At 41.1% G+C, this 144,179-nt stretch overlaps 1 protein-coding gene across 2 annotated transcripts; it reads right to left on the bottom strand.

Annotated features, from left to right (window-relative positions):
* Positions 1–39,201: 39,201 nt before the first annotated feature.
* Positions 39,202–104,142, bottom strand: Cdh20 (cadherin 20). Of its 2 annotated transcripts, none has more exons than XM_059280404.1 (11): positions 103,897–104,142; positions 93,664–93,958; positions 93,046–93,165; positions 90,576–90,743; positions 85,792–85,979; positions 80,678–80,931; positions 68,996–69,132; positions 63,296–63,417; positions 56,940–57,057; positions 48,708–48,959; positions 39,202–39,728 (listed from the first exon to the last, which is right to left on the bottom strand). In XM_059280404.1, the coding sequence occupies exons 1-11, from the start codon at positions 104,140–104,142 to the stop codon at positions 39,223–39,225; spliced, it is 2,406 nt and encodes an 801-aa protein (XP_059136387.1). In that variant the 3' UTR covers positions 39,202–39,222. The 2 variants fall into 2 exon arrangements, with proteins under 2 accessions (XP_059136387.1, XP_059136388.1); XM_059280405.1 differs by lacking the exon at positions 103,897–104,142 and adding an exon at positions 61,798–61,804 and having other exon boundaries at positions 63,291–63,417.
* Positions 104,143–144,179: the final 40,037 nt, after the last annotated feature.

Genomic DNA, 144,179 nt, shown 5'->3' with positions numbered 1-144,179 from the left:
TTTAGATCAGAAAGAAATAAATTTGATCTTATGAAGCTTTCAAATTCCTGCCTAATATCCTGCGGAGAGCAGAACTCTACTTTCCCATGATGCCTGTCAAAGTTGTCCCAATACTTACCTACAGAAACTGTGAATATTTTAAATTATATGAAGGAGAGGTTAAAACGGTAAATGGAGTTAGAATATGAAGCAGCTGACCACAGAAGCTCTGGGAAGCAATGAACCTTTCTCTCTGCTGTCAGGGTGGAATGTGATAAGTGACACAGCATCAGAGAGGTGTGACTTCACTGGCTTTGTGACAAGGGAGGTGGCCCCAAGCCAGGAAATGTGGGTGGTCTCCAGAAGCTGATCTTTGTATTCATTTCTGTTCTCCTTGCTCTTGTCCCATGCTTAGAGGCATAGCCCATCAGGCAGGGGAGACCAGGAAGTAGACTGGCTCCAGTGGCGACAGGAACATGAGCTGGAAGCAGAGGTGGTTTCTTCCTTTGCCCGGTTTTGTTCAGTCCACCCACATTCAGGATGGGTCACCCCTCCTTAGTTAACTTGTCTAGGAATCCTCTCCAACACACAGAGGGGTGTGTCTGCTAGATGATTCTAAATTCAGCCATCTTGACAGTAAAGATTAACCATCATGACCCTAACTTAACTTAATTACTTCTTTAAAGGTGTGACCACATCTAAACACAGTCACTTTAGGAGGGAAGGCTGGGACTTTGACATAAGAATCCCAGAGTGACGCCATTCAGCCTAACACATTAAGATTGTAGACTTTTAGACTATTGAAATTGTGAAAACACAAGTCATGCTTTTATATGAGTTTGATTTATGTTTCAGGCTTATTTCTATCATCAGAACATACCAAAGGCCTGTTGGGAACTGGACAGATCATCAAACTCCTAGGTAACTATGCCTAGGCAGGCATCTGGGAGTCTAGCAGATGACTCAGCCAAGTTGGGAAAAGGCCAGTTCTGAACATTTACTTGCAGAGACTCTTGGAAGAAGCTCTTAGCCCAGGTGAGTAACAGACCACCCTCTTGTTCTCCATTCTTCTCTCACTCCTGTTCATGTTCATGATGGTCATCATAGCCCCAAACATAAATAAGATGTATTATTTTGAAAATGCAAACTGCAGAAGAAAGTATAATTATATAAAACTACAGGTTCAAGGAAAGGCTATCTTCAAACTCTATTTTATTTTTATAATAAATCAAATTTTGTAGAAAGCATGTAGCCATATTGTTAGGCCTTAGTTTTGCTCTGTTCCTCCCCAGAATATATTGTAAAGCAAACTATGGTAGAGGGCAAGTCAATCCTAAATGGCCTTGGAAGTTACACTCTTGCTTTGTGGTAATTACAGACCATGAAGAAAATATGTGTAAAACTACAATATCAATAAACATTTATAATCTTATAAGTTGTAAAATTATGTTTGAGATCATAAAATAGACATAAATGCACTGTATATATGGATTATAAAATAGATACTAATGTACCATAAAATATGCCCATGTTACATTAAAAACTAAACTTTATCATGAATCTGACTTACATTTAAACAATCACCAAGCAGACAATTAATATTAGATGTGTTTGACTTATAATTCTGAGATGTTTTTAAGTGTGGTTTTGAAAGCCTATTTTTCAAAATGTCTCAATAATACTTTCAAAGGAAGTAGGACTGTCTTGGTTTCTGTTCTATTACCTACAGAGATGTCTCTTGTAACTGATAAAATGTGAGTTATTGTCAGAATTATACTCAAAACCGGAGTCATCTCTTCACTGCAGCATCATTACACGCATCATGCATCACACCATGGTGATTTAACCATGAGTAATATGGGGTCCCAAAGTAGCATATCACCTGGTGATGCTGTGTTCATCTTAGATTAAATGACTCTGTGATGTTTGCACAATGACATTTCACTTAATAACGCAGCTCTGGAACACATCTCCACGGTTAAGCTGTGCATGAAAATATCCAGACTCTATAAATGCATGTGTTTTGAAATCAGCTGCCCATTCTTCCATTCTTGTTTCTCTTTGTTGCCTTCTCTCACAATATCCACTGTCATCTGAGTGTTATTATTAACTGTCCTCAAGTCTACCTACTTGCCTCCTCCTATGATATGAGTCTCATAGGGGCTAGAGGAAGAACATAGAGGAGGAGGAAGATAGAGTCCTTCTCTCCACACAAAGTTGGAGACTCGAAGAGTCGTCTTCCTGGCCCTCAACAGCTGGCCTGAATCCTACATGAGCCAGGGGCTGTGGATCTCCGGGAATTGATGCCAGATGCAAGGACAGTGGGAAAATGATGCCCTTCTGTGCTCAGAGTCCGTGTTGCTGTGGCCTTCTGTGTTCACTAGAAGCAGTGCCAGCAGCTCCTTCCTGGAGCCATGCTTCTTGCTCCACAGCCTTTCAGGACTCCTGACCACTCAACAAGCCTGAATGTGTAGTTCCTGTGGTGTGTACATGCTTCCTGGAATCCTTCCAGTAACTTCGCTTTTGCTCAAGTTAGTCTGAGCTGGTGTCTGTGGCCTTCAGCTATCTGCTGTGTGGGGAAGCTTGGCGGGTGGAAGCTGCTTCAGGAAGTGGAATACCATTGATGGGGAGTGGAACAGATGACTGATCTGAGAGACTGAAGCATGATTCTCAGGAGTCTGCATTTTATACATCCTCCCTCTTTCCCTTCCTCCCTCCCTCCCTTCTTACCTTCTGCCCCTCTACCTCTTTTCTTTTCCCTCTCCCCCTCTCTCCTTCTTTCTCCTTTCTCTCCACCCTGTCTCTCATTGGCAATACAGCCATGACTGTTACCAGGTCATCTGGGTCCACAAGAGTACTGACATCGATGGGATCATATTTAGACCCTGCCTCTGGTCGGAACATCAGATCCCCACTGTGCAGACTACAGCCACAGGCCTAGAGCTGGATCTCCTCCCCTGCCCGAGACTCCCATCCTGAAGCTCCATTTTTCTTTTGTTTTCCTTTTATTTTCCCCATTCTCCTGTCTTCCACTCCTTGTTCCTTATTTATTATTTTGTATGTGAGTATGTATATTTGTGTACACACACACACACACACACACACACACACACACACACACACACCACGGAGTGCATGTGAAGAGCAGACAACAACGTGTAGGAGTCTGTTCTCTCCTCCTATCACATGGGTCCTGAAGACTGAATTCAGATAGTTAAGCTTGGCAACAGGTGTCTTTACCCACTGAGGCGTCTAACCTGTCCTTTCTTTGGATTTTAAAAGACAGAGAGTCTTCCCTGTGCAGTCCCAGCTGGCATCAAACTTGGAACAAACTTCCTGTCTGTGCCTCCAGAGGGCTGAGATCGCACACCTGGCCACACATCCAGTATTGGGTCTCCACTTTTCCTCCCGGCATCAGCCCTCAGCTGGAGAGCCCTGAGTGCAAACACCACTTTGGGATCACTCCTGAATCTTAACAAGAAAGGGCAGAGGGCTCAGCTGAATTCTCAGGAGGCCCTTTTCTCCTGTGAGAACTTCTCCATGCTGACCCCAACAAAAGTGTTGACTGACTCATTGAAAGCCCACTTCAATGACTTATTTAGGACAAAAAGCTTAGATGCCAGAGCTCCAGAATTCAGGTTCTAATAGTGGTGTCCAAAGAACAGGTTTCCTTTGAGAAAATAAAACAATGGCAATTTAAGATCTTGAACCTGAGCACTGACCCGTTTGGGCAGCATGGTCCCACTCTGTAATTGGTAGACATGGTGGCCTCCTATGGAAAGGGTCAGGGTTATTTCCCCTTAGAAGCCCTGTGCCAGGGACTGGAGAGATGGCTCAGTGGTTAAGAACACTGACTGCTCTTCCAGTAGGTCCTGAGTTCAATTCCCAGCAACCACATGGTGGCTCACAACCATCTGTAATGGGATCTGGTGCCCTCTTCTGGCCTGCAAAGACACATGCAGGCAGAACACTGTATACATAATAAATAAAATAAATCTTTAAAAAAAAAAAAAAAAAGCCCTGTGCCTTGCCCACTTACCCACATCTTTTGTAGAAAGAATGGATTCTTCTTCCTCACATGGTCCATATCCAGGAAATATACTTTTAAAAAAATTATCAGGCTGGAAAGGGCTTAGGTTTAAGCAAGGAGTTCACAGATTTCAAGTCTAACAACACTTTCATCTATTCGTTAGACTGTTTCAGACTTGTGTCTTTGGCTCTATTGCACCTGTAAAATTCATCAGAGTTGGAATTACATAAAACATCCATTTTTTAAATTTGCAATGTGATTACTATTCAGCTATTTGCTAATGCTATTTCTTTCCTAGGTATTTCTCAGAAAACTAAATTCAGATCGAAACACTGCTGGGTGAGTACATAATGGGACTCAAAAGGAGAAAGCAGTCCCGAAGGGACATTTCTAACAAGCTGTGGTAGCTTAACAGAGATACCATTCTCTCGAGGGAGAAGGCTATTTCTGTTCAATGGCTGTTGGAGAACAGAAGCTGGATCTGTTCATTCCCAGTGTTTACACTGAATGTGTTTGAGTTCTCAACGTGTTCTCTCTGAAAACCTGTACTGCTCACAGAAATATTAGTGAACAATTATTTATATTTTGCTATGAATTAGACTCTTGGCACCATCTCTCCAAGGTTTTACATTTTTTAAGGCTCACTCCAAAATATGGGCTCCCAAAACAATGTATCAGTGAAAGGAAATCCATGGATTAGTGGCTCTGGACCAAAGTCTTGTCTTGTCTTGTCTTGTCTTGTCTTGTCTCCTCTCCTCTCCTCTCCTCTCCTCTCCTCTCCTCTCCTCTCCTCTTCTCTTCTCCTCTCCCCTCCCTTCTCCCCTCTCCCTTCCCCTTCCCCCTCTCTCTTCCCCTCCTCTCCCCTCCCCTCCGCTCCCCTGTCCTCTCCTTTCATCTTCTCTTTTTGTTTTTATTTTGCACATGAAGATTGAGCCTAGGGTCTTATGCCTTCATGTTCTACCACTGACCTATACTCCCAGCCCTGAAAGTATTTCTTGAGCAGATGACCATTGGTTGGTATTACTAACACCATATACCATGTGAGTGGACTTTGGTCTTCTCTATAAATAAGAATGTTTTTGCTTTAGAGACACAGGACTATTTGTGTGGAATTATATAACTCCTGGGTGTGCTTTCTGGAAGAAATGCTGACATTGTTTCTCGGCTATGTTTTTCTAAACTCTATGAGGACATTCTCTTCTCTTTGCTTCTTGATTTTTCAGCTCCCCAAGTACATTTCCATACCAGGGCTTTGGTCACTACAGTTTTTACCTTTGCTTAGAAAGTTCTTTCAGGCAGCTGCCTGGCTCACTTTTCATATTCCTGCTCAAATGCCCTCTTTTCAAAGAGATATTCCATACCACCCATCCAAAATGGCAGCCACACCCCCTTGTCTTCATACTTTGGACTTTCCTAACACAACTCCCACCTGCTACAAGCACATTGTGTTTGTAGTGTACCTGCCCTTCTTCTTTCTCTCTTCCTTCCCCCTTTAATCCCCCCTGGGGATTAAACCTACACACAGCCCTGAGTATGCTAGGTAAGCACTCTATCACTGTGCTCCTAGCACCCCTGTCTTGCATGTGTTAAAGGAGTATATAGCTGAATAACGAATAAACAAATCAGTCTCAGGCTCATAGGTTATTTCCTCTGGATTATTTTGTCAGCTGGGTCATTTCTTTTCTTTATTTTTCCTTCCCTCCCTTCTCTCTTATTTTTCTTCCCAAGACAAACATTTATTGAGGCACTTTGAAATCCCCAAGGCTAATTTTGAAACTGTTTCCTGTGGACCAAAAGTCCTGCCCATGAGTTCCCATTATTTTCTTTTCCCATATGGCAAACTCAAGCCCTCAGCTTATTGGTGGCATCATTGCTTTTTCCATATGGCTTGAAAATGACAATGGTGAAAAATTCTGAGCTCAGGAAGATAATGCTTATGCTTGACTTGCTCTGTGCTGGGCTCTCAGAAGCTACTTGGTCAATTTCAGTGGGAGACTGATGTGGAGATGAAAGAGCTCGTAAAACACTGGATGTGGAGACATCTACGTGATGCACTTTAGGGGTATAATGCACAGAAAGTCAAGTGCCCAGCAAACCAGCTTTTAAAATGTTATAGATAAGATTGATTTCCTCCCCTTAATTCAAAATCCATTTTCTACTGCCCTTATTTAGACGTAAAGGGAAATGAGAATAAATGTACCAAGTCATTGTTTCACATCTGATCATTAATCATCACTTATCCAAAGCATAAGCCCTGTAATTTAGCTTGAGTTACTGAAAACAAATTATAGCAAATTACAAAATATATTTGTAATAATAGCTTTACTTCTCCTGAAGCTTTTTTTTTTTTTTTTATAAATTCTCAAAGCAACTGACATGTATTTATAGGTCAAAAAATTTAAAGTTATTTCATGAAAAATTGAGCCTCTTTCTCAGCCCTACCTTTCAGTCCCCTGTTTTGACCCCTGGCCAAAGCATAATTCTTCCTTTTGTCAGCAGTCTTCTTGTTTTTATCTATACAAACATACATGCATTCTTTTTAAAAATATAACATACATTCAGTGTTCTTCCTTCACCCTCCCATTCTGATTTAGACAGCACACTAGTTTGGTCCTGTCTACTCAAAGAGTATGTTGAAATTCTACTCCTCATGGTAATGGTTAGGGTCTTAGACTTTGGGGATGTAATTGGATTGAGGTCTGAGCCTTCATGGCTTAGATGAGTGTTTATAAGACATCCCAAAGAACTAGTGAGTCTCTTTACCATGTAAGGGCACAGGAAGACCCTCTCTATCTGACAAGTCAAAACCAAGCGACACATTTGCTTGTGCTTGATCTTCCTCACTTCAGAACTGGAAGAAATAAGGATTTGTTGTTAATAAGTCATCCAGTTTCTGACCTTTTGTTTTAATTCCCCGTGGAGGTTGAGGCAGTAATCAACCCATTCCATTGCCCAGAGAGCTCCTCTTATTTCCTTAAAAGCTAAACACTAATTCAGTTGTAGAAATTTGTGATACTTTAATATTTTTTGTATTGATATATATATATATATATTATTTCAAATACTGTACTTTCAAGTAGTATAATTTTGTAAGTGAGCAAGTAAAATTGTAGGGTAGAGTTGAGAAGGGTATGGCAGTTCAGCTTTTCTGTCAACCATACTTGATTTAGAATCACCTAAAAGATTGGTGAGGCAGACCTGTGTTTGTCTGTGAAGGAGTGTGCAGAGAGGATTGACTGGGTATAGGCAGTACCATCACATATGCTGGAGGTCCTGGGTACAACAAAGGGAGCAAAGAGGACAAGGTAGATAAGTACTTTCGTTTCCCCTCTCTCCTTAATCTGTCATAATATGAACTGTAATGTTCCCACCGTGATAGACTGAACCCTCTGAACTGTGAACCTTAATAAATATTCCCTCTCCCATCTTCCCCCGGACTTCCCTTCTGAAGCACAGGTGAGTGCCCTAGCTTGCCCCCGACCCCATCCCTGGGCACCAGCCACTCCGGGGAAGACCTGCCCAACTTGGGCCCAGATTCTGGTCCCCGGGCAGGTGCCCTTCTACCCCAACCGGGAAGGATCCCCTTCTCCAAGACCCCTGGCAGACCCTGCAGTCTCCACGCCCTGCCCCCACGCCCATCTGCCTGAGCCCCAAGCCTCTTCCTGAGACTTAGAGGCCGGCCCCCAGCTCCCATCTTCCCCCGGACTTCCCTTCTGAAGCACAGGTGAGTGCCCTAGCTTGCCCCCGACCCCATCCCTGGGCACCAGCCACTCCGGGGAAGACCTGCCCAACTTGGCCCCAGGTTCTGGTCCCCGGGCAGGTGCCCTTCTACCCCAACCGGGAAGGATCCCCTTCTCCAAGACCCCTGGCAGACCCTGCAGTCTCCACGCCCTGCCCCCACGCCCATCTGCCTGAGCCCCAAGCCTCTTCCTGAGACTTAGAGGCCGGCCCCCAGCTCCCATCTTGCCCAGGACTTCCCTTCTGAAGCACAGGTGAGTGCCCTAGCTTGCCCCCGACCCCATCCCTGGGCACCAGCCACTCTGGGGAAGACCTGCCCAACTTGGGCCCAGGTTCTGCTCCCCGGGCAGGTGCCCTTCTAGCCCCACTGGGAAGGATCCCCTTCTCCAAGACCCCTGGCAGACCCTGCAGTCTCCACGCCCTGCCCCCACGCCCATCTGCCTGAGCCCCAAGCCTCTTCCTGAGACTTAGAGGCCAGGCCCCCCAGCTCCCATCTTGCCCAGGACTTCCCTTCTGAAGCACGGGTGAGTGCTCTAGCTTGCCCCCGACCCCATCCCTGGGCACCAGCCACTCCGGGGAAGACCTGCCCAACTTGGCCCCAGGTTCTGGTCCCCGGGCAGGTGCCCTTCTAGCCCCACCGGGAAGGATCTCCTTCTCCAAGACCCCTGGCAGACCCTGCAGTCTCCACGCCCTGCCCCCACGCCCATCCGCCTGAGCCCCAAGCCTCTTCTTGAGACTTAGAGGCTGGCCCCCAGCTCCCATCTTGCCGTGGATTTCCCATCTGGAGGAGAGAGAGAGAGAGAGAGAGAGAGAGAGAGAGAGAGAGAGAGGAGAGCACCCATCCTCCCCCGGACTTCCCTTCTGAACAAGAGTTCCCATCCTGCCCCGGACTTCCAATTTGGACAAGAGAGCTCCCATCTGGACAAGAGAGAGAGACTTCCTGAATCTGTCAGCTCTGTCTGAACCAAGTGTGCAGATAAGGCCAGGAACAAACCACAAGGAGATGAGCAGACGTCAAGGCAGAAACACATACAACAAAATGAATAGTAATACACCATCACCAGGCCCTAGCCCTCCTCCAACACCTAGACCTGAACATCAGAAATTGGAAGAAGCAGAAGAAAATAGCCTTATGAATGTCATCATGAAGAAGCTAGAGGCTCGTGTAGAGGAAAAGACAAAAAAATGTGAAGAACGCTGTAAACAACTAGAGGAAAGGGCAAACAAATTAGAAAAAATCAAAAAAGTCCTGGAAGAGAACAATAAAATACTGAAAGAAAATCAAGAAAAATCAATGAAACAAATGAAGGAAACAGTCCAAGACCTGAAAAGGGAAATAGAAAAAATGAAGAAGACACAAACAGAGGGAATGCTGGAAATAGAAAATCTGAGAAAACGATTGGGAACTTCAGATGCAAGTATAATCAACAGAATGCAAGAGATGGAAGAGAGGATCTCTAGCGTTGAAGATACAATAGAAGAAATAGATTCATCAGTCAAAGAAAACACTAAAGTCAACAAAGTCATGAACCAAAATGTCCAAGAAATTTGGGACACCATGAAAAGACCAAACCTACAAATAATAGGGGTAGAAGAAGGAGAAGAATACCAACTCAAGGGCACAGAAAATATATTCAACAAGATCATAGAAGAAAACTTTCCCAACTTAAAGAAGGAAATGCCTATGAAGATACAGGAAGCCTATAGAACACCAAACAGACTAGACCCCCCAAAAAAGTCCCCTCGCCACATAATAATTAAACAATTAAACGTACAGAATAAAGAAAGAATATTAAGAGCAGCAAAGGAAAAAGGCCAAGTGACATATAAAGGCAAACCTATCAGAATAACACCCGATTTCTCAGTGGAGACTTTGAAAGCCAGAAGGTCCTGGACAGATGTAATGCAGACATTAAGAGACCATGGATGTCAGCCTAGACTAATATACCCAGCAAAACTTTCAATCCTCATAGATGGAGTGAACAAGACATTCCATGACAAAGCCAGATTTAAACAATATTTATCCACAAACCCAGGCCTACAGAAAGCACTAGAAGGAAAATTCCAACCTAAGGAAGTCAGATACAACCTCGAAAACACAGGCAATAGATAAAACCACAGCAGTAGACCCCAACGAAGAAAAGTACACACACATCACCACCAAAAAATAACAGGAATGAACAATCACTGGACATTAATATCTCTCAATATCAATGGACTTAATTCACCTATAAAAAGACATAGGCTTACAGAATGGATACGAAAGCAGGACCCATCTTTCTGCTGCATACAAGAAACACATCTCAAATTCAAAGATAGACACTACCTAAAAATAAAAGGCTGGGAAAAGACTTTCCAATCAAACGGTCTTAAGAAACAAGCGGGTGTAGCCATCCTGATATCCAGCAAAATAGACTTCAAACTAAAATCAATCAAAAGAGATCAAGAAGGGCATTACATACTCATCACAGGAAAGATCCACCAAGATGAAGTCTCAATTCTGAACATTTATGCCCCAAACACAAGGGCACCCACATATGTAAAAGAAACATTATTAAAGCTTAAATCACATATAAAACCCCACACATTAATAGTGGGAGACCTCAACACCCCACTTTCACCACTGGACAGATCCCCCAAATCGAAACTTAACAGAGAAATAAAGGACTTAATTGATGTCATGACTCAAATGGACTTAATCGACATCTACAGAACATTCCATCCTAACAAAAAAGAATATACCTTCTTCTCAGCACCCCATGGAACCTTCTCTAAAATCGACCACATACTTGGTCACAAAGCAAATCTAAACAGATACAAAACAATTAGAATAACCTCCTGTGTTCTATCAGACCACCATGGTCTAAAGTTGGATTTCAACAACAACAAAAACTACAGAAAACCTACAATCTCATGGAAACTGAACAATACCCACCTGAATCACCAATGGGTTAAGGAAGAAATAAAGAAAGAAATTAAAGACTTCCTAGAGATCAACGAAAATGAAGACACCACATATCCAAACCTATGGGACACTATGAAAGCAGTACTAAGAGGGAAATTCATAGCACTAAACGCCCACATAAATAAGCTGGAGAAATCTCACACTAGTGACTTAACAGCACACCTGAAAGTTCTAGAACAGGAAGAAGCAAAGTCTCCCAGGAAAAATAGATGCCAGGAAATTATCAAAGTGAGAGCTGAAATCAATAAAATAGAAACAAAGAGAACAATACAAAAAATTAATGAAACAAAGAGTTGGTTCTTTGAGAAAATCAACAAGATAGACAAGCCCTTATCCAAACTAACCAAAAGACAGAGAGAGAGCATCCAAATCAACAAAATCAGAAATGAAAAGGGGGACATAACAACAGACATTGAGGAAATCCAGAGAATCATCAGGTCATACTTCAAAAACCTCTATTCCACAAAACTGGAAAACGTAAAAGAAATGGATAATTTTCTGGATAGGTACCACATACCTAAATTAAATCAAGACCAGATAAACTATTTAAATAGTCCAATAACCCCTAACGAAATAGAAACAGTCATTAAAAGTCTCCCAACCAAAAAAAGCCCAGGACCAGATGGTTTCAGTGCAGAATTCTACCAGATCTTCAAAGAAGAGTTAATACCAATACTCTCTAAATTGTTCCATACAATAGAAACAGAAGGAACATTACCAAACTCCTTCTATGAGGCTACAATTACCCTGATTCCCAAACCAAACAAGGATACAACAAAGAAAGAGAACTACAGACCGATCTCCCTCATGAACATTGATGCAAAAATACTCAATAAAATACTGGCAAACAGACTCCAAGAACACATCAAAACAATTATCCACCATGATCAAGTAGGATTCATTCCAGGGATGCAAGGATGGTTCAACATACGAAAGTCTGTCAATGTGATACACCATATAAACAAACTCAAAGAAAAAAACCACATGATCATCTCACTAGATGCTGAAAAGGCATTTGACAAAATCCAACACCCCTTCATGATAAAGGTCTTGGAGCGATCAGGAATACAGGGAACATACCTAAACATAATAAAGGCAATTTACAGCAAGCCAACAGCCAACATCAAATTAAATGGAGAGAAACTCAAAGCAATTCCACTAAAATCAGGAACGAGGCAAGGCTGTCCGCTCTCCCCATACTTATTCAATATAGTACTTGAAGTTCTAGCCAGAGCAATAAGACAACATAAGGAGATTAAGGGGATACAAATTGGAAAGGAAGAAGTCAAGCTTTCCCTATTTGCAGATGACATGATAGTATACTTGAGCAACCCCAAAGATTCCACCAAGGAACTGATACAGCTTATAAACACCTTCAGCAACATAGCAGGATACAAGATCAACTCCAAAAAATCAGTAGCCCTCCTATATACAATGGACAAAAAAGCGGAGAAGGAAATCAGAGATACATCACCCTTTACTATAGCCACAAATGACATAAAATACCTTGGGGTAATACTAACCAAGCAAGTGAAGGACCTATATGACAAGAACTTTAAGTCCCTGAAAAAAGAAATTGAAGAAGATGTCAGAAAATGGAAAGATCTCCCATGCTCATGGATAGGCAGAACTAACATAGTAAAAATGGCAATCTTACCAAAAGCAATCTACAGATTCAATGCAATCCCCATCAAAATACCAACACAATTCTTCACAGACCTGGAAAGAATAATACTCAACTTCATATGGAAAAACAAAAAACCCAGGATAGCCAAAAGAATCCTGTACAATAAAACAACCTCTGGAGGCATCACGATCCCTGACTTCAAGCTGTACTATAGAGCTACAGTAATAAAAACAGCTTGGTACTGGCATAAAAACCGACATGTGGACCAATGGAATCGAATTGAAGACCCTGATATTAATCCGCACACCTATGAACAAATAATTTTTGACAAAGAAGCCAAAAGTGCACAATGGAAAAAAGAAAGCATCTTCAACAAATGGTGCTGGCAAAACTGGATATCAACATGTAGAAGGCTGCAAATAGATCCATATCTATCACCGTGCACAAAACTTAAGTCGAAGTGGATCAAGGACCTCAACATAAATCCAGCTACTCTGAACCTGCTAGAAGAGAAAGTAGGAAGTAGTCTTGAACACATTGGCATAGGAGACCACTTTCTAAATAGAACACCAGTAGCACAGACACTGAGAGAAACAATCAATCAATGGGACCTCTTGAAACTGAGAAGCTTTTGTAGGGCAAAGGATACGGTCAACAAAGCAAAGCGACAGCCTACAGAATGGGAAAAGATCTTCACCAATCCCACATCTGACAGAGGACTGATATCCAGAATATATAAGGAACTCAAGAAATTAGACATCAAAATGCCCAACAGTCCAATTAAGAAATGGGCTATAGAACTAAACAGAGAATTCTCAACAGAGGAAACTCAAATGGCTGAAAGACATTTAAGGAATTGCTCAACATCCCTAATCATCAGGGAAATGCAAATCAAAACAACTCTGAGATACCACCTTACGCCTGTCAGAATGGCTAAGATCAAAAACACTGAAGACACCTTATGCTGGAGAGGATGTGGAGCTAGGGGAACTCTCCTCCACTGCTGGTGGGAATGCAAGCTTGTACAACCACTTTGGAAATCAATATGGCGATTTCTTAGAAAATTGGGAATCCATCTCCCCCAAGATCCAGCTATACCACTCTTGGGCATATACCCAAGGAATGCTCAACCACACCACAAGAGCACTTGTTCAGCTATGTTCATATCAGCGTTGTTTGTAATAGCCAGAACATGGAAACAACCTAGATGCCCTTCAACTGAAGAATGGATAAACAAAATGTGGTACATATACACAATGGAATACTACTCAGCAGAGAAAAACAATGACATCATGAGGTTTGCAGACAAATGGATGGATCTAGAAAAAATCATCCTGAGTGAGGTATCCCAGACTCAGAAAGACAAACATGGTATGTACTCACTCATAACAGGATACTAGATGTGGAACAAGGATGACTGGACTGCTACTCACATCACCAGGCAGGCTACCTGGAAAACAGGACCCCAAGAAAGACACAGGGATCGCCCAACGACAGAGAAATGGAATGAGATCTACATGAACAGCCTGGACATGAGTGGGGGTAGTGAAGGGCGAGGGTCGAGGGAAAGAGAGCTTGGGTGAGTGGGAGATCCCAGCTGGATCAAAAACAGAGAGGGAGAACAAGGAATAGGAGACCATGGTAAATGAAGACCACATGAGAATAGGAAGAAACAAAGTGCTAGAGAGGCCCACAGAAATCCACAAAGATACCCCCACAACAGACTGCTGGCAATGGTCGAGAGACAATCCGAACTGACCTACTCTGGTGATGGGATGGCCAAACACCCTAATTGTCGTGCTAGAAACCTCATCCAACTACTGATGGATCTGGAGGCAGAGATCCATGACTAGGCCCCAGGCGGATCTCTGGGAGTCCAATTAGCGAGAATGAGGAGGGTTTATATGAGAGAGAATTGTTGAGACCAAGGTCGGATAAAGCACAGAGACAAATAGCCAAACAAACGGAAACACATGAAATATGAACCAATGGCTGAGGGGTCACCAACTGGATCAGGCCCTCTGAGTGGGTGAGACAGTTGATTGGCCTGATCTGTTTGGGAGGCATCCAGGCAGTGGGACCGGGTCCTGTGCTCATTGCATGAGTTGGCTGTTTGAAACCTGGGGCCTATGCAGGGTCCCTTGGCTCAGCATGGGAGGAGGGGACTGGACCTACCTGGACTGAGTCCACCAGGTTGATCTCAGTCTGTGGGGAAGGCTTTGCCCTGGAGGAGATTGGAATGGGGGGCGGGCTGGGGGGAAGGTGAGGGGGGCGGGAGGGGGGAGAACAAGGGAATCTGTGGCTGATATGTAGAACTGAATTGTATTGCAAAATAAAAATTAAAAAAAAAAAAAAAAACCAAAAAAAAAACAAAAAACAAAAAAAACAAAAAAAAAAATAAATATTCCCTCTCTTACATTGTTCATGTCAGATATTTTGACCACAGTGACAAAATGTAACTAATATAAAAGAGAATTGTTGAGTCAAAACTTATAGGCATGTTCAACTTTTATAACATGCCTTTCTTGGAAATTGCTTCTCTTGAAATATGAGTCCTTATGTATAATTGGTACTTTTAGTGACAATTCTCATTTCAGGTACAAAAATTGTTTCATTTTATCCTTATCAAGTGTCTTTAAACTTTTTGATAAATTGCCAGTGTTTTAAGTGACAATTTGTCACTTCAGTTTGCACTTGTATCACTCACTTCTGTTGCTATAACAAAATATCTGATCTATGTAACCTAGCAGGGATTTATCTCAGCTCACAGTTTCAGCCTGTTGAGGCTTGGAAGGCATGGTGGTAGGAGTCCATAAAGGGGGGATCTTTAGTCTGCTTCTTGATGACATGGTGGCCAGGCTGGGAAACAAATAGCTATATGGGGATTGAGACTGGACTACAACTCTTTTTTTTTTTTTTTTTTTTTTTTTTGATTTTTTGAGACAGGGTTTCTCTGTGTAGCTTTGCGCCTTTCCTGGATCTCGCTCTGTAGACCAGGCTGGCCTCGAACTCACAAAGATCCGCCTGCCTCTGCCTCCCGAGTGCTGGGACTAAAGGCGTGCGTCACCACCGCCCGGCGGACTACAACTCTTAAGTGGTTTATTCCTACCAGTTTACAGATGCCAACTAGGCACTGGGTTACAAAGGTTCCACAACTTCCAAAAACAGCATCACCAGCTGGGGACTGAGTGTTCACATCCATGAGCCTGTGGGGATGTTTCAGACAATTCATCACAAGGTCTCTCAAGTTGGCTGAGGCTGGAATGCTCTCCATAGGTTTAGGATTCATTTGTATGTATCCTTAGGATCTCTGCCATTATTCTTTCCTCATTTCTCTGCTAGCCTCTTTTTCTGCTTATTGTTCATTTGTTAGAGCATTTCATACTAAAAAAAAAAATCATGAAAATTACTGTTGATAAGAGCAGTTCATTAGGGCTAAGGCCACCAGTACAAAAAATGACATCAAATTATGTTTTAAATCAACTTGGCAGCTTAGGAGGCTGAGGCAGGAGGATCACTTGAGCCAGAGTACAAAGCCAGCTTGGACAATACAAATGGAGTCAACACTTTATAGAACTAAAATTTGCAAACTTTCTACTTTTAAAATAGATGATGTATTTAGAAGTACATTGCAATAATAGCTTCGCTGAACAGTAATTGACCAATAATTCAATAGTTTAGTGCCAGCACATACGTGTGCAATTCATACAGTGTTTGAGGACAACTCAGGCTACCTTGCTCTGCTCTGCTTTTTAGAGGTAAGAAACTAAGGTAAGGAAACGCAGTTATGTGGCTGCAGCTAAGAAGTGGGGGTCTAGCAGGCAGACAATGTGGAAGTCTAGGGTCAATGCAGGCTTTTGGGTCCGGTGATCCAGGTCAACAGCACCATCAGGATTCATGTTCATTTCCTTTGACCAAAAGGCATCTGCTAATACAGAGGCATTACAATATGGAGTGGTACTCTCTGCCCAGAAGAGAGAGAGAGGGAAATGAAGAGGGAGAAAGAGAAGAGAGGCAGGAACAAGGAAAGAAGGAACCCGAGAGAGGGAGAGAGTATGTTCCTTCTGTAAAAGCCTCTTGGAAGAACAAAAGCAAGCAGGAAACCTCTTCTCATAGGTCTTTACTAAATCAGATGACCTGCCTTATCAGACAGTCATTGGCTCCCATCAGACCAAGAAGGACTATCCATAAGGGTGTTGTCCAGATCAGTTTCCAGGGAGACACAGGGCCTGTTGGAGCAGGAATGGATATCCAAACACAAGCAGTGTTTAATATTCTGCAAAAATGTCTCATCATTGTTTTAATCTAGAAAACACAAAAGTGAAGTAGACTTACTTGAAAACTGTATCAGGTTCCCCGTAGAAACAGAAGAAGAAACACACAAAGGTGCAGAATTAGCTTAAAGCACGAGTTCAAACCACTCTAGACTCCAGTAGATCTGAAATCTTTAGGGTAGACCAAAATGCTAGAAACTCAGGGAGGTGCTGATGTTTTGTTTCTGAGGCAAAATTTCTTGTTTAGTAAACTTCAGTCTTTTCTGTTAAGGCCTTCACCTGATTAGACAAGCCACACCAACACCATTGAACTTAATGTTTACTCAAAATCACTGGACTGTAAATGTTAATCACATCTGCAAACTATAATCACATCTAAACTAATGTTTGCCAAACAGCCAGGCATCATCATCTATCTAAGCTGACTTTTAAAACTAACTGTACTTTTTTGTGTGGCATTGGTGCACAAATCAGGGCTGTGCACATGCTAGAAAACACTCTACCGTTAAGCTACCCCCAGCCAGTTTTTAATATTCCATTACATAAATTTATTTATTTTTGAGCCAGGGTGTATGTTGCTTAGGCTGACCTCAAACTCATGATCTTCCTTATCAGGTTCAAAAGGGAACTCAGTTTCCCTAAATTCTGGCAGTTAGACAAAATATAGCATTCCTTAGGAATTTGGGAAGTTGGCTCCCCTCTACCAAAGGACTCATTTTCCTCACTGATAGCAGAAAGGATGCATGTATTTCTGTGATGTTCATTGTCATACCAAAGTACATGTTGCCTTCCACGCTCCCTCGGTATCACAAGTACATACTACACATTTTCAGAGTCCAGGCTTACATCCTGGCTTTTCTCATCTCTTCTTGCCTCCCCCAACTTCAGGGGCTTCCCTCCTGCCAGCTACTCCTTTTCTCCTTATAGCCCTGCTATTTCAGCTGTGTGTGTGCTTTCTCTTGTCTTCATTTTTAGCTTCCTCCTACACTCCCTCTACTCTGCTCTTGCTTCTCTCATGGCCTGGTCCAGTCTGCTGGTCATGTTCACTCTACTACTTTCTCTCTGTGAGTTCTGGACTCTTGTAGATTCTTCTGGTAAACCTGCTTAACCATACCGTGGAGCAGTGATGTTGTCAGCTTACACATTCCTGTCTAGCTAGAATTACAGGCATGCCCCTGGATTTCCAACTCTTTCTCAAAAACAAAAAACAAAAATCAAAAACGATAACAACAACAACAAAAAAAACCATTAGATCATGTTCCTAAAGCTAGCCACCAAGGTCTATTCCCTTATTTAGCCACTTCCTCCCCTTAGACTATCAAGGTATTAAAGCCCAGCAATCAGAACCCCTTTGGCTACCCTAATTAACCTGTTCAATCAAAACTGAGCATCTCATCCTACACACATTTCCCCTTTTACCTTTATAAACCACCATTTGCCTATGGGCCATGTCTATCTTCCCTCTATCCAGAGGCAGTCCTTTGTCTCCCCAAAGCAAATATCCCTTCCCCCTCTCCCTGTCCCCTTCTCCCCCATTGTCCTCTATCCCCTGTGTTTGTCTCTTATTCACTGCCCTTTGCCCCTCTGGGGTAAATAAATCTCCTTTGTGCTGAGAACTTCGTCTTGGGTGCCTTGTGCTAATACTGGTTCTTTCAGGAGCCACCTTAGAAAATATATGAATTATTTTTCACCCACATCCATACGATCCAGACAAATGTTTCAGGAAGACATCATCAAAGGTGGAAGGATTCAGCCCAGTTTTACAGATAAGAACAATTACACTCTTCAATCTTGACCCACGGTGCTCTCCAGTGGGAAGAGGAAATATAGAGGTTTTCTTTGGTGTCTGCAGTAATACTGAGAGCCATCCATATCCCAGGAACTATCTCAAATATTGATACCTGGGGTGAGTGAAGGGGAAAGAATTTGGTTAGCAACCTCTAACTATGGACTCTAACTTAACACTTTCCTGCTGGCAAGCCCCTCCTCCATGATGATAACCCTTTCATTTAGCAGCACAGTGACTACCTCAGTATGCTGTGGACATGTGATTCAGCAAGTATTCTGGTGCAATTTATAAGATTTTGGTTCAAATACCCCTTGGATTATGTAAGAACTGTCTGAGATTTTTTTTTCATGCAATGACAGTTCTTGTTCATCTCAAAGTTTATGAACCTTTAAACCACTCAATTGACCAAACCAAAATCATGGGAATCAATTATTTTCGGGTCAAAACATATACACAAAACAATCTTCCATTAATTCTGAGCCCTGGGTTTGGGTAGAAGGCTCCTGTCAGTTCAACCCTGACTTTTCTTAAATATTTTCCTTCCAGCTCATTGAAGACAAATAATACAGGATGGCAGTGGGTGTGCATGTTTACAGGAAGGTGTGGAGAGAACAAAGGGACTCTGACCAGCAGCCCATTTGGTATGGTTTAAGAATTCTAGCCTTGTGCAGGGCCAGCCCAAACATTTTCATCCCTTCAGCTATTTTAACAAGTAGTTGTCAAAACAAAAATAAATAAAAGTGGCTGATTCCTCTCTGGTGCTGTCTCAGATTTGGAAGCCCTGGTGTCTTCTTTCAGAATCTGTTGTATCATAAGAGGTGACTCTGGGTAGGGTGTTGTTCTGAGATACCAGTGGGCTACTGTCCTACCTTAAGCCTGGGGCAAGAGAAGGGCTAGTGAGGGACTCCATTACCAGTCCCCTCCCCCACAAGAATCTGACCTTTTTCAGGATGCACTACAGCAGTGTTGCCTGACAGTTTGATATGGATCGGTGACCTCAGCACCTGTAGTGAATGAGAGGGTGGTTGTTGCTTTTTAAATATCTGCTCGGACTTTTTTATAACAGAGAAAACACTGAAAGCGGAATGTGCTCTGGAGACCTTTTTCTCGCAGATGCATGGCGTTTCTGGGCTGCAGGGGCTGGAGGCTCCACCTGCTTAGCCAGGTGCAGTAGGAGCTGAGGCTCTCCTTCCTGCGGAGACCCAGGAGCAGACAGACACTCCTGTGGAGAAGTAGGACTAACTGCCTCGGAGTGAAATTTTTCCTCTGAAAACAACTTGCTTTGTAAAGTGAAGCAACTGAACCTCCTCTGATGTTCTGCTATATCACCTCATCTTTCTCTCCGCAGAAGGAAGGACAGGGATGCTGAGATAAGGGAAGATATGCGAAGGAGTTTTCCTTTCCATAGTTTGAGTGCTGCCAGCCTCTCCTAACATGCTCTGTCAGCACACTCCATGTTGAGAGGCCTTCGTCTCTGATCTGAAGGCTTTCCATTTAGATGCACGAGCCATGACCCCTAATGTGGAGGTCTTCCCATGTCTGCTGTGGGGGGTCAGTCCCTCTCTGACCCACGATCCTTTGTGGAATCCTTCTTCATCAGATTTAAGGAGGTAGTTTCTTTCCCTGGCGTTCTAGTCCATATGCATGGCTATTGTGTCATGGGCTTTTACAGTGTTGGTCCATCCATCTTTTATTCAGGACTCTCTATATTGTGAGTACCCATAAAAAATGGTCTTATTTTAAATTTTTGGATAACTGCCTTCAACTCTACTGTTTCCATTTTCAACTTTCCTGTTGTTAGAATTCTGCCCTCACTCCAGCTGCATGACTGCACATGCGCAGTTCAGGAGCTAAGCAAAGGGTCTTGCCTCCTACATCATCAGTGTGCGCTGGTGAGTACATGCTCGTGGCGTGGTCACGCAATCAGCGCATGCGTGGTGTAGCTCTGTAGGCCCACATGTGCCTTAAAGAGTCGGACTCAGACCCCATCCTCCCTTTTTGTTCCGCTCCCTCTTCCCCCAACATCTTTCCCTCTCTCTGCACGTGCTCCTTTCCCAGGCCTGGTTCTTCTCCCCTAACCCCTCTTCCTCCTAGTAAAGCTCTACTACTAGGTAGTCGTGGCCGTGGCTCATGACATTTTCGAGTGTTAACTAGTGCTGCCACCAGCGCCAATTTATCATTCATTTCACCTGTCCCCTCCCAACACAACCATTTCAGCTGATCAAGTCCCTTATAGGAGTCATATTTCATTCCTGTTCTTTAAATTTTCAGTTCATGCTCTATTTGATGTTGTGTCTTCACTTTAGGTTAGGGTTGAACCCTGGGACCCCTCCCGTCTTCTCCCCTATCCTCCCTTCTCCTCCCCTGCTCTCCTCTCTCCCCCTCTTCCCTCCTCCTTCCCTGCCTATGTGTAAGGAATACGTACAATGTAGCTCTGAGAATTCTCCTTTCCATATTGTCTTAAACTAGTACCCATCCCCAAAATGAAAGTTATAAACCATTATTGGATCATAAATCAACTTAGAAACTTTCAATTTGCATTTTTCAAAAAGCAACAGAGTGGAATACAAACTACAGGGTAATTTTTATATAACAGAGTATCACTGGATGAAACAATATGCCTTCGATTGTGTTGTGTGTTAAAATAGAGGTGATAGTAGATGCCGGCTGCTTGGATGGTACATATTGTGTTTTGTGTCATAATGTAAATCTTCCTTACTCTGGCTCATGCTTTAAACAGGTCTAACATTTTGGGGTATGTGGGAGGTGGAATCTAAGGGGAAGATAAGGAAAAAGAGGAATCACAGGTGACAGAAGTCAGGAGTAGAAATATGTCTGCTCCTAGCCCAGCCCTGATTTAAGTGTCAGTCAAGCTGGTGGCTTCTGTTGTGGGTTTTTGGTTTTGTTTTTTAATTCTCTATGCCTGGTGCTTGTGGTTTTCTGAGAGTTGTTTTTTAGTGTAACCTCACTGTTTCCATTTGGCATCCAAGTGGTGCATGTCTCAACCCTTTCTCATTATTGGGAACTCTAATTCAGCAACTGCCTAAGCAGTCACCAGCTCCTGTCCCACCACTAACGTTTGTATTCATGGGACTGGGGACCACTGGACTTTGCTAGGTCCTTACCATTTATTTTTCCCTTCTGTTAACGTACACTGCACCTCTGTGCCCAGAGATCTTTTGCCTAAAGAAGAAACCTCTAAGAATAGACACCAGTCTCTCTCCAAATGTACTCTTTTAAGCATTAGTGACATGTATAAAGTAGCATTGTCTCAAAAGGATAACACATTTCAGTCCTGGGAGTGCATTGAGCAGGCTGTACTCAGCACACAGCACAGTGAGCACCTGCCTGAGGAACAAGATGGCTGGACTCAACAGTCCTGTAGAGAGGTGACTGCTAACAACTGCTGATACTCTGTGACCTTGCAGCAAGAGTTAATTAGGGCTCTCTGACCTTTGTTAAGGGTTTTAACTGCCATTTAGGGAAAACAGTAATGAAAAAACCCACCTATTCCTGCTGATCAAGCTTTTCAGTGGAATGTCTATAGTCAATATCCATGAACCTGCCCCCGTCCATGCTAGTCTTAACACACTTGGCTTGCAGTTCTTTACTACATTACTATCACCTGGAGTCTCTCTTCCTGTCACATTGTGACATCCACAAAGCTTCCTCCTAGCATCCGAACAGAAGGTGACACAGGCATCCTCTGGGCCTCATAATGTACCACAGAACTTGTTTCCTTTTTATCTCACAGGAGAACAAAGGGTTGTTTGTTCCTCCAGCTGACTTTGTCTTCTAGAGGATGTAGACCAGAGCCTTCTTATCCCTGGACCTTACATAGCATTTTCCGTAAAGTTCTTGTGGCAAATGTGTCCTCAACACATTGAATGGATAAAAAGGAACCTCTTGGTTGTCCAGAAAGATTTCTTTATAATTGTCTGGTTGTTGTTTAGGACTGTCATTGTCAGCCCAGAGCGGAAGTTTTGTTTTAACTACTGGTTCAATCAACCTGTCAGATAACAACGTAAAGCCTGACTTAGGCTTTACAGAATGTCCTACTTCATGTGGTTTAATTTGAAACAGTTTTCGTCTTTAAAATACCAAGTGAGTTAGATGGGCTCACGTCACTCTCCCTAATTTGCAGGTGAAGAAAGTCTTCAGTGTTAGGAGTCTTGCCCAAGCTTTCTGCATGGCAGGAGTCAGGCTTCTGTTCTGTTCTTTCTCCCTCTTTTCACAGAGCTCTGACTTTGTTCCACTAAGGCACCTTGCAGGCTCTCATGCTCTGGCTAAATAAATAACCTCCAAGCGTCTTCCCAGGGTCTTCAGTGAATCGGTTTTGATCTCATCCCCAGCTGATGCTGACTCACTGAGCATATGACATTGGGTAAGCCATTAACCTGGACCACATCTCAGTTCCTTCATCCTGAAAAGAAAGGTGACAGTAGATGCCAGCTGCCTTGACTGGTGTGAAGATTAATGAGATGTTGCAGGGAAGAGCCCTGAGCTCCTGGGATGAAAGGCCCTGAGCTCCTGGGATGAAAGGCTTAGTGGAAACACAGAGTCTAATGATAATTTCTTAACAGTTTCGGAGGAGCCTCTGAGAAGGCTAGTCTGTGCTTCTGAACTTGAAGAGGATACCTACCTGTGGTATCTTTTCTCTTGATTAGAAGCTCCACATCTTTTTGCTCCATCTGGTCTTAATGAATTTGTGCTGATGGAGCAGCATTCCATCCACTCCTGGTTTAAACGGCTAGACAAGTTAGAGTCCCCCCTTGTTCCTAACACTGTGACCTTGTCCTCATCTTCCCTGCTCATAGGAAGAAGCAAGTGAGAATCAGCCGTATTGGATAGGAGTCAGTTGTGGTTTTATTGATTTTTAAGGAATGTGGGCTCGGTCCCTTTTCTGACTGTAGAATAGTGCTGTAAGTAAGTAAGAATGTAAACAGTTTACTTGGATCCCCAGGGAAGATTTTTATTTCCTAGTCAAAAGGAAGTCCAGAAGACCTCTGGCCCTTTCCTCAGCTCTGTGCCTCTGAACACAGTATGAGGTCTGAATCCAGAAACTGCCCTTGCCAACTTGTGACCTATTGAGAAAGCCCAGAGGAACGCAGGACTGCTAGCCTGACACAACTCAGTCAAAAAGCACCACAGGAGTTCGTGATTAAGAGAGAAAGGAAAAATCTTTGCTTACACCACTCTCTGCTACCTGTCGGCTGATACCTGTAACACAGAACAGCAGGATGTGGACAAAGTATGTTCTGATTCGGAATATTTCGTTTTATTTTATCGGTTTTCTTCTTTGAGACAGGGTTTCCATGTTCCTGGAACTCACTGTGTAGACAGACTGGCCTTGAACTCACAGAGATCCACCTGCCTCTGATTCCCAAGTGCTGGGATTAAAGGTGTGTGCCACTATACCCAGCTAACTTGGAATAATTTGAAATATTGAACATTGCACAGAAATCCTGTGGTTTTATTCAGTTTTCTTTTAAAGCCCAGCTATTAGCTCTTTCTGGTTATTCTCTTCTCAGGCATTTATCAAACGATCTACTTGAACACTAGGACAATGCTAGCACCAGACCCAGCTTTCAGGAGATCAGGAGGGCTTTGACTTTTCCTTTACCCATTTTCTTCTTCTTCTTCTTCTTCTTCTTCTTCTTCTTCTTCTTCTTCTTCTTCTTCTTCTTCTTCTTCTTCTTCTTCTTCTTCTTTTTTGAGACAGGGTTTCTCTGTGTAGTTTTGGTGCCTGTCCTGGAACTCACTCTATAGACCAAGCTAGCCTCAAACTCACAAAGATCTGCCTGACTTTGCCTCCCGAGTGCAGGGATTAAAGGCGTGCGCCACCACCGCCCGGCTTCCTTTTCCCATTTCTTAGCTTTTGGTTCAGACATTCAGATTCTTCAATGTCCCTAAGTCTATCCTGTTTCCCACTGCTATCCAAGCTTCTGTCTTTCATGCTCCATTCTTCATGGTGTTACAGGGTCTGGTTTCATGTGTCACCTTCCCAGGTGGCAGTGGCTTTTCCCTGTTGTTGGTTGTTTTATTTTACTCTTTTGGGGGGCCTGCCACCCAGCTGCCAAATAAATCACATGGAGACTTTTTCTTTCTTATGAATGCTCAGCCTTAGCTTAGCTTGTTTCTAGACAGCTACCTTTTACCTTTTCCTATTTCTGTACATCTTTCCTTTCCTTTTCACTCCATGGCTGACTGTATAGCTGGATGACTGGCCCCTGGAGTCCTCCTCCTTCCCCACTACTAGATCTTTCTTCCCAGATTTCTCCTCTTTATTCTCTCTGCCTGCCAGCCCCACCCATCCTTTCTTCTGCCTTGGTATTGGCCATTCAGCTCTTTATTGGACCAATCAGATGTTTTAGACAGGCAAAGTAACACAGCTTCACAGATTTAAACAAATGCAACATAAAAGAATGCAACACATCTTTGCATCATTAAACAAATGTTCCATGGCATAAACAAATGTAGTGCATTTTAAACTAATATTCCACAATATTTCCCCACAGTGGTGATGACTCTTTGGCATAACTGTTTTTGGCACCTTTGGAATACCTTTTTTTTTCCTCTTTTATCTTTTTCTCACAAAAACCTTCAAATGTCTAGTTCCTGCTTGCTGTTATTATTCAAGGAAACTCAGTAGTAGTGTTATTCCTGAGGTGGAAGGAGCTATCATTTGTCTAATCTGAGATAACACCTTTTATCCTCTGGCTTTCTGGATCCTTTCTGGCTTCTAGTCTAGTGAAGTGTGTGTGTGTGTGTGTGTGTGTGTGTGTGTGTGTGTGTGTGTGTGTGTGTGTTGTCTGCCAATATCTGACCCATGAGCCAACTCATTCAGGTGGAGAACAAATGAATAAATGGCAATAGCTGAGAGAGACACTCTGTGTGTACATTAGTTGCTGATGTGGCTGTTGCTAATGGAGTCTCACTCTTCCACACTACAGGGCATTTTAGCTGTGGTTTTTTTTTTTTTTCCTCTTGAGTCACACATTTCTCATTCTCTCCCCAGGGATTGATGATATTCTGTTACTTCAAATATTCCAAACTCAGCTGTGGTAACTGGTCCTTTGGTTGCCTTGATGTAATCGTTGAAGGACTATGAAATGGTGGGTCCTTGTGTGTGGATAGAAATAATTCAGACTGACTACCAAAGTGGCCCATTTTGTTGTTTCATAATTAGCTATGAAGTAAGACAACACTCACAGGCTTAGTAATTCAATTGTTTGAAATCGCTGTTTGGTGTGAGGTGAGAGGTGCCAAATAATGGGGGTGATGTCTGTTTTTAGTGCTGAAATTCTCTTAGGTATTGCTGAGAATTTTCTCTGGATCAGATGCTGTGGTGGATTTTGAGAGCATGCTGGGAGAGAAATTAAAAAAATGAATGTTGATGGATTTTATTTGGAGAAAAGATTTAGGATCCACACTGTATTTTACTCCCTCAGGAAGTAAACCTGGAAAACATCAAGGAAACATAAGAATATGTGAGACCATTGTGTGAAGATACATCATCAAAATGGCAGGCAGGGTAAGGAGTGCTAGAAAGAATATCTGAAGTAGGATGTTAGGAAAAGAAATCTAATAATTTCAGAGGAGAGAGTGGGGGTGTTTTATATTATGAGGCGGTGTATTTTACACTTTATTGTCTCTTCATGGTATTGGAGGATGTCTTAGTTTAAGCTCTGAACATAAGTAGCAATGTATGGTCTGTCTATTGAAAATATTACCAGCTACCGAACTCCACAAAGCCTTCCAATACAGGCGTGGTCTTTGGAGTACTCATGCCAAACCATAACTCTGGAGAAACAGGGGGATGGGGTGAGACAACTTAGGTTTGTTCTGGGTTCAGAAAAACTGAGAAGTGGAATCTTTTAAGACTGTTTCAAACTTCTTTAGAATGGCTTACTTGCTGCTATGGTTGGTTTTAATGTCAACTTGTCACAGATTAGAATCACCTAAGTAGGGAACCTCATCTAAGGAACTGTCCCAGTTGCCATGACTGATGTGGGAAGGTCCACCCCAATTGTACATAGCACCTTCAAGAAGCAGCCCAGATTTAAAAAGGGTATGACAGAAGGAAGTTTATATTCACATTTTACTCACTTGGTTTTCTCTCTTGTCATCTGAGATGAATCAGCACTTCCAAGCTTTCTTCATAGAATAGGAAGCAGTGGCTCTCCAAGAACTTTCTGGGCTTCAAGTGCTAGGTTGGGCCTACTGAGATACCCTGCTTTGTGGACAGAGGGACAACAAGTCATCAATCCCCAGGGATATATGTATTTTGTGTGTGTGTGTGTGTGTGTGTGTGTGTGTGTGTGTGTGTGTGTTCTCTGTACTTTGGTTCTATTCCTCTAGATGACCTGACTAAAACACTTGGATACAAGACAAGCCAGTAGTCAAAGAAGGCATCTGCCATGGAATAATAATGAGCATTTCAATATACTTCCATGAATTTTTAGGATGCTGAAAATGTTGTGTTCAAAGGATAGAGACCTCCAAACATTCAGGCACAGCAAATCACAACACCAGCAAATGTAGATTTCCACAAGGGATGTGAAGTCTGTGTATGGGAGTTCCAAAGAAATTGCATAGAGATCTCTGGACCAGAAGGCTTCATGAAATGGAATTTGGTGGATGAATATACCATCAGTAGTTAGAGAAAGACCAAAGCTACAGTGCTGTTTTATGTCTCCAATCTCAAATACTTAGTTTGTTAAATTTGGAGGAAAATGAAAGAAGGTGAATTGATGAATTAAATTCATTCTTTTTCTTGGGGAAAACACTACCATGGTGAAACATACTCTTCATCAGTAGCTGTAATTCTATCTCCAAGTCATTAGAGTTAGTCATCTTCTGAGAAGTTAACAATTGTTGCATTAGTCAGAGTAAGCTAGGTTATGCTAAGACAACGAATAATTCCAAAAGGTCAGTGGCTTAACACTATAAACTGTGATGTCTCTGTCATCAAATATTTGTCATTTTTATCTCAGGCTCCAGACCTCAGATATCCAAGCAGAAGGAGGCTCCATCTTGTAACAGAGTTTAGAGGTCTGCTCTGGGATGTCTTTCTGTATGCTGCGAATATGAATATGTGTTGCTCTGACTGGTTGATAAATAAAGCTGTATTGGCCTATGGCAAGGCAGCTTAGAGGCAGGCAGGAAATGCAAGCAGACAGACAGGAAGAAGGAAGGAGAGGAGAGAGAGACACCAGCCTGCCGCCCAAGGAACAACATGCCAGGAGACTGGTAAGGCACAGAACACGTGGCAAAACATAGACTAATAGAAATGGTTTCATTTAAGATATAAGAGAGAGATAGCAAGAGGCCTGCCATAGACCATACAGTTTGTAAGTAATATGAGCCTCTGTGTGCTTACTTGGGATCCAAGCAGCTACAGGACCCGGGAGGGAGAGATTCGTCCCAACCACAGGGCCAGGCAGGACCCAAGAAAACTTACAGCTGCAGAGGTCACTGTAGTTGAGAGAAGAGAACATGTAGTATTCTACATTGGCTTTGAAGACTCACATGCATATCATTAGCTAAGTTGATTTAGATGGCAATGCTCACCTATGAATGGATAGCAAAATGAAGTCCTACCTGGAAAGAGGGTTACTTAGTCACTTTGGACTACACTATAGACTACCATAAACTGGGGTGCTCAAGCAAGTGAACATTATTTTCCTTCAGTTAGGACCTAGGAGTCCTAAGATCGAGGCCTTGGTGGACTAGGTTCTTGATAAGGCTGTTTTTCCTGGCTTATACACAACTGTTGTACTGCTGTGTATTCATGTGGTCAAGAGAATGAGCTAATCTCTCTTCTTATGAAGGCTCACTCTTGTTTTCTCATTTCAACCTGAATACCTTTGGGAGTTAGGTTATATTTAATGTGTGAGCTTTGTGCTGGTGCAAGTATGAAGTCCCTTAAAGGAGCATTGGAACACCTGTGAGCAGATCTAATGACTCCCGTGGTCTCTTCAGTTATGGATATTTTAGTTTAGAATGGTTACATACTGTGCTGGCTTTACCACTCCTCAGTTTGGGAGAAGAAGAAATTTCACCTGTGATATGGAATGTTGACCAAACAACTGAATACAGTGTTGATTAAACTTTTAGAACATGGTCAAGTATACTACTTATAAACAGCATCTCAGAATAGAAAGACAAAGGCTACATGACCATGCCTTGGATAGTCTTAAGAACAGTATTCAATAACTTAGGCTCTCAAGTATATGTAGAGTATATATATAGTTAATATAGGGGATATAAAAATACATACTTAAACTTGCTGGCTTTCTAGTTTATTCATTTAGTGCCTGTAGGACATCTTTGACAAGGACAGTCAAGTAACACATTTGATTAGAAATTAAAATCCCATGTAGATGGTCCCATTTTGCCTTATTTAAACTCTAGTCTGTGCTTTGCTGGGGGACACTATGAAGACTTTTCTGCTAGGAGTTTCTATTTCTGTCACCTCAAGATTCTTCTCATAAACACGAAATTTCCCTTGTTTTCTTTTCTCCCCTAGGAAAACATCTCATCAGAAGAGACACACATCAAGGTGATACTAAAGGATAAATCTTAACAAAGTTCTATTTTAGTGGAGTCTCCAGATCATCTGGTGCACTCTACCAATGTGGATGGCATTTAAGTGGCAGGAGGAGAAACACCAGCTTTCTGTCCCAAGAAGTCAAATAATCAAAATGATAAGCACACTTGCCTTCTTTCCTTTGGAAAACAAATGTTCCAGTTAGTACTAGTCTCAGGATTTCTACTTGTGCAGTACTGTCATAGATTTCCAAAATGAAACTCTGAGTAATGAACAGTCTACCTACACAGCAGGAAATTGCAACAGGGACCTCTCTGGTGATTGTGTGTCTAATGATTAGAAATATGAACAGAATTGACCTTCCAAGTTGGATATGTTATTTTCACTTTACCTGCTCAGTGTCACAGTGGGTGCTGTCAGAGAGACCATGACTAAAAACCTCCGATGAAGGCTTTTCTGCCAAGTCCCAAAAGTAATCTTTTGCCAAATGTGCCTGAGATGCTCACGGCATATGCTCAGATCCATGTAGGAGCTGGATGTGGCAAGTGCTCTTGAGTTTACAGGGCATTTGTATCCTGTTTGTAGGGATGGGGCATACTGTAATGTGGCAGTATGCCAGTACCCTCCAGAAATAGCTTTCTGCTTTTTCAAGAGGAGGCTGTCTAGGATTATATAAGATCTTGATAAGAAAGCCTTGTTTGATGTCATCCATTTAAAAAAGTACTCTCTACACAGTGTTCTAGTTTCCTTTCTGTTGCTGTGATAAAACATCCTGACCAAAAGCAACTTAAGGGAGGAAGGGTTTGTTTGCCTTACATTTCTAGGTCACAGCCCATCACTGAGAGGAATCTGAGAAGTAACTCAAGCTCCACCATAGGCTCCCACTTACTTAGTGTACTTATGCACTTCAGGACCACCACCTGCCCAAAGAATGGTGCTGCCCCCAGTGGGCTGAGCCCTCCTACATCAATTAGCAACCAAGTCAGTTTTCTACAGACATGCCCACAGGCCAATCTGATCTGGGTAACCCCTCAATTAAGATTCCCTTCTCATGTGACTCTAAGCTGACAGTCAAAGCTAGCCTGGACAAAAGTGTAGTAAAAATCATGCTTTCTGGAGAAAGCATAAGAATGGACAGCATGGTCACTTCTTTCTTAGATGATTTGTGGCAGGTGTCCTTACCTGGTTTTGGCTATGTACTGTTAAAGTCAATTTGTAGTTCCTCAGAGTTAAAATTATAGAAAGAATGCTGTGGGATGTTCTGTATGGCAAATGTGTTGCTAATTAGTCAATAAATAAAACACTGAATGGCCATTGGCTAGGCAGGAAGTGTAGGCGGGACAAGGAGGAGAATAAAGCTGGGAAGTGGAAGGCTGAGTCAGAGAAACACTGCCAGCCGCCACGATGACAAACAGCATGTGAAGATGCCGGTAAGCCACGAGCCATGTGGCAAAGTATAGATTAATGGAAATGGATTAATTTAAGCTGTAAGAACTGTTAGCAAGAAGCCTGCCATGGCCATACAGTTTGTAAGCAATATAAGTCTCTGTGTTTACTTGGTCCGGTCTGAGGCTGTGGGACTGGCAGGTGAGAGAGATTTGTCCTGACTGTGGGCCAGGCAGGAAAACTCCAGCTACAAAAGAATATCAAAATCAGTACTAAAGTCATCAATTTCCCTGTTGCTGTTCTTAGAAGAGTGAGCAGTTTGATATCCAAGGTGAATGCTTCACATGTTCCTTGTGTTTCCGTGTGTGCCTTCTAGCACACCTATGAGGTCAGAGGACAAGTTTCAAAAGTTGCTTCTCTCTTGCCACTGTGGGAACCTGGTACTGAACTCAGATCATCAGGCTTGCCTGACAAGCACTTCTGATCCCTTGAGCCATCTCACTCACTTTAACATGGCACTGCGTACAAAAGCAACTAGCACCGTCGCCCATACAGTAGGTGCTCAAAAGTTGCCAGTCTCTTTCTTCATTGCTTTCCCTAAACCATGCAACTAGGGAGTAGGAACATCAGCCTCGTGCATGCTCGGGAGACCCTTTGAGGTTTCTGAGTATAATCAATATCCACCTACAGGTAGAGCCTCTCAGAGAGCTGCGTTGTGCACCAACCATCATGAAGTTCACCAGTCACTATCAAGAAGGTGGCAAATACTGAGTTTTGAGGCTGATGAGGCTAATTCTTGCAAGTACCAGACCAGACCGCTAGCACTGCCCCCCACAGTAGACTAGTGACAGATAGTGATTAGAATGAGCTGACTTCATTGCATATGGACCAGGCAGGAAAACAGCAGAGGGTTACATCAGGCTACTGGGGGCAGAAAGGAAATGCCAAGTATGAGACAGAAGGAAACCCCACAGACTGGGCTCTGAAGGTTAATTCTTTCACTTTGCAGTGTAGTTCTTTACTGCTGAGAGTCATGGCAAGGGGGAATTGACAGGCCTGGCACATATGTCCCACAGTTGAGCAGAGTTTGGGCCATATGTGCCAGGAACCTCTGAACACTGTCTTCTGGCTGTACCTGAGTACCGATGGGCACCAGTGCTGTTTCCTGCAGGCATGATGTCCTTTCTCCACTCTCTGTGACTTCCTGCGTGGTCTATAACAGTGGAGTCACATAAATGAAAGTATCCCTCAGCCATCTGGTGATTCATTCTATCCTACTCCCTGCCTGCCACAGTGGGAATGCTGCTCAGACGCTGCCAAGTCAGCTGTAGAAGACTGCTGCCATCGTGTCCTGCCAGATCACAGTGGCATGTTCAGAGTCTCCCCTTAAGCCATATGTTGGGGCTAAGAGGAAAAAAATCTACAAAATGCACACTGGTTAATTAATAGGTAAGCTGCTGTGTATATATGTGTACCTGTGCTGTGATTCAAAGTGACAAGAGCAGGTGAAGGACTTGTTCTTGCCTTTTTAATGTTACAGTGGGTTTTAAAATGTGCCATATACATTTACACATGTATTATCTAAGTTTATAAACTAGGGAAGCTAGAATAAACTGGCTTGCTTAATACAATATAATTTTATTGCCTTGTTGAACTAGAGGCCAGAAGTTGGAGATCAAGGAGCTGACAAAGCCGTTTTTTCTGGTCCCAAGATGGATGTTCTCCCTCTCTCAACATTGAGTGGTTGCCACCAAGCCTTGGCATCCCTCGGCTTGTATCAGAATTTTCCCAGGGGCCTGCCCTGAGAAAATCCTTTCCAGAGTCCTGGGAAAGACGCTACGTCTGGCGTGGGGTTATCTGAGGAAAAAGAATCTATGTACATCATGCTCTTTCATCCATTTACTTTATTTCTCTAAGATAAAATTCTATCTATACAGCTTCAGCTCTGTCCTCACATTTAGCTCCTCTCTGTCCCTTCTTTTTCTGTCCCCTTGTAGGCCTAGTAATAAATTAAGCCCTTATGCTTTCAATCTCATCTTCATCCCCTGTTCTTTTGTCTTCCACCTTTCTTCCCCCTTCTCTCCTGACCTGATTCAAATTTGCAGAAATATTTCCTTGCTCCTCACTCCACAGTCTGAGCCACACTCTACAAAAACTCTGCCTTCTCCCGTGCCCTCCAGCCATGTGACTCTGCTATGACCAAAAATTCTGATCCAGTCTTTACTGCACCTGGTTATGCAAAAAGCCCTATTGTCCTGAGTCAATAGCTCTTCAATGCTACTAAGTCTGAAGGAAAAGGATAGTTTGAGCTTCATTTGCACAAGAAACAAAGCTATGCCTCTACAGTCTGCCTGTCTCCTAGGCCCTGCAGGAGATCAGCAGTAGATCTGAGAAACTTATTCCCTTTGCCATATGGCCTAGTAGAATATGAGTGCACAAAAATTTCATAGCAAAAGACAGCTGATATATATTAAGAGCTGAATAACACCAAATATTCCTTGATAAATGGCTTTCCTCTTGAAGAACTCCTTGGTCAATCAAGGTATAGCTTATTATATACAGCTGGACTCCTATTTCATATTCTTGTGGCCCATGACAGGCTTGAAGAGATACCACTTTGATATGTCCCTATCCTCATATATTCTCTTTGTGTCTCTGTCTCAGTATTAAAATTTCCCACTTTTTATAGGTGCACAGGATGGTGGAATCTATCTGAATTCAGAGTGACCTTATTTTAATTTGATTACTTCTATAAATAAAACTCTTATTTTCAAAAAAGTTCACAACCACAGGAGATTAGAACATGAACATATCTTAGGTGTGTGTGTGTACAATTTAATCCACAATAAATCTCAGAAACAATGTTGCTGTGGAATAATCCTTTTGTATGCTGTGAAAATATATCACTCAGATTAGTTTAATAAAGAGGCTGACTGGTCAATAGCTGAACAGAATAAGGTTAGGCAGGAGAGCCCAACTAGGAGAATGCTGGAAGGAAGAAGGGGGAGCTCAGGAGATGTCATCAGATGCAGAGGAAGCAGGATGTGTAGAAAATGAGGTAACAAGCCATGAGCCATGTGACAAAGGGTAGATAAGAAATATGGGTTAATTTAAAATGTAAGAATTAGCTAGTAACAAGACTGAGCTATTGTCTGAGCATTTGCAATTAATATTAAGTCTCTGTGTTGGTTGTTTGGGAACAGGAGGGAGGGAAAGAAAAGTCTGCCTGTAAATGGCACTCAACATGAAACAATGAAGATCCACATAAGACCCAAGAAAGCTTAAAAAAGGTTCTAAATACACAAAAAGGAGTCAAACTCAGCTTCCTAATCTCGTGTCTCTCATGCCAGCCTCAGTACAGAGATGCATCTCCTGGCATCTGTCAGCGTGCCATGAGCTAAGCCCCATGATGCATTCCTGGAGTGTCTCACATGAGCCGCCATACAGAGAGGCATCTTTCAACCTCTGCCTGTGGGCTTGAGCTGTCAGCACAAGCTGTGATAGTGTACTTTGTGATGGGTTTGGGTTTTGCTCATGCAGTTAGACAAGATATGCAGTAAAGACAGATTCAGATAAAAAAAAAACTGTAAATGGTTACATTGTGTTTAAAAAAATGTACATAGGCTTGGGAGAAAACAAAGAAGATATAGACAGTATATATAGTTTTAAAAAAATAAAGTCCTTAAAAAAAGAGTAAAGTAATATCAAAGAAATAAACTACATAAAGATGGAAAATACAGAGATTCTGGATTCTGCATTGTCTTTAGATTTTTCTTTTTTTTGATGGCTGATCAAGAAACAACAGCTGCTAAGACACATTTGATTATAAAAGCTGCTAGATTAAACCAACCTATATATTTTAAAAATGGTTTGATGTAAAAATGAAAGTCAAAAGATGTACTACTTTGTGAAGAGGTTTTGCTTTTATTTCCGCAAAAAAATGAAAGGCTATATTTGTTCAAGGCTAAAGATGATCATATTTGATAAAGAAAGACCCCCTGAAATCCTGACTATAGACATAAAGAAATAAATCTAGAAGAACTACAAGACACGTGATGTGTATTTTACCTGCTCAAACACAAAACGAAAAAATCATCTTTGGCTGACTTGTGTACAATGCAGTCTATACTTGTATTAATGCAAATATGTATGTTACCTTTAAAAGTTTATGTATTTTCAGAACAAGGGGACCAGACACCAATGAAAATGGATGGCCCAGGTGATCCAGCATTCAGAACAGTTTCAAGGCTGTTGGCTGAAATGATCCAACCTCACAGAATACTCCAGCCAAGACCTAACAATTACCCTGATTTTCCTCAAGGTTTCCCCAAAGATTATCAGTACCCCTAAACAACAGGAAGTTGTCTAGAGAACAATACCTACATTCTCAAAAGATCGGTTATGGGTATTTATTATCATTTAAGGGGGTTGGTTACAAGTTGCTGTTGATAATGGTCAGGAAAAAAACTGAACAAAGGAGATTAGATTCAAGGATGTCTTTCGGAAAAGAAAAAGAGGGGTATATAGAAATGGTAGGATAAAATGGCAGATTATTGAATCTACTTTTAAACCAAAAAAGCAACTACTAGTCTTAAATATTTTACATTGGTATGGATTTTTGTATATTGATACAAATTTAACATTAATGTTGTTATATTATATTTATGTTTCTACTCTTATTTGGGTTAGTGTGCTTATGTAACTCATTAAAAAATATAATGTATAATTTAAAATACAGATTAATAGTCAGCTATAATAGTTAAACATATATTTATGTTAGATATGTTTTCAAGGTTATACACAGATATATTTACATAGATAATCTTCAAACACTTTAAAGACCTATAGAATATGGCATTTAATATGTTTAATAACCCAAAGCTTTACATGACAGTGAGACTTGTCTGCTCCTGGCAGCACCAATTTACTTCAGAGAAGATGATAAGCACTGAAGAAACTCTACATGGAGTTTGTTTTCTTCATGGCAAAAGCTAGCCAATAATCACTGACAATATACTGTCCAAACTGGACCAGCAGGATGCAAAAAAAAGCAACTGCCAAACTTTGCTAAGACAAAGTGGGATAGTCCTTCAAAATTCCCTGCTTCTCAGAAATGTCTGTCAGATATACTAAGCCTGTAGGCTAAACATGGATGCCCTGACATTGCAGAACTTTGAGTGACTGTCCTGGCAATGAGATGTTGTTAGGTAACATTTCACCCTTCTGGGGTCTTTGATGGAGTTGAAGACTAAATAGTCATAGTTAAATTTTTCTTTAGCTATGATAAAAAGGTAAATTAGATATGAAACTTTAGACTCACAAAGATAAGATAGATAATAGAATATTTTCTCTGATTTTGCCAAACACAAATGTACTGGATATTGTAACTGTAATTCTTTCTTTATAACTGTTTTGGTTGTATATAATTTTACTATGTTAAAGTTAAAACCTTCCTTTTTTAATTAAACAAAAAGGGGGAAATTCTGTGGAATAATCCTTTTGTACACTGTGAAAATTTGTTACTCAGATTGGTTTAATAAAGAGGCTGACTGGTCTATTATCTGATGAGTATCTTCTTAAGAACCAAACAAAAGTTTTGTAATCCTGGCATATACTTATAGTAACCTCTTAAAATGCATTCTATTATCTGGGAAACAGCAAATGGACTTCGTAATGAACTGATCCATAATGGGAACTGTTGTGTAGTGTGACTTCTGTTAGTAAAAGTCCTAGTGCTATTTCAATGTTCTGGGCATTCTGCTATCACAGTTTAGTTGTACATTATTTGTGAGCTATATAAACCTTTATTCAATGTGCTTATCCTGATTTTTACTTCTAATGATTCTGTTTTCAGAACTTAAAGATTCTTTCTTGTGTGAGCCATTTCATCTTTTTGTTGTCTGCTATGCTGAAACATCTTTTTTTGATTAAAAAATTATTGTGATTTTAATTTTTGCTTGTATTCTCATCCAGACTGTGGTTTTAGATTGAGTATGAAATCAGTTGACTCATACAGATGCCCTGCTTCCCTCAGTCTGCCATCCACAGGCTACTGCACTCACCCTTAACAAGGAAATGGAATGGTTTTATGGCTCTCTGGCCTGGCCTTAACACACCACCTGCTGCTTAGTTATTGTCTTTTCCTGCTCCCAGTATGAGGCAGCAGCATGGTGGCTCACTATGGCAGGAGAAAGGGATTTTTCAAATCCATTTGGAGGGCTGGAATCTCTTTGAGTTTACAATATGAGCTGCAGTGAATCTCCTATTGTGGGCTTCTTTCAACTTCCTGTATTGCACTATTAAGCACCCTCCCAGGAACTAAAAGACACAGGGAATTGCTTAATCACTTCATGCCCATTATCATGGGGACTGACATCACAGAATGTGGGGCATGATACCTCCCCCACCCCCTGTGATTAAGGTAACAGCTGTGCCCAGTTGTAAAGTATGCAACATAAAATGAAATAGTTGTAAAATATTTCTATACTCAGAGATTATGGGAGAAAGGAAGGATGTTATTGAGGTTAATTTGCCCAACTTCACAAAATCAGTATGTTGGAGAATCTAGTTTGGGTACGTTTCTGTTTTATTCTCTTGCTTTGTTAAATGTATTTTTATGTTGCACTTCACTCTCAAGGAGGCTCAGTGAGAGTTGCTTGCCTTTCATGGGCAGTAAAAGTTCATCTACAAAACGATGCAGATGAGACTTGGGCTGTTCGTATAGCATGTGATGAGCACAGAATCACATCCCACTGGCTGCATCTCATCTGCCTTCTTAAGTCTTTGATCACTATTCTTGTACATTTCTGAAAAATGATTTTTGTTATTAGAAGAAATTACCAACAGCACTATGGTGATAGAGTAGACCTCAAGTGGGATGGTAATAAAATTTTCCAGAGAGAAAAGAAACAGGAGAGAGAGAGAGTGGGGGGAGTGAGGAAGGAGAGGGGAAGGAAGGGGAAATGAGGGGGCAGAGAAACAGAACAGTATATCAGATATTCTCAAAATCTGGTCCCTGTACCAGCTGCATCAGTACTACCTGGTAACTTGTTACAATGGCAAATAGCTTCACATTTACTGCATTAGAAATGCTGTGGGTGAGAATGTTCAATGAGTCCTGCATTCGATTCTGATATATGGCAAAATCTGACAGCCACTGCTATAATCCAGATTATCAGAAGACTGTTTTGTTTTGTTCACAATTTTCCTGATAACTGTGTAGCAATTCTATAGTAATATGATGTCAAAGAAAGGGATCTTTTCCAACTATGTTAACTAAGCACTTATTAAACTGATGTATATAAAGGATACAGTTAGGTATATATTATATACTACTTATTTTAACTACTATAGGGAAAAAAGATGAATAAAATATGCCCCCTTTCATATTTTACCCCATGTGAGCTCTTCTACAGTGAATAAACTGATTTGTATTCAATTTGGCAGTGAAATAAAAATTGAAAATAACACAATATCTTACCTCTGCTATTATATGACCTCTCACAAAATTAAAAATACAAGCAAAATTCATGATTGTGTCATTAATATTAAATAGTCTTTTGGTCTTTTTCAGATATAATAATGAAGTTGTCATTAAAACATTAACTATTTGAACCATATCATTAATCTGGTCAGCAATCAAAGCAGAATGCACAACATCATGCTTCTCTGACACTGCTTCTGTGTTATGAATCAGTCCCAATCCGGGTAGCCTGAGGGTAAACCAGGATCATAGATCTCAACAATGAAACAAACGTGAAGTTCACCTTTCCTTCTATTTAGCTTTTATTAAAAGAAGTGCTAAGGTACTGAGATGTAGTACATCATATTTATTAACAAAATTATTAACAAATATACAAAACTTTTACATGTAATTCTCTTACATCCATTTCTTTTCTATAATACTGGTTTTGTTCAAGTAGGTTATCTACAGTATGTAAACATCCCTTGGATTGACCTTACACAGATTAGGAAAGCCTTCTAACCCATGCTTTTATCAGATACTTCTTTTTATTTGGCTTTCGTTTGTTGCATCTAATCTCCACATTTGGCACATGGAAGAGACATCTACAGTGCAAAAGAGGCAGCTTTTCCGGTTTCATTCTGACTTTTGCAGGGACATAAAGAGCTGAGAGGAGAACAGTGCACTCTGACTCATTGACACTGGAGTAGCTGTAATGCCAACTCTTAGTTCAGCTGTTAAACTTGAGCACAAGTCAATGTCTCTTCCTTCCCCTACCCTTCCCACCCATCCCCCATGCAAGGCCCAGTCTTAACCTTGTCTTAAAAGGGTTAAATGAAATACTATCCATCTTAGAACAAGTCGGACAATTTCACTGAGGAATAATTTTTTAGTGGTGTGTGTGTGTGTGTGTGTGTGTGTGTGTGTGTGTGTGTGTGTGTGTGTGTGTTGATTTCATGATCTGGAAAAACAATCTGAAATGGAGAATAAAGATAAAATAGATTCTAGAGTAGGACTTGTTCCCTGCTTTCAACTGCAATCTCTGTACTTTTCATGGTGGCAAAATGTCAAAGGCCTTGGTGAATATGTAAAAAAAAAAAGGAAAAACAAACAAACAAACAAACAAAAAACAAAAACCCAAGCTTTGTTTATAATACTTCAGGCCTTTGAATACAGTGTCAGGAAAAAAAAATGTTGAAAAAGGTAATTGGAGATTCTACCCTCTTCTTCCTGGGTTTCCTTCTGATTATTTAACTTAGTCTAACCAAGTAAAGCTGATCCAGAGAGAGCTCTGCTAGGTCACTCACTCCCATCCTCACCGACCAGCACACTATTGCTCCTGGGGTGGCCACACCTCGTGCAGGAGAAGCAGCCTTTGAGAACGTCTGCATTTGGATGCGCGTTTGCCTCCGGGCTTCCGTCACCACACGGGCGCAGGCCCCTCCGACGCCCCGTAGAGTTCTGCGAGTTTCCGGAAGCGGGGCCCCCAGTCTGTGAGGAAGTCGAAACTCTGCTCGGAGTCCGAGGTGGCCGACTGCAGGGAGCTGAGCGAGCCCGCCACAGAGCCGTCCCCCTCAAACATGTAGGTCTGCAGGGAGTCGAAGGGCGGGGCCCACAGGTCCATGTCGGCCTCGTAGAGCTTGGCCAGCACGTAGCTGTGCACCGTGCTGCTGACCGCGCACGTCTGAGGCACGTGGCGGGAGAGGCTCTCGATCTCGGGGAGCATGTCCTGCCGCGTCCTGGGGGCGGCGCCCGCCTGCGCCTCGCGCGGGTTCCACATGGCCGCGATGTCGAAGGCCTCCGTGTCCTCCTCGCCGCCCCCCTCGTCGTCGTAGCGCACAATGTTCTCGTGGATGTTCTCGTCATCGTCGATGATGTAGGGCTGTTTCCGGTGCCGCCTCATGGACAGGATGAGCAGCACCAGCACTGGCGGGAACACAAAGAACGGCATGTGTCAGCCCCCAGGAACGCGTTATTAAACATGGGGACAGGTCAGTTTTGGGTGTTTCAGACTTCAGGGAGTTAACTAGTACCGGTCTGCCTTGTGGGTAAATGAAGCTTTGTATTTCCTCAGTCCATTCGTAAGAAGCTGCATAGCTTCATAGAAGCCTGTTTTGAAACTGTATATAGACACACAACAAACTAATCCCACTACGATGACACAAAGCACAGTGCCCTGCTGTAGAAGATATGATCATGCATCCTGCTTATAGAATAATGAGTTCAGTATACATTTACTATAATCTAAATGTGTCATGTAGGTGAGATTGTAGGAATGCAGACATTTTGATTTCTTGCATTAGCATCTTAATAGGATTCCACTATAAATACAACTATATATTGACAAAGAATGAATGTAGACACATAAGGTAGATGTGAGCAAAAGTAATTGTCTTTTTAATGCCTCTTTCAAAAACTAAGCATTATGGGAAGATGCTTATCAGACTACAAACCTAGCTGAGGAGCTTTGGACAGTTGATGGTTTCTGGAGTTTTCTTCAGGAATTTGGCTCCTGGTAGTTCAACCTCGATCCAGTGGATAGCTCCACACTTAAGTATGTGGATGGCACAAATTGTAGTGGTTGGATATTTATTTATTTTTAAAAGGACACCAAGTTAGGGGTGGTATGAGAATGGGTGGATCTAGGAAATTTTAGGGGTGAATATGATGAGAATACAGTAGATGAAATTCTCAAAAAATTAATAAAAATACTATTAAAAAGCATAAATGACCAAGTCCTGTAACCTCAGATTCTTCAACAAGACCTTTAATTAGAGGGGTATTTGTGACTTTCCAGAGCCAGTGGTTTTCATGGAAGAGAAGGAATGAACAGTGATGTTTTATATAGTTCAGTATGGTACCAAAGAAGTGCCACATTGTTAGATGTGCTCTTGAAGGTTTGGATAAAAGTTTATCCCAACAAATGCTTTTTCCCTAGGTGTGTTCACTGGGGTTTAAAGGAAAGATAGAGATAATCCCATTGAACTGTTTATCTTTGTAACTGAAAACATTTTCCAGGAAGTGTGTTGAGGTTTCAGGTATAGGACTGCTATTGATTTTTTTCCTGGTGTGCTTTGTTACAGCTGGTGACAGTTTGACAACACTGCAAAATAAGCCCCAGGTTATTCCAGGGTGGTGGCAATGGTGGTGTATTGTCATCTGTGGACTAAGAGATTACTAAGAAAGCTCACAACAACAGATTTAAAGTTTTTGATGAGCACAAATTGCAGTTAATGATGTTAATACCTCATTTTTGTAAATGTACTTAATTGGTGACAAAATACATACTGACATACTCTTGAATATTTTCTCTATGTGTGAAAATATGAGGCTTGATCAAGAACAGCGGGCTTTCAGGAAAAGAGACCAATAGGATTCTAAGGAATTGGGTGGGAGGATTGAATGTAGTGGGAAAGACTGGAGCATGATTTGATTTTAAGACAGCATAGAAAAAATGGGTTTCTAACTGAACATTCATATTTGTGAGATACAGCAAACATTAAACATATATTTTTAAAGGCTCTGTTAAGCAACAAGGAAACAACTTTGATTATAACAATTATAATATGAACTTGTCCTTATGAAGGAGCAATGTTAATGAGATTAACATTAATGCACTCTAATAAAGGCTGTCTTTGGGTCACAACTGTTGCTTTATTAAGTACAAAGGCAAGGCTACTGAGTTCTGCTGGAAATATTGAGAAGGAAGTCTCTCATATCATATGGTAATGGTAGCGACATGTATTTTAAAAGATACTAGGAAAGAAAATGGAAAAAGTTTTAAAGTGGCCAGGCATAGTGTGTGTGTGTGTGTGTGTGTGTGTGTGTGTGTGTGTGTGTGTGTGTATGTGTATGTATGTGGTTTTAGTTAGTAGGTTGTCTAGGCCTGGAGGAGTGCATAGCATAGGAGTTTGGGAGTTTGAGGCCTGTATGGGCGACATAGCAAGACACTGTCAATCATTCCAGTGCTACAGAACTAATCAGAAGAGATAGGGAATGACACTGTATATTTGTCAAAGGAAAAAAATCTGCCAAGAGGACATTGCAATTTGTAACATCTATGTACCAAACATAGGAGCACCCAAGTTCATAAAAGAAACACTCCTACAGCTTAAATCACATATTGACCCTAGACTGATAGTGGGAGACTTCAGTACCTCACTCTTACCAATAGACAGGTCTACCAGACAAAAACAGACATGCTGGGGCTAACTGATGTCATAAACTAAATGGACCTACTATATTTACAGAAGAACATTACAGAAGAATATACATTCTCAACAACTCAATGAACTCTTTCTAATATTGACTACATACTCTGACACAAAGCAAGTCTCAACAGATATAAAAGAAAAATTGAAATAGCATCCTGTCTTACCAACATGGATTAAAGCTGGATATCAACAACAAAAGAAATAACAGAAAGTTTACAAATTCATGGAAACTGAACAATCACTACTGAATAAAAAATGGGTCAAGACAGAAATCAAGAAAGAAATGAAAGACTTTGTATTACTGAATGAAAATAAATACACAACATACCTAAACTAATGGGACACAATGAAGGCGGTTATAAGAGGCAAGTTCATAGTACTAAGTGCCTACATAAAACAAACAGGAAATAATGTAGAGATCTCATACTAGTGACTTAACACATCTGAGAGTTCTGGAATGGAAAATAAAACTACACCCCAAAGGAGTAGAGGTAAAGAAATAATCAAACTCAGGGCTGATATAAAAATATATATATAAAGAATCAATGAAACAAAGAGTTGGTTCTTTGAGAAGATAAGATTGACCAAGCCTTATGCAAACTAACTAAAGGACACATAAAAGATCTAAATTAACAAAATTAGAGATGAAATGAGGAATATAACAACAGACACTAAGGAAATACAGAGAATTATAAGAACGTACCTCAAAAACATGTACTCCAACAAATTGGAAAATCTATAAGAAGTGGATAATTTTCTCAATATATACCACTTACTAAAGTTAAATTGAGATCAGATAAGCAATTTAGACAGACCTACAATCCTTAGTGAAATAAAAGCAGTAATTAAAAGCCTCTGAAAAAATAAAAGCCTAAGGCCAGATGGTTTTAGTGTAGAATTATACTAGACTTTCAAAAAAGAGCTAAGACCAGTACTTCTCAAATTATTGCACAAAATGAACACAGAAGAAACATTGCCCAGTTTGTTTTACAAAGCCACAGTTACCCTGATACTCAAACCACATGAAGACCAAACAAAAAAAGAGAATTACAGACCAATTTAACTTGGGAACGTAAATGCAAAAATTTTCAGTAAAATACTTGCAAACTGGATCAAAGAACACATCAAAAAGGTCATCTACTGTGATCAAGTGGGCATATCCCAGAGATGCAGGGATAGTTTATTATACATAAATTAATTAATGTAATTCACATATAAACAAATTGAAAGATGAAACTACAAGATCATCTCATTAGATGCAGAAAAGGCCTGTGACAAAATCCAGCACCCTTTCATGATAAGAAGCCCTGGAAAGGTTAGGAATATAGGGGACATACTTAAACATAGTGAAGGCAGTTTATAGCTATTCCATAGGCCACATACAAATAAATGGAGAGAAACTCAAAGAAATTCCACTAAAATCAGAAACACAGCAAGGTTCTCCACTCTCTCTCTACCTATTGAATATAGTACTTGAAATCTTAGCTTCAGCAATAAGACAACCTTAGATCAAAGTTATGCAAATTAGGAAGAAGTCAAACATCATTGCAAATTGTATGTTAGTATATATAAGTGAACCTAGAAATTCTACCAGGAAGCTCCTATAGTTGATAAACACTTTCAGCAAAGTAGCTGGAAACAAAATTAACTCACAAAAATCAATAGCCTTCCTATACACAAATGACAAATGGACTAAGAAAGAAATCAACAAAGCAACATCCTTCACAACAGCCTCAAATAATATAAAACATCTGTAGATAACTCTAACCAAGCAAATGAAAGACTTGTATGATAAAATCTTCAAATCTTTGAAGAAAGAAATTGAAGAAGCTATCAGAAGATGGGAAGATTTCCCATGCTCATGGATCAATAGGATTGACATAGTGAAAATGGTCCTACAAAAAGCCACTTACAGATTCCATGCAATCCCATCAAAATACATACACAATTCTTCATAGATCTTGAAAGGACAATCTTCAGCTTCACATGAAAACACAAAACCCAGGATCGCTAAAACAATCCTGAATAATCAAAGAACTGCTAGAGGTATCACCATCCCAACCTTAAATTGTACCACAGAGCTATAGTAATAGAAACGGCATGGTACTGACACAGCTGACTAATGGAATGGAATTGAAGACCCAGAGTGACCAAGGTGAAGATACCTGTGTACACTGATTTTTGATAAACTAGTGCTACACAATGTAAAAATGACAGCATCTTCAGTAAATGGTGCTGGCCAAACTGTATGGTTGCATGTACAATAATCCTAATGGCTACTTATTACGCACAAAACTCAAGTCCAGGTGGATCAAAGACCTTAAAAACAAAACCCAACACACTGAACCTGATGGAAGAAGTTGGGAATAGCTTTGAATGCATTGGCACAGGAGACAACTTCCTGAACAAAATATCAATAGTACAGGCATTAATATCAACAAATAATAAATGGGGCTCATGAAACGGAAATGCTTCTGTAGGGCAAAGGACAAGGTCATTTGAACAAAATGACAGCCTACAGAATGGGAAAAGATTTTTAACAACTATATATCTGATAGAGGACTAATACCCAAAACATATAAAGAACTAAAAAAAATTATATCAAGAAAGTAAATAACCCAATTAAAATATGGGGCACAAGAGGAAACTCAAATGGCTGAGAAACATTTCTTTAAATGTTCAACATCCTTAATCACTAGGGAAATATGCAAACGAAAACTACTTTGAGATTTCATCTTACAACTATCAGAATGGCTAAGATCAATAAAACAAAGGACACTTCATACTGTCAAGGATGTGGAGTGAGGGGACCGCTTATCCATTGCTATTGGGAGTGCAAATTGTACAGCCACTATAGAAATCAGTGTCTCAGTTCCTAGGGGAGATGGGAATCAATCTACCTCAAGATCTAGTTATACCACTCTTGAGCATATACCAAAACGATTCATCCTACCACAGAAACACTTACTCAACTGTGTTTATTGGTGCTCTACTCAATAGCCAAAAAGGTGAAACAACCAAGAAATCCCTCAATAGAAGAATGGATAAAGAAAATGTGGTACATTTTACAATGGAGTATTACTCAGCCATTAAACAGATGAAATTTGCAAGTAAATGAATAGAACTAGGAAAAAAATCATTCTGAATAAGGTAATCCAGACCCAGAAAGACAAATATGGTATGCATTCACTTACATATGGAATATTAGTTGTTAAGTCAACAATAACCAAGCTACAATCTGTAGAACCACAGAGGTCAGATATAGAATAAGGAACTAGGTGAGACACATAGATATCCCTAGAAAAGGGAAATAGATTAGATAGTTATGGATGGATATGGAGGCAGGGCAGACAGGAATGGGAGAATCAAGTAGGGAAGGAGAGATGAGAGGGGGACTAAGGAGGGAATACGGGGTGAGACACCTAAAATTAGGGGCCAATTAAGGGGCAGTATGGAAGTCTAATACAGTTGAATTTCCTAAAATATATACATAAATGAATGTGATCTAAAAAAAATTGCCAAACAATCAGGGAGACAGAGCCTTAACTGGCTATCCCTTGTCACCAAATGAAGCTTCCACTACTGAGAATGGGTTGCATCTAATTAAATTGTTAGCCAGATAGGTCCCATAGGAATCCCCAAACAACCCAGGCTGTTGCAAAGTCTATAGGCTGCTCTCTACAAATAGATGGCAAGACCTCTTTGCTGAAGACAACACAAACACAGCTCATTGAACATGGAGAAGTAGAGCTAGTGTCTTTGGTACAGGAAGGTACACTGAATGCTGCCAAAGGAGCGAGGTAAACATCAACCCAGCTACAAACCCTCTAGTCTATAGTGGTGTCCTTTCTTCAAGATGTGCTAGTGCAATAGTGTCACAAAGCTTGTGGAAATAACCTACCAATATCTTATTTGACCTAAGATCCATTCCATGAGATGATACTCCTGACACTGATTGGTTGAAAAGAACCCAAGACTAGACCCAGGGACCTAGGGTAAAAAACAATACTACAGTAAAATGACTCCAAATGACATTTTGCTATACTCACAGATCAGTGCTTTGCTCATCCGGACATTACAGAGAGAGAGAGAGAGAGAGAGAGAGAGAGAGAGAGAGAGAGAGAGAGAGAGAGAGAGAGAGAGAGAGAGATTGTCTTCATCAAATTCCTCCCCTCAGGGCTGAGGGAACTCTAAGGAAAAGGAGACAGAGTAAGAGCCAGAGGGGATGGAGGACATGGGGAGAACAAGGCCCTCTGAATCAGCATGATCAAAGTTCATATGAACTCTTAAGAGACTGAAGCAGCGTGCACAGGGCCTGCACTGGTCCCATCCTAGAGCTGACAGAATTGGACACATGCCTCCGCCAGTCTCTAACCCAGAAGCTACCTGCAGTTGATAACCACTTGCAAATGAAAATTTAGTTTCCTCCAAGGGAATCTCATTAGGTTAAAAAAAAGTACTCTTATGGTAGGCTGCATGACCAGCAGGAGATGGCCAACAGAAAGGGAACTCAACAGCATCTATGGAGGTTCCTTGTCTTATAAAGTCATGTCAGGGCCTTTTATTTTAAAAATTTATTTCTTTAATTTTTACTTATTTTATTTCTATTTTTGTATTCTCCCTCCCCCACAGGCCATTTGCATTTAAGTAATAGCTTCCATTTTGTGTGTTTATGGGTTTCCTGAGTATAGGAATGAATGTGTCTCTGCATTTGTATTTTTTTTTCTTTCTGCTTTTTCTTGGGCTTTTTTCCTTCTGCTTGTCTTATTTTATTCCAAAGTGTTTGCTTTTGTTTTTGTCTTACTACATTTTATTTTGTTATTGTCCTCCTGAAGCCTCTTCTAATGTGAGACAGAAAGAGGTGGATCTGGATGGGAGGGAGATGGGGAGGAACTGGGAGGAAAAGAGGGAGGGGAAACCATAATCAGAATATATTATACAAGAAAAAAAAACCTATATTTAATAAAACAAAAAACAAAACCCATCAAAATCTCTAAGTATATGCTGGAGAGAATTTTGATAGGTCTACAGAATTAGGTAGATGTAGAACTAGTCAGCTCCTGAAGAATAAGTATCAACTTGCCTTATTTTTTAAAATCTGTTATAAATAATGAGCATTAAATTATGCCTTAAAATGAAATTTTGAGAAAAACAGTTCTACTCAGATGAAGAATGTCCGAGTTCAGAGAGAAGAATATCAGTCCTGGGAAGGCTGATGCTGTATGTTCTGTAGGTGTGGTGTACAGGGCCACAAGGTTTTCTAGGAGCTGCATAACTGCATACATGCCCAATGCATGAAAAAAGTCCACCTCCCAGAGTAAATATTGTCCAAATGAACGTGTTTAATTATCCGTGTGTGTGTGTGTGTGTGTGTGTGTGTGTGTGTGTACACAAATCAACCTTGGAGTTGTGTGAATTGTGTTTAACCTGGGTTGTGCTCTTTTAGAAGTAAACAAGCGTGAAACTAGTGGGATTTTATGACACTCATGTTTACCTTGGCTTCTGGAAACATCTGACTCTGTACAGTTTAAAAGATGGCTCCTAGTTTACAAACTAAATTATCTCTTGCACAGCACTCTGTGCCAGTCTCTTTAAATCAGTCCTGTAATGTTGGCTCTTTGTGGGCCAGGATGAACTTACAGCATTTTCCAAAGAATTTCTCCTAGGAGCAGGTTACTTAAAAGAGGAAAAACCACATTTCTTGTTCTGCACTCAAGGTCTCCCAGTGCCACCTTATGGACACTTCAGGAATTACAGGTAGGTTTTACTTGTCCATACAGCCAAGGGCCAGGAGCCATAACAACTGTCTGTGGAGGGTTATTTATGTTCATTTCTCATAATGTAAGATGGAACACCCAAAATATGACCAAAGCCCACATTATAATTTAAAATGTACCTTGAGAAGTCTGTTCCACAACCCTACGTAGAAAGTCAGTGCAATGCTGACTGACATTTTCTACAGTGAATTTCTTTCTTTGGTATGACTCAGTGTCTTGGTGTTTAGGTAAAGTAGAGATCAAAAATATACATGCTTGCATGAAAGTCTATTTTAATTTAAATTCCTAATGCGTTATATTTTCTTTCTTGTGGAAACAGCACTAGGAATTTAACACTTAACTACCTGTAGCATCTGTGCGTGAACATCCAGGAGAAGAGTACCACCGAGGAAGGGGGACCAGTGCATGGCCTGCCTCCTTGTCAGACTTGGCTTTGCTTCGGACATTTGGCTTTGGGTCTTTTGTTCAATCTCTGTGATTCAGCTGCTACTTATTAAAAATGGATCTGAAGATGTGACTATCATATCCTCTCCCATGTAATTTTGGTTCTAGCATGTCAATATGAACTTGTGTCACCTGAAGTAAACTATGAAGGCCAGGGTGTTTCTGTCTCATTAATCCCAGTGCCTAGGATGGTGTTAAGACCTACAATAGATCCTTGATCAATCCATCTGCTCTAGTCTTGCCAAAGAGGCCTTGAGGGAAGAGACTGTCATCAACTTCTGTACTTTTCTCCAAGCTTCACTCTACCGCCTTCTGAAGTAAGCTTGGCAGAAGAAGACCAGTTCTGAATAGCTGCAATAGGGGGTTAACTGACTCATGTCTAAAAACATACGGACCGCCCCCCCCACCACACACACACACACACACACACACACACACACACACACACACACACGGAGCCACCAGCTCACCTAAGAGGACGAAGATGCAGGCCAGGATGGCGATGAGAGCACCCCGGCTCAAACTGACTGGGAGCATGTAGGCTTCTGGGCTGCAGGACATGACGTGGCCATCTTCATTGCAGCTGCACACTTGGATGGTAAGTGTGCCGGTACTGCTGAGAACTGGCTGTCCACTGTCTGCTATGAGGATGGGCAGGTAGAAGACGCTCTGCTCCTGCTGCCGAAAGCCGGATCTCCTGGTTAGAATCCGAGCAGTATTATCTGAAGGAGTAAGGCATTAGGGGATTAAAAATGAGAAAAAGAAAAATGCGAGTGGAGAAGGAAATGGAAGCCCCAACCATTTAATTAATTTCTTGGACTGAAGTAAACAGGGAGGCAGGGACAAGGCAGAGGAAGGACAGAGGTTAGAAGGTGTGTCAGCTGCAGCCATGGTGCGTTGGTTTGGCTCAGCACCTAGATTCGGAAATCAAGATTTTCTCTTGCTTTCAGGCAAAACCCTGAGGCCTGGAGAGAAGCCCTTTTGTGAGAGTCTGTCTTACCCTTTGTGACATAAAGTGCCCAGGGCGAATTGTCAGCCTTCAGATCTAACAAAAGTGTCCCTGGGAAAGCTTGACAGAAGTGAACAGTCCTTGGTGATTTGTGGTCCCTGTTTGTTCCTGCTCAGCAGCTTGCCAAGGCCCTGTGCTGCTCTCTGCCTCCAGGAAAGGAAAGCTGAGGAGCCCATGTGGCTCTGTAAGATTGCTTATTTTTGCTATTCTGGCTAGAATTAATGTCTTTTGATATTTTCTTTTATACCTCTCAATTGGCATCACCAACTTCCTGAAGAACCTGCTCATTTTCACAAGCTCATTTGAACTCCAGGTCGTAGAACACACCCACACCTTGTGACTTCTCCTGCCCTGTGGACTGAGTCTAGTCTGCTGTGGAATATTATTTTAAGGTGCATTACTTTTGTTTATATTGCATTTGTTTAACTTTGTGAAGCTGTGTTACTTTGCCTGTCTAAAACACCCAATGGTCTAATAAAGAGCTAAATGGCCAATAGCAAGGCAGGAGAAAAGAAAGGCGGGGCTGGCAGGGGGAGAAAATTAAAAGAGGAGAAATCTGGGAGGAAGAGGGAGCAAGAGAGCAAAGAGAGGAGGATGTTAGGGGCCAGCCACCGAGTAAGAGTGAAAGTAAGATATACAGAAGTAAGAAAGGAAAATGCCCAGAGGCAAAAGGTTGATGGGATAATTTAAGTTAAGGAAAGATGTCAAGAAACAAGTCAAGCTAAGGGCAGGCATGTATAGTTAAAAATAAGCCTCCATGTGTGATTTATTTGGGAGCTGGGTGGTGGCCCCCCAGAAGAGCCAAAAAGAGTAAAAAGTAAACACACCCACCCACCCACACCCCAGACAGTTAATATGAAATCAGTGAGTTCTATTCTTTTAATTTTATTTTATGTGTATGGATTTTTTTTTTTTTTGCTTGCATGCTTGTCTGTATACCACTTGTGTGCCTGGTACCTGCAAAGACCAGAAAAGGGTGTGGAATCCTCCGGAAGAAGAGTTATAGATGATTATGAGCTGTCATGTGTGTCACCTGGAAGAGCAGCAGGTACTCTCTTAACTGCTGATCATCTTTTCAGTCCTGGTGAAAATTATTAGTTACTTTCCCTACCATTAAAAAAATAGGAATTTAGTATTTTTCTCTCTATTTAAAAAATAAGAATTTTAATTAAGAGATAATTTTATACCTTTATGAGATACAGTGTCATCATACTGCATTTCAGTATTTTTTCCATTGTGTAATAGTCCACCCATGACCTTTTGTGTGTGGAGTATTCATGTGTGTAAGTTTGTGTGCACATGTATGTTCACATGTGTGAGGAGGCCAGGAGTTGATGTGGGGTGCTTTCCTTGCTCTCCACTTTACTTTTTGAGACAGTCACTCACTGAATTTGGACCTCTCCAGTTGGATAGACTGATTAGTGAGCTCTGGAGATCCATCTGTTTCCCACTACCCAGAGTTAGGCCTTGAGACATGTATTGACACACCTGGCCTTTCCAGGTGTGCTAGGCAGCTGAATTCAGGTCTTCATGCGTGTGAGTAAGCCATTTTCGGACAGAGCCGTCTATCTCTCTGGCCTCCTGTCCGTCATCTTAGACATTTCTCATTCCTTTGTAATTAGAATTTCCTGTAGCTGTGTGAGCTTCACATTATTGCTGACTAAATACTTCTGTGTAACAGAATATAATCCTTCCTTAGCTTCTCGAACTCTTGTGTGGACAGGTGTATTGATGTTGATATTTGCCAAATACTATATAGTTCTGGATTTAAGAATTTTTCAATTTATATTTTTAAGTTACCTGAATGGCTTTGAGCAAATATGTTTTTTTTTTTCAATGTTGTGATCATTTCAGCAGAGGAATAGTTTGAGAGATGTGGTAGGATGTATAAGAAGTAACTCATAAAGCTAAAACCAAGGAGTCTGTGGTGGCCCATGCCTGCAATCCTGGAGCTGGGGCAAGGGGCTAAGGCCAAGAGGACTGCAGGAAGCTCTAAGGCAGCCAGGGCTATATAGTGAGGTCCTGCCAAATGAACAAACTAACTAACAAACCAACCACCACAAAACACTCAAAACAACAAGAAGTTAATACCTTTAACAGAAAGTTTTCTGGGTATGTTTCACATGGACGAGAATTTCACAAAATTTCTAAAAGGTGGCTGCTGAGCACCAGTGGTTCTGGTTCTGGTTCTCCTTCCTTCCTTCCTTCCTTCCTTCCTTCCTTCCTTCCTTTTTCTTCCTTCCTTTTTTTTTTCTTTTTTTTTTTTTTGAGACAGGGTTTCTCTGTGTAGCCCTGGCTGTCCTAGAACTCTCTCTGTGGACCATACTGGCCTCAAACTCAGAAACCCTCCTGCCCCTGCCTCCCAAGTGCTTGGGATCAAAGGTGTGTGCCACCACCACCCAGCCTCTTTCCCTTCTTGAATTAATAAAGAACTCTTCTTTCCTACTCTTTTTAAGTTGGGCATAGCAAAATAATTTGCCTTAATTGACAGAAAATGAGCAGGTAGGAGCTGGTGTCTGACTCTCCTTGTTCTCTTGCCTTGAAACCGTAATTGAAAGAACATAGGATTCATGCAGCCTGGGATTACAGCTGAATGAGATGAACAACTTTTAGGTGGAACTCAAACCTTCCTAATACATTATCCCTTAATTTGTGTTTACTTGTCTCCCTGTTGTTGTTGTTTTAAATGGTACCAGCAAGTTTTTGTTTTTGTTTTTGTTTTTGGATTTAAGTACCAGTCTTTGTATTTTGTACATGTAGTGTCTCATTTAATCTTTATGACAATTTGTGTTACTGAATGATTCCACTCCTTTACAGTGAAAGAATTAAAGCCTAAGTTAATTACAATTTCTTTATAGTCACTAACGTAGATAGCAGCAAAGTTGGTATTTGACTCCAAATCACGCATTCCTTCCATGGTGCCATACAATTGCTTATTTAGTTTCATAGCTTTAGTGGTGTGTTAGCTGGTGTTATGTCTGCTTGAACAAGCTGGAGTCATTTTAGAAGATGGAACTTTAATTGAGAAAATGCTCCCACCAGATTGGCCTGTGGTGTATTTTCTTGACTGATCATTGATGTGGGAGGGCCCAGCTGACTGTGAGCCGTGCCACCCCTGAGATGGTGGCTATGGATGCTGTAAGAAGACAGGCTCAGGAAGCTATGGAGAGCAAGCCATAAGTAGTGTTCCTCCATGGCTTCTTTCAGTTCGTGTTTCTAGGGTTCTGCCTTGAGTTCCTGCCTTTATTTCCCTCAGTGATGGAGTGACCTGAGAGCTGTAGATGAAATAAAGTCTTTCCTCACCAAGTTGTTTTTGGTTGTGGTGTTTTATCACAGCAGTAGAAACCCTAAAATAGTGGTCATTTTTGTTCAGGCAGTTGTACTTGTTTCCTGCTTTGACACAGATTTACTTCCATCTTATTTTCTTCTCAGTGTGAAATGACAGCAATCAGTTATTAGTCTGAGCATTATATTCATCTGCCCACTTACCACATAACTCATCCTCTGCTTCCCCCACTTGACTTAATAACTAAGTACTGTTAATTATCCTTTCTAATTTTAACTTTTTTAAAAAATCAAGTTTTCTCTAAACAAAACTTGTATTTTCTTTTTAGTTTGCTTTAATTTAGCCTAGATTATAAGGACTTTAAGAAAGACTGCCATAGAGCTGAAACAACAATAACACAGCAGAAAAACCACCCAGAACTTTAGATCACGCTGAGTCTGGCCCTGGTGGGACTGGCGCATGTTAGCCATTTGGAATGTTTTTGTTGAAAGTGATAATCAGGGCTTTAGTAACTTTTTTTTTGTAAAGAATATTAGTTTCTAAGGTGACAGAAAGCTCTGGTGTGTGTGTGTGTGTGTGTGTGTGTGTGTGTGTGTGTGTGTGTGTATTCATGTGCATGAGTTAAAACAAGAAGTTATAGCAACAATTTCTAGTACCAGTATGTCTTTTATGAGTGTTGGTACTGAACCAAGGCCTTGTATGTGAGATATGTGCTCTATCACGGAGCTACATCCCAGCTCTTCATCCCACTCTTAATGCTTGCTTACTTTCTGATCGTGTGTCATTTGCATCTGTTAATGGGACTATCAGAATCATACTTTATTGGTCATTATAAATGCCGCATAAAACAAAGATGAGAAAATGATTTCAAAACTTTAAACTATTCTATACATATAATCCTTTTCGTGTTTTGAAATTAAAAACAAAAAGGCTGGACATGATGTAATCCCAGCCCTTGGGAGTCAGAGGCAGCAGGACCACTGAGGCCAGTGAGGGTCTGTATAGCAAGTTCCAAGCTGGTGAGGTTACACAGTGACACTTGGTCTCTAAAATCCAAACCAAATAAAAAGACAAAGAAGAGAAAGAGTGGGGATATTGCTTAGTGGTGGAGAGCTTGCCTACCATGTGCAAGGCCCTGAGTTTGATCCACAGTCCTCCCCCAACCCTTGCTAAATAGGCTTTACTTTTATTTGTAAAAGTATTTACATTTATTTATTTAAGTATTTATTAAGTGATATTTAATATATAATGTTTTATATAATATATAATATGTAAACATATAAAATAACACATAAAATATAAAAATATGTAATATAAAATAATATATTCACATATGTAATAATATTTAAGTATAAATCAAGTATTTATTATGTAATATTTAAAAAGTATTTACTATTTATTATAAAAAGTGGGGATGCTGGATGATGAGCACACCATATTAGAAGTGGGTCTGTTTTTAATCAATCTTAGGAAAAGATACCTGTGGGACAAATTGTCATCTGGAGATTAGGAGTTCACACTTTCTGTTGAAGATGCATTGGCTTCTATTTTGGGAAGCCTTTCAAGAGATGATTCATCCATGGACAGGTGCCCAAAGTCACCTTTAAGAGACTTGCAGCTTTTTGCTGTATGTTGTTTTTGTGTTAGCTCTGCAAGTATGAGTGAAAAGAGTGACACCTAGCTGAAAATTTGAAGAAAAAACTTAGCGCCCAGCTCCTCTCACCCCAGGGTTTCCTTCATACAGCCAACCCTGAGGAAGATGAAACTGTTTTATAGGGAGGAGTTTCCTATGAATCAGGTAAATGAATAGTTCAAAAGTTTGGCTCAATAAAATTCTTGGGATAGAGGTATGGAGAGGGGAGATGGCTGTTGGTCAAACTGCTACATAAGGTGAATATTAGAGTTTATGGACCCACATCAATGCCAGAAGGGCATGGCGGTCCACTTTTGATCCCATTGTTCAGGAGGTACACACAGGATCCCTGGAGCAAGCTGTCTAGCTAGATTAGCCGAATCAACAAGTTCTGAGTTCAAATGAGAGATTCTTCCTCAGCATATAAGGTAAAGAATGATGAAGGAAGAGACCTATGGGACCTAGAAAGCTGTCTCAAGGGTCAGAGCTCTTGCAGAAGACCTGAGTTCTGTTCCCAGTACCTACTCCATCTCCAAAGGATCCAATCCTTTTGTACTTGTACTGGACACCTGTACTCACATGTACACACATATTATTAAAAATCAAAATCAAAAGGTATTTTTCTTGTCATTTGACATTTTCAGATGCCAACCTCTGACACATGCATCCCCACGTATGCTTATACATGTGAACATAGCACATGCCACACATAAACAAACAAATCTCAGGATATTTAATTGTAAGCATTCCTTCCATAGACATTTTATGGTAATTAAAAGGCTGAAAAATACTTCTATTTATGAGGTTGTAGCAGTAATTCAAATCTTAAAAATGATGTTTGAGAGGAATACAAAGCATGCCTAATCTTGATATTTTTCTTTTTTTATTAAGAATTTTTTTTATTCATTTTACATACCAATCAAAGATCCCCCTCTTCCCTCCTCCTTCCCTTCCAACCTCACCCTCCCAAGCCAACCCCCCATTCCCTGCTACAAGAAGGTAAGGCCTCCCATGGGGAGGTACATACATTTAGTAGAGGCAGGTCCAAGCCCCTCCTCCTTCCTCAAGGCTGTACAGGTGCCCTATCATAGTGGGTTCCAAAAAGCCTGCTCATGTAACAGGGATGGATTCTGATCCTACTACCAAGGGGCCCCTTAAGCAGATCAAGCTACCCAACTGCCTCGCTATGCAGAGGGCCTAGTCCAGTCCCATGCAGGCTCCACAGCTATTGATCTAAATTTCATGAATTCTCACTAGTTTGGTTTGGTTGTTTCTGCAGGTTTCCCCATCATGATCTTGATGCTCTTGCTCATCTCTCTTTGACTGGACTCCTGGAGCTCAGCCTGGTGTTTGGCTGTGGATCTCTGTATCTGCTTCCAGTAACTCTATGATGACAGTTAGGATGTTCACCGATCTGATTACTGGGGTAAGCCAGTTCAGGCACCTTCTCCACTATTGCTAGTAGTCTAACCAGACTACAACCCATAGCTCCAGAGAAGCTAGCTAACAAGGAGGACCCAAAGACAGATGCATGGATTGCCCTGGGAAGGGGAGATAGATGAGATCTCTATGAGTAAATTGGGGATGAGGGGTGGGCAGTGGAGGGTAGGAGATGGGGGTTGAGAACATAAGGGAATGGGATGGTCGAGCTGAAACAGGGATGGAGTGGGAGAGCAATGAAAGAGATACCATGATAGAGGGAGACATCATGGGGATAGGGGAAAACCGGGTGCTAGGGAAGTTCCCAGGAATCCCCAAGGTTGACATTTTTCTTACCCTTTGATTAGATTGTTACAAAGTCACCCTTAAGATGAGGGTATTGAAAGCGAGAGTGAGGACACCCAAGTCAGTTGGCAGCAGAATTAACAAAGGGATGTGTCTGACAATAACTGCTTGGTTTCAATTATTGTGACCTTCCCCAGAGTATATTCAGCTGGAGAATGAAAGTCTCTCTTTTCCCTGTTGGAGTCCCAAGAATGTTCTAAGTCTCTGATTCCCTTTGCCAATGAGTGCTTGTTGGAAAGGTCCTGCAAGTCTAATTCCACCAGAGATGTAGTGGAAAGCAAGCAGCTTTTGCATTGGGAACCCCACTTGAGAAGATTTTCCTGAACCTAAAGTTGTTTGAAGCCAGGTGGAATGGTGGCTGACTATGGCATTAGCACTCTGGAGGCTTAGGCAGCAGGATCATGCATTTGAGGCCAGTAAAGGTCACTTTACAAGGTGTTGTCTCCATAGAAACAGTGAATTCTGTGAATACTATTGTGTTCTTGTACTTGCACTTTGCTACTTTAGTATTGTTGTTGTTATTAGTAGTAGTACCCTTTAACATTGCCTCTTTTGTTGTGGGGGCTTTACACTCACCCTCCCTTTTGATCTTTGATTAGAAATGTTACTTCAGGTTCATTTCTTTCTCTAAGGCACTTTATTCCTTAGGCTGTTTCTGTCTTCAGAATGTAAACACAGTTGGTCTGAGTTGGACTAAAGGAAGGAAATTTACCACTGTGCCTTGAATAGTGTCTTTCATAGAACAAGCATCAATAGATATTTGTCGAAGAATATTTCATTTCTGATGGAGGAATGAAGGTTTTAGAGACAGCAGAGGGCACTCTTTGTCTTTGATGTTATGAAACAAAACTTTGTAGACTGCAAATTAGCATTAATGTCCTCCTGCTATTAGAAAGCCTGAAGACTTGGTACCGTGTGTATGGTCTAGTAACTCAAATGTCCGGCCTGAGCAGTAGAAAAGCACAGATAGCCCCAGGTCCACTGCTTACCTTGGTTGTCCCTGACAGTGAAGTTGGGGTTGTTAGCAGCCTCAGGAGCCAAGCTGTAGTAGAAATGCTGACCGTTGTGAGGGTCATCTTGATCCACGGCACTCACTGTCTGGATGAGCTGAAGGAGGACATGAGTTCAGGGTGAGTTGGATCCAAAGGAAAAGGCAGAGTCTAGTGAAAGCCTAAATTTTGAGTACAATAGTAAGTCATTTCCCCAATGAGAAAATGTCCTGAAACTAACCAGAAACCCTCCATGCCATCACACAGTTTAGGATTAGTTGAGCATGTTCTTGATCTTGCATATGCTAGTAGGTAAAGAATAAGTGTGGCCTAAATGCTTCAGATGCATTATATTCTCACAGCTTGGCCAGTTACTTTAAAGTGTTTTAAAGAGAAAAAGTGAAAGAACCATGGAGTGTCACAAGGCTCTGTGTCCCCGTTTCCTCCTCTCACTCAGTCTGTATCCCATCATTAAGTAAGTATTTTGTGACTAAATTGCCACCTCTGAGAAGCATCTGTTTTAAAATAACCACTACCTAGAAGGCAAGTAAACAGGGCAGTGTTAAGCTATGGACTGTGGATGGGAGGGGCACGGGCCACAGGACAGCCATGTTTTGTTGGCAGGAAGGGAGTTAGAAAAGTTGTAGAGCAGAAGCTCACCGTGGTGGGAAGCAGACTAGAGTCAGAGGTGTGAGGGTGTAGTTCAGTTGGGAAAAATAAAATAAAAAATGGAGCTCAGTGGCATTGAGGGCCAAGTTCTCTATCCCACAATGTTCTTCAAAGGAATAACTTTCATGAAGGCTGTGGGAACTCATGGAGAGGCCATTAAAGAAAGCAGGATGAAATAGACAGTTGGGATATTAGTTGGTAGGCTGTGGTTGCTGGGGGGTGGGTATAGACAAAGTTTTGATGAGCTGGTTTCCATTGGTGTCCACTGTAACACCCGGTAGCACTGATGGTTCCTATTCAATTTGGGCCTGGCCCCGTAAACCTGCTGTTTCTGCTGGAAAGGCTGTCTTTCTTCCATGACAGAAATGACTATCAAGAGTCAGCTTGAGGGCCCAGAGTTTTACATCATGCTGAAGGTTAGGGTGCTGCCCAGCAAGGCATTTCTGCTTACTGTTCAGATCCTCCAAGGACTTGTTTCCTTACTCCTCACCTTCCAGTCTCTCAGGGATCACCTTCACTGCAGACAGCTAACTTACCCATGGTTATCATATCCTTTCAGGGTAACCTACAACCAATGATGAGCTGATGCAGGGTAGTAGAAAGGCTTCACTGTCTCCCTTAAACTTAGGAAAACTCTTATTCTAGAAATTTGTAAGGATGTTAATGCATCTTTATTGCAGCTGAACTTTTTGATTTTTTTATTTTGCTTAGTCCCTCTGGCTTTCCTTTTTATAGGTCTCAAAAACATCATGTATCAGAACTCCACCTCAGGGTAAGCCTCCTGGAATGCCTGACTATTGAATCCAAAAGTGGATAGAATGGAGTAGTAATAAAGGCAAGGGTCAGGAGCGCAGTGGAAATAGTCACATACAGTCAGCCTCAGTCAGTGCTGCTCGCAACTGAGGGCACCATCTACCTTAGCCCCATGGAGAAGCAAATCCTGTATTTTTTTTTAAATTTTGATTTCCAAATGTAGAGAGATAAAAATGTTTCTTAGGGAATGTTTTGAGTAGATAATATAGTGGGAAAACTTTTAAGACAGATCTTACAACTCTGTGTGTATTGGTTGAGATGGGACTTTGAAAGGTAGGTAGACAGTGTGGTGGGATTCATGGTGGGAGCACCATGGATTTTCCTGACAGTCCTTAGCCCCACTTGTCTAATATTTTGCTCAGCACTTTCGATTCTTTCCCCTCTAATAAGCAGGCATACATTTCACTTTTGTATGGCTTTCATCCACTGTAAGAGAAGAGCATACGCATATACTTGCAGAGGTGAGGATGACCAGTGTTGGGCAAGTATAGGAAGACCTGATGATACATATAGCAATACCTTAGCTGTGTGTTTCTGAAAACCTTCAAAACCAGAGCCCATATCAGAGGCCAGGGTTATCCATATTGTGGGCTGAAGGTGACAAATGGAGCAGGCTTGTGACACTGTCCCCTAACTCCAAGTGACAGATAAATTGCACTACAAAGACTTGTACAAAGGACCATTAGAGACGGCCTTAGAAGTGGAGGACACACATGGCTCCAAAAGCAGGAGAGGTGGGTAAGATGTTAGTCTCTTGTCATAGTTAAGCTTCTTTTCCAGAGCTTTAAAGAGATAAAGTGTTCCGTTTTAAGGAAATAGGGGATTTCCTTTATTGTACTACTTAGTATTCTCTAAATTCATGACTATATACAGTTATATAAAGAAATACATAGTTTTAAAAAATAAAGTCTTTAAAGAGACAGTAAAATTAATATAAAAAATAAGCCATGTAAAGATGGATATCACACAGAGAATCTGGATTATGTTGTCTTTGGGATTTTTAACTGAAGAGAGATATTTGATTGTAAAGGCAGCGGAGTTAAACCAATATGTATATTTTAAAGATACCTTGACTTCAAAATTTGGATCTAAGGATATGTTGCTTTGGAAAGGAGGCTCTGCCTTTGTTTCCACAGAAAGCAAGAGGCTATGGATTTGTTCCAGATTAAGATACATCAGGTTTGACCAACCAAGACCCCCTGAAAGGTCTCCGAAGACACCAAGGCCCAGATGATCCAACATCCAGAACGGTTTCAAGGCAACTGGCTCAGACAATACACCATCACGGACTACTTCATAATTCTAAAATTTTCTTTGTGTCCCCATAAGATACAGTGCCCCCCTCCAGCAGGAAGTAGTAAGAGAAGCTACGCCCAAGTTCCCAAATATGCCAAGCTGGCTTTGGAGATGGAATAGGCTCACTCCTTCTCTAAACCCAGACATATTGCTAAAAGAAAAGGTTAAGAGATTCTTGTGTCCCATATCAGAAGAGCCCTCTGGTGTGGGACAGAAAAAAACCAATATTTTTATTTAAATCAGGTTGATTATAAATGTGATTTCTTTCTAAAGAAGAAAGGGGATATGATATAGATATATAGGATATAGATATGATAGGATAAAAGGGTAGATTTTTTTTTTTGTTTTTTTTGAGACAGGGTTTCTCTGTGTAGCTTTGTGCCTTTCCTGGAACTCACTTGGTAGCCCAGGCTGGCCTCGAACTCACAGAGATCCGCTGGCTCTGCCTCCCGAGTGCTGGGATTAAAGGCATGCGCCACCACCGCCTGGCCAAAGGGTAGATTTTTGAACCTACTTTTAAAGAGCAACTTGTTTAAAAATGTTTTACATTGCTATGGATTTTAGTTTATTGATACAAATTTAAACTTAATTTTGTTATGCTGTGTATATATATATATATATATATATATATATTTCTATTCTTGTTTGAGGTATTATATTTATACAACTCATTTAAATTGTAATGAAACAATTAGTCTTCTATGATAGTCAAACTTATAGCCATGTTAGTTAAGTCTTCTAGGTATACATAGATATATTTCAGATAGATAGATAATCTTCAAATACTTCAAAGACCTATAGAATATGGCATTTAAAATGTTTTAAAAATTTAGACTTTTTGGACAGTGAGACATGTCTGCTCCTGGCAGCACTGGATTTGCTTCAGAGAGGAGGATGGGCATCGAAGACACTCTATATAGAGTTTATCTTCACCTTGGCAAAAATAGCCATTTGGGCAAGAAACTGTTCTTGCCTGGACTGCTTGATCAACTGGACATGCAGGACCCATAGGAAGGTGACCACTGAACTTTGCTTGGTGAAATGGTCCTTCAGGTTCCTGCTTCGCAGAGGAAACTGCCAGACATTCTACAGGACACAGAGAAAAATGACTGACTGACTCTAGGCCTGTGGGCTAAAGACAGATGCCCCAACTTTACAAAGGAACATTAGGTGACTGTCCAGGCTGCCAGCTGTCTCTGTCTACCCTGCAAGACTCCCGAAAGTTGCTTGCATCCTTCTCCCATTTCTCAGGTAATAGTATATCCTTCTGGGGTCTTTGATACAGTTGAAGACTAGAGTTATAATTTCCTCAGTTTTGATAAAAGATAAGTTAGATGTAAAACCTTAGACTCACAAATATAAGATAGATAGGATATCTTCTTTAATTTTGCCAAATAGACTAGTTACTATAAGTAGACTAGATATTATAACTGTATTATAACTGCTTGATAATTTTTTTGTTATCTGTAATTTTACTATGTAAAAGTTAAAACCTTCCTTTAAAAAAAAAGGGGGGGGGAAGTGCTGTGGGATGTTCTGTATGTTAAATGTGTTGCTCTGATTGGTTAATAAATAAAACACTGATTGGCCAGTAGCCAGGCAGGAAGTATAGGTGGGATAAGCAGAGAAGAGAATTCTGGGAAGTGGAAGGCTGAGGCAGAGAGCTGCTGCCAGCCACCGCCATGACAAGTGAGATGTAAGGTACCGGTAAGCCACGAGCCACGTGGCAACTTATAGACTAATAGAAATGGGTTAATGTAAGATATAAGAACAGATAGCAAGAAGCCTGCTAGGGCCATACAGTTTGTAAATAATATAAGCTACTGTGTGTTTATTTTATAAGTGGGCTGTTAGACTGCCGGGACTTGGCAGGACCCGGAGAGAAAACTCCAGCTACACATGACTAAATTTAGCCTTATTTGTCATAGCATAAAATCTAGTATTAAATCATATTTCATAGTAAAACAAAAATTGTACTGTATTATGTATAATAATCAAAAAGTATGATAGCAAAAAAAATAATTTTAAAAGCCCAAACCACCTAGTCAGAACCTTAAAAGCCCAACCTACCCATCAGAACTTGTCCACTTCAACACAGTAACTGTTGCCCTGTGTCTTCTTTCTGACCTTGCTTCATGTATCACATAATCTACCAAACTGTAGGCATGTTAATGTGGTTCTTTACAGCTATTACTATGGATGCTGCCTTGTTCAATAAAGCCTTTTATTGTAATTGTTATTAGGTAGATAATATTTTAAGCCTTCTTAGACTAGAGAGATAATAAATATAGAAATACAATTACCTTAGACTTGGAAAAATCTTTTAAGAGTGATACAGACTATTACACCAAATTTAAGAATCAGTGTTGAGGTCAGTTTGGATTTCAATCACTGAAGGGCTCTTTGATTTACAGAAACAGAGTCACTTTCTTTGGATAGAAGACAAAGACATTAGACTTAGGATGTTGAAAGAGCTCAAGTAAGTGTTGGTCTTAGAGATACAGCTTTGTGCAGAGGATGCTGGGGTGATGTTCCAGGTAAGTGGTAGAAGAAAGGGCAAAGCTTTGTTGCAGTCAGAGCCTGAGTTACCATCTGGTCGGATGTGAACTTCAACCCCTCGATTTCCTTAACAAAATGATCTTGACTATCTCCTCTGTAAGAATCCATAGGACCACAGTGTATGCTCTAAGATAGATAACAAGACTGTTAAGGGGGGGAAGGAAGCATACAAATGCAGGAGCAGAATGGAGGATGTGGAAGGACAGGTAGAGGGTGTGCAGTACCTGACAAATACATTAATATGTGGCCACTGAAAATGGAGTTCTGGATGGTTCTCAGTCAGACCTTTTGGAATTTGATGAAATACAAGGTTAAGTTTAGAAATGTACCTTAAAAATATGTTTCTGAACGCTTTTAGAACTGTGGTTATTCCTATAACCATACTATTCTGTGAGCCAACTACTGTTAAAGCACTATTCAGATCACAAAATGTAATTTGGAATCCAAGTGGTTGTCTTAACAAATAATTGGTACCTGTTCTAAAGAAGCTGGGAACCCTGTTTTCTAATCCATACTTTCTGGTGTGAACATGTTATTGATCATGAATTCAGTTATTGTGTTGATTAGTTTTATGCCAACTTGATACATAGGGCCATTTGGGAAGAGGGACCCTCAATTGAGAAAATACCTCCCTAAGATTGGCCTATAAGCACATCTACTGAGTATTTTCTTGATTAATGACTGATATGGGAGGTCCCAGCACCTTGTTGGCAGTATCACCCCTGAGCAGGTGGTTCTTCCTGGGTTGTATAAGAAAGCAGGTCATTCAGCCATGAGCAAGCCAGTAAGCAGCTCTCTTACATGGCCTCTGCATTAGCTCCTGCCTCCAATTTCCTCTGCTGCTTGAGTTCTCACTTTGATTTCCCTCAATAATGGACTATTACCTGGAAGTATTGAATGAAGTAAAGCCTTTCCTCCCCAAATGACTTGTGGTCACGGTGGTTTATCACAGTGATAGAAACCCTCACTACTACAGATATCTTTAACGGTTACCTCTGTCCATCTGGGGTTTACCTTACCTGTCCAGCCTTGGCATTCTCACAGATAAAGGCTTCATAGAATCTGGGAAACTCTGGAGCATTGTCATTCACGTCTAAGACTTTGATTGTGACAGCAACACTTCCCACTTGGGAGGGATTGTCTAAAGAGAACATAGGGAACATTGATGATGAGAGCTCAGTAAGTCAGAAAGGCAGCTTCTCAATCTGGTTTGTCAAGGAATAGGGAAATTTTAACATGGTCATAGGGTGTGTGTTTCCTGTTAAGAGTGTGACCACACACAAGCTGGGACAGAAGGAAGCATATTCTAGGGTGTGTTGGACATCAGGAATTATGCAGGAAAGGGCAATACTTAATGGGGAGCAAGTGCTACAAAATGAACCTGAAAGTTTTGACTCTTGCTTGGTTCATATTTTGGGTTACAGAATCAAAAGTCAACTCTATATTCTAGAATTTCAAATAGCCCATTCTGATCAGGATGTGTGCTTGTGGAACATTGGGCTTTATTGTGGGGACCCACAGGGAATCCTTAGTGAGACCTTACTCAAGGTCAGAAATTTTGAGCTTGCTTTACCCAGCAGGGCTGCATAATGGGATGATTTGGCCACGGGCGTGTTTATCAGGTGTTTTGAAGGGTCTGCACTTGGCTGTATGTTGTGTTTTGATCTTGAAAGAGGAAGGTCTTTTGCATCACCCCTTGGCATTGTATAAAAACCCCTTTGAATAAACCTTGAGGTGGCTGGGTATTGACCCAGGGCCTTCCCAACACTACCCTATGTCTCTGTCTTTCTCTCCATCTCCATCTACATTTCTATAGAATACACACACACACACACACACACACACACACACACACACACACAGTTCCTCATTCCTCTCTACTCCCCACAAGAACCCTTCAACAGGTTGGAGCTGGACTCTGACACTTTACTTGAGTAGAATAATCAATTCTTTGATTTAGGTTCAGTTTCAAGTTATGCACAATGATACACAAAGCACTGCACGTTTATTTCTTCCTAGGGATTAAATGGATATTGTAGGAGCTCATTCCAAAGCCACAACTTTGGCTGTGGCAGGAGCCATGGGCATTCATGGGGATATGTGTTTTTTGGTTTGAGTCTTTGGAATTGCTGCCTAGAGACACACACACAACCCCCATATTCTATTCCTCCTGTTTTGGTCACTACCTCAGGGAGACAACAGCAATTATTAGACAAAAATGTGAGGAATTTTGCTAAATCACAAAATACACCGTTCTTCAGGTTCATTTTTTTCTTTCTTCCTCAAAAATATTTATGTTTTACTATTTCCCCCCTAAATAATTCTGTGTGGGTTAGGCTATTCTGGGGGAAAGGTGGTAAGTCAGAAGCTGGCTCTACATGATACCATGACTGAAGAGTAAAGTTAACAAGGGTAGAAAGAGAGGAAGTGTATTAGTAAGGGCAACACACAGATTAAAAAGCACAGAAACAGAAAGGCTGTGCGACAAAAACCAGGACGCCATCTGTGGGTGGGGCCCTATGGGGAGGAAGAACAGTAGATTGCTACAGTAAGAACCTACCTGGGCCACAGATTGCAGAGTTAAGTGCACACAGGCAGCAGTGGCTCCTGGTACAGAAAGAAAGAGTGGTCCTAACACAAACACAGCCCTGTCTGGGATAACTGACAGTTCATGGGTTCAGTCTCAACAACACTGTGAACCTTAGGAAGGATAAGCCATCCCAGCTGACTGCTCCTCCACCTGCAAACTCCAAAATCAGAGATTTGGGGGAAAGCTGCTCAGTTAGTACTTTGCTATTAAACAGTTATTTCTTTTCCACCTCCTCCTCCTCTTCCTCTCTCCTCCTCATCCTCTTCCCCCTTCTCTTCCTTTTCCTTCACTCATTAGGTTTTTCTTCTTTTTGCTATACTTTTAGTGTTTGATTCATTTATTTTCTTAAAAATATAGTATTTCATGTGTGTGTGTGTGTGTGTGTGTGTGTGTGTGTATGTATGTGTGTGAGTGTGTGTGTGTGAGTGTGTATGAGTGTGTGTGTGTGGGGCTTCCATACCAGTGCCCATGTGTAGGGTCAGTTCTGTCCTCTTACCTTCATGTGGGTTCCAGTTTACACTGGTCATCAAGCTTGTGGAGCAAACACATTAACTGCTGAGCCTTTTTCACCAGCCCAGTATTATTTTTATTTTTCAAAAAAGTTTTTATGATTTTCATTTCTCTTGTAATGCTATCTAGTTTTGTTTGTGTATTTTTCTTTTTAAAAATTTATTATGCATACGAGTGTTTTGCTTATATGTAAGTACACCATGTGTGTGCCTGATGCCTGTAGAGGTCAGAAGAGGTTGTCAGATCCTCTGGGACTGGAGTGACAGGTGGCTGTGAGCCATCATGTGAGTTCTGGGAATGGTAACCTGGGTTCTCTGTAAGAGTGCTCTTAACTACTGAGCCAACTCCCCAGCTCTCCATTTTTCTTTATTGTACAATAGTATTTCAAGTATGCCTTGCTTTTTCTCTTTCTCTTCCTATCATTCTTAACCTTTTTCTTTTATTTAACCTCACTGATTTATCTTTCCCCTCATCCTCCTTTATTTCTTCCATTTATTATTCTTTCTTTTATCTAATTAATTAAAAATCGTGTGTGTATGTGTGTTTGTTCGTGTGGGAGCATGTGTATGCATGTTGTGTGTATGGTGCACTTGTGTCATGGTATTATGTGTGGAGGTCAGAGGACAACCAGTTCTCTTCTCCCAACTTTATGTGGATTCTAGGGATCAAACTTAGGCTTTTGAGGTAAATGTCTTTACTGGCCAGGCCATCATGCTAACCTTAACCAAATTACTTTCTAAGCTTATAGCTTACTCTACATTATTTTTTCCACTTGCTTGTCTATGATCATTAGTGACGGAGTAGTGGACTATAACTATTTTAAGAGAATTTTTGTATCTGCTTTGATTTGGTCTTGGTATTATTAAAGTGGCCTGTTATTTTAGTCTCTTGTGTGGTATTGGAATTGAGCCCTCAAGAACAGACTGCTTTCTAAACCCAATAATAAACTGGAAAGTATATCTGACAGATGGACAAATCACAAAACAGGAACACAAATATGAAAAGGTAGGTAGCATGTCTTTGCCAAAGATCATATGTTACTAACTGAATCCAGCAATATTGAAAGGGTTGAAATTCCAAACAAAGACTTCATTTGTTCAGTGCTTTGCAAGAGGATACAAACAAGTTGATGAATGAGATAAGAAAGACAGTTCAGAGCCTAGATAAGAATGTACCATGGATGAGAAATTCAGCAAGAAAATCGAAAATTTGAAAACAAAACAACAACAACAAACAAACAAACAAAACAAGCAGCCTGGTGTAGAGGCTCACACATTTAAAATCCTAGCATTCAGGAGGCAGAGGTAGGCAGATCTCTGTGAGTTAAAGGCCAGCACGGTCTACAAAGTGAGTTCCAGGACAGCTGTTATACAGAGAAACCCTGTCTCAAAAAACCCAAAAACAAGCAAACAAACAAATTACTAAACAATTGTTGGAAATGAAAAATTCAATATATAAACACTGAAAAGCATTACCAGTGAACTAGATTAAGCAGAAGAAAGAATATCAAGAATTGAAGATGAAAATATACTGTATTCAGATATAAATAATGAAATAAATGAACACAACCACAACTTTCAAGGACTCTCAGACATGGAGAAGAGAGCAACCTAGGAATTTATAGTTAGCAAGAGCTGAGATACAATCTAAAGGCATAGGAAACCTAGTCAGTGAAATGATAGCAGAACATTCCAAGAAACCACCTAAGCTCAAAAGACATTCAGAAGACAGAATAGCCATGTCTGGAAAAGAACCTGTCATCACAGTTATAATGCTAGAACTACACAACAACAAAATAGTAAAGGCTGCAAGAGGGAAACACTGATGCACACGAGGCAACTCATCAGAATAACAGCAGACTCCATCAGAGATCCCCAAAGCCAGGAAAACGGGGAACGATGATCTTCACGCCTGGAAACTAAGTCACTGCCAACCGAGATTACCCATATTCAATGAAGTTATTGTTTAATAATAAATAAAATGAGCATAAGGAGCATAAACTAAAACAGTTCTTGACCACTAACCCATATTGCAGAAGATTCTTAAAGGAATATTAACACATGGGAGAAAGAAACATAATCGAAAACTTGAGAGCTCAGGAAAGGATAAATTTTGTGAGAGGAATAAATGAACAAAGGTGAACTGAAAAAGAACCAGTCATGCCTAACACAGCAAATGAGAAAACCACTAATATTAATAGGAGAGAAAGAAGAAAAAAAAAAACAAGCAATATTAAAACCAGTGAGGAAAACAGTGAAACAATTTATAGAATTTAGAAAATGTTTCTAAAAAAATAAATGTAAATTGTTTTAACTTTTCTCTTACAAGCTAGAGACTAGCTGATTGATCAAAAACTAGACATGACTATTTGTTCTTTCCAAAGACACATTTCACGGGAAAAGGCACACAGGCTGAAGATGAAAGGATGGAAAATATGCACCTAGTAAATGAGATCTGGAAACAACTAGGAATAGCTAATGTATATTTTAGGATTAATTAGAAGAGATAAATAGGTTCATCACTTGTTAGTAAAAGGAAAAATCACTTAAGAAGATGCATTTTTTGTAGCCAGTCATGGTGGTGAATGCCTTTAATCACAATATGTAAGTGACAGAGGCAGGCAGATTTCTGAGTTTGAGGATAGTCTTTTCTACCTAGTGAGTTCTAGGCTAGGACAGGGCCACACAGTGAGATTCTGCCTCAAAACGATTGTAAATATATATGCCTTGAATCTTAGTACACATAATTTCATAAAAACAAACATTATTGGGCATAAAAAGACGAAAAGACCCAGATATAACAGTGAGTGACACCAATACCCCATTGTTATATATCATTTAGATTAACAAAAAAGAAGTCAAAGAAACTTCAGAATTAAGCCTCTCCATAGATCAAATGGAACTTATAGATATCTACATAATATTTTACCCAACATATGTAGACTATACATTCTTTTTAGCAGCCTACGGAATTTTCGCTAAAATTAAGTTATGTTACAAAAAAAGTCTTAACAAATACAAAAACAAGCTCAGAGTAATTTCTGCCGTCAGATCATAATGTAATAAAAAACCTAAAAATCAATAGCAAGAGAAGCTATAGAAACATAAAATGAAACAATAGATTCCTCAGTAGTCATTGCGTTATTGAAAAAATCAGAGAGGAAATTGAAAAATCCCTAGCATCAAAACCAAATGGAAAGAAAACTTACCAGAATGTTAGGGATACAGCAAAGGTAGTTCTAAGATGGATTTTCTAGCTAATCTGAAGCTTGAAAAAGAGGAAAGCTATAGTCTCGTGGCTCTGCTCCTTAGAACTGGCATCACTGTGGGGAAGGAAAGCTGCTCCAAGCCTACTCAGTCACAAACAGGCAACGACTCATCTCCTGAGTGACGCAGAATTGACTAGCTGAGTACTTACATAAAAACAAAAACAAAACTGAACTTAAGGATGTGCCTCAATCAAAAATGAACTATAGACCAAATTACATGACCATTTACTTGTATAGCATATAATTTCAGCTTCTCTAGAACATATTGTTTATTACAAGGTCTAGAAACTTTCACTTTCTATACCTTTACATTTTGTAACTTTGTGGAGGCAAATAAACTATGTTACTTACTCATTTCCATAGCAAGGACTGTTATATTGTGCCAAGAAAACTCTTCTCTGTCTAGTGGTCTTGCAGTCATTAGAGCACCTGTTGTAATGTCAACATAGAAAAACCTCCCAGGGTCGCTGCTTCTGTCGATGGAGTATCTGCAAAGATATGGATTATGTAATTATTTTCACTTGGATAAGCATGAGAACATAGTACATGAGAGAAGTGAATACATACACTGCGTTAAAGGTGGCTCAGTCACCTCTGAGCTGTGAATATGTGGAACACTATAGGTTTTATCATGCTTAAGAGAATCTTTTTTTTTTTTTTTTTTTTTTTACTACTTCAAGTGTCTTACTTAAAAATGAAATAAGCAGAGTACTGGGTACCTTATGGCAATTTCAATGTACACAGAAATTAATTTATGCTATTTAAAGATTAAAGCTGCTCCAAGAGTTTTGGGGTGCCCTCAATATCAGCCTCTATTTATATGTTTGAAAGTCAACTGTATTCTTAAATGCTAACCTGGAACTTGAAAAAGCAAAGCTACAGTCATGTGGTTCTGCTCCTTAGAACTGGTATCACTGTTGGAAAGGAAGGCTTTGCTCCAGGAGTTCTCACTCATAAACATGTAATGATTCAACTCCCGACTGACACAGAATTTACTAGCTGAAATTTCCTTATATAGGATTTTAGCAGGATAGAGCAGGTCTATTTAGGTTGCCAGTTATAAATAAAACTGAGTTTTGTGCATTTATGAGGGATGACCTGCTGGAAACTATCATATGACCTTCAAAATTTGAAGGGCATTGTAAGCAGGTGTTCCATAAAACGGGCTATTTTTTGTTCAGGCCACAAGCCTTATCTGTTGTTTCCACTATGTATGTTCAGTCTGGACCAATGTGCATTTTATGTAGGAAAAAGAGGATAGTTGTAGGCACTTAAGCTAGACAGTTTTAACCTCTCCAAAGCAAGAATTACATGACTCATTTTGCTGTTGCTCTATCTTTTGAGTCTTTAGTGAATTTGGTTATGAATAAGATCTGTAATTCTTGTTCATTCTGATTTGGCAACCTGGTTCCCTATATTCACCTGTATTATCTCATCTATTCTCTGTCTTGGGAGATGGAGGTAAGTTCATACACCAGGATGTTTAAAGTAAGACATTTTGATAATTTGCTGTGACTGAGGACCATCATTGAGACTATCATGTGCTCGTTGGTAAAGGTTAGCAATTTCTTATTTTTATTGAGAAATTATATATTTTAGAATATAGCATAATATTTCTCTCTCTCTCTATATATATATATCTTATGGAATTAAAAATCAGACTAATTAACATACACATCATTTCTCATATTACTTTTATGGCAAGAGCATCTAGAATCCATTTTCCTACACTTTTGAAATATATTATATATAATTAACTAGTTACCTTCTGTATAATAGATCACCAGATCTTCTTGTCTAACTAGAACTTTGTTTCCCTTGACCAAAACATTCCCTTTCTCTGTCCATCAGCATTGCTAGCCTTAGCCTATGATAACCACCATTGTCTTTCTTTTATCAGTTCAACCTTTTAGATTCCACATTTAAATGAGATCACGGGGTTTTTGCCTTTCTGTGCCTGGCTTATTTCACACAATATCATGTTCTCGAGATTCATTTGTGTTACTACAAATGGTAGAATTTCCTTCTTTTTAAAGGCTGAGTGATATTCTCTTGTGTATGTATAAAGTGCCAGATTAAAAAATCCATTCATCTGTTAACGAGCACTTAGGTTGTTTCCATATCTTGGCTTTGTGAGTAATGTGGCAGTTAACATGGAAATGAAGATGCTTCTTCTACATACTGATTGTAATTCCTTTGGATATATGCCCAGAAATAGGATGGCTGGATCATATGATAGTTCTAGTATTTTGAGTAATCACTACACTGTATTTTAAAATGGCTGTGCTAACTTAGATCCTCACCCACAAGGTACAAAGTTTCCCTTTCGTGAACACTCTTTGCTATTTTTCATCTTTTGGGGAACAGCCATTCTAATAGGTGAGATGCCATTTCATTGTGGTTTTAAGCTGTATTTCCCTGAAGGTTAGTGATGCTGAGCTTCCTCTCCCCACTCCCCACACATTTGCAAGGCTCTTATGTATTTTCTTTTGAAAAATTGTTTCGGTACTCTGACATTTCTGAAAATAAGATTATTTGTCCTGACATCAAAATACAATACAAAACAAAAGTAATTGAAACTGTCATATGCTCATAGAAATAAAGACATTGATCAATGGAATAAGGGTGAAAGCCTAGAAATAAATGTTTATATGTTGGGAGCACAAAGGTCCTTGTGCCCACAGATTTCCAGGGAACCCAGAAATATTAGCACCCAGGATTAGTCTTTCAAAGGGATAGATATATAATCTGTTTTTCTAGGAAGCTGAAAATTTGATGTGATGAATAGCCTGGTGATCTGCATTATCTTTTGGACCAGGCCTTATCAAACTCCTACAACTAGGACCAGGGGTGGCTAGTAATCTAAATGACCCTTACATCTAGAGGCTCCTCAAGCTCCCACAACTAGAACCAGAAGTTGCTAGCAGCCCAAATTGCTGTGGGATATCTTTATGTATGCTGTGAATATGTGTTGATCACATTGGTTGATAAATAAAGCTACGTTGGCCTATGACAAGACAGGATAGAGCCAGGTGGGAAATCCAAGCAGAGATATTGGAGAAGGGTGGAGTGTGGAAAATGCCAGCCAGCCACCCAAGGAGCAACATGCCAGCAGATCAGTAATGCCATGGCCATGTTGCAGTATATAGATGAATAGAAATGTGTCAATTTAAGATGTAAGAGCTAGCTAGTAATAAGCCTGAGCCATCAACCAAACATTTATAATTAATGTAAGCCTCTGAGTGATTATTTTAAAAATGGCTGCAGGACCAGGGAGAGACAGAAAAGCCTCCTCTACAATATCTGTATGCCCAAGACCAGGACAGATTCTTCCTTAGGCCCTTAATCTAGTACAGGGAGCCTATTCTAGAACCTATCTTCTTGGAAGAAATGACATGTACCATGAGTCGAGTTTCAATGTAATTATGCTTCCTTGTGAATTGGGAATTATATTGCAACAGGAAATTTTTTTTTTCAAATTGTACTGTGTTTTAAATATACTGACAATGAACCACCTGATATCAAACTCCCCAAAGTCTTGATCCAGGTTGAGAAGTCAATCAGAACCAAGTTTTCATTCTCATCTCATCGTGGTTTGCTTCCTTGCCTGGACACCTTCAGGGTTCCCCTCACATATATCTATGAGCGACTCATTGGATTTTTTTTTTTTTTTGTTAAAGATAACAAGAATACATAATGGTGTGAAAGAATCATCCCTGATGACTGGTATTTGGAAAACTGGCTTTCCACATATAGATGACCCTTGTCTGGCCCTTTTTCACAATAATCAGCTCAAATGAAGCAGAGACTTAAGATCAGAAACTAAATCTACTAGAAGAAAATTATATAACATTGGTCTGGGCTGTGATGTCTTGAATATAACCCCAAAGGCACAGAAGCAGAAAGAGCAAAACCAAACAAATGAAATGACATTGAATGGAAGATTTTACATAGCAAAGAAAACAATCACAAAATGAAAGAAAACCCAAACTGGGAAGAAGAATAAGGAGCCAGTGTTCAAAATAAAGATGTAGCTTGTTGTTCAAAGACCAGTAATTATAATAGCTGGTGTGTGGTCACTTTGCTGTACATTTAACATGCAGCTTCTCTTAATGTTCTCTTAATGTTCATATCTTTGGAAATTTATCCTAATCATCAGGCAAGCAAACAAATTTAGGGAAATTAATTCACTTTCAACTAAGATTTAAAAACAATCTGTATGGAGTTATAGAGTTCAAAACTTTAATAAAAATTAACAGAAATGGCAGTCTTTGTCTTAAAGTTGTTGAGATGGAGAAATTGCAATTTTCCTAAGAATTTATTTTTATTTTGAATTATGTGTGTGTGTGTGTGTGTGTGTGTGTGTGTGTGTGTGTGTGTGTGTGTGTGTTTGGGGGGGGTGACATGCATGTGAGTAGGTTCGTGAGGAAGCTAGGAGAAAACATTGGATGTCCCAGAGCTGGGGTTAACAAGCAGTCGTGAGCCACCTGATGTGAGTACTGGGAGCCAAACTTGGGTTCTCTTTAAGAGGAGTGAGCATTCTTAGCCACTGAAGCTTCTCTCCTCTGAAACTGTAATTTTGATAGTAATAATTTTAAGTGCAGTGTTTTGCACACTGCAGCTTGGTGAGCTGTGAAATGAATATGGTTGATTATGATTAGCATTGAAACAAAATGAAATGGAATGAGATATGTGCATGCCAAATTATCACATGCAGTGAGGGTAAATACTGCTACATGTTAAGCTATGTCTGTCTATCTCTAGATCTGCATGTATATGAAACATTTTACTTCAAACGTATGCATTTCTGTAGAGATTCATGATTGCTATTTAGAGAGTAGATTTAAAGAGACAGCAGATGAGTAAGAGCCAGAGAAATTGGAGTAACTTCAGTTATGAATTCAGATGGAATAACTTCTGTTATGACTTTCCAAGTCTTAGGGAATTTAAAGAAGACAGTTAACCTCTCTGCCTGTGATCTTGTTTAACAAACATCTATTATTTGCTAGACTTTGTTTAAAACATCAAATGTAGTGAGTCACTTATCCTCAAAATAACACCACTGGTAGACTTTATTATTATTTCTGTTTTATAGATAAGACCATTTGGAGACTTAAGAGGTTAAGTCACTTATCCAAGGTCACACTAGTGGGAATCAAATCTAGGGAGTTCAGCTTCAGGGTCTGGCACCTTAGCAACACCTACCAGTGCCTTATTGATATATGGATTGTAGAAGACTATCCAAGAACACAGCTTTACCTCTTCAAGATGAGGCATGATAAGAAATGGTTAAGTTTTAATAAACAGATCCGTGTACTTACAAGATTCATTTAAAATGATCTAGGCTGTGCTGTTTTCTTCTGAGTGTACCTGTGACTTATCTTCAAAGTTTATCAGCTGCTTTAAGAGTTGACTTCCTTTTTAGGAACTAGAAGTACTGGTTGGCTAATGATACTGTAATCTTTTAGCTCTGAGATAAGAGAAAAGCCCCACATTTGGTCCACAGAGTACAAGCCGGATGGCAGCTCTCCAGGCTGTAGGCATATTGCTGGGGGAGAATAGCCCATGAGGAACCAGAAACCTACCTCACCACAGCGACTATCACAGATGGTGTGGGAAATGGAGTGACAGAAATAACCAAGTCACAGGACCCCTGACAGCAGTGCCTGGTCGACACAGCAGGAGCCTGCCTTAGGGAGCTTCTCTCATCCAGTAGAATCCCCTCTTCAATTTCCCAAGCTAGGCTGCAGTGAGGGAGTAATGGCCTTCATTTCTCTGAATGGGGCACTGGGCCAACTTCCAGGGTGCAGGAGAACAAATTGAAAGAGCAGATACAGATGGAAAATAAGGACATTGGGACCTAGTAGTGAATCCTGTATGTGCTTTTTCTGTCTCCAACTGTAACATTCTCACCTATTATGAGGAGAATATGCTTAGCACACACAAAGCTGCCTTGAGCAGACAGTACTGACATTTGACTGCTTGGATGAGGACATTCTCTGTCATGAGCAGGCTTGTTGGATTCACACACAGCAGGATGGCACATGAGGTCAGGCTGTTTCCATACCAGCTTGAGTTGCTTTTAGTTGCTAAATGGCTCACTATCCTCCTAACTGGAGTTTTTTTTTTATTATTATTTTTTGAGCATTTATTAATGATAGAAGGGATCTAAGCATTGCAGTTTTCATATGCAAACAACTAAAGCTCCAGTGTTTGGGGGATTACCAGTGAGTAATGACCAGCGTTTATATCTTAGCACAGCATCAGCTTTTTAGAAAGGAGATTATAAAAGTCCTAGTAATCTTTTAAAAACATTAAATGGCCTTTAATCTATAATATTTTAACTTTAGGTGACAGGTTGATTTGGGAGGCTATTTAGTATACATTTGCTTTTAATAATCTAAATCATTAAATATTTATAACAAAAATATACATGAGTTAGCTATGTAATACAATATACAAATTATATTTAAAAGTTTTATTTTAAAATTGTATTTATAATATTTTGCATTTGTTGGTCTATGTGAGTGTATTTGCACATTTGTGTGCAGGAGTACACCCCTGTGTTCATATAGAGGGTGTCAGATCCATTGAAAACTGGAGTTAAGAGGCATTTGCAGGCTGCCTATACATTGTTTCTTGGGTGATGAAGTCTGAACTCTGGTGCTCATGATTAATCAGCAAGAGCTCTTAACCACTGAGCCATCTCTCTGGCTCCTCAAATTAGCATTTCTATAAAAGGTGAGAATATCATGCATAATTCTATTAACAGGGGAAAACAATCCCAAATAGCTTAGTAAATAAAAGCCACAGAGTTGACTTTTCAATACTTTTCCTTTTGAGATCTGTTGAGAATCTAGAACCCTTGATGTTCCCTGTGGACGTGGAGCAATTCTGTGTTGCTTTGGGATGGCATAGAGTCAAGATCCTGATATCTACCAATGGGAACTCTATTATTTGTTACAAAATTCAGAGGGGAAATTGTGTACATGACTCCTTGTCTTCTTACTCTACGTCAGGAACCCTGTATTTGCCAGTTTTCTCCCCAAGGATGTAGAGTTCTGCCCCAGAACAGCAAGGGGACCCTGTTCTAGCCTCGGGGTGTGTGCTTTTGTATTCATCCTGCCTAGGCTCCTTGGAACAGCCAGGGGCTTCCTTAGAAGCCCCTCATGCTGACAGATGTCTTCAAAGGTCCTATCTGAAGTGGCATTTTTTGTTAGCTAGATAGGTTCCTTCATCTTATCCGTCTCATTTTGCTGCAGTCATGATTGAATCTTGAACCATGAATGTTTTTTTCTCTCCACTGCCCCCACTGAGATGTCCTGGGATAAAGGCTGTAGTACTGAATCCCAGATACACCCTGTGAAGTTGTGTGTGTGTGTGTGTGTGTGTGTGTGTGTGTGAGTGTGCATGCCTGTGTGCTTGATTGCATTCAATCTCTTGATTTATTTGTTACTTTATTTATTTGTTTAGTGTGACTCCTTATCAGACCTTGTTTCCAGTGGTTATTACATAGAGGTCCACAGTAAGAATCTGAGAGATAACGTGGAAATATACTGTCCAGTCCATATTCTATTTTAGAACTTGAATCTCCTTTCATTTACATTTATGCTTGTTTTATTTCTCTGCCATGAGGCTTTATTCTCTACAGTAGTCCCACATTACCTTCTTTGACAAGAAAACTAACTACTATCTCATAAAATAATAGATATATAATTAACAAGTCATGATCACAAAGTCATGTGTTTCTGAAAACAGAAATTTATGATGCATCTGTTTCATTTTGTTGTGATTGTTATGGGGACATTATGGTTTCACTTATGTTGTTTTACAACAGAAAGATTAAGGTTGAAATATAAACTTACAAAATTTTTATAATTCAGAAAAATTTGCTGTTTTTTAAAAATTGAAGAACTAAAATCACTTTTAGCCATTTTGATGCTTGAACATGTAATGTGTTTACTAGTTAGTCAGAGGGAGCAGATTTTCCCCTGGTGGAGTTATTCTCTGGAGAAAATCATTCCTGTTAAACTCCAAAAGCACATTTTCATTAAACACAAAACGGCACCAGCTGAGGGAAGCGGCCAGGTGACAAAAAGGCAGTTGATAAATGGGGGTGTGTTCAGAACGTTTTATCTGTACCGAGGCTCCAGATTCATTTCACTGTGTGGCTTTCAACAATTAATGTGACAGGTGGCCTCAAACAGCCTTGGAATTCTGATCGTTTGTGAATTGGCTTCAGAGACTTGGCAGTGGCTGTGGAAGGTTAAGGTGTCAGTCTGTCCACCAGCTGTTTGCATTTGCTTCCAGAGTTGACTGGAAACCGCCAAGGCTCTCAGAGAAACGCTCCAGTCTCGAGGGGAAATCATCTCAGTTGCAATCTTTATAGCAAAACATACCTTGGAGGGACAGAGATGGAGGATTATGTGTAGTATAGAGGACTCTCTGGCCAATCTGTCAGTCATCAAAGCCACTGACCTTAGGGGATGTTTCTGTGTCTGTTTTTCTATACTATAAAGAAATATATGGTATATAATATTTTCCTACTTTGTTTTATTTAGTTTCTGAGATCAGGAGCTCACTGTAAATAACTATACAAGGTATCATTTTATAGTTGTATGGCTTTGGCTGTCCCCGGGCTCACTATGTAGATCAGGCTGGCCTCACACTTGAGGTTATCTGTCTTTCTCTGCATCCCAAATGCTGTGATTACAGGTGTGTGCTATCACAACTTGGTCTTTCCCATTTGTTTTAAAAGTGGAAATGTCAATGGCTAATAAATGTGAAAGAATGTGAGTACAACAGTCAGTAGTCTTTCTATACACTAAACTCAACTTTCTGACAAAGAAAGCAAGGGAAAAATTCCATTCACCACTACTTAAAATTACCTCGGGCTAGCCTAACCTAGGAGAAGTTAAAGATCTTCACAGTGAAAACTCTGAAACAGTGAAGAAGGAAACTGAAGAAGAGATTAGAAGATGAAAAAATATCCCATGTTCAGATTGGTAGAATTAGTATTGTAAAAATCATCATATTACAGGAAGAGGCCTGAGAGCCACTGTGATCCCATCAGAATTTCAATTACATTCTTCACAGAGCTGTAGAAAAAGCCACCTTTAAATCTATATAGAAGCAAATGGCTTGTTTGTCTGTTTTTGTTTTTTGAAAAGGGTTTCTCTGTGTAGCCCTGGCTCTCCTAGAGCTTGCTTTGTAGATCAGGCTGGCCTTGAACTCACAGAGACCCACCTGCCTCTGCCTCCTGAAGCAAAATGTTTATGCTCATAGATTGGTGCTGCTGTCAGCTGCTGTGTGGACTATACGGTCTCATGCCAGGTCAAAACGAGGAGACTAAGTGGTTGTTGAATATTCAGCCATAAGAAAGCATCCGAGTACACCCTCCAATGCTGAGGGAACATTGTGGAAGAGAGGGACAGGAAGAATGTAAGAGCTGGAAGATGTGATGGAGTGTTGAGGAAAGTTGTGCTCTAAGCTTGGCATGGCTGTTGCACACTTGAGTGACAGCAGCTATGGTTACCTGGAGAAGATCAGAGCTGTCTACATCTTACCATGGAAGTGGGAGGCTCATGAGGCCGCATCCCTTTCTACAAATCTATAAGCAATTAGTGATTGCTGGGGGAGGGAGGAACATTTTCTTCAGAGGTTTAGCCACTGTGAAGATGCCCAAGTTCCTGTAAGCAGCTCTCACAAAACTCACCAGGTACCCTAAACCAGAGAATACCTCTAACACCAATCGACTAATGGACCAACCAAACAGAAAATCCCCCAAGACATGAAAGTAGAAGAGGGACTAGCTGGAAAGAGGAAGAGGATCAGCTCAGTGAGGTTAGGCAGAGACAAAAGAAGGTAAGAGGAAGTGAGGGTGATAAAAACACATCATATACATCTATGAGAACATCACATTGTAGCCTATTGTTATGTAATTCGGTATAACATATGCTAAAAAAAGCAGAGACTCCTAAACAGGTAAAGCAATAGTAAAGTGCAGTGTTGGAGGTCTCACAATTCCCAGTGTTAAGTTATACTAAAGAGCCATAGTAACAACGTAATCAGGGTAGTGGTCCAAAACCATGTAGACCAATGCAGTAGAAAGTAGAACCTAGAAATAAACACAAAAAGCTGTAGCCACCTAACGTTTTTACAAAGCTGTCAGAATCATATATTGGGAAAAACACAAGCTCTTCAATAAATTATGCTGAGAAAACTAGATTTTCACAGACTGAATAATGAAGCTGGAGCCATGTCTCTTATCCCTTCCAAAAATGAGCTCCAAATGAATCAAAGATCTTAACAGAGGTCCCGAAACCCTGAAACTGCTACTGGAATATATAGACAATGTATTTCAAGGTACAGGTACAGGTAAGATCTTTCTAGAAAGAAATCCAACAACACAGGATATAATTCTGAAAACTGACAAATATGATTACATGAAGTCAAGCAGCTTTTGCAAAGCAAAAGAAGCAATTATCATGGTAAATAGATGCTACATGGAGAGGAAGAAATTTGTTTCCACCATACATCAGACAGGACATCAATGCCTAGAATACACAGAGAACTGCAAAAATTAAACACCAATGCTCCCTACAAATCATCCAAGTTGAAAAATAGGCTAATAAACTGAACTGACAGTTCTCAAAAGAAGAAATAAAAGTGGACAATAACTATTTGAAAATGTGCTCAGTACTCTTAATCATCAGGGAAAGCAAATTACAACTGCTTTGAGATTGCATCTCATCTCTAGAAAACAAGAAAAAAAATGCTGGTGGGGATGCAGGGAAAAGAGACCCTTATACATTGTTGGCAGAAATGTAATCTGCTGCTGCTACTGTGGAAGTCAGTGTGGGGGTTCCTCCAAAACCAAAAATAGAACTGCCAGGTGACCCAGCTGTATCTCTTCTGGTTATTAACCCAAAAGACTCCAAGTCAACATGCAGCAGAGATGCTTTCACAATCATGTTTATAGCTGCTCTCTCTGCTCTAAGTTGTGGGACCAGCCTAGATGTCCATCCACAGGTGAGTAGATCAAGAATACGTGGCTAATGTGCCCAGTGGAATTTATTCATCCACGAAGAAAGAAAAATGAAATTGTGGCATTTTTAGGAAAGTGTATGGAATAGGACACCATGCTATGCAAAATAAACCAGACTCATCATGTTTTCTCATCTATGTGGTATTGTGGAGTCTAGATTTAAATTGTGTATATGCACACACACACACAGTGTGTGTGTGTGTGTGTGTGTGTGTGTGTGTGTGTGTGTGTGTCTTTGTTTGACATGAAAATAGAAAGGGTGCCATACGTAAAAGAAGATATCTTAAGGGAGGGGAAAATGGGACAGTGGAATCCCTATGACATGAAAGCAGAAATGATGACAGAAGGGACAAATGGGCAGAAGGGACCCAGAGAAATGGGGTCAAGGCTGTTGTGGAGGGAGGTGAATAAGAACAAAGTATGAAGACATAAAAATGCCATGACAAAACCCACTTCTGTGTGTGCTAACTTAAAAAAAGACTAATAAAGTCAGAGAAGAGGAGCAGTTTTGAAGATTTTGACATCTGTATGTGACTGTGGTGGTTTTGTATTGGTGGGTCTGCTCCTGGGTTGATTGCATCACTGCTCCAGGACATCAGGCAGTATCTGGGCCTATTTGGGGTTGGTATAGCTTGGAAGCTGATATTATTCACCCACATTTTGTGGGTGAAGACCAGAGATTCTGGCTTTAGAGCCTTCAATGCACAGGACAGACCCAAAAATCAATAACAACTGATACAGTCCCAAGTGGTAGTGGAGCCATGACTGAGGATTCAAGGTGTGTGTATCTGAGCTAAATGGAAGTGAGTTGAAGATTTAGTTTTCCAGTTACATGATGTTGTCATGCTATTTGATCAACAACAACAAAAAGCTCAGAAAAGAATTTCCAGAGATGGGATTTGAAAAGGGTGAAAATGCTAGAACTTTATATAGAAGGTAAAGGAAAATTCCAGGACATAAGGACAAAGTGAAATCTGTGGGGAAACCTGATTGAGTTGTTGGTCAGATCTGGGTCCTTGGCAGAAATAATCTGTATGGTTGTTCCAATTGTCACATCCTCAGGCACCTCCACAAAATAAAAGCCAGGTTCAAACACAGGGGGCTCATCCACATCCTCCACACTGATGTGCACTGTTGTCGTGTCCTGAAATGGGCCAAGGTTCAGAAAACGCATCTCTAGGTGAGGATTGGCTCCTTCCACCTTCAGAGTGTAGCTTTTCTTGCTTTCAAAACTTAGGGGCTGAAAGACAATGAGAAGAAAAATGGTCAGCTGATAGCATACATATCCAGAGTTAAAAGGACATACAATCCTGGTGCTTAGTTGAGAACCCCCAAATTCATTGAAACAGTGAAAAAAGAGAAAAAAGTAAAAACAGGGACATCCTGTCTTGTTCTGACATTCTCGGTGATAACATCAGATTCAATCATGGGTAAAAAGGAAGGAAGATGTCTAGCAAGCTCAGTTTTAACTTTACTCAGCATGGTCTGGAGAGAAAGTTTGGGGACCCTCATTTGTCTTGCTCTAATTTTAAGAAGGAAAATTTTGTTGCCTGAGAACCCTTCTGTCCCAGGTGGACAAGATGGCTGCTGGTGGTCTTGTGTTCAAAGGCATTTCTCTCTTGGAAAGATATTGGACAATTAAGAACGAGCTTGTGTTCTGTCCTAGGATGTCCATGGATTAGGCTTTTGATTTTCTGTTTCTTCTTAAAAAATTTTTTTTTGAGGAACCCATTTTAGGAGAGGAATGGGACTAGTGAGAGTGGAGGAGGGATGGGAAGGAGGGTGGGCATGAGGCAGATAAATGATATGTAAATGTGCAAAAATTCCTCAGTGAAACCGAATATTTTGTATGCTAGCTAAAAAAATTAATAGATTTGCTTTCTTCTTGACTTCAAAGCAACAGTGATTCTTTCTAAGGAATTACATTATGTGCCTCACAAGTATTCTTGGCATACTGTGTCACATCAACCTTTGTTTATTTAGTTTATCATAGAGGGTCCCTTTTAAACTTTAATTTAAAATCCTGTTCAACATCTAAGTTTGAATTCAGAAAGCTCAGAAGACAGGACTAAGGAGACATGGTTGCATAGTGCCAGCTAAGATGCTGGTCCAAATGTACAAATTCTTTGACCAGGGCTCATACACAAGAAATCAGTTTTGTCTGTAATGATTCCATATTATAAAATACAAAATATTATAAAATACAAAATACAGAATTGGTTCAGTGGTTAAGAGTGATTGCTGTCTTTCAGAGGACCCACATTTTATTCATAGAACCCATATAAGGAGGGTAATTTTTTTTATTACAAAATTTCTGTGTATATTCTTTCCTCAGAATCAAGGTCAAAAACAAAGACTTGGTTTTTTAATAAATAAAAACCCAAAAGCAAAGTTGGGTTTTTATTTCCCAGTGTGTAGCAAGGCCAAAGACCCAAAATGTAGTAAAAAAGTATTACTGCATTAAGTAGTGCCACAATTGGTCTTTCTACGTGTTAAAATTTATATGATGGCATATAAAGGTTTGGTGTGACGGTCTGTATGTCTAAGGTGTAGGTTCTCATTGCATTTCATACTTTGGGGGTATAGTTGTTTTCTAATTGATGCTATGTCACAATTGTCGGGTGCTTAACAGGTGATGAGCTCTGTTGTTAGTGCCCATGCAAGCTGTATGCAGAGAAAGGCATTAGTGCTGTGCGTGAGTCTAGTTTTGCACAGGGTTGATACTGCATGCTCTGGGATTTACTGCTGTCAAAATGTCTCTGAAAGGCTGTGTAGGCAGAAGCGTGCTGAAGGGCTAGCAGGGAGCAAGCCTGATACAGACGAGGCGGCAAATATGTCCACCCGCGTCTCTAAGAGCTCTTCAAATAGTTTCAGGTAAGGTATTGGATCACATAAAGTTGGACATTTTTCGAAGAGTATATAAGATAATGATGATAATTGTAATTCATGACCTATTAGGAGTAGAGAAGTATAGAATTTACGTGTTTTGTGACCTGCCAAAGAGGAGAATGGACCACTCTCTACAATTACTCTTTTTTGCTTGCAGATGGAAGCTAAACTGAAGACTAGAAAATGGCACAATATCATGCTACTCCAGAACAAAGAAAACTCTGAAAATTACATATTTCTAGGCATATTTCAAGCATTTAAGAGACTGAAAATCAATTGACTGATTACTTAAAAGCTAAAATGACACATGTCCTGTGTAGCAATCACCATGGTTGTATGAAGACCCAATTCTTTCAATTCAGCTTAATTTTTCTTTTTGAAAAAGTATGTGCTTTTTAGACAAATAATAGACTTAAGGAAAATAAATCAAAAGCAAAACTTTTGTTTCAATTTTATATGACATTATTAATGACAAAGGAAGATGATGGGTGTGGATCAGACATCTGGGAGCTGTTCCAGACATATGGATTTAACAGTCAATAGCCTTTAAAATGTTTATTACATGTGACTAGTCCATCTACCCAACTTATTGGTCTTTCTCTTAATTATATTTTCTGGCAGCTCATATGTTCAGAAAAGGAATCTAAACAGCCTAAGAAAATGTAAGTCTGTTTTGATTGAACATGGATACTGTTTGGATAATGACATTGAGAGGCAGGGTTCTGGCTTGCAATGTCTAATCTTTTCCACATAAGGGAGTGGAGAAAAGACATTTTTAGTTTGCTCAAATTGTAATATTAATGAATGCATTGTTTTAAAAATGAATACTTATAATGATATCTAATCTATATCTATATAATAATTTAATATGTCACTATTGTATCATTTAGAATTTTTTTTCAAATAAAGTTTAATTATGAAGTATCCTGAAGACTCCATTTTATGATTAATTAATTTTTGAATTAGTGACTTTTGCATTCAAGAAAAAAATAATTATTTAAAGCTTTGGGCATTTTCTAGTGGTTAGTGGTGTGTCAATAGTTGAAACAATATATATAGTAGGAAAATATTTTTAATTCCTTCCCATGCAACATATTGGTATTATTTTTAGTCACCTTATAAGGCTAGCATATATTATTAATTTTCAAAAATAATAAATTATTCTGTTTAATTATATAAATATGTTTGAGGATTCATAAGTCAGTCTTAGTATTTTATACTGTTTCAAGGTCATTATGTGCTGGCCATGAAGATTTCTGGTTGGAGGAATTCAGCATATGTCTGTTCCTTTGCTGTGCTGTAGTTTTGCTATTACCCTAACTTGGTTGGCTTTGGATCAGGTAGGAGGTTTCTGAAGTTCAGTCCTTTGGACACTTCATGTTGATTTGTGAATGAAGTGGTAGAAAGTGATTGCAGTTTCGTGACTCCCTAGGGTTGCTGTGGTTCTACCAGCCACATATGCCGCTGTTTGGGTGATGTCCCAGGCAGATGGATGGCAGTGTTGAGGGCGAGGGAGCTTACTATCAGAGGCCACCTATGTGGCAGCTTGGATAAGGTCTCTGAGTAGACGGCAGCAGGGTAGGGCTAAGGAGATCTTATCACAGATGATATAAGTTGTGACTGCTTGGGAAAAGTCTCTGGGCAGGTGGCAGGTCAGAGTTACCAATGGCTATATGCATGGCTGCTTGGGAAGGATCCCAGGCAGCAGATGGTGGGTGGATCGAGGAGTCTTACCATGTGCATCTGGTGTGAGCAGCTGCTTGGACAAGATCACCAGGAAGGCGGCAGGTTGAGGTAGTTTATAAACAAATCAGTGTTTTATAAATTAAATATTCATTTGTAAGGTATTAGATTCAACTTATTGGTATGTGTGGTATGCATGCATATATGTAGACATGTTTATGTGTGTGTAGGCCTAAAGTTGACAACATCTATCTTGTTTGATTATTCTATATTTAGTGAGGCAGGGTCTTTTACTGAACCTGGATCCCCAGGATCCTGGATCTTTTTAAAATCCTGTACTGGGGTTAAACATAGGCTGCCACAACTGCCCACTTTTTATGTGGGTCTTGGGGAACTCTGGTATTCATGTTCATGCTTTATCCACTGATCCATCTCCTTAGGCCACAAATTCAGTTTTTTAAAAAAGTTTAATGTGGGTTAGTAGATGGCTTGGCCGGTAAAGTACTTGCCACACAAGCATGGAGACCTGAGCTGGATCCCCAGCACTCATGTAAAAGCCAGGCCAAGTGCATGCCTCTAACCCCACCCTAAGGAGGCAAAGGCAGGAGGATTTCCAGGGCTTGATAGTCAATCACTTTCCTGTACATGCATCTGCACAAATACGCATAAACACACATACCCATGTACATACATATGTTGCACACACAAAAATAAAATAAAAGAAGTTTAAAATAGAAAAAATTTACCTTCCATTTATTGAATTTATCCATATGTGCTTTGTGGCACATAAAAAAATGAACATTTCCCTTTAGGGAACTTGGCACCTTGAGATGGAACAAAGAAGTTTTATGTTTGATAAAACTTTTCAAGTTTCATTAGCATTTATGGGTCTTCAAGAAGCAATTAAAAAGTGCTATGTATTATTTATTGATTCATAATAATATAGCTTGCTTTGCTATTTATGGTAAACTGATGTAAAGATGTGGAATTCAAATATTGATTAAGTCATTAACAACATTAGAGCATCAAGCTATAGCATTCTGAGGGGCTAAGGAGAAGTGGCTTATTTGTAATATATCTTTAATAACCCTTTCTATAAAATAATGCCACAGCCAGGGTTTCTGCATGTAAGTCCAAGCAATAAGAGTTGCTTATTAAGCTAGTGTGTGTGTGTGTGTGTGTGTGTGTGTGTGTGTGTGTGTGTGTGTGTATGTATGTGTGTGTGTGTGTGTGTGTGTGTGTGTGTGTGTGTGTGATACGATGTGTCTGAGTGTGGGTGTACCCATGCTGTGTTGCAATGTGGAGGTCAAGAGGAAAGCTTGTGGGAGCTGAATCTCTTCTAGCAATGTAGGTTCTAGGTTGTCAGGCTTCTGTGGAAAGTACTTATACCTGCTGAGCCATCTCATTGGTCCAGGAAAGAGATTTTTTATTGGAGGACTTAAAACACATCTTAATATGCAACCACCTCCACTAGCGTTTAACATGCAAAGTGCCCTGGAAAATGATTTGGAAAAGGAAATGGAATTACCTTCTTCACAGTTATGATGCCAACTTGGAAATTTGGGTCTGTATTAATATCAAAAGTATCTACACCATCTCCATCCACAATAGTATACTTCATCTCTGCATTGATTCCTTCATCCAGGTCCTTGGCAAACACTCTCCCTACAGTGGAGCTAATTGGAGCTGATTCCAGCACACTCATCTGATAATGTTCTGTGAAGAAAAGCAAGAACATACATTCTTGATAATCTGCTACTAAAAACATGATATCAAGCATGCAATGTAAAACATTTTTCATGAATCATAAGTTAAAGCTTAAGTTTTATAGTTTAAAATTTCAGTCCAGAGTCCAAGCAGCCCTATAGCCTATGGGATGTGCTGAATGCTCATAAGGAGGAGTTGAAATAGCTTTACGGAGCCCAAGAGTAAGACAGGGTAACAGTGGAACTCTCACTGTGTCATCCTTCCTTCAGCGTAGTAGGAAGCACCTCAGCTTTAGTATGCCACACGAATGGGGATATTTTTCCAGATGTCATGTTTTTCCTGGGAAGCATAGGATCACAAAGCACATTTGTTCTATCAAATTTCAAATGTCCTAATTTCCATTTATGTCCTGGCTTGTGTGCTAAGGTCCCATCTCTGTGGCCAGTGGCCCAGGGTGGATGGAGACCTGTAAGCATATAGGAAAAACAGAGAGAAAGCCCTTTGAGCTCCACATGTGGACCATCAACATGTTTTTCATAGCTGAGACTATCTGGATGCCTCTGCATGGGCTATTTGTTCTAGTTTAAAACCAAATACCCAAACCAGATCCCACACACAGAAGCTCAGCATTGGTAACATCTTCCTTTTTAAGTTGATGCTCTGATTCATAATTTTTAGTTTATTTTCACCTCTAAAGTCATATACTTGAGACCTTACCTTTTTTTTAGGGCTTATCTTTTTGACATCCTTATTTTATCAATCACAGGCTGGCTAGCTAAATAACAAAAACCATACACATTTTCAATACGATTGTGGTCTCTTATTTTAAATTAATTAGTTTTTGTCTATCTATATGTGTGACTGCATTAGTTTATGTGCATCATGTGCATTCAGGTTCTTGCAGGGTACAGAAGACATCGGACTCCCTGGAACTGGTGAATTGAGATTCTAATTAGTCTTAATAATAAACACCTGGAGTCAGATATAGAGGGTGAGAGCTGAAAGATCAGAGAAGCAGAGCAGCCAGCCACTACTGAGTTCTTACCTCTATGAAATCTCAGACCAAATAGGGCATCCTGTCTCTTTGAATCCTCAGACTGAATGGGAGGTGAGGATACTGTCTCTACCCCCTTATATTCCTGTCTGCACCTCCCTAGTGCTGGGATTAAAGGCATGAGATCCCAAGTGCTGGGATCAAAGGTGTGTGCCACCACTGCCTGGCTCTGTTTCTCTCCTAGACTGAGTCAATCTCGTGTAGCCCAGGGTGGCCTTGAACTCCTGATCATCCTGCTTCCTCCTCCCAAGTGCTGGGATTAAAGGTATGTGCCACCACCACCTGGCCTCTATGGATAACTAGTGGCTAGCTCTGCCCTCTGATCTCCAGGTAAACTTTGTCAGAACACAAACAAAATATCATACAACAAACTGGAGTTACAGTGGTTGTGGGTTGTGAACTGCTTGATGTGGGTGTTGGGAACTGAACCTGGGTCTTCTATGAGAGCAGTAAGCACTCTTAACTCTTGAACCATCTCTATAGCCCCTCTTTTTTTTTATTATACATTGTAAACTATAAGGAAGCCTGAAGCACAGGAGCTGATGTCTCACAAGGATTGTGGGAGACTGACAGCTTACTGTACTCCATCTCCTACAGGAGAAGAATTGATGTTTATTCCTTGCAAGTATGAGCCAGGGATTCTCTACTGTGCCATGCTAAGTTATCAATGGATTACACTTTTTCCCTAGAAACTTTTAGGAAAAACATGCATCTGCCTATAATCTTTTCCAAGAAGGAAAGCTATGCTATGTCTTTAAACACAGTTATAATGTCAGCATGTGTTATAATTTCTACTTTGTATTAGAAATTTATATCTTGAGATCATATTATTATTTTACATGTAGTTCAGTTAAAGGTGATTAAGCTTGTTCAATATAAAAGAGTAGGCATGCCATTTTGTCAACATCCCACAGCTAGTTATGGTAATATTTGTGAGAAAGAAGCTAAATGGAATTCCTACAATAGGGAGTCAGAAGAATAGTAGAGCAGAAGCATTTAACCCAAGGTGGGGTTAAGGAATAATGGAATTATTTAAATTTAGCTTTCACAAATAAATGGAGAAGTACTTAATGATGAGTTAATTTCTTTTGAAAAGTACTAAAGTACTATATTTTAGTGGAAACAGGGTTAATGGGTGAATGTTTAGAAACATAAATTTAAACTAGTTCATATGGTTCCACTTTGTCTTCTGTGAAACACATTCCATATTCTATTCTATCCTAAGTTCTTGATTATCATGAAATTTGAAACAGAGACTACTCAAGGTAGATGTGTTAGAAGGGTGTTAGCATTTTGATTTGGGGGTAAGACTAAAGCCCCAGTCCTTACTGTATTGTGTAATGTTCTAGAGAAGCTGCCATGTTTGGAGGGATGTGTGACTTACCACAAGTGTCCAGATCTCTAAACTTTTGAGCTTTGTAATACCTTGGCCTTCTGCTCCCCCATCCACCTCCTTCAGGGATATCCATTTAGTGTCAAATTTGAAAAATTCAATAATTCAAAATATTTAAGAACCCACTGTGTTCATATGGTGTGCACAACATGAGTCATTTGTGAACTAAAATGGAACTCAGTAAAGCTGCACTAATCACTCCGTATGGAAGTCCACAACTGTTCCTTGATGTACTGCAAACTGTTTGGTGGACCCGTCATCTTAGTAACTTATTCATTTGTATCATTTGTAAAATACTTGCCTGATACTCTTTTTTCTTTCATGAATGGCCATGGGGACTTTGTGCATACCAGTTGTGCATGACTACTTGGGCTCTATTTACATAAATGAAATAAAAGAGTCATTTTGATCTGGCTGGTTCAAAATGTAAGCTATTCAGCTAATAGTCTGGCTTCATTCTGTTTGTAGTTTAGGGGTGTGTGTGTGTGTGTGTGTGTGTGTGTGTGTGTGTGTGTGTGTGTGTATGTTCTTGTGTGCATGTGTGTATACTTGCATGTGGACACCAGAAGTAAACCTTATGTGTTGTTCCTTGGGTGTCTTCCATCTTATTTTGAGAGAGGGCTCCTCACTGGCCTTCAATTTGCCAAGTCTGTTAGGGTTGACCGGGAAATCTCAAGGATCTACTCTTTCTTGACATCCTAGCTCGGGGGTTACAAAAGGGCACCAGCATTCCTGGCGTGTGATTCTGGGGATTGAACTTGGGTCCTCATGCTTGCAGAACAAGCTCTTGAATGGTTGAGCTATTTCCTTAGCTCCATTTTTGCTTGTTTCCCCTTTTCCTGGGTAAGTGTTCAACCTGGAATTGTGTCTGCTGTTTTGGCTTCTCCAGTTTCCTCCCTCCAGGCACTCACTTTTCAAAGTGACATTTCCATTCCTTAAGGACATTCCCCTGAGTGTTTTGTTGTCACTTCATATTCAAATCTGAGTTTTTCTCCCTGCCTGCCACTAGTTCCATTGTGCACCCTCTCTTCTGTCAGCAGTACAGTCCTGTCCCCGCCACCCAGAGGAAGAAGGTTGTCGTCTCTGACTCAACCCTCAGCTGTGGTTCCTCCAGCCAGGAGACTGAGAGTCAGAGTCCATGTTTCTTATTTTTTCCTGCTACACACACACACACACACACACACACACACACACACACACACACACATTCTTCTTGCATTTATTCAACTTTCCACCGATATGACCTCTGATACAGTAATGATTTTGCTGGCTTTGTATCCCTACATGGTGTGTCAAATTGACAGTGCTTGAATGAATGTGGCTTCTTCATCTTGGTGTGTTTCCTTCACTGCCGGTGTAAATCCTGTCTCTTCTTAGTCTTCTGTTTAAGTCTCTTTATCCTGTGAAACCTTCATTTTCACTTGTTGAGAACAAGAAGCCAACTCATGTGCATTTCACAAACTGTTCCCTGATACCTCAGTCTTTCCAGGTTGTAGGATGAGTCAACATAGGGATCTACTTAACTTGCACATTTATGAACCCCCAAGTGCCACACCAAACACTCCTCCTCATTGGCTTTTCCTCTATGAACAGGACATGGGCTCCTTGGGTGGGTTTTAAACTTGAGAGGCAGGGCTTAGTACCTTGTGTCCCCATGCCTCGTGTCCTCACAGATCATGTGTTACTTGGCACCTACTTGTGTATTGCTTGGTTAATGTGGTCAGATGGTGGCCTAGTCAGCTACAGCTCTGGCTCTTTCAGGAAATGTGTTCTGAACTCATTGCCATTCAGACAACTATCTTCTTGAAATTGAGCTCTTGATGGAGCTTTAGTGGTTAAAAACAAATACTACACATGATGATGATTTGTGGCCCACGAAAGTTTAACCCTATTTGAAAAATCTTAGTCTTAGTATTCAATTTTGTGCAGGTGGGCAATGTGGCTATCAGGTTAAAAAATAGGGGGGGAAAGTCAAAAAAGATTCAACAGCGATGAAATAGTGAAAAGGGGTTGAAAAACATTGATTCAGTGCTAGGAAGATGGTTGTGGTGCAGGAAGGTATAAACAAATGACTTTTAATACAAACTGACCTTAAACCTGAACCTCTGGAAAAGGTGGGTCCCTCTGGTCTGAGAGCCATGCTGTGGTTGGTACTTACTCTGGGGAAATCGGGGTGGGTTATCATTGACATCTGAGAGGGTGATGTTGACCGTTGTGGTCCCAGCTAATCCTCCAAGCTGCCCTCCCATATCCTTGGCTTGGATAATCACTTCATAGTATTCTTTGGCTTCTCTGTCCATGTTCATGAGTGCTGTTCTGATTACACCTGCAGAACAGGAATTGTTTTAAAAAGCAAAACCACACAGCTAGCTTTCTGAGGATTCATCCGTAGTTGTCTCCCTTGTGTACTATAAATACCTAACACCGAGAAGCACACCGCCTGTTTTTATGAAACTTATGATTTTAATCCCAGCTTCAGAAAGGCACCGTGTGAAACAAAGGACCACGACAGAGACACCCATCAGGAAGGGCCCAGAGGCTTCGTCCTTGGCAACATTACTGAGGCAGAACAGGAGGTGGCAGCAATGGTTTTTTTTACAGATAACTTGCAGTCTATGGCAACTGGACTGTAGTCTTTACCTGGGCTTTGAGTACAGAAAACAAAGCTACATGTGTCTACAAATCTGTGGTTTTAGATAATCCCCTGGCTCCTTCTGCCTTTAGCCCTAGAGCCCTTGTAGTGTGAATGACTCTTAGATACTGGCTCCTAGTATGATTTCCCTGCTTCCCCTCTGCCTGGAGTAGGGATGAAACTTGATTAGACTTCCCTTTTGTTTACGTTCCCTGTATTGTTTTCTTCTGCTTACTTCTGTGCCTTACTGAGTTCCTTAAGCACGGAGGGCCAGAAAGACTCAATGCGTGCTGTTTATTTTTACCATGCATGAAAGATTAACTTTCCCATACAGTTCAGAGCAGAAGCAGCATGGAGGGGTGGGGACCGGATTTCATTTAAGAAGAGGGGTCTAAACCAGATGCATAGAAATATAGGATTCTGATCCTGCCAGGGATGTGCAGAGTTTTATCTCCTGTTTAAACCTTCAGCTTAGAAACTCTGGCTTTCATACACGTGAGGGGAAGGTTTAGGATATGGCCTGTGGTTAAAGGGCATTCTGCATGGAAAGGCAAGCGTGTAGGGACAGAGCCTGCCTGAGTTCCCTCCTATGATATATGAGGGGCAATCACTGATACTATTCTGAAATGAAATGTGCTGCATTTTTTCTTGTACATGCCTCTTGGCCAAAGCAATGACAATCTTTTCATGTATTTTTGACCTTACCAGTACAGATGCCCCTCACGGGCATTGTCAGAATAATGTAAAATACTTCTGAGGATATAGAGGACATGCGACCCTGTTCCTGCCTGTGGTTTTCTTCCCTGCGGGCATCCCTTCATTCTTCCTCCCCTTCTCCATTGGTAGAGTCATTGAAGTTTCTGTTTTATAGACATCTCTAACTTGATCTTTTCTTTTCCCTCCCCACTAATTTACAGTTTCTCATGTTTTACCTTTATGATACCATTTTCTGAATGTCTGGCTAACTTGAGGTTGTATAGAAAAAAAAATTCTATCAGGTTAGTAATAATAGAGATGTATTTCTCTTCTTTCAAATAAAGAGATGACCTTGGCTGTTCACCAGTGAGTTTACCTCTGTGGTTGTTTCTTTGCTCAGGTTCCTTCCCTTAGGTCTGTTTTCCCTCTGTAAAGTGGGAGCAATAATACTTCCTATCTTTTTACTTGGGAGGTTAAAAATGGTTGTGTTTATGAAAGTGCTTGGAGAAGGAGAATCCTGGCACAAATGTAAGACAACAATGATGCAGTAGTTATTCTGCCCAATACAGACACTAAAGTGATTTCCCTCGGTGGGAGAAAACAGATGAGCCCTGTGGTCAACATTCCTTGAAACAAGCCAAGCCCCCAGGCTTCAGTCTCTCCTTCTCTGCCATGCTGCTGCTTCTCAGTTCTGTTCTCTTTGCCATCCCCCCTTGTTAGAGCAACCACCATGAGGCTCTTCCTTTCTAGGGCCATATCCATGTGCTGTTGCCTGCTTCATCAAAACACACCTGCTCAGCAGCCATTCACTCTGGCCTTGCATTTTGCTTAGCAAGGGTTGGCTCAGCAGAGATAACATCAGGGGTGATGATTAGCACTTAACTTTCCAATTTCCTTATCTGAATGAATCCTGATGGTCAGCTGAATGATTGCCCAGAAGGCTCTGTGATTCTAGCTGTGGAGCAAGCCCAGGTGAATGTGGCAATCTTCTTTGATCTTGTTGGAGTTATAGAAGACCTTAAACCTTGGTAAATAAATATAGACAAGGGAGTTTTGGGGAGGAGGTGAGGAGACTGTCTCTGTAGGCAGGGCTTTGGTGTTAATCAGCAACACATGCACACTGTCTCACCCTGCTGGTAGTTATAATGTGCTCTCCTAATCCTAAAGATTATGTCAGTCTTTTCTGTGTAATATACTCCCTGGAGAGTCCTTGGTCAGAAGAGTTGAGTCTGTCCTAAATAGGAAACACAAAGATTAATGAATAAGCAATCACCTCTGACTTGACACTTGTACTATATACCTGTTTTGGAGTCCACAGAAAAATATGGCTGGCCCTGGAGAATGCTGTACACTACCCGGGCACTGTTCCCATAGGTTGGATCATCAGCATCTGTGGCTGTCACTTGGATAACAGAGGTACCTAAGGGAGAGAAGTGGGAGAAACCTGTTCAAGTGTAGTTATAAAGAGCTGGTTTATAATCCTGAACCATCAAACTTAAAACATTTTGCCGAGTTCCCTTTCTAAATCAAGCTTTGTTAACCCCTATCTTGTTACTTAATGGGGATGGTAGTTATTTGTGCTTGAATTCTTAGTAACCAGTAAAAGCAACATTGCCTATGTGGTCCTATTTGTTTATTGGTAACAGCCAGTATTTACCCTTAACAATCAAATATATTCCATCAGCCATCTAATTCATAGTTTATTCTTAAGGAATCAGAACTGGAAGACACTGGAAGATTTATTATTGCTTAATGTGCCTGCTTCCAGTATCTACATAGCTTTCTACCTGCTGAAGGAGTTGGTGGTCACTTTGGCTTCACTTTTATGACTTGTGCAGATTTTCTCCTCTATGTACATAGTAGGATCTCCTACAGTGTTATCTACTGTTTGTGAAAAATCAGCACATCCCCAGCTTACCTACTGGTGACATTTCTGGCACAGTGGCAATGTAAGGTCCGTCCAGGAACTTGGGCTCATTGTCATTGATATCTTGGATTTTGATGATGAACTCTGATTCTGGCTCCATTGGCCGACCTGTCCGCCTATCTAGGGCTTGAGCCCTTAAAGTGTATTGGGCTCTTTCCTCTCGGTCCAGCCTCTGAATGGCATGGATGTCCCCAGTGGTGTCGTCAATAGTAAACACAATGCCTGCTCCTTCTCCTGAAAGGATGTATTTGATGGATCCATCTCCTCTGTCCATATCTGAATGAAGCTGGGGACAAAAGCATTGAAATATCATTATGGATATGCATAGGTGTTGGGAATAAATTGATTTCCACTTTTGTACAGACTTAAGACTCCCTTTACATAGGAATGTTCTTTCCACTTCAGTGTTTAGAAAATCTTTCTGTAAACAACTGTCATGCTTTAAAATGATGAGTAAAGAGAAATACAGAAAGTTTTCTATGTCATATTCAGTATTTTGATCTTAATTTTTTAAAATCCTTGAGAAACATAGAAGACACCCATAGAAATAGGAGCAAGTTTAAGGAGAAAGCTTGTCCCTTCATTCAAGGAAAAGAAAAGACAAAGGACAAGTCTAAATATCTTATAGTTAAAAATAAGTGGTGGCACAAGCCTAGAGGCAGACAGATCTCTTGAGTTCAAGGCCAGTCTGGTCTACAGAGTGAGTTGTAAGGCAGCCAGGGCTACACAGAGAAACCCTGTCTCAAAAAAAACTAAATAACTAACTAATAGGTTAGGTTGATTTCTGGAATGTCATAAATTTTATGACAGTTCAAATTGGCTTAAAAGATGTTGAAATGACTCATTGTAGGGCTGACACCAGGGACCACAAGATGCCTGATGATTTACATTTGATTCCTAGGACTCCATGATGGAAGGAGAGAACTGACTCCAAAAATCATCCTTTGACTTCTGTACATGTGCCCATGCATGTAAACACACACACACACACACACACACACACACACACACACACACACACACACAAACTAAATAAATACAATAAAAATTGAAAGATAAAGGCCATTATATATAGGAAGTAGAATGTGACTTTCACAGACTCCTGTGAAGCTTCAAATTCTGAGACTCCCAACTTCCTAGTTTCCTATTTAAGACTATGTTTGCTTATGATTCAGGTGTCAAGTGAGCTTAAATGCTGATTGTGTGTGTGTGTGTGTGTGTGTGTGTGTGTGTGTGTGTGTGTGTTTTACAACACTGTCTCTCTTTTTTGGTAGGACTCATTCTTGGATTCAATTGATTCACTAAGATCTATGTGTGGATGGCTGAGTTAGAGACTTGTTTCTCTGCTCACCTGATTGTATTTTTCTCAGATTGTTTTTTAAAAATTATTTTATTTTTATGTGCATGAGTGTTTCGCCTATGTGTATGTCTCTGCACTACTTACGTGCCTGGTGCCTGTAAAGGCCAGAAGCGTATCAGACCTGCTAGACCTGGAGTTGCAGAGAACTGTGAGCCACTGTGTGTGCTAAGAATCCAACCAGGGGCTGCTGGAAGAGCAGCTGCTCTTCTTAACCACTGAGCCATCTTTCCGGCCCCATCTTCTCACATTTCTCCAAAGAAATCTGGGAGCACCATTTTACCTCTGCCTTAGAAACACATCTGTCTTGATAACTGCACATAATGTGTATGGACAGCAAACATGCTTAGATTTTGTGTTAACTGTTGGCCTCTCTCAAAAAAATCAGCAAAATCATTAAGTTTAGTAAGCACCACTGACTCTGCTGCTGTCTATGTTTTCAGCACCAAAGATTAAATCATAAAGCAGACAAGTGTTAGGCTTAATGCTGCAAGCCCAATGTATCTGATCTGAATATGGTCTATGTCAGTTATCATGATAAGTGTCCTTGTCATGAGTAAATACACTGTCTCTAACCCTTAATTTTCTCATATTATAAACGGAGAATAGCATTAATTCTAAGGGTTCCTGGGATCATTAGAAATTAATGTATGTAAAATACGAGCACTGGTCCTTTCCCCTTTCCCATAGTAGGAAAGCTATAAATGGGGCCAGTTATGGTGATGACATACCTGCTGAAAGAAAGGGATATTAGAAGGACATTAACATACCCAGTTCTCTTCTGCGACCTTCAAGCCTCCAGGAGAAAACCTAGCTAGAGCTAGAGAACTTGTTGTTATGCAGATCCCATTGGCCAGGGCCCCTGAAGCTTTGGAGGGGCCCTGGCCCCCACCCCTCTGAAGATTAATGTATAGGGACACTCAGGGAACACCTGAAAGTGTAGTCACAGCCTCCTCAGACAGGGATGGCTTTAGAGGTTGGGACTGTTTTGAACTAATCTCAAACTTATTTCTGGCCAAGTCATACTGCCTAGGGAATGAAGCTGTGCCTTATCTACAGAAGGAAAATAGGAGAATAAAATCACCCAAAAAATAGCTTTAGATTGCTTTCTGCTTAAAAGTATTCTATATAGGATATGACAGTCTCACATTTCTTTATTCTATATACACTATTATCATGAAAATATTCTATTTATGCAGTTTAAAGAGCAAGGGGAAAAAGCCCAGCACTTATTGTGTAGAAGTAAAAGACGTTTAGTTTGGAACTGGGCACAAAGAAATGAAGATCACTCCCTTTGGAGCTGTGCTCCCCAGCACCACGGAACTGGGTGGAGAAAGACAAAAAGTTCAGGGGCTTCTTAAATCATGAGATTAAAAACACTACATATGTGTATTTCCATGTATAACTGTAAGACACGTGGCATTTGACCTGCAATAAAACAGGTTAAGGAATGACAAGTTATAATGGACACAGAGCTTGACACATTAAGCACAGTTGATGCCATGACAGGCCAAGTGTAAGTAGCCCGCTTGAGAGTAGGCTTAATAAACAACCAAAGCTAGCACTGCTGAGAGGCAGCCATGCTTCCTAAGGCTGATGAGGCTGGTTAGGGTGAAATGGGATCAGTGCTGAAGCTCACATCCCTTCCCTTGCTTCCCTCTACATGAGAAGACACTGAGGAGCCTTTGGAGACAGTTCTCTGGAGGTGAAGGCTATGTAATCACTGTGGTGTCTGTTGTGGTGTACAGGCTCAGGCTCCAGCTTTTGCAGGAACCTAATGTTACCTTCTTTTTAAGGGGTAGCATCTTTCAGGTGCTTCTGAGTGTGTCTACAGGATTTTAAGGTGTCCTGGTTGGTTTTGTTGTCAACTTGACACTCTGAGAAGAGTGAACTTCAGTTGAAGAATTGCCCCCATCAGATGGCCTGTGGACATATCTCGGGGACGGGAGGGGGAGCATTTTCTTGATTGCTGATTCTTGAAGAACGGCCCAGCCAACCACTTGCAGTCCCATCCCTTGGTGGTGGTGGACCTGGGCTATATAAGAAAAGTAGTGGAACTTAAACTGGAGAAGAAGCTTGTAAGCAGCATTCCTCCATGGTTAATGCCTTTGCTCCTTCTTGAGTTTCTGCCTTGACTTCCCACAGTGAAGGATGTTATGGAATACATTTTCCTCCTCTGATTCTTTTGGTCAGAGTGGTTTATCATAGCAACAGAAAGCAGACTAGAACCTAAGGGGGAGGGGAGTAGGGCTCCTATAGTAAAGTAGGAAGGGCCTTTCATGCACAGAAAGCATATTAGCTATGAAAGTGGATTACACAGATCTGATTTCTGAGGAATATAATTGTATGTCTCCAGGATCCTCTCAGGAAACAAGTCCTCTACCAGTTAGTTGTTTTAATAGCAATGAAGGTAGAGGGAACATTGGGATACCAGATTTACAGACTCTGGGAAATACCCAGGGAACCTTCTGGCAGGGACAATAGGTTAGGGGAAGAAGTTAGGAAATTTTGGCCTCTAAATGTGGGAGGCCCCTTTTCAGACTGGGCCTGAAAGTCTCTGAGAAACATTACTGCTTAAATATGGTTTCAGGAGTTTGGATGAGTCCTCCCAGGAGCTATCTCCTCTGACACAGAGAGTCGTAGGGAGTGTTAGTATTCCTGAGGGGGCCAGATAAGGATGAGAGTTTGAAAAAACCTCCAAGCTAGATCAACTGATGGTGAAATAAGGGAACAAGTCTCGTCTCCTCTAGCCTCCTGCCTTCCCTTTGGTACAATCCAGCTCTGTCACAGAGTGGAGCTTGGACAGGTGACTATTGAGGTGAGGGAAACTTTAAGGAGCTTGAAGTCAATAAAGAAATGTACATGGAACATTTGGTTTTTGAGCCACAGAATACCCATTTGGTTGTAAAACTGCAAAAGAGGACAGGAAAAGTTCTTTTCTAAAGCACTTAGAAAATTGGTATTAAAATGTTTTACCTTTATACATATTTATTCCAGCTAATGCTAAGTGAACTCCAGCTACAGCACTTAAATACATTCTGGGAAGACATCTTTCCCTTAGAAATCTTCTAGACAGATAAATGGATATCTCTTATACTCACAAATCTAGTCTTTAAGATCTTAGCCAAAATAAAAGTGAATGCTGGGAAGTATGTGTACATGGAAAAAAATCTCAGTTGATTTAGGATTTGGGGAACAGGTGGTTTTCACACCCTTTGCCAGTGAAGTTTCTTTGAGTGCTCAGTGATGTTCTGGAAAGGCACTGAGTGAGACTTCTAATTGTGGTTACACCGTGGCCTTGCAATCCTTAGTCTCTGCATGGCTGACTACAGGCCTGTGCCCAAGCAGATCTCTCCATACCCGCTCCTCACGTGTGTCAATAGAATCTAGCTTTAACTCCACAATGCTATGTTCCTGAGAACCCTGGTGTGGGTTTTACAAGGTCATACCAATTAAAGCTGATCATTGTTGCCATATTCCTTCCTGAAATAAGCAAATACTCTGGTATGCTCTCTAAACACATTTTCCAGGGCTTTAGGTGACAAGCTGACTGTCTCTGTGTAAAGAGAATGAAAGATGGATGGATTCTCTTTCAAAAGAAAGTAGAGGGGGAAAGTACATGGATGAGTGAATAAGTATCTGTGTGGAGAGTGATGTTCTGGTACGGGGTAAACCCCAGTGTGCTGACTGGGACCGGTGACTGAGGAGGCATGTGAATGTGTCCTGGGTTGAGCGTGCTTACTCTTAGAGGTTGTTGCACGTTTACATCTTCCCAGCATCAGTGAGCATTGAGTAAGCAAATCTTTAGGTTCCTAATACTACTGCACTTGTCTGGGTGTTGCCATGGATAAATTTCAAGTCACTGGCCAGCTATTTTCAGAGCATTGGGAAAGAAAACCTATGACTGTGGGGCAAGACTGAGGGCTATGGAGAGCTGTGCTTTCCTTCCCCTAGTGTAACCTGGCTGGTTAAGAGAACCTAGTCCCCCATGCCTAGTTCCTTAGGTTGTATTTACCCCACAGCCTTGTTATAATGGTCTGTCTGCTTCATGTGAATGTGGCTGAAAGCACTAGGGTGGTCCACTACAATAGTAATTGACATGTTCCTTCTGCACTATCATTTTGGCTGCTTTTGTTCTGGGTCTGGGAGGTGATATAGACAATACTGGAAAGTAACACCACTATTTCTGTCTTTTAAAAGAGACAAGACAACCCTAAATTATATGAGAGTATAACATAATTACCGGATATTAGTATGCTATTTTCTGAAATGTATTTTAGTAATAACCACAGTTACTTACTGTTTTGCAACTACCAAGGAGCTGGATGTCTTCAGCACTCTGAATAGACTGAAGAAATGTTCATGATGTAAACAGTTTTTAGGGTGGACCCTGTGCAATTTGAATGCCACTTAAGAGAGGTAGCCATAGGATATATATACTTGTCAGGACAGTAGTGTGAACACACACCTGGCCTGAGTGTTAAGTGATGGGTGGAGGCCCGAAGAAAACACATCTTGGCCCTGTGTGAGAGGGTCTGATGAAGAGGATGTTACTGAATCATATGTTGATTCAGAAGGTTGGCATACTGAAGCAGGTGCTTTCAAAAGAAAAATGACCCCAGAGGAATCATTCCCCAGGGAAACTAGGTGGCACCTGCGCAGTTAATCTGATCTTGAGGAACAGAGAATCATGGTAATGCAGAAACAGAGAGGAAGAAGTGAATCCGAGAGAAACTGGCAAAGATGCTGACAGGATATCTGTGGTGACTAACTGTGCAGAAAGGATAGAGAAGATAAAGGAGGACCTGGAAGCTGGGCAGTTTGCAGCAGCATTAGGCATGCTTTAGGAGGTGCTGCGTTCTCAGAACGAACTCTGTGGCACTACTGTTACTATTGAGCACTCCAAAATCACAATGAGGAAATCTCAGAGTACTGTGCTAAGCACTTTATGTGCATCAGTTTTGGCAATCTTTACCATACCATGAGGTGGTCACTTATTTACTCACTCACTAACCATCTTTTTGGCTTCCTTTTTTGTGTCAAGTGACAATTTTAGTGCTGAGGACAAAAGGAGAACAATGTTCTTGCCTTCATGGAGCTTCTAGTCTAGTCTAGGCTTCAGATACCAAACATGTAACTCAAAAATACTGGAGGCTGTGATTATTGCTGTGGAACAAGCATTGGTGAGAGACTTAAAAATCATTTATTATTTTATGTGTGCATATGCCTGTCTCAGTGCCTGAATAGGTATCCGATCTCCCAGAGCTGGAGTTACTGGTGGCTGTGAGCCATCTCCTATGGGTACTAGGAATGGAACTTGGATCCTCTGGGAAGAGCAACAAGAGCTCTTAAACACCGAGCCATCTCCCAGCCACAGGTGGTGATAGACTCTCACTTAGGGTTCTGCCCTAGAGAGGGGCCCAGGAAAGCTTAGGTTCAACATGAGCAGACAGAGGAAGAGGCACCCACTATGGAAGAAACCAGAGGAATTCCATTTCACTGTAGGGGAACCATCCAGAAATACCTTGCAAATTGTGGGAACTGTGAAAGGCCATGTTTCTGGAACATAAGAACCAGACAGAGAGTAGCATGAACATGGAAGGACCCCAGAGGCAAGTGGGTCAGCGAGCTACAGGGGAACACATGGAAGGCCTCTTTCCACCTCAATGCAAAGACATGGAAGAGATGTAAGTTGAGTGGTGGGGATATAATCTGATTGCCTTTTTACAAAGGTCACATGTGGAGAATATGTTGAAATGTGGGTAGACATGAGGAGAGTGTCTGGGAAACTAGGCAGGAATTCACTTAGGTGAAAGATATTGGTGGAAGTACAGACTGGAGAGATGAAAGGTTTGGGATTTATTTTGGCACGGGAACAACAGCATTTTAGGTGGAAAGAATGCAAAGTGTTGAGAAAGAAAAAGAAGCTATTAAATAGTTGCTGTGTGTGCATGTGTTTATATGTGTAATGTTTATGTATATGTGTGCACATGCACATGTGTATGAATGTGGGCATGCATATACCATGGTGTGATGTAGTGGGGTCAGAGGAAAACCTCTCTTTTGTGTTTTGTGTTTGAGACAAAGACTCTTCTATGTTGTTGGCCACTATATATGCTAGGACAGCTAGCTGGCCCACACGTTGTCTGGAAGTCTGCTTTACCTCCCATCGGATGTAGAGACATTAGGATTATAGATGTACTTCACTGGATTTACATGGGTTCTGGGGATTTGAGCTAAGGTCTTCACACTTGCATAGCAGACACTTCAACCACTGAGCCACGTCTCCAGCCAGACTATTAGGTCTTCCTTTCTAGAACAGGAGGCTGGCAATGCTGAGACAAGAAAGACTGGGGAAGGGGGATTTGAAAGAGTAAGAGTTTCTTATGAGAGATAACACATTTGGGCCCATGTATCATAGACATGAAGGTACCACATATTCCCTAGGATTTATGAATCCAAGGCATTTAGCATTTTAGAAAGAGATGGAGGTTTTATAGTTATTGACCTAGAGATGGTGGTTAAAACTATAGGCGTGAAACTGGAGAGAGCACCAGGAGTTAAGAGCACTTGTTGGTTTTGTAGAGTACACAGGTTCAGTTTTCAGCACCCCATAGATAGCTCACAACCTCTTGTAACTCCAGTTTCAGAGTATCTGGTGCCTTTTCTGGTCTCTGTGGGCACTGCACATGTACAGTGCACATGAATACATTCAGGCACATAGTTGTCTTATCTGCACAAAATAAAAACAAGTAAATCTTGAGGGGCATTGAACTTTGCACTTGCAACTATTTCATAGTCTCAATCCAGAGTAAGGGGGCAATTAAAGGAAAAGAGATGTTTGAATGCATTGAAATAAACTTTTAAAGAGAGGAAAAGAACAGTGCACAAGCAAGCCCAGCAAGTCTGCTAGGAGTCATGTATGGGCAGACAGGGGATGGGGTGAAGCAGATCAGCTCACTAGTGATGGTGTCAGCTAGCACAAGGCCAACAGCTGAACCTAAACTAAAGAAAGAAACCAGCATTGTGATGGACATTGGCACTGCGATGGTTCAGAAGGCGGTCAGCAGTGCCCAAGGCTGTGACTGGGAATTTTCGTAAAATGATGTCACTGAGCAATCAGTGCAGAAGTTCTGAGCATTAGCGGAAACAGCTTCATGGCTGTGGTGGAGAGAGGGCTCGGTACCTGGATTAAGAAGGGACCAGCAGGGGCTGGAGAGGTGGCTCAGCAGGTAAAAGTGCTTACCAGTTTTGCAGAGGACCTGGTTTAGTTCTCATACAACTGTCTCTAACTCCAGCTGCAGGGGGCCCAATGTTCTCTCTGGCCTCAGCAGTCATTGCACTCAGACATGCTCATGTATGTGTGTGTGTGCACACACACATACTCTCTCTCTGTCACACACACAATCTTAAACATTAAAAAAATAAGGGAGCGGTTGGTAGATAACTATGGACACTGTTGAGTTCTCTGGTTCACAGGGCTCCTTGGAAGTTCTTATCAGGACTGAGTATGGAACCACATGGTTTGTGTCTTATGCTACTACACATTCCCTAGGATTCATGAATCCAAGGCTTTTAGTGTTTTAGAGAGAGAGATTTTATATTTATTGACCTAGAGATGGTGGTTAAAACCACAGGCATGAGACATATGTTGGAAACATATGCATATAGCTTTGGTGCTAAACAAGTGTTTAAGTTATCATCTGAATGAATTATTTATTTTCTAATTAATTTCTTGTCTCCCACTCTCTCTCCCTTGGTTGATTTCATAAGATGGTTTCTGATTAACATCCAAATAAGGCAAACAGAAGAGAAAGCCCGGATTAAAAAATGAAATGATGATAGACAAATTAAGGAGCTTTGAATATATAGTTTATAAATATATTAATTGTTTGTCTCCAACTAACCCCAAAGCAGTCATATTAGGAAATTTTGAAGGAAAGATGTTTTATCCTTTTGTTGTTGATTTTCATTAAACTTAGGTCTCAAGTTAGACCTATAGAAATGCTTTAGGAACACATGCACATGCACATGCACAGGCACAGGCACAGGCACACGCACACGCACACGCGCACACACACACACAGCATGAACTTTTAACTTTTTCCATTGTGTTGCTCCCTGAAGGTTGCTGCCACCCCCGTTAAGGGTTGCATTGTTTTTGAAGGTCTGAGGCTTTTCCTACTAAAACATGGTTGTGTTTCTTCCCACTGAATAGAGGCATAGAAAAGGAGAGAGTCTTCTTTCTGACTTTGTCTCACAAAGCAAAGCTGTATTTTAGCTAGTGGTCAACTAATGTCTTTTGTTTGTTTTTGCTCTTTTGGGGGGCACGCCACTCAGCTCCCAAATAAACTACACACAGAGTCTTATTACTTATAAAAGCCCAGCCTTAGCTTGGCTTGTTTCTAACCAGCTTTTCTTTACCTAAATTATCCCTTCTGTCTTTCGCCTCTGGGCTTTTTCCTTACTCTGTGGCTGGCTGGGTAGCTGGGTGGCTGGGTATCTGGGTGGCTGGCCCTTGATGTTTTCCTCTTTCTCTGGCTACTTCTTTTCTCTTCTCCCAGATTTCTCCCTCTATATATTCTCTCTGCCTGCCAACCCTGCCTATCCTTTCTTCTGCCTTGCTATTGGCCAGTTCTTTATTATACCATCAGGTGTTTTAGAGAGGCACAGTAACACAGCTTCACAGAGTTAAACAAATGCAACATAAACAAAAGTAATACACCTTAAAATACACCAACAAATATCCCATTAGCATTCTGGACCTCAGACATAGGCTAAGTGATCATTCATATTCAACTCACATTAATATTCAATTTTGACACCAGATCTCCTGGGGATTTCTCTTTCTACCAGGCACATCTTACCTTGCCAACATACAAAGGGTCAGTCCCAGTGTACTCTTCTAGCACAAAAAACTGATTCCAAACCCAGCTCCTCTTGCTTCGCTGATGTGACTGTTGCCTGTCTGGGAAGAGCGTTTCTAGTTGAACTCCTGGCATTGGAGTGCTGGAGAGAACGGTCGTTGTAAGGTCCATCAGTGCCCAGAAGTACAAGGACGTGCCAAGTCCAAGCCGGCTCTTTGCATTGCTCATTCTACCCGTAGTCCACATGGGCTTGCAGGAGTTCCACAAGTTAAGTAGGGCGGGAAGCAGTGGGGTTGAGTATCTTCCAAATAACACAAGTCACACCACAGGTTGTTGGAAACTCATTGCTTCCCAAAGGAGGTCCCCATTCAAGTCAATCTGCTTGGAGTGCAAGTCCTGTCAAGTTAAGGGAAACACTGTCAGGGGATTCCTTCCTGGGGGCTGCTTGCAAGTTTTCCAGAAGTGGCAGCAAATGTTTGGTTTTCTGCTCAGTGAGTGAGCTGATTATCCCTTAAGAAATGTCTCCTTATAAGTAGTATTTTGACTATAAAAAGACAATGTATCTTGCTATAATCGGATCCAAACATTTGGATCTGGATTCTAAGACAATAAAACCAGTACACAAAAAAAAATCGTCTTCTCAACAGTAGCTTACCTTGACGGCTAGACTGTGTTATTGATTAGCTTGAAAAATTGTGTGTTCTTCAAAATGTATATAATCAGAAAACTTCCTGAACTCTTCAGAATAGCGTTCGCTTCTAAAATTTACATCTACCAGCTAATATTTCCATTAGCTCAACTGCTTTTCTTGGCTTATTAAAAATAGAAAAAACTAGACTTCTTTTTCCATTGACAATTATCTTGTACCTATCCTTGTTATTGATTATGCTATGAATCTTGGGCTTCATTTATGAGCAGCCATGGACCACTTCTGACTTTAATCATTCTCTGAACTCATGAGAATCAAGTTTCACACTCTACTGCTTCAGCTGTGAAGTGCTGATAGGGGCTGCTAGTGTGACCTTTCTGGGATGTGAATGGCCAGTTAATCGTTTTATCTTTCACAGGGGACTTTAAAGTGCTATTAGTCATATGCCACCATGAGTAAGCTAACAGTTGATCTAATAGATTTCCTTTCCTGATCCGGAAGATTCATGTAGGCAAAGGAATGTGAACTTCTACCTGGCAAACAGATTTTCATCAGTCACACTGCTTCTGTGGCTATGGAGTCAGATTTAACCAGTGACCTCACTCCTGGGCTGTGACCTCATCAACATTTTCTTCCCTTCCATGACTGGGTTTGATGAGATAGCATTGCACTCAGGCTGCTCATCAGAGCAACGGAAGTGTTTTCTGTGGGCTTACTATTTCACTGCTAACTCAAAGAACCGTTGCTGTGCCTTAGAACAAATGTTTGCACCTGAAGGTTTCAGATCAGTACAACAACTAAACAGTGATCCTTTTTCTGAAAGTGACTTAGAATGAATGCATTGATGCTAACTCAGGTCCCACCTTCCACCTGTCATCTTCATAACAGGGCTTAGCATTCTTTCTAATACTCACCACTGAGATGCACAAAAAGATTTAAAAATATCTTATAATAATTCATACAGTGTCATTTCAGCCTGTGAGAAGTTACATCAGTGAGAGCTGATGAAGAGGAAAAGTCTGAGGAAACTGGTTTTGTAACAGAACAGGGTAGCCGTGCCTCCTTTGAGTTCTGACTTTAAAGACAGACAGTGCCTTAAGGAAAACACAAGCTATGTGCGCCTTATTTGGCTGATTCATTTGTGGTACTGGTAGAAGGCGAGTTCCTGATAGTAGCAGTTCCTTCTCTCTGTGGATTCAGCAACAGAAACCCAGATACTCTCTTTTTCTAGTTCCCGTTTAAGGGGAGTGTTTTAGAAGGAGGACCCTTAATATGGGAGCAACTTGATGGAAAAGATTGATGAGACCCAGATATGCTGTCTTGGGGAAATATAAGGTGAAGTATAGGGTATCACCCCACAAAACCGGTAGCCAGATCACCATGCTTGGCAAATCGTAAAGAAAACATGTCTATGCATTATCTAGACACAAGGTCACTTAGGATTTCCCCAAGAGCAACAGATTATCTCAGACAGTTCAGTCTCTGGTTCTCTCTTTGCCTCTGACTTGTCCACCTCAAGTTATCAAGACAATGATTAGAGCTCACTGATTGACTCTGTAAGTGGCTCCCATATCTACTTTTCACCTGTCAAGCAGATGCAGTAATTCTCCTGTCTACTCAGCAGGACTCTCTTGAGGATATGATGGGATAATTCAGGTTAAGGACAGAAGTGACCACTGGCACTTCTTGAATCACATAAATTTCCTGGATCATGTGTAAAAATAATGAAGACAAGCATAAAACATATTTCATGAGTACAACTGGGAACAGAATCCCCCAAGGGCTTGTAACATAGATCACCCTACAGATCTCTAATGTGTGGTGAGTACTGTTTCATAGAAAATTCTGGCTCAGTCCAATTCTATCGTAACCACTCATGGCTTTTTCTTACGAAGATATTTAATAAAGGTATAGTTACTAGAAAACTCTGTAATAGTAGAGAAAGTTCTTTTATGGATTGCATTCATCAACATATAATGTGCTTTATGTGTGTACATCATGTGCATTTAGGCTAATATCTGCACTTCATATAAGACTTCTTTCTAGTACTCTTAGTGATTTTTCTCTGGCTCTGTTGAGAACTTTGCTTTGGATTAAGTGTGCATGCACACACATGTGTGTGTGTGTGTGTGTGTGTGTGTGTGTGTGTGTGTGTGTGTGAGAGAGAGAGAGAGAGAGAGAGAGAGAGAGAGAGAGAGAGAGAGAGAGTGTGTTTAAAGGTCTCTACTCCGCTCCCACTGACTAAATGTCGTGAACACAGCAAGATTTGAGGAAATGTTGAAGAAGTTTAAGTAGTGACCATTATATTCTCCCATCTCTCATAAATTAGACAAGTATTCCTACCAATTAAGCTCTCCTGTCCTTACATATAGGTATGATCTGAAGAGTTCAAGAAAAAATTCCAGTGGAAGCTTTGTGATGAATATTTCGTAGGCAGCTCAAGTGCTTCATCTTTTCTCTCTCTCTCTTGCCTACTTTGTCCCCCTACAAATGAGTGCAAAGTTTTTATTTTCTCTCCTTTCATTGTATATGCACCAAAGTGACTTTGGAGTGTCTAGGGTGTGTGGAGCCCTCTGTGATTCTGCAAAAGCTCGTGGTCCCTGGGCCTTCTCAGATTCAGTAATAAAAACTTCCATGCCTATAAACTCCCCTGTGCTACAGAACTGAGTGGTGACAGATGATGAAGAGCACACTGTTTCTGCTTCCTTGGGGTGAAACACATGAGGAACACTCCCTGCCTAAATTTTCAGAAATAAAAAAACCAGGCTGTACAAGAGTAATACTTGATCTTTTCACAGTTAGTTGTTTTCTACAAAAGAAGGGAAAAACAGTCATATTAGACTTATTAACCATTTTGCAATTATAAGTCATGGTTCTCACATTTATATTTTTCTGTAGATGTGAATAGATTGCTTGTTTGATGCTACTTACTATTCTTGTAAATGAAGATGCTGACATGAATATCTATATACACAGGTCTGCTTTTAGGAGAATACCCATGCCACATGAAGACTACATTAGTGGAAATTGACTTCTGTGTTAAATGAATCTTTAAAAAGTTCCCCACCCCGTATTCTTCTGAAAGAAAGCAAACAGCTTGGTAATGAACACAGTAGGAGGAAATTAAAGTTGTGCTCAAAGTGTGTTCTTGTGAATTGTTTATTTCCTTACTTAAATTCCTTGTGATATTTAAAATGTAGATGGGAGGGTGGTTACTGCTTTCTCCTTGAAATGAACTGGGCTTTTATGGTCTTTCTCTGATTTCTCTGCTCATTATACCAGTCTTCCTGAGCTTTTCATGGAAATGGAAGAACTGCTCAGAAAACCTCAAATGAGGGCTCTACAGAAGTAGTTGATGTTAGAGACTCCCTGTAGGAAGGGAGGGCAGTTGGTGCACTGTTTGGTCTGATGCCTTCAGCGTAGTTAATTTAAGTATGTGTTGATAGTGGTATCTGCTAACATATTTAAAACTTTTTTTTATAAACATAAAAAATTCATTGTAAGCTTCAGGGAGTAAACTTGGATCCACCCCTTGCAGGTCAAATGGATTCCAGATAAATATCCCTAAGTGTCTCCACCTGCCTATTCATCAGGGTGGGATCCCTCTCTCTTCCCTGGTCTTGAGACTGTCCTCCCCAAACTACTAAGACCATGGGCCTGGAAGTTTCAAATGTATACCCAAGATAAGAATTTTCCCATAAACTCCTTAACTCTGTCTTCTATCTCTAATATATATTTGTTCTAGTAGATTTCTAATCAACTAAAGATTGCAAAATGCTCCAAACACACCAGCTTTACATATTATCCCTTGGATGGAATTTCCAACCAGCCTGAGCTTCTGCATCCCAGAGGGCTCCATAGCAGCTAGCCTGAGGTGGTCCAGCCTCACAAACTGCTCCAACATGATCTGCACTTCCCTACCCCAGATGGTCCCATAAAGCCAGGACAGCTAGTGAAACAGCCTGCTCTACTGGCCTTGGCCAGCATTCCAGTTTTTTTTTTGGGGGGTTCTCAACAACAATGCCTCAGAGTCAGTAGGAAGTAGTCACAGAAAAGATTGCATCTCCTCTTATCATTTATTATCAACCAAAAGGCTGGGATGTTAGGTCTCAAAGCAGGGACAAATGGGTAACTGAGGTGCCTATAAACGTATCAAAGTGGACCTGGTCATCAGGTTCTCCCTGCATCCCTCAGTCCCTACCTGTTACAGGGTATGGCTGGCATACCATGCCCCCTACCTTGAACTTCTCCAGCCAAGAGGCTGGGACTGCTCCCCTACTCCCAGTTGCCCTTCCCTATATAATCCAGCCATTTTGGTTGCCCAGCCCCCTCTTCATTTGCCCTTTATTCTCCTGCTCTCTCCCTCTCTTTCCTCCCCTCTCCCCTCTCCTCACATTTCCTGCTCATGGCCATGTTCACCTTGGACTCTCCCAGATCTCTGCCTCTGGCTATGCTCTCTCTTTTCTCTACAATAAACCTTCTCCTGTACCATACCCAGAAGCAGTCATGCCCATCCTTTATTATTTCTTTTTAGACTTCTGTACTTCTTCAGCAATCACTCTGATTCTTATCGTGATGCACTTCAAAGAAAATAAGGAAAGAGAAACTTCATGGAGATCTTAGAGATGGCAATGAAACATGACAGGACACCATAAGGCGTCTCACAATAAATCAGGATGTAGCTCAGCATCCCACACTGTTCCATGTCTCAATCAAGGGTCTCTTGAGAGGCTTAGGAGTCAGACTCCTTTAGTATAAGTGGCAGGATTTCCAGAGAATGACATGTGTGGTCCCAGGGACAGATATAACTAGAATGCTCATATGGTGATCATATATTTAACTATACATGGCTTACAAGCAATAGTTCCCTATGGAATTCCACAAAGAAAATATTCTTCAGTAACTTTGTCAGTCATATTTGGAAATTTCTGAATCTGTTTGCTACCTTGGGAATCCATTTGAAGAAGGGTGCATGAGATGATGTTGAATGCTGAAAAGAGACAATTTCCTTCCCTTCAGAGGATCTGCTCATACCCTTCTCTCCCAGGAGCCACTAGGTAAGTAAGAACCCCAGCCTTCATGACAATAAACTCACCAACCCACTTCTAGTCCTCTGCTGTTGAGGCCCTCAATTCTCCCTTTATTAAAAATAGAAATTTTTCATACAATATATCCTGATTACAGTTCCCCTTCCCCGCCCCCATCCTGATCCTCTCCCCTTCTGTCTCTCATTAGAAAAGAACAGGCTTCTAAGAGATACCAACAAAATAAAATACAATGAGATAAAACAAAAACTATTACATCAAACTTGGACAAGGCAACACAACAGAAGGAAAGGAGCCCCCAGAGAAGGCACACGAAGCAGAGACCCGCTCATGCACACACTCAGGAGTCTCACAGAAATACTAAACTGAAAGCTATAGTACATATGCAGAGGACCTGGTGCAGGACTGTGTAGGCCTTGGGTTTGCTGCTTCAGTCTCTGAGTTCATATGAGGTTTGCTCAGTTGATTCAGAGGGCGAGGCCTCCATTCTTGGTGGGTCCAGGACTTCCCAGGTAGACTCACTGCATTTTCAGTTCTCTTGTCATCCCCCCCCCACAGTCCTCATCTGCTCCACTGTACCTCATTTTCTCCAGTTAATGTTCTAAGATGGCCTGTGTCTTAAAACCAGTGTGTGGTCATTTCATGAGCTCACATTTTCCTCATTTACCCCTCAAGGAAATGCTTAGTAAACTGTTGATGTATACAGAACTGAGGGACTGTGACATTCAAAAAATGAAAGAAGAAACAAGAGGATACCTAATTTCCCCAAGGACTTCTCAGGGCGAGTGGGCAGCGCTCTTGCTTCTTCTAATTTTGGTAAGCGTTACATAAATTCTCCTGTTGCTTCAGACTGTTGTCAGTTCTTTCTCATCTCCAGCTGCTTGCTTTCTCCATATTCCCTACAGCCAAACTAGTCTATGCAAATGGAACTGTGAAGTTCATAAACAGACCTGTGGGGTTGATGTGGCAGGAGAAAGCATAGGACGTCTTACCTGAAGGTTAGGGGTGTGCTCTGATTTTGTATAAGAATATGAAGATGAGGCTGTGTGGTAGTTTGAATGAAAACGTCCCCATAGGCTCACAGGGACTCGCACTATCAGGAGATGAGTCCTTCTTGGAGTAGGTGTGGCATTGTTGGAGGAGGTGTGTCACTGAGGATGGGCTTTGAGGTCTCAGAAGCTCATGCTAGCCCTAGTGTGTCTCAGTGTCTTTCTGCTACCTGCAGATCAAGATGTAGAACTCTCACCTCCTTCTCCAGCACCATGTCTGCCTTTATGCCACCATGCTTCCCACAATTTTGATAATGTACTAAATCTCTGAACTGTAAGGCAGCCCCAAGTAAATGTTTTCCTTTGTAAGAGTCTTTGTGGTCATGGTGCCTCTTCACAGCAGTAGAATGTTGTGGGATATTTGTATACTGTGTGAAAATGTATTGCTGTGACTGGTGTAATAAAAAGCTGTGTAGCTAGTCCTGGAGCCCACTTATAAAATAAACACACTGACTCTCATATTATTTAAACTTCTCAGCCATTAGCTCAGGCCTACCATTGTCTAGCTCTTACTCTTATACTAAGCCCAATTTTGTTAATCTATATGTCGCTACGTGTTCTGTGGCTTTACCTGTTGCCTCTACATGGTGCTCCCTGGACGGCAGCTGGTGTCTCTCCCCCTGCCTTCCTGTCCTTTCCTTTTCTTTTCTCTGCTAGTTCTACCTATACTTCCTGTCTGGCTACTGGCCAATCAGTGTTTTATTTATCAAACAATCATCCACAGCAAAGCTGAACAGCAAATAGCTAGGCAGGATGTATAGACGGAACTTCTGGGCAGAGAGAGAATGCTGGGAAGAACGTGGAGCCACCAGCCTGGAAGAGAGGCGATGCCATGTGATAGAACATAGATTTCTATAAATTGATTAATTTAAGTTATAAGAGCTAGTTAGAAACAAGTCTAAGCTATAGGCTGAGCTTTTATAGTTAATAATACAGTTCTGTGTCATTATTTGTGAGCCAACGAAGAAACTATGTCTACAATAGAAACGATAACTAAAACAGAAGTTGGTACCAGGGACTGGGATATTGTTGTGATAAGTCTGACAATGTTTTTTGTTTGGAGAATGTGGACTTTGGGTCTATATTAGAAAAGCAATTGAAAGCTTTAAGTGGGGCTTAATGGGCCATCCTAGTAGGAGCATGGAAGACAGTGGTGCTGAGGGTGATTTGTACTGTGGGGCCTGGATCAAGAGGTTTCAGAGGAGAAGAATATTTGTATGTGGCCTAGAGATCATCCTTGTTTTTTTATAGATAAGAATGTTACTACTTTCCCCCACCCCTTTTCTGAAAAGTTTGCCTGAGCATAAATTGAAGAGTTTTGGATTAATAGCATTGGCAGAGAAAATGTAAAAACAGCCTAGTTTTGATTCTGTTGTGTGGTCATTAGTGTTCACTACCATGAAGATCTATAATGAAAAGGAGCAAGATGAGCAATGAAAAATACAAAATGTACAGTTCAAAGAAAAAGGGAGCTCCAGAAAATGGAATGGAGATAATCCTGTGGTCAAGGAGATAAACAGAAAGACAGATTAAAGAAAGTCTGATGTTAGATGGAATAAAAGGAGTGGTGACCTCAGGTAAAGACCCCACCCAGCTAAGATTCCAACTTGTGAAAAGGAACTGAAGAAAAGCTGAGGGCTAGATGTGGTGGGGCACACTTTTAATCCTAGCACTCTAGTGGCAGAGGCAGGCAGATCTCCGAGTTTGAGGCCAGCCCAGTCTACAGAGCAAGTTTCAGGACAGCCAAGCTTAGACAGTGAAGGAAACCACTGAAAACAGAAAGCTGGTGAAGATGTTTGAACAAGGGGGCCATGTTCCAGTCCCAGTAAGCAGAAGAACTTAACAGCTTCAGCCACGTGGTTCTGGCTTAGAGTCAAGGACAGAAGAAAGGGGTTATGGAATCTCCATCCTCTACTAAAGAAAGCTGCTGAGGACAGGCATGTGTCAGGATGTACCTACATGGAGGCCTAGAGAGGCCATTGTGTGAAGCTGTGAAGGTGAAGCCTGGATTGTGTTGGAGACCCCAAAATGTTGGAGATTCCCGAGCCACCTGCCAAGGAAAGCTGCTAACTGGAAGTGGAACAATTCTAAGAGAAAGAAGTGTGTTATAATCAACAAAGCTGAAAGGAGTTGGAGATCTGAAGAGTGCTTTGACATCAGACATGGAGACGCAAAGTGTGGAGTTTGCCCAGCTGGTTTTCAGTCTTGCTTTGGTCCGGTGTTTCCTCACTCTGCTCCTTCTCCATGCTTTTGGAGTGGTAATGTATATCCTGTACCATTTTATGTTGGAAGTACGTGATATGATTTTTGATTTTAGAGGGGATTATAGTTAAGAGATTGCATGAGTCTCAGAAGAGACTTTGAACTTTGGACTTGTAAACAATGTTGACACTATTATAGAGTATGGGGACTTCTGAAGTTAGACTGAATGCATTTTGTATTATTATATAGCCATAAGCCTATGGGGGCCAGGGAATAGAATGTGATTGTTTCAATGAAAATGGCCCCGTAGGCTCATAGGGACTGGCACTATTGGGAGGTGTGACCTTGTTGGAGTGGGTGTGGCATTGTTGGAGGAAGTGTGTCACTGGGGGCAGACTTTGAGGTCACAGAAGCTCAAGCCAGACCTAGTGTGACTCAGTCTTTTTATACTGTCTGCAGATCAAGATATGTAACTCCAAGCTCCTTCTCCAGGACCATGTCTGTCTGCATGCCACCATGCTTCCCACCATAATGATAATGGACTAAACCTCTGAAATCTGAGCCAGCCCTAATTAAATGTTTTCCTTTATAATAGTTGCTGTGGTCATGGTATGTCTTCACAACAATAAAACCCTAACTAAGACAGGATGTGAGTGTGTCTGTGTGCATGTGTATGTGTGTGGGGTGGGGTGAAGGTAAGTAGGTCATAGGAATAGAGAAATAAAAGAGCAGAACGCTTGAATTATGTAATTAAGAGCTGGATTTGAAGACTGTAGTTGGCCCCATCATAAATGCACATTGATTTAGCTTTAACTCGCCTCCCTTGGAGGTGAATAAAGGCATTTCCCCTTTAGGAATCCTGCTGCTGCTAGCATTCATGCCCAAGCCTTCCCAGCTTTTCATCCACATTATAAACAGTTTTTGCACTTGAGGATACTGTTCCACCCTTTCGGTGTCTCTAAGACCGGCAAATAGATTCCTGCTGGTCTTCCATAGGCAGTAATGAGTAAGTGTTTTAATCCTCATGGAGTCAAGAAGCTTTTGACCTACTTTACCCTTCCTTCCCTTTTCACTTTTAATCAAGCTAATGAAACTGCAGCCCAGTCCATGGGCAATTTCTCTGACTACAGTCAGACAAGAATGATCACTTCTGATTTTTGAGACTTGTCCCACATGCTCACTAATGTCTCATCTTATTAAACACTTACAATTGTGTTAAATTTCTGACTGTTTATTAAAAACATGTATTTAAAAATACAATTATTTGGTTAAAGTTCTTTGAAAAGGAGCTCAGGACAGTTATGGTGGCACACGCCAGTAATTCCAGCACTCTGGAGGCAGAGGCAGGAGAATTGCCACAGGTTTACGGCCAGCCTGGTCTACATAGTGAGTTCAGGGCTGCCTAAAGTCTGAAATAAAAGAAAATTAAGAAGCAAAGAAGGATGTGGCAAGAATATTCTTGTTCGTTGTGTTGTTGTGACAAATACCGTGATCAAAAGGCACTTAGTGGAGGAGTTTCTTCCGGCCTTCGGTGACAGTCCATCCTTGGGAAGTCAGGACAAGGATGCTAGAGGCAGACTTGCTTACTGATCCACACAGTGTTTCTTCCACCCGAGGAACTCCCTTCACAATGAAAGAAGCGCAGCAGAAATGACGGTGGTTGCTGCTTGACTGCTAGCCTGCAGGCTGGTTTATACTCAGCTTTCAGGTGCATCTCAAGCCTATCTACCCAGGGAATGGTGCTGCCCATAGCGGACTGGGCCCTCTGACATCGACTAACAATCACAACAATCTTCCACAGACAGTGCCACAGGCCAATCTGATCTGGGCAGTCTCTCATTGAAACTCCCTACTCAGGTGATGCTAGGCTGTGCCAAGTGGGCAGTTCAAGCTAACTAGGGGGACCAACAACAATTTACCTGTAGGAAAAAGAATTTAGAGCACAGATACATTTGTTACCTAAATGAAGTTTTCTGTTTGTCTTTTGAGAGAGAGTCTCACTGTGGACTCAGAGCATGTCTGATACTCTTGGAGGATCCTAAGAATCTTGAGTGCTGGAGTTACAGGCGAGTACTACCACAGCTAACCTAAGATTAAGATATAAGACTTCACTATCAAACTCAGAGAATGAATGGTTAGCCAGAGAAAGAAAAAACAATGGATTCACGGCTTAGTATTTGTTTACTTTTGAGCAATGACCTAAACTCCTTGAGTCTGAGTTTGTCATGTACAGATGAGATAGTCATAAACTCTCTTAGAGGGCCTTTGGATTAAGAAAATAAGTGTGACATTTCTGCCATAGTATGTGACAGATGGTGAAGCTTGTGTCTGAAAACCACCGGTGCTCAATGGGTGTGTTTTTTGCTTTGTCTCCTTTAAGTTTACAGTTTAGGACGAGAAGCTGCTGCTAATGCTAGAGGTAGAAACAGCAGGACTAAAGACTGCCATAGCAGCAGCAGCAGCAGCAGTGACAGGGTTGCAGCCATCACAGCCGCACGGACAACAGGTGGTGTCAGGGAGTGCATACTCTATGCCAGGCTGTGCTACAGCATTTGCGTTCATCTTGTCTTTTAATCATTCAGGAATTCTGTGGATAGATTTTTATTTCCCTACTCTGCAAAGAGACCAATAGTGGTATGCAGGGGTCAGTTTTACAGACTTGCAGATGGACACTGCTGGTGATCCACAGCTAGGAAGAGGGTGAGCTGGGACCCTTTTTCAGTTGTTCCCAGCATGCTCAGCCCATCACGTACTGTATCATAGGTCTGACTGTGACGAGGGCTACAGGTCCTTGGTTGCAAAATGCTTGGCCTGTCAGAAGGTAAAGAAAACTAACACAGAGGTGTAAAGTGTCCAGAGCCTGTTTGGGAGAAGAATAGTACAATTTCTTAGAGAACAGAGTCCATTTCAGGGAGTAATGAGTGCCAGGGAGGTGGCTCTACAGATAAAGCCCTTGCCATGCAATCCTGAGGTGCTCACATCCTTAGTATCCACATAAACTCTGGGTGGACATGGACGCTTGCCTGTAATCCTAGTGCCTGGGAGGTGAAGGCGGGTTCCCTGGAGCAAGCTGGCTAGCTAGACTAGCTGAATTAATGAGCTTCAGGTTCTGTGAGACCTGCCTAAGTAAAGAAAGTGGAGCGCAACTGGAGAAGACATCTGACATTGACCGACTCTGGCCTCCATATGAACCCACACATGTACACGAGAACACACATACACATATACATGTGTACCATATACACACTTGAACAAATAAGTAAATTAGAGTGTAATGAGATATGATGCAGGAAATCAGGCATAAGCCACTACTGTTGGAATTGATGTGCTTCCAACATATGGATCTGTTTAGAGTGAACAAGACAAGGTTCTAACATGCCAAATCTACAAGGAGGCAAGGAGGCGAGAGAACCAGCTGGATGGCCAGGAGAAACTGGGAAGGGCATCTTTAGGCAAAGGTCCTGAAGAAGGAAAGCCTGGTTAGATACTTGGAGAGGCAGACTCCAGGGCTTTCTTCCCCACTGAAGGCCAGTGTGAGAGAAGAGGCCCATGACTGTGCTAGGCTATGGCAGGAAGTAGGGAGGAGGCACTCATTAGACACAAGATAATAAATTTGGATTTAGACTTCAGGAAGAAAGATTCATCATTCCTTGCCTCATTATTTTAAGAGGCAAGAACTTGCTTTCTCTTTTTAGTCCAAACCTTCAAAGCAGCTCTGGGCATAAAGAATATGAGCTCTTCTCTCTTAGAGCACATCTTGCCTCTACTGGGCTCTAGCCTTGACCCAGCTTCACACAGCTCGGGCTGTGTGTGTGCCGAGGGGCTTTCCTATGGCTGCTGTGCTAAAACTTCCCCTCAGCCAGGGACTTTGTCCAGTGCTGCTCCTTCTATACATTCTCTCTCTCACATTGGGACAGTATTTAGCTCTCCCTCCTCTAGTGTGCACGAAATGACACAGACACACTGCTGAGCTCTCCAAGAAGAAAAACAATGGCCTACTCCCCACAGAAACAGAACAAAGGCTGTAGAAGTGGCTCACTGGTTAAAGCTCCTGCTGAGCCCGGGATTTGAACTCTGTAACCCTAGACCCCAAAGGCTGTGAGAGAGCAGACTCCCACATGTTGTAGGCTGCTCTCTGACTTCCACTTGTGAACTGTGGCATCCATATACATATCCACATTTGGAAGTGCCCCCTCCACCTACACACATGCACGCACGCACATAATAAAAATTAAAAAAACAAATTTAAAAAGTAAATAGCCGGGCAGTGGTGGCGCACGCCTTTAATCCCAGCACTCAGGAGGCAGAGCCAGGCGGATCTCTGTGAGTTCAAGGCCAGCCTGGGCTACCAAGTGAGTTCCAGGAAAGGCGCAAAGCTACACAGAGAAACCCTGTCTCGAGAAACCAAAATAAATAAATAAATAAATAAATAAATAAATAAAAAATAAAAAGTAAATAAAAATAAAGCTTTAATTGATGATTATTATTTTCTTGTTGAAGTGAAATAAAAATTTCCATTGTATGTGTTTAGAAAAAGATTCTTGTGGAGTATGATACATATTGTAGAATCTTGTTTTAAGACCAGGCATTGTATGTGTTTAGAAAAAGATTCTTGTGGAGTATGATACATATTGTAGAATCTTGTTTTAAGACCAGGCATAGCTCTGCACTCAAAATAAGAGTTGGACAGCTTTCTTAATGTTAAGAGCCTGGATGGAGGGTAGTGACCTTTAACCGGTTGTTGCAGGTTATCATGACCTAATCTTATAGATTGTTATTATTTTAAAATTATTTCTTCCCTGTGTTTCCCTTTCTGGTGTCTTCTTCAAGTTCTTTGTATAGTCAGTCCCTTTCACAGCTTTGTTCTGTATTGTAACCACTTATCTATTTTATATCCATATTACATTTTCTTGGAAACATAGGTAATACCCTTTATTCATGTACCATTGATAAGGCAATATTGGACACAAACAAAATACTTAGTGACAGTGAATTTTTGAACAGTAAAAATATATTTAGCAGCTTGATATTATTTTTGCCTTCAAGTTTCGAATCCGATCAAATTTGTATTTTCCATGTTCAATTTTAATATTCATTTATATATGACATTTATCTTGCAGTGCTGGCGATGGAACTCAGGGGCCTTGAACTTGCTGGGCAAATACTCTAGTAGTGAGCTATTGTCCAGCCTTTTAATACCAGTTCTTACTGGGTCCCATCAATGCACATCTTGAGAACATTAGCACAAGGCAAGGAAATGGGGAGCTTTCTCAGTTGAGGCTCCTGCTTCTGGTCAGCAGTGTGTAAGTCCTTCAGTGTGAGAAGTGCTTGGAATGGCAATATCTCATGGAGGTTAAAGACTGTTGCAGAAATGCTTGGGAATTGCACGTGGGAGCTGGGATTGGAAACTTTGCAGCAGCCTGAGATGATGTGATATTTATTGCTAGTGTAGTCATGACTTGACGTTAAGTTGTGGCTGGAGATTGAAATTCACGAGGGTAGTATGATATGAGTTTATTTAAATGACTTATTAAAATAAGCATAATAAGTACTGAAGAACTGAATGGTAAAAAAGGAGCTTCCAACCAAACAAATTATTTTAAGATAATTTATGTCTTAGTACTTCTTTTGGTTACTTTTAAGGGTTTCTAGGTTCAAAATAAATTTTACATCAATTTTAAGTAGGTTTTAATGGTTTGATTCCTTTAGAAACTTGCAACTATTCATTGTATTCCTCCCATTTTATTTTATTTTGAATATTAACTGTGTGTATGAGTGTGTGTACCCTAGCACATGTATGGAGGTCGGAGAAAAGTGTAGAGGAGTCAGTCTTCATCTCCTACCTGTGAACCTAGGGGTTGACGCAGGTCCTGAGGCTTGGCAACCAATACCTTTGCTCACCGAGCCATCCCACTGGCTCTGTGCTACCTTCAGTTGTGAGTTTGTGAGATCAGTGACGAGTGAATACGAAGATGGAGGAGGATGTTATTTTTATAATAGTAGTTGGGTAACTCTCCTTGCCAAAGTTAGTAAAAGAAAATGATTAAATGATTATTAGGGCATATTGTTCCTCACCTGTGAAGGGCTCCTTATGTTTGGTGTTAAAGTATTGATCACTAGAATATCAGGCAAATGACAGTCAGAAATGCATAGATAAATGAGATGGCCAATGAATCTGTATATGAAACACATTTGATTTTCACAAGTACTGACTGTTACACAAGCAGTGAAGTAAAATTTCAACCTATTAATCTGGCAAACATCAGAAAACAGGCTAACTAGTGTTGCTGAATGTGTGTGTGTGTGTGTGTGTGTGTGTGTGTGTGTGTGTGTCCTTTTCACGAGAGTGAAGATTGATCTGAATGTATGTGTGTGTGTATCCTTTTCACGGGAGTGAAGATTGATATGAATATATGTGTGTGTGTGTCCTTTACACAGGAGTGAAGATTGATCTGAATATATGTGTGTGTGTCCTTTTCACGGGAGTGAAGATTGATCTGAATATATGTGTGTGTATATCCTTTTCACGGGAGTGAAGATTGATCTGAATATATGTATGTGTATATCCTTTTCACGGGAGTGAAGATTGATCTGAATATATGTATGTGTATATCCTTTTCATGGGAATGAAGATTGATATGAACTTTCTAGAATATAACTTTGAATCCTGTATCTTAGGACTTTTGTATGACTATGTAACTGATCCTAAGGAATTACTTATGACATGTATATTATTTAGATCTGTGTTTATTTTAGGATTCTTACTATAGCACAAAATGAAAACAGCCAAGTCATACAACAGTAGATGATTAAAAAATTGATGGGCTATTTGATCTTTGAAGGAAGGTTAAAAATTAGTTTTAAATTGTTTTGAAAAGCACTATTTTCATCAACTTCTTAACATACTGTTGTAATTACCTTCAGGTGGAAGTACTGAAAAGTTAGCCACTTCATAGTTATGTGAGAGACTAGGAAACTATCCATTATGCTAGTATTAACTGGTCCAAGACCAACTTGGTCATTACCTGAAATACCTAATTATAGTCAGAGAAGAGAAACATAGGAAACATTGTAACCCTAGTGTCCTAGTTCTCACTGTTGATACTGCTTAGAATCATCTGAAAAAGTAGTCTCAATTTAGTAATTGCCTTTAACTCATTGGTCTATGGGCACTTCTGTGAGAAATTGTCTAAATTGTTAGTTGATGTAGAGGAGTTCAGTCCACTGTGGGCGGCACCATTTCTTAAGCAGGTAGGTGCTGTGGGATGGTGTTCCTGTATGCTGTGAATATGTGTTGCTACCACTGGTTAATAAAGAAGCTGCTTTGGCCAATGGCAAGACAGGTTAGAGCCAGGCAGGAAATCCAAACTGATACAGGGAGAAGAAAGGTGGAGTTGGGGGAGACAGTGAGAGCCGCAGGGGGAGCAAGATGTAATGGAACATAGGTAAAGCCATGAGACACATGGCAAAACATAGACTAATAGAAGTGGATTAATTTAAGATGTAATAGCTAACTATCAATAAGCCTGAGACATAGACCAAACAGTTTGTAATTAATATAAGCCTCCGTGTATTTATTTGGGACAGAGCAGCTGTGGGACACAGGAAAACTTATGGCTACAGGTAGGTGGTCTTAGGTTGTATAAGAACTCTAACTGAGCATGAGTTTGAATTACTCAGCAAGCAGAATTCCTCTATGGTTTCTGCTTCAAGTTCATGTTTGAGTTCCTATCCTGATTGCCTTCAATGATGGACTGTGGCCAGAAGTGCAAGCCAAACAAACCCCTTTCTCTTCCATATTGCTTTATGATCTCCCCATATTTCTTATAGCAGCCAGATAAAAACACAGCACCTAAGATTCAATATTTTCTTCCCCTTATATCACTGTGTCTTAGATCTGTGTCCCCCAAAAGCATATCCAGCAATATGAATATGAAAAGGTATTGTTTGGTTTATAGGCTGCAGTTATAACCTGTCCATAAAAGTATCAGACAGTAAACTCAAGGAATAATGATTGATAAATGTCCTCATTTTCTGGACTTTTTTTTATTCTCAGTGGTGGTACTTATTTTGGCAACTGAAACCATCTTTCAAGTATATAAAGTAGTCTTAATGTGGACTCTGAACATAATAGAAAGTCCCTGTTCCTTCCATCCTCAAAGTCTGGTTTAGCCAACTTTTCACAAGATCATTGAGTATAAACTAGTTTTTACCCTTCTTTGGCTAGTCTCCTTTTAAAAGTGGAATTAATTTAAATGTTTTCTTCAAATAACCCAAGAAAAAATGGCCACAAATTAGCTTTTTCTAAGAGAAGTTGGAGGGGCCAGCACTACTAGTGAGAATTGTGTGAGTAAAAAATTTCCTAGTCACTTGAGGCTGAACAGAATCCAGGCTGGTTTGGGCCACAAGGTTACTTTAGGGAACAAATTAAGGGGTGAAATTATAACCACCCGTTGAGGGATGAGGAAAGAAGGATCTAGTTCACTGGGTCTCCATGATTTGAGCTTGTACTGGATCATTTGGCCACTAAGCCCGTTTTCTGGCTCACTATTGTTACAAAACAAATCACATTCAAATATGAAGCTTCAAACAACAATCATCATCTTAATAGTTCTTGTGGTTTCTTTGGGTCATGAATCTAGGTGGGTCTTGTTAGAATGACTCTATTCTGGGCTTTCATGGGTATCTGCAGCCAAATGGTGCCTGAATCTGGAGTTTGGGGTCTAGTGTAGTTGGGGATGCTGGGCATCTCTCCTCTCTCTCTCTCTCTCTCTCTCTCTCTCTCTCTCTCTCTCTCTCTCTCTCTCTCTCTCCCTCTCTCTCTGTCTCTCTCTCTCTCTCCCCCCCGTGGGCTTCTTCATAGCATGACAGCTTCTGGGCAGGGAAGATTAATGATTGCATTCAAGTGTGCCTATTCTCAAAGCATACTGCATAACCTCATAATGCCTTCATGTCCATTGCATCCTGCTGCTTATGAGCCCTTTGAAAACTCATAGCCAAGGCGAGGAAACGAGACTCCAACTCTCAATGAGGGCATGGAAAGGCTTCAGAGGAGTTTGTGGGAGGCAAACATTGTTGTAAGCTTCCGAAAACATACTCTGCCACACATGGGATATAAGTCAGGCTACTCAGTATCAAGAGTTCAGTGTTGAAGAACTTTTGTAATTTCAAAATAATAATGTTGATTTTCATGAAGAAAAGGCAAATCCTTGCACTGAGAAGAACGGGGACATGGTTACATTAGATTGGTCTAATTTCTGTTTGTGTTGTGATAGAGATGGGCGTACATGAAGGAGGAGTTCTTTGCTAGCTTCCATTCAGGCATGACAAATGAGAAATTATGAGAACTGACTCAGTTCCTAGTGACTGAAGAGTTGTTATCGTGGCTCACTTTCTGTAGTGCAACCTCAAGAAGCAGCAGAGAGGAGTGAGTTTGTCTCACGTGCTTCTTATTCACTCATGACTAAGGAGATCTAAAGACATGTTTCCTACACACTGAGATTTTTCTAGAGTAAAACAAGTAAGAGCAATCATAGGAAAACATGTGGTCTATACTTTACACATGGATCTTTGAGAAATATCAGATTAATAGAGTAATGATAAATCCAATAAAATCTAGTAACCTCTATAAACCAGAACTCATTTGTGATGGTTAATATTGGGTATGAGTTTGACAAGATCTGGAGTTAGCCAGATTAGGGTGGCCCCTGGGCATGCCTGTGAGGGATTAGCTATATTAGGTTAGTTGAGCTGGGGAGACCCACCTTAACTGTGTGGCACCATTCCATGGATTGGGGCCCTAGACTGATTGAAAAGAGTGAGTAGAGTGTTCGTCATTCTCTGCTTCCTGACTGAGGACACACTGGGACGAATTGCTTCACCCTCTTGTTGCTGTGAGTTCTTTATTGTGACGGATTATACCTCTGTGAGCCAAAGCAAACCCGTCTGCCCTCAAGTTGCTTTTGTTAGGAATATCTTACCACAGAAGAGAGAAAAGTAACTATTACATCATTGTACAGGTACAAGCTTGGCGGTTCATACTGGACATCATTTGTTACCTATTGGACTGCTTTTATTTCTTTTGTTGTTGTTCCATGGCCCACTGGTTCTATTTACACAGCCTGAGGAATGGCAATTTCAGCCATTGAAGTAGAAATAAAGAAATTAGAATTTGATTTATGCCATTTCTACCTCTGACCAGGTCTGATTACTTAGACATGACACATTTTATCAAGGATGCCTTCTGAGTTTTTATCAAAAGTATCTTTTGTCTCCATATCTGCATGACAATAGTACTTGTATTTTAGGGTTTTTTTAGGTACACTTACTTATTTGTGTGTGTGTGTGTGTGTGTGTGTGTGTGTGTGTGTGTGTGCTTGTATATGCACAAATCTGTGCACACACAACATCCATGCATGCCATAGGAGTTGAGTTCAGGTTGTCAGGCTTGGTATCAAGCACCTTTACCAGCTGAGCCATCCTTCTGGCCCTGTTCCTGTGTTTTACACTTCAGACCTTCACCACTGCAAGCTTTCTAATTAGTGTCACTGCCTAATCTACTCTTCTTTATTGGCTACTCATTATCCACAAGTTCTCTAATGGCTTCTCATTTCATAGCTGATCAAATCTGAATTCCTTGACCAGACAGTAAAGGAATCCAGCAATGTGACTCCTGGAACGAGCCATTGTCTCTCATGTTCTGTCCTTCCTCTGCCCCCTTCCTGTTTTATAGGGAGGGTTCCCCCAGGCATGCCACAAACTATGTTGGCACTTCCACACTTGTGCTTAAACGTAAATGCTTTCTCAGGCCCTCTTTTCTTGGCAACTTCTCTTCCAGGGAACATTTGTTTATCCCCAGGCCTATCTTCTGTACCACAGGACACTATGTCCCTTATCCCAGCATGCACACATGTGTGATTTGCCTTCCCTACTAGCCTGTGAATTCCCAGAGGACACATTGGGCACTCCCACATTCTCAGAATTAGCAGGCTGTCAGCACCAAACAAGAATTTAATAAAACTTGGAATAGAATTGAAAATGAACAGCAATTCGGCAATGTGAATTGCCGTTTCAGAGAAGCTCTTGGTGTTTCCTTGGCAGTACTGAAAGAGGTGCATTTGAAGACCAGCAGTGGGACAGTGAGACTGGCATGCTCAGTGTTGTGCCAGTCTCTCAGAACAGCTTACCTGGGTTTGGCGAGGGAAGAAGCTTGAAGCCCTAAAGATGAAACCCAAGCAACCCAGACAAGGGGAGAAAAGGCTGAGGTGCAGCTCAGCAGTGACATCCATATGTTTTTAAAAACAGCATCCCAGAAGACAGGCAAGCTTTAGGCAGCAGGAACAGGGACCACAAACTTATCAGAGCAGTGGAGATTTAGAAGACGCTTTCCCTTGAAGCTTTCCCTTGAAGCTTTCCCTTGACTCAGGGAGAAACAAACATCCACCCTTTCCTGGGCAGGGGTGGAGAGTCGCTGCACTCACTACAGGGAAGTTTTCCAACCACTGAAGTGAAGGCCTGTCATAGGCAAGTCCTGGAGGCACAGAGCCCCCAGGTGCTCTGAAACCCCAGGAACCAGGAGTGTGCTCACAGCAGTCAGTACTGATAACATTTCACTCACATTTGCACAGGAGAAATGTTGAATTTCAAGCAGGAAACAGAAAGAATTATCTGTCCTTTTAAAAAGTGCAGTCCTAATTAGTTCTGCTCTTGCTGTAAAGTGTCAGTTAAACAGAACAAAAATGTCTCCTAACGACCTGCTGATTGAAGACAGTTTGCACACCACACGAGCGAGGACAGGATTGCTGGCTCCTTGGTGTGGAACAGTGATTGTGATTAGGGAATTACAGTCAGCTTTGATGCTGGCATTTTCTCTCTTTCTGATATGTAAATACCGTATAATAGTTCCACAAAGACGTTCAGTGTTGCTAGTGGAAGCTCCACTGGCAGTTAAAATCCCTCTGCATTTATTATGGCAGTAAAGGAGCTACGGTTTCTTTGGAAGAGAAAATATGAAAAATTTCATTCATTGTCTTGTTTCCTCGCAGTCCTTTTCATGTGCCCCGTAGTAAGGCATCGTTGGAGGAAATTGGCAGAAGCGTAAGTTTTGTTGTCGGAGTAGAAGGCTAAGAACCATTTCACAGGAACGAAACCCCTTAATCCACTTTAGGGAAAAAGAGTTTGCAAATGTTTCTCTGCTATGTGTTAAAAGTAAACAGAGGTTAAAGAATGAGGCAAAAATGAAAGCCTTATTCATGGGAAATACATCCTGATAAGTCAAATGGATTCTGGTCTGAGTAGTCAATTTAAATAATGGAATTGGTTAGTAGCTTCAAATTAGAATTAAAGAAAGAGGTAAAAACCTATTTCCACAAGTTGTTCCAAAATAAGGGCATTTACTGGCGAATTCTATATTCCATCAGTCTGTACTCTGTATGACAAAGTATGCCTTACCATAAAACCCTGCTGGGAGAAGGGTTTAATCAGATGCCTTTGATATGATTTGAGTGAAAGCTACTTTGGACTCAAAAGAATCAAAGAGAAGAGTTCTTTGCTTCTCTGCACTCCGTTTTAATCCACTGTGGTGGTCCGTGCTCTTTGTATTGCACCCCCGCCCCCCAGTCTGCTCTCAAATACAAACATGACCTCACTGGTGGAATTTCAGGCTTGTCTTCAGAAGCCTCGGACAAAATTTGTTTAGCTCAATTCTTAGCTGATCACAAATCACATTAAGATAAAGATCATCTCTGGCAGGGATTTTAATAGACTCTAGTGACTACAATTAGCAACCACCCAATAATAATTTTAAATTACTCTTTCAAATGCCTTCGTTTGACTTCCAAAGGAACTAAATGGACACATTTGTTTCCCGAGACAATCTGTATTTCACTGACTAATCGTGAACAGTTTGTGAATTTTGCCATAGAAATCACAGATGAGATGAAAAGTTGAATAACTTAATTTTCTCCTTCTTCCATGGAGTGAGTTTGTTCTATTTTTTGCGTTTTCCCCAAGCTTGTTGCTGGAGTTTTGGAGTTCACCTCCTGCCGCAAGCTCCCACTGGATGTCAGAACAACTTAGGTCCTGCCATTGCCAGTTTGAAATTGGTCTTTAAATTGTAATCAACTCTGAAAAAGGCTTTTGGATGCAGGGAATTTAGTTCAGTAACTTCTAACGGGGCAGGTTTTGCTTTCCTCCAGCCGGTGTCATGGAGTCTGAGTGGGTCTTTCTGGGTGAGGTTTGTGGTTTAGACCCAGCTAGCCACCACGTAGCTGATGCAACCTTCCAGACTGGAGAAGGGAGCTAGGACAAAGGACATGACTTCTGGGAGGTGGTCAGCAGCAGATGATGGATGGAGGTGGGAGGGAGCAGGGCACACAAGCAAAGGGAGCTGGCAGTTGCCCTTGTCTAGAGAGGAAGGACAAAGGATGCTGGCCTTGAACAGTTGAAGCCCCAGGGGATTTCTTAACAGAATCCAACTGCTAAGGACTATTAACAGCATTGTACAGAAAGGGCTAAAGTTCTTTGGATGCGATGACCTCACAGAAAGCTGAAAATAATCTAGTGTAGACACCTATAAACTACTGATGTATTTCAGAAAGATAACATAGGAGACTAACAAATTACATGTCTTTTCCACTTACCATTACTTAGTGTTTCCAGTAAGTAAATGTAGTTTCTTAGCTGAACTGCTCTTTCACATTATTGTTAATTAAATAATACTCCCTGAGAAATCCGTCATTACCAGCAGCCAGGAATGGGTCTGTTGAGCTTGCCTGAAGCTGCTAATGCTCCAACAAACAGTCTCTTAATTGCCATAAGATTAATTTCAGTGGGGATTATAGCTCACTTTTCTCCAAGAATTACATAGTATGCTATATATCTGAAACTTTTCCTTCTTGCCTCTTTGTGTGGAGTTCTATAAGGCCAGAGGGATCATCCGCTCTCCAGTGACTCAGCCACTGAGTACATCATTCTTCATAGTTGAAAAAGCATGTGTTGTTGAATCTCTAATCTCCTCCTCTGTTTCCATTATGGCTAAAGAAAAGCAACTGAGAACAGATTTTAAAACTGACACCCCCCCCCCAGTGTTCATTTCATTGTCTTTAAAATAAGTGACTTTTGCTGGGAGAAGTTATTTATGGTCTGTTCAAGACCTATGGAGTATCAGCTTACTCCTTGTCAGTTGTTTTTCTAGAAGGCAGTAAGGTAGAGTGGACACAAAATGATCACTGGATATGGTTGAAAGCAGAAAGATGAGGACATCTCGCTCCAGAGAAGAACATGTTCCTCGGCCTAGGATTGGACGTGACCTTATCTGCAAACACCTCCCTTCTGCTGTGAGCACAGAATAAGGACAAGGATTAAGAAAAAGTCACCCTTTTCTAGTGTTGGAAAAGCCTCCATATGCCATTTCAAAAAGAAGTGCTATTTCAGCCTTTTCCTAAATGACCTCGTTTTCATCATAATGTAATATATTTCTTTCACCTTTTGACGGGTACTTGGTTTTTTAATAAAGTTACATACTTGTTTCAGAGGAATTACACTTTAGAATGCATTTCGGTGTATTTCATCCTAACAGTTTAATTTGGTTGAATTAATGTGTAGCTGTGCCTGAGTGGGGAGGAAGTGGCGGTGGTGGAGAGAGAGAGAGAGAGAGAGAGAGAGACAGAGAGAGAGAGAGACAGAGAGAGACAGAGAGAGACAGAGAGACAGAGACAGACAGAGATAGAGACAGAAAGAGATAGAGACAGAAAGAGAAACCCAAACTTCAAGTATGACTCAGGTTCACATTTCAGAATCATGATAGTAACCTTTGTTTTTAATAGTAAAAGTATAATTTAGCTGAATAGTATGAAAACATATGTAAAATAATCTCAACCTTGTATCAATGATTTACTTTCCTGTGGTCACAATTGTTGCCTGCCTTTCTGGTCACATTTTGATTTTATGTCATTTGAATCTGGTTTCCCTTGCTAATCTTTCATTCTCCCTGTAGTCTCTCAGGTTCTTCTCTCTGCTTCCCATTAAGACATGAGTGGACAGGCGTCTCTGCCTCTTTGTGCACGCATGGCTGAGTACCCTGGAATAAAAGCAGGGTCTTCTTCTGAATCATTCTGCACCAAAGGGCAGGGCCTGCCTCCCAGTAGGAACTTTGGGATAATTGATAGCATTCAGGTGTATCTTCCCTTTCTGTTTTCAGTTCGAAAGCATAGAGACTAAGAGAGCGAGGCCATCCTTGACCAGTGACAGCACAGCATTGCAGTCGATTGATACAGCCTGTCCAGATATGCTGCAGATGATGGTTGGAGGGCAGATTATTTGCAGGCCTGGTGAGCTATGGCCTCTGCAGTCACTGAACTAACTCAGCCTTGTCCCCGTATGTCCCGAGCATCTGAATATACAGAAGACATCCACACAGCTCGCCGGCAAGGGGAGCACAAAGTAATGTGTTGGGCTGGTGCTTGAGTTGTTTGTATTTGTTGAAAACCAGCAAAAGCAAAACTCAAATGCTTTTCACCAGGTAGCAGTGAGGAAAATGTTCTTTGGTGAGGAGTCTGAATCTGTAGCAAAGGAACTCATTTAGAGTTGGTTTTGTCGTACACATATATATGCTCCTGTTTGGTACATACTCAGGTGTACATACAAGTGTACATACAGTAGGTATGGAGTTGTACTTCTTATTATGTATGTGGTATATGTGCATGAGTATATGGAGGAACACACACACATTCGTGTGCCTGTGGAAGCTACAGGTTGAGGTGGGGATGTCTTCCTTGATGACTCTCATTTATTTATGAGTGAGGGTCTCTCTGTTGAACTCAGAGCTTGCTGTTTGGGCTAGGCTGGCCAGCCAGCAAGCTCTTGGGATCTGCCTGTTTTGCCTCCTATTACAGATATAAGAAGTCACATAAGCTTTTTATGTGGGTCTTCCCCATCTAAACTCAGGTCCTCATGCTGAGCACCAGGCACTGAGCATCTCCCCAGATCCTAGCTATGTGTTTTCATTCATTAATTTTGTGTGCCTACAAGGTTGCTGGGAACAGTACTGTGCATATGCAAATATAACCACAGGGAGCTGTATCAGTTTGGGTGGTCTCCTCTTTGACACATATACACATCTATACTCCAAAGATTGCTTCTTATCTACAGCATGCCACAGGCTCCCTTCCAGAATCTGCCCACTTTAATGAAAGATAGAGTCAGCATGAGGGTCACATGTGCAAATGTGACTGTGCAGTGTGTCACTCCAGGATGCCTGGGAGGGGAGGGGAGGGGAGGGGAGGGGAGGGGAGGGGACGCTTCTGCCAAACTGGGCAGCAAGCCGGGATCAGAACTGCTAAGGCAGCCAGCCAGACCACCTGTCTGCATGACAGCCAGTCTGTATTTTTAAAATAGTGTTATTTATATAAACATTTGGAAGTGTGCGTATGTGTTAGTTCTCATTCAACAGGAGTGAGGTTTGCTCAGCTGCTTCCAGAGTGACCAGGGGCAGACAAGACAGGGGCTCCAGCCAATGGAAAGGCTTTCCACCTGACCTCTGCTCTGCTTGGAAACAGCCAGCCAGTCCAACGGTTTGGTTTCAGCTTTGTTCTTTTTTTCTGTCGTTGCTCTGATCTGAAGCAGAGGCTGACATGAAACAAACATGGCATTTCCTTTTGAAAATTGAATCCTGAAATTGGCTTCATCTCTCCAGAAGCACAGCCCTGTTGCTGTTCCTCCCAGCTCTGTGAATGTCATAACGACTTTGCATATAAAGCTCCAGATTTGGAGGCAATTACCACAGTTTTCTTTGGTTTTTTTTTTTTTCTTGGAGGGAGGAGGTGTTTGGTTTGGGATAGTCTGCTGCAATGGTTTGAATGGAATGGAAATTATTTTCTCTCTATGGAAGGCATGAAGGGAAATGGGATTAAATTAATACTGTGTATCTTCCCTATTCTTTTAGTAGCACATTTTAAGTGGAAGTAGCAAAATGTGGAGTCATTAAAACATGGCTTCTTGGGGAATTCCATTAATGTCACCCACAAGCCAGAGTTTACAATAAATGGCCATAGGGACCCAGCAGGTCATGACCCAGGACCAACTCACAACTGAAGTGATGCTTATGGTTAGTAGAGTCCCGTGGACATGATGTATGGAGTATGGATGGCATTGCCTTTTCTAAGCCAAGTTGTACAGTGGTGATTTGAAATAGGAAGGCTTAATGGGGCAATCAGAGGGCAGAAAAGAGGAGCTGGAGGCAGAAAGTCTGTTAAAGATCTCTCAGTGGCAAATATACTGAAAAGGAGAGGCAGAAATAAAGAATGATTCACACACACATGCACACACACACACTCCACACATACAAGCGGAAAGGGAGCTTCCTCACAATGTCCTTAGCATATGTTGAAGTCTTGAATCCTCGTGAGCTGTAAGGAAAAGGGGCTGTTTGGGAAGAGGGGAGGATCGGAGAACCCTGGCTATCCTTAGAGCTGCTGCCTCTGCCCGAAGCAACTCTTGTGAGGTCACTCAGTTTCACTCGTGATGGACAGAGTGGTGGCCAGATGGCACTGCTCTTGCAGGTGCAGTTGAGGCGTTATTGTTTAATAATGAGAGGAGTGGCAAAGAAGGGACACGAACTCGGTTTGATGTACAGCTGGATTTTTTAAACTTCCTCTTTTAATTTATTCTTTGTGTCTTTCACATCATGCATTCCTATCCCACACATCTCCCATCCTCTCACATTCACCACCTGCCCCTGCAACCTCCCCCTACCCCAAATAAAACAAGATAAAATTTAAGATAACAAAGGGGAAAAAAGGAAGAAATGGAAAATCTCATCATGGAAGTTGCAGTGTGACACAGTGAGTCACTCAGTAAATCCCTTTATTCATACATCTTTACATGCAGGCATTCATTGCAATGAATCATTGGTTTTGTTGGAGGCCCCTGCTCTCTCTCCTACACTATGGACACTGGGCCTCACTGGGACTTTTCGTAGACATCCCATTGCTGCTCTGTGTCATGGAGATCCTGCAGACCCAGGGCTTGTTGCCAGCCCCCACTTGTTCTCTAGCAGATCACAGATGGGGTGGATGTTGGGTGGGCCAACACATAACCTGGTTCTGGGTCTGGCTAGTTGCAGAGTTGGTCAGCCAGCCTTCAGCTGGATTTTTATGCTGTAACCCCCACTTTCTTCACAGGCTTTGTGATCACGGGAAACTATTTAACCTCTTTGTACTTTCCTTCTCTCACCTACACAATGGAAAGAACAAGTCTGACCCTCAGAGATGACCCAAGTCATTATCTAGGCTCTAGGTCTAGGTCACTGGCACACTCCGGGTGCTCAGCGAGCACTGACTGTTAGTACTAGAAAGGCAAGCACTGGAGTGTCTGGGTTCAGGAGTCCTCCAGTTTAGATTCTACTGTTGTGGTTTGGAGGAAGTGACTTGATTTTTCTTGTGGCTCAGAGTTTTTCCATACACAGAAATGTAAGGTTGTTTCATGTATGAAATTATCTCACAAACGGCTAAAGCACTGTGTGCCATGTAGAACACGATGGATGTACAATGGAAGCTACAGTCTTCCCCAACATAGGAAGCACAATAATCCTAGGGTGTGAACCATAACGCACAACTTTCTCCATAACTGTCTGGATCTTTCTGCCATGTATTTGGATCGTCCAACTTAGAATTTCATGTTAAGTATCAGTCAACAGTGGTGATTTTCCCAAGAGTGTTAATATTGTAAGTTCCATATTTGGTGGGTAACAGGAAATGGAATCTCTTTAGCATTAGGCTGTAAAGCTTAATCTCAACTGTCATGTGAATACTATTTCTGACTTTCTTTTCAAAATGAAACCCCTAAATGCCACAAACATGCTTCTTCCCTGTGACTACAGAACTGTTACTGTTCTCAAGTTCTCAAGAAAAGCCGTGCCTTACATGCTTGTCCAGTGATCAACTTGGAAGCACACTGCAGTCAAATCATTTGCGTATGATCCCAATGAGACGATCTGACGGAGATAACTAAGCACTGTTTCCAGTGAACTCACCACTATGGACAGAGACTTGGAGCGGGCATCAGATACTTTTTTTGGGTTCCTGCTCAGCAGTATATCCTTGCCAAAGGATGGTCCCTGCAGTCTTATTGCTAACAGTGGATTGTGCCTCTTGTCCAAATCAAAGCAAGCCTTGGAATGGGTGGAATTGGGACACTCAGTGAGGATTAGGCACTCTGATAAGCTTTGCAGAATCAGAGTGAAGAAGTGGGGTGAAGAGCAGGAGGAGAGCAAAGGACAGCAGAAACTCTCACTGCACCAACTTGTAGACCTTTGGGAGGCTGAGTTAAACTTCTTGTCTCAGGCCTAGAAATTACTTTGGTCACTGTGCTCTAAGCTCTCCCCTTTCCTCAAAGTTAGCATGAGAAAACACTGGTCCCTCAAATCAAAACTTTAGCAATGGAATCATATCTCTCTCCTGAGAAGCTGGCCTTAAGTTGTGATCTATGGAAAACATTGTTTCAAGATTTCCATAGAACTGATCCGTCTTCCCACCCCCAGGTTGTTTTGAACACCTTTGTTAATGAGTTGAATTGAGCAGGGTAGACATAGGGAGACAATGATGACACACAGATACAGCATATTCTGTCACCGTATGTGGCCAGAGCTCATGCCGTGGAAGACGTGCAAATTTTTAAGGAAATGTACAATGTGTAGTATTTTAAAGAAATAAGTTTCTATGGTAAATGATAGAAAATAACTTTGAACATTTATGGCATAAACAGACTAGGTTGTTTTTGTTTAAAAGAAGGCCTCTGGAATCACTTATAATTATTTACCTCATAAATATTACATCTGCATCTATTTTTAAAAACGTAACAATTACTAGTCACACAGTGACAAGAAACTGCAAGTTTCTGCTAAGAAATATGCCTACTTTTAGATGTATAGTGCTTTTATAATCAGTATACCTGCTTCTCAGGACACAGTTCATATCTGATGGCATCCCAGGGATTTCTATAGCATGAGGCAGGAGGATGCTGGTTATTGACTTTGTCCTCACAATCATCTTTTTCCATAGGTGTTCCTAGTACTGCAGTCTCCCATGCTGTCAAATCTTCTTGTCACGCTACAGTGATAGTGTATGTGTGTGTGTGTGTGTGTGTGTGTGTGTGTGTGTGTGTGTGTGTGCGTGAGTACATGTGTGTATGTGTACATACCATGCTGTGTCATGGGAGTCATTTCCCTCCTTCCTAGGATTTGAACTCAGATTGTCTAAGCCATCTGGCTAGCCCTACATGGTAAATTTTAAAGCAAGCTATTAAAGTCCACTCAGTGTAGTTATAAATGTCCAGTCTAAGTCATTCTTTCTTAGAATGAAGAATTGTTTTATTTGTAAGTTTCCACAGTTAGAATTTAAAATTGTTTTGGAGATGAGAATACCTATTCATTTTTGCCACTCTGGTAATTCTAGTCAACTACAGGGTTCTTATTACTCTTTTTCTTCAATGTGATTGGAAATATATGCTAAAGGCCCACACAGTTATGATGTGGGCAATGTGACAGTCTTAATTAGAAATAGTGGCTGTGCACGGGGGAACATGGTTCAGTTAGTAGAATACTTGCTGTGCAAATCTGAGGACCTAAGTGTGTATATCCAGCTCCCATGTGAACAGCAAGATGTGATTGTATTTGCATATAATCCTAGCCCCAGGGTAGTGAAGATTGACGGATCCTTGGAACTCGATGACCACCAGTTGATCAGCCTTCCTGAATCAACATGCTCCTGGATCAGTCAAATACTCTGTCTCAAAAATAAGATGAAGGGCAATTGGAGAAGATAGTGTCAGCCTCTGGCCTTCACACCCACATGCATATACACACACACATGAACATTCCCACACAAATGAAGAAATGGAGACTTTCATTCTCGTATGTCAAATTAGAACTGGGGAAATTCAGGGACAGGAGAATGATTATAGGGAATAGATCTAGTGCTGTTTTTGTTTTGCTTTTTTGATTTGCTTGTGGTGGCTACAGAAGTATGTATGGTGCTAATGACCCTATTTTCAATTTAAATTTTAGTTACAACAGTATCAAGTGATATTCTTAGATAACCAAGCCACCCATTTTATCTCCTAACCCTTGTGAATTCTGTGATGTGCACTTTAAAAATATTCTTCAGGCCTGGGTCCAAGGAGATGACTTAGTGTGGGGACCTGGGTATGGATCCCAGTATCCATGCTGAAAGCTGGTCATTGTGGCTTGCATCTTCAATCCCATTGCCAGGGAGGCAGAGGCTGGTGGGTTCTTAAAGCTCATTGATCAACAGCTAGTGTGGATGAATTGATGAGTCAGTTTCAGTGTACCTCTCAGTTTCAAAAAAGATTGTAACCAATTGAGGAAGACAACCAACGTTTACCCCCAGCCTCTACCAGCACAAGAACACACACACACACACACACACACACACACACACACACACACACTTCCCAAGTTTGACCTGGAGAATTGATTGACAGAGTTATATATTACTCGGCTTATTTTGCACTGATTCCATGTGTAGATATTATTTCCTGACATTAGTTATGAGTCAAGATGATTGTTATGCAGTGGAAAATACAGTAGAAGATTTATTTTAAATTATTGTCCGTGCCTTTCTAGGTTTAAAATACAAGAACAATTCTCATCTAGACTGTGATGGGGAATTCTACCTGTTTTCCCCACAAGCTCAATGTCAACTTCAGCTCTGGGCTTGTTCATTAATGTCTTCTTTTAAGTTTGAGGGGTCTGACTATTTTTCAATCCGATGCTAATGTTTCCTTCTAGTCTCAGATATTGATAAATGGATGTGGTTGCTTTCAGCTTCTTGTGGCTTTGAGTGACAGCCCTCATTCACTTCCAGCCAGTGTTTTGATCAACGATTTTGAATCAGACTTTGCTCTGGCAGGGAAGCATCAGCTCCTATAGTGAGCACTGGGACACTGACTGGAAGGCTGAACTACACAATATATCAAAGCAGCCAGAAACAGATGGAAGAGGAGGCTCCTGGAGATTTCTTGGTCTTTGCAACCAGTGACAAAGGAAGGTTTCTTTATTTTTATTTTTTAATTTTTAAATGGTGGCAAAGGAAGGAGAAAATGTAGAGAGGAGGTAGGTTTGTGGGGGAAGACCAAGGTGGAGAGATGTTGAGTCCAGTGGGCTTAGATAGAAGGAACTATTCATACTCCAAGAAGTTATTAAACTGCTCTTCTCTCAGATGTGCCTTTTTTTTTGTAAAGTTATGAACAGAGAGCCGTGCTACATAAGCAAAAATTACTCTGAGCTTACATAATGTGTATAATGATGTTATCAATAAAATTAAAAACCAAAATTACCATAGTGGTGCATATTTAATTATGCACACACTTCTCACTGTGCTACACAATGATAATGGCCCAAGAATCGTACAAACACTGTAACTCGTGTTCTTTTTAATAGGGGTGGGAACTAATATTTATTGAATCTCTAATATCTTCTGGGCTCCATGCTGGCTGCTTTACATATGGTATCTCCTTTAATGTCTTTCATATCAAGGCATTCCCAGGGCCTGTGTGGGCGGAGAAGGGAGGGATTGCTCCGCAGGGGCCTTCCTGACGACTGATAATTCTCTTATGGCAATGGTGCACACATTTCATTTTCCTCATCTTTGGCTTAGGAGTTTGCATTTTTTAAAAGTATTTTTTCAAATAGATTTAGTTTATTATTTTAAGTATGTGTGTGCTTACACACAAGCAACTATGCATGTTTACAGAGGCTAGAAGAATGCATCAGCTCCCCTAAAGCTGGGATTACAGGTGGTTGTGAGCCACCTAGAAATCAAACTCTGGTCCTATGCAAGGGAAGCAAGTGATCTTAGCCACTGAGGCACATCTGCAGCCCATTTTTTAATTTAAAAATTCTGCTGTGGTACTGGGGATTGAACCTGGGACACTGCACATACGAGGCAAGTGCTGTACCACTGAGCTACGACTCATCCCATCTGGTCAGAGGGGACACAGCCTCTATCTTCCACATCTTGTCTCATACACATTCACTAGTGGTAGCGGGTTGACAAGGCAGTCCACATGAGTGGGAATGTTAGTACACAGAGGCAGAATCCAAGCAAGTCCTTTGAGTTTTTAAGGGAATATGTTAAGAAGACCTTTGACAGCTCCAGCTTGGCTCTTGTCTGCTCTTATGACACACAGCCTCATAAAGGTGATGGTAGAAAGCCAGGAGCCCTCCCACCCACTCTTTCCATACCTTCCAAGCATGGTTATTAATAGTTCCTGACATTTCATAATTGAGAGTATGGCATGTTATATTTTGGTGCTAAGGAACTGGCCAAAGTCTGATAATAATTATGACTCCACTCCCGGGAACACGTTAGTCTATTAGCCTGGAGCTCTGTTGGTTACTAGGGTGATAGACAGGTGTCAAGGAGGAAGTCAGAAAGCAGAAAGAAGCCTGGAAACCCTTTCCAAGAGCCCACAAGGAACAGAAAAGAAGTCCAAACAGGAAGAAAGCAGTGAGAACAGTGTATGGGGAAGCTGGGAAGGTTCTGGTTGGGGAAGTTGATCTATTTAAATACTGGCCCAGAACTGGAACCACAACAACGGTTTACCATGTTCAGTCAAGAATGGTGTGTAGCTTAGTATGCGTTATACTTTCAAAACATTCACATGTTATCTAAGAATGACTCATGTCACAGTAAGTTACTCGTAGTATTTATAGTGTAAACAACTTTGGCACTAAGGCCTCTATCGATTTGCCTCGATGAAGCTTTTGAGCTTAACATTATCTGCTTCCTTGAGCCCCAGGCCAGTCAGGCAGAAGTGTTGCTGCGACTTCATGGGTCCTTTGCCCCTCTTAGTATTGAATCTTAAACCTCCAGTCTTTCACATGCCAGAGCAGCACTCCGCCATCAAGATCACGATCGTGGGATGCAGCCCAAGCTTGCCTAAACTCGACCCTCTCCCGCCTTCACTCCCGGAGGGCTGGGCTTGTTAGGCATGGCCACCCACCCACTTAGAGTCTTAAATTGTTAGTTCCTCTTATTGGTTGCTACCACAGGCAGGCCCTAGATAGCCTTTTATTTTTTCTGATAGAAATTGTATGAAATACTAACTGTGTAGCTTAGATTAGCTTGACTCCCTACTTCTCCTTGTTTTGTAAGGGCAAATGGAGCAGAAGGAGAATAAAGTTGGTAATTTGGGTAAAGTTTTAGGGTACAGCTTGTCACTGGGAAACATGAATCAGGGATGCCAGCCCTCAGTAGGACAAGACAGTTCTCTCTTCATCCTATCACCTTTCTGCATGGTTGTCTATGCTTCTCGTGCTCATGCAGGGAAGTCTCCAGGAAGTCTAAAGGACATAATTCAGGGAGCTCCTGGCTAGCTGAACAAGTGGAGGCTGGTGGAGGAGACAGCGAAAGGACAATGGGAAGCTCCTCACCCCTTTTCTGTACCTCACGAGAACCATCTCTACTCTGTGGGTTTTAACACCTTTTATTGTATTTAAAAAACGTTTCCTTTTGATGAAGCATGGAACAAATGGATCAAATCTGGTGAAGGGTATTGGGAACCTGACTGGATGTTGGAAGCATGGAAAGCATCCTGGGACACTCAGCTGGTGTCTGAGGTAAGGGTTAACAGTTTCAGAGACTGAACCTTCCACCTTGGGACCTGGCAATACCTCAGAATTCGAACTGCATTGAAGGAGCCCTCGCTGGGGGCCACTGCAGAAGTGGTGGTTGGCATGTAGTGAGGAGTGATGGTCACAGACACGCCCTGTTTTACAGGTGAAACCAGGCACAAGTGTTCCCCTTTATTTCTGCAGGGCTACACTACTGTGTATGTTTGCTGCTCAGTTAAATTACATGTATTTTGTGTCCTTATATACTTTCTTTTTTTGTCATTTGCCTAAATGAAATTTAGCATAAATTCCGTTGTTTTGAACCCAGTGCCAGAAAGACAAGTTACAGGGTAACCAGAAGAGCTTATTCCAAGATGGCTCTGAGATGGGCATTTTGTCACAGAATTATAACAAGGTCACCTGTATTTGTTTATTTTCCTAAACTTTTTCTCGACTCTAAAATGCCTGTGGAATTTCAAATTCAAAATTCTAATCCCATTCAGTGAGCTGTGAGCTCAGCCTGTGCAAAACCTGCTTTGGGCTGCCAAACAGAAAGTGTGTGCGTAGAAAAAGGAATTTAGGTCATTGCTTTTGAAACCAATGTGTCCTCTAGAAGAAAAGAAATCAAATTCAATAACATCACATAAGGAAGAAAGTGAAAGAGTCCAAGGAGAGCTCTGCTTTGTAACGGCTAGCCGGAACGCAGTGTGCCGGAACGCAGTGTGCCGGAACGCAGTGTGCCGGAACGCAGTGTGCCGGAACGCAGTGTGCCGCACTTTGCCCTCTTCCGTCTCCCCTGCTCCAGGCCCGGATAGTAAGGGTTGATTCGGGCCTTCAAAGTTAAGGTCTTCCACTGCGGTGTCTCCCTGAGGTGAAGGACTAGCACATTCCTAGGTAATCCCTGGGGTTAAATAGGGGCGTTCTCTGTGTTCCAGAGAGGTTTCTGGAGTGCTGTTGCTGAGTTCCTCAGACTTCATGTGCAAAGAAAACCTACAATCTTGTTAACATGCAGATTTTTATTAGGCCAGTGTTGGTCTGGGACCACCCCAAATGTTCACATTTCTAAGAAGCTCTTCAGGCTCACAAACTGCTGTCAGATGGTGGATTCTATGGTGAGCACTCCGGGCTAGCAAGATTACCTAATGGAGTTTAGTCTATTTGCTTAGTTAGTCCTTCTCTCAATACTTGTGCATTTCTGGACATTGGGTTTGGTCCACAAGCTCATGTGTTAGAACACTTGGTCCTCAGCTGTTGGTGCTATATGGGGAGGATGTGAACCCTTTGAAAGCCAAGGCCCAGCTGGGGGAAGTGAGTCATTGGGGTTGATCCTTTAGGTTCCTAGCTTGGCCCCACTTCCTGTCTGCTTTCTGCATTCTGATCCAGTGAGATGCCAGCAAGCAGCCACATCCTCATACAGCTGCTCCTTCTCCATCTGTTCATGCCACAGCAAACTGTACCCTCAAACCTGGAACCAAAATAAACCTTCTTCTCTCAGGTTGCCTCTTGTCAGAAATTAGGTCACAACAACAAGGAAAACAATTCTGGCTATTTCCACACAAGCTTACTGAGATTGCCTTTGAATAGTAGTCACTCACATGTGGGTGTCACACCCTTTGTTCTGTTCCTTCTACTTCCAATCCCTCCTCACTAAGTGCACAGGAACTTTTAAAGGCAGTGCACACAGAACCTCCCCATTACACAGAACACATTTTTAACTGACTGAAGAGAAGGAAAGACATCTCTCTACACTGACCTGCATTTCATTATGAGAAGACGCGGAAAACAATTTTATCAGAAGTAATAGAATTTCATTAGTCTTTACTTAGCACTGAGGTGAGCAATGGCTAGCATGGTGCATTGAGGCATATTTAGTTTTCAGCTTTCCAAATGCTTTAAATAAAAAAGATTATAGCAACACAGCTGAAGCTGTTACATCCAGAGCAGCATTTAAGACTGATAGATATAATGTTCCACTTAGGAGCCATTATGGTACAATTAACTAGCTGGTATTAAAAAGAAGTTTCTTAAAACACTTAAAGTTGTAAACCTATTCAGAAATAGATCTGTGCTTCTCAAGTAAATACAAACAAAGAATGGAGTCATTTGAGAGATAATAAAAGAAATCAACAAGCCCAACACCAGCTCCCCACAGGCGAGATTCAAAGCTACACATCTATGTACTTTCTGCAATTAACATAAAGTATACTTAAATTTGGAAGATTTACTCTGCCGTCACCTTCCCACACAACAAACACAACTTCCAGGCTAATTTGCCTTCATTACTTCAAATGCAGTTTCAAGCCCGACTTCTGCTCTTTGCTTATGCATGGTCTACCTTCAAGTTAAATTCCTGTACATGGGCCCTTCAGCGTCTGTTCAATCCTGAAGGAACCAGAGGATCTGTCAGCACTGAGCTTTGTAGCCTGATTTCTCCATCCTGAGGGAGGCTCTACTGCTGTATGCAGAATCAGAGAGGGCTATGGAGACAGCTGCTTGTCTATCACCTGGCAGAGCTGAGACCTAGCTGGCTGCCTTTGAAAGAGAGGGAGCTATGGTGGCCTGATGTAGGAAAAGATACCTTCTAAGATGTTTTTGATTTGCACCATCGTGGACCATTTCTCACCAGATACTGTGAGCAGGGAGTCTAACAAATTGTGATGGAGGGCCTCCTGACTCAGGAACTGTGTTCAGTGTCAGGGCTTCATTTTGAAAAGAGATGTATTTAATGTTCCACTCTCCAACTACAGGAAACCTTATTTTGAGATATAGTAAACAATGGGGGATGTGTTGGTTCAATACATAGCCTCTTAGAGTGAGACAGAAGAAGATAGAGGGCAAAAGGAGAATGAGAAACAGATCTGGAAAACAGACATGGGGGAGGCCGGGGAGATCCTCAGAGCACAAGGACACAATGGTTTAAACACATGTTACACTTTGTGTGCAATCTTTAGATGTGTTTGAGAGATTAACTCCTTTACTTGTAAAAGGAGTCAGCTAAGAATCCAGACTGCTTACTGTAGAATTTACATTTTAAAATTAGATGTAAGAGAGATGAGAGGCAGCCATGGTGTGAGGTCACCCAGAAGTTGGCGGTTGGTTGCCATGGCAATGGAGTCTCCAGGCCTATTTACAGAGCAAGGGTAGAGCAGAGCCTGGAGAGGCTTAGCTTCAAGTATGTAGAGTGGGGGCTTGGCTCTTGAATGCCCCCTGTTTCTCCCTGAGGATTAAGGTCTTATAACACATTTTAGAACAGCTGCCAAGAGGAGAGAAAACCCAAAACATTCTTTCACTATTTTATTTGACTCTTTAAAGAAGTCCGTGAATTAGATAAGACGGTTAATACTCATGTCATCTGGTCGGTGGCCGATGACATCAAGCCCTGATAGCAACAACTTGAGGAAATTGACCCCTCCAGGCAGGAGTCAGTGCTTTGCCCACTTTTCTGGGCCTCAACTTCCTTATCTATAAGGTGAGGGCGGTAATAAGAGCCCTGGCTTCGGGCTGGAGAGATGGTTCAGAGGTTAAGAGCACTGGCTGTTCTTCCAGAGGGTCCAGGTTCAATTCCCAGCACCCACATGGCAGCTCACAACTGTCTGTAGCTCCAGCTCCAGTCGATCTGACACCCTCACACAGACATACATGCAGGCAAAATACCAATGCCCATAAAATAAAATTTAAAAAAAAAAAAGAGGCTTCAAAAGTTGTTTCTTTGTTAAATGCGATAGTATGGTAATCAGGTAGAAGAGGGTTGGTGAAACTTTAATCCTAAATAAACCTTGTCTACTGTAACGTGCATTGTTGGGAATACTAAGACAGAACAAGTGTTCTCATTCCGTGTGCACAGTCGTAGTAGCACACTAAGGTTGGCCAACTACTGAAGCAGCAGGGAATGAACATGGGTTATACCCCTTTCTAGACGGACACTGCCTCCAAATCAAATCCATGCTCTGCAGTGGAAAAGAGAGGAGAGGTTTGAAGCAGAACAATGTCTGTGTAGGAGCATCTCTGGCTGGAAGATGTTCTCCCACAAGTGGGTTCCTTTTGTGGACTATGTGCTTTTGTTCTTCAGAATTCGTACATTAGTGTTAGAACATGGAGACTCAGGGAGGGAATTAGGTCACAAGGGATGGAGAATAAGACTAGTGACTGTGAGAATGAACTTGAATGGAGGTGGTGGCTCAGCCTGTTTTGTCAAGTCTGTTGATAGACTGAGGCAGGAAGATTGCCATGACTTCAGATCAGCTTGGGTATACAAAGAAATTCTGTCTTGAAAACCTTCACAAAAATAATAAAAATCTTAGTGAGGGGATTTCTCTTTCAGACAAGAGAGGATGCAATCAGAAGGCTGTAGACTACTTGGCCCTTCTTAGATAGCTGACCAGCTAGCTCTTTGGTCTTGGACTTCTGGGCCTTCAGAACCCAGAAACAAATGTTTGTTGTTTCATCCATCCTGTGATTTATTACTGAAGCATCTTGGCATCCCCAAACAGATTGGTTAGCTAGGGAATCTTTCTGTTGTTAAAGTGTTTGCATTAGAGAATATCTCTCATCCAAATCTAGGGGCTTTGTTTAACTAAAATTGTCTTGCTCTCAAGATATCTCCTCCCAAACTTTGTCTTTTTGAGTTTTCAATAGTTATGCAATTATATAGTCTGTTGAACCATGAATAGTTTTTCATTTATTAGACATAAAAACAGCATTAAGCTTAGGATTCCTTGAAGCATTGGAAGAGTTCTGGCTTTCAGGTTTTAGATTTTTAAGGATTTTATTCGTTTATTCTGGATGATAGATCTGATACAGAGGCAGATGAGGAATGGTTCTTTAAAATGACTGGTGATAGCCCAAAAGAAAGGTTAATTAGCCTGCCCGTCAGTGACATTCATGCTCCCAGATTTTAAACACCAAATGTAAGAAGTGAATCCTGGGCGATTATTACCCACAAACAACAAAGAGATTAGAAGATGGCAGGGCTGGGAAGCCCTGGGCATTTACTTTCCAAATCCTGTGGAGAATGTGGAGCCTCCAGGCCAAACTGGAAACGATCCTTAGTGGGTGGATGGTTAAGTCCCTGGTGGTACACCTAGACCGTAAAGTACTATTCCACGATGAAGGAAGCTAATACATGCAGTCATAATGAATTTCCAGAAAACTATACCAAGTTAGAAGAGAACATTCCTTAAGTTACATGTTTTATAATTCCTCTAGTACGATATTCATGAAACAAACATTAGTCAAAGAGGTACAAGTAGCCATTATTAGGGGTTGGGGAGTGGGAGGAGCGAAGGAAAAGAGGCTACAGCTTCAAGAAGGCAGCAGGGGAGATGTGTATGGTGACGGGAATGTCAGCATCGTGACTACACCATTGTGCACAGCCTGCTTGTGCTATTGTAGAACAGCTACCAACAGGAAGATGGGGGAAGAAGGGGGCTACTGCCTTCACTACATTCTTTTTATAAGTGTAATTATTCCTTTACAATTAATAATTTATACACAGTTATTTAATACTTACTATTATAAATTAATTATTTATATACAGTAATGCCAAAATAAAGAGTTTAATTGTTCAAAGACATAAGCCAGACCTTAAAGAAGGGAAAGGTATTTTAATTTACTAAAATTCTTATGAGATTTTCTTATGAGCAGGTATCACAAGCTTTTCATACAGGAAGAAAATTTCCAAAAGAGAGAAGGGTAATGTAAGGGAGTATATGAATTCTGACAAAGGAAATTTTAAGACATAAAGCTTGGTTCTTTGTCTAATTTTTGTCGGGTTTAAGAAGGTGTTAACTTGAGAGAGTTTTGTCGGGTTTAAGAAGGTGTTAACATGAGAGAGTTAAGGCAGCTGCCAGGCAGGAGGGAAAGGTAAGAAATGCAGGACTGGTACACATTTGAGACCAATATTATTTTCATACCTGCAATATAAGAAGCTTAAAGTATTAGGGAACCCATATTTATATCTGTTTTTGTGTGGAGACTCCTGGCGTAGATAAATAGATTTCTGCTTTTATTGGCAATATTATGCAACTTTAGTTGGCATTTGAGAACTCATAACATCACTCTTTTTCTTTCTGTAGAAGTAGGAATTTAAACAAAATAAATATAACTGAGTTCTAGGTAGAAAAAAACAGACTTATATGAGATTGATAACAAATAAACAATGTTCATCTACTATTCTTGCTAGAGTTGCAGCCTTTTAAATGGTAGTTTTTGCAGCAAGACTTTGTAATAATTCTAAGCCGTGGCAAAACATCTGTGACACATAATAATTTTAATGTATGCCATAGTTTTACATGTAACACACATAAAGACACAAGTACCCAGTTCTGAAGACTAGAAAGGCATGGGCATATAAGTGAATTAATAAGGCTGTGAAAAGAAGTATGAAATCCAGGTCAGAGGGGAGGAGGTGCTATCAGGAGGGAGGCAAAAATTTTTCTTGCAGTTTGTCTGCAAATAGCCAGGGGTTAGAAAGGCATGAGCATCACACGCTCTTCTAGTGCTAAGAGCACTTTAAGTTTGCTGTTTCAATAATTGCATTATTAAGACAAGAGCCTGCAGTGGTCTCTCAGCAGTGAAGAACACAGAATCCTCCTGCAGAGGAACTGGTTTAGGTTCCCAGGACCCATGTGGGACTGTTCACAACTGCCTGAAACTCCAGTTCCTTGGGTCATCTGATGCCCCCTTTTGGACTCCATAGGCAACTGCAT

Source organism: Peromyscus eremicus, chromosome 15 (assembly GCF_949786415.1).
Source record: "Peromyscus eremicus chromosome 15, PerEre_H2_v1, whole genome shotgun sequence".
Classification (NCBI taxonomy): domain Eukaryota; kingdom Metazoa; phylum Chordata; class Mammalia; order Rodentia; family Cricetidae; genus Peromyscus; species Peromyscus eremicus.
Note: the sequence above shows the minus strand (reverse complement) of the source record. Positions and strands in the feature narration are given on the sequence as shown.

Coding starts and splice junctions, on each gene's coding strand:
- Cdh20 (XM_059280404.1), bottom strand. CDS start 104,142: ATGTGGACTACGGGTAGAATGAGCAATGCAAAGAGCCGGCTTGGACTT. Junction 93,166..93,663: donor GCCAGAAATGTCACCAGTAG/GTAAGCTGGGGA, acceptor TCTCTCCCTTAG/GTACCTCTGTTATCCAAGTG. Junction 57,058..63,295: donor AGAATGCCAAGGCTGGACAG/GTAAGGTAAACC, acceptor GTCCTCCTTCAG/CTCATCCAGACAGTGAGTGC.